Here is a 114,696-nt window from a genome sequence, read left to right as displayed (position 1 = left end):
CGGTTTGTCCACTGAGAATGCGCCATTTTCGGCGTTCATTCCCCAGCTGTGTCCCCGCCGACGAGCACTGCCTGCCTGCCTGCCGGGGCCGCATCAGAGGAATCGTTGAGCCGAAACTTGCCACCCCGGGCTGGCCGATCGGAGAAGACAATCAGCCCCGCCGCCGTGTGTGACATAAGTCGGGGTAGTTTTGTGTGATTTTTCGTGTTCGAAAAGCGAGGAAGAGACTTGGAAGACCCGCTCGGTTTGGGTTAGCATGTAGCCTAGCTATCACCCTCCTCTTTTGTTTAAACTTTTCCTCCGTCTCAGAGTCCCCGCTGGGAAATGACAAGAACCGGACTAACTCCGGTGGCATAAAATACCATTCGGGAGGTTTAAGAAGTCGGCACTTTTAACCATTATGCTGTAATTTACCACTGTCGTGCTGAATAAATGCATTTTTAATATTTCATATTCCATTTAGCACAAGACTGTTATTTGTCATGACCATACAATTTATTTAGCAATCGGGGAAAAATACTTAGATACAAAGACTATCCTGTAAAAATATTGCGGTAGAGAGAAAAAAACATTGATGACATTTGACAGTATGCTCTAGTCATCAGCCTCGTGTTTGTTGTCATTCTGAATCTTCCTCCTCCTCCAAATACGACTTAAACATGTATGGCTGTATCCAGGCTTCCCCTGGATTGGCAATATCATTTGAAAGATCTACACTTAAACCAGAATCGCTGAACAACACTTCCTCCTACATTGGGCTGAATTATAGCTAAGTTACCGAAATACTTCTGCTTTACTTCCGCATATCTGCTGGCAAATTCCGTTTTAGAATTTCTCCATCCAAAACAACAGTGAAGCTGGAGTTACTCATCAAAACTCCTTAAAAAAGACAATTTGGAAATATCGCAACCATCTGCCATCATCACGGCAGGGGAGGACAACATACACAAAGGCGGAACCAATCTCGTGCCACCACAAAGACCGGATGTTGTTGTAGCCATATTGCCACTGTGTTATGGAAGGTATGTTCTTCCTATCCCTACATTTTCATGTGTCCGGTGCTTAAAAAATACTAAAGCTAAAATCTTGCGTATGAAACGACTTGTTGCCTTGGATATTGTTATTACGCTGCTGATTGTAATTATGATGATCTTTAATATTATGTACTACAACAACTGTACTCCTGTGGCTGCTAGCCTGTTGCTAATCAGTACGTAGATGGCACAATTATGTCAACGCATGAATGCAAGTGTTACAGTACAAGTTTTTTGTTCGTTTGTTTACAGGTGGAAAACGCTGTTAGGCAAGGTAAGAGAAGAAAAGTTCGTGTGCCTCACAAAAACACTTACTGTACGTTGATGGACATATATTGAGACCATGTGCGTTCTACCCATGGGCGGCCAAGAGGCCGGGACAGACGGTGGCCGCCTCGCGGCGGACCGTCAGCTCGATCTCGAGATCCAACTACGAGCTTTTTACTGCAGCAACTTTAAGATACGCAATTGGCGCTGGACTTACCGAGGACAGCAGGAGAAAGCCTGTCTGGAGACAGTAATGTTGGGAGAAAGTTATCACATTCTCGTATGCCATTTTTACAATAATTTAATATATTGTGATTTATTGACCTGTTTTGTACATGCATCAATCTTTTTCAATAAAACAAGATATCATTGTTGTCCAAATTTTTTATTGCGATCAATATCTGCAATAAAAAAAGAAGGACATCGTATTTTTGTTTATATGTACATACCTTGGAGTATTTCCCCGTGACAACAAAATGCGTGTCTGCATTCGTCAAATGTAATATAACTTGTAATTTTACCTTATTTTGCTCACTCAAGTGGCCGGCATATCAATCTATACCTCACGTCAACACAGGCTGACCGTTTGTTCTAATTTTGTCCACGAATGATCAACGAAGTGATAAGAACAATCTTACAATCTCATCTACGTCTCATCTACGTCGTGCTGAATCCATTTTTGGAGATCCGGTGGGTACCTCTGGCTTGATTTTGCAGTTTTAACTTTGTCAACACACTGCTTCCTTCAACTGCAATTCATGTTCTTTCTAAGAAGTTGGGAGTAGAGATTTTCCAAGATGTCGCCGCCTACTTTTCGCTCAGGAAACTTGTCTATAATGACAGGAGGAGCTAAACCGCAGATTAAAAGACTAATTTCTCGTCATCTGCGCTTTGCCAAATTGTTGTGTATAGTCGAATTGTCTCAAAATATGATTTTAATTCCAATAATAATGCTATTTAAGATTTTTTTTAATCGTGTCACAGGCACTTTAAGGCTTCATTTCATCATTATGGGGGGGGGCTACAGATAGTGATCGTGTTTCATATCAGTTAAAAAAAAATGGTACGCCATCAATCCACTTATGGTGTAAATATTGAATGTCAGTGCTTCATTTTATACTTTTAGATTGATAGATATGGATCATGTTGGATATACCGTATTGGCCCGGATATAAGACTGAAAACGAGGGGGTCGTCTTATATTCACGGTCTAGACGTTATATCCATTCACGACGCTAGATGGCGCCAGATATCATTGACGCGATGTTCTGTCATGACAGATCTCAGCTATTCTCCCCATTCACGACGCTAGATGGCGCCAGATATCATTGAAGTGATGTTCTGTCATGACAGAGCTCAGCTACGCTCAAGTTTAACTAGTTTGCATTATTTTATTGCAATGTTTTTCCTTATTCAGATTTCTTTCAAGACTACGGTTACAGTTAGACTTCACTTTGATGGTTAATGCAGTTATTGCAATTTTGTTGTTTTATCACAATAGATTGGTTTATTTACATTTCAAAAACCAGAAGCCATTCATTTACGAATCTGATTGGACTTTATTTACATATTTAGTTCGGATATTGTTGATATCCACCCCGACCAATAGTCGGGGTGGCGTGGCTCAGTGGTAGAGTAGTTGTCCCAACCCAGAGGTTGTGGGTTCGATTCTCTGCCCTGATGAACACACCTAAGTATCCTTGAGCAAGACACTGAACCCTGCATTGTTCCTGGTGCTGCGTCACTAGTAGGTAGATGGCAATGTAGTGTAAAGCACTTTGAGCACCTTGAAAGGTGGAAAAGCACTATACAAGTATAACACCATATTAAAATTTGAATGAGGCAAAATAACATGCTTTTTCTCTCAAATATATTGTTATAATTATTTGTTTCAGCTGTACTGTAATTATTTTCTGTATAAAAATTAATTTGGTGTTCAAAAAGTCTTTTTTGGGGTCGTCTTATATTCGGGCCAATACGGTAAGTTAGAATAAGGTGCAGCATCAATTCACATACAGAGTTGATATTGAATGATAATGCTTCATTTAATGCTTATTGGTTGAAGCGTCCGTTTGAAGGAGTTGTTTCCTGTGACGTCACATCCGGTGAGTGTATCGTTTGTTTTATAGCGCTGCTACTAGTCGCTAATCTCCTAGTGCTCCTCAATTTGTTTTATCCAACGGACACATCGGAGAATCGATCCTAGGCTAGTTCGGCTCTCCTAGTGCTCCTTATTTTGTTTTATCCCACGATCGGACAGATCGTGGATTAAAACTACTCTCCTCTCCTCTTTAGCTCTATCTTGCTAGCCTAGCTTATCCGAGCTATGGCTAGCCCTCTGCCTTCGTCCTCCCGTCTTTTCTGCTCAGTGTGCTGTATGTATAGCGAGCACCCTGGCTCCTTCGTCGAGGACAGTAGTAGCTGTAGGAAGTGTAGCTTAGTCTCAGGGTTGGAGACCAGGGTTTCTGAGCTAGAAGCACGGCTCTGCACTCTAGAGACGAAAGCTAGTCCTAGCTATAGCCAGGTAGTGGCAGGTCGTGCTTGCAGTAGTAGGATTGCTAGCGCAGTTAGCCCCCCAGCGAGCCCCGTGCAGCCGGGGGAAATTAAGGAGGGATTTGTGACTGTACGGGGGAAGCGCAGTGGTAAACGCACAACCTTAGTGCACCAGCAGCTTCACGTCAGCAATAGGTTTGCCCCCCTCAGCGACACACCGGCTGAACCAGACACTCTCGTAATTGGAAGCTCCATAGTTAGAGACGTGAAGCACCCGGCGGTGTCTGTCAGGTGTTACCCAGGGGCCAGAGTCGGTGACATCGAAGGAAACCTCAGACTCTTAAAGCAGAGTAGGAAGAGGTTCCGCCGTATCGTGATTCACGCAGGCGGTAACGACGCCCGGCGGAGACAGTCTGAGGTGCTTAAATTAAACGTAGCCTCGGTGTGTGAACTTGCTAAGTCGATGGCGGACACCGTAGTTTTCTCTGGTCCTCTGCCTAATTTGGTCAATGATGAGATGTACTCTAGATTCTCATCATTTAACCGCTGGTTGTCTAGATGGTGCCCAGAAAACGATATAGTCTTTGTTGATAACTGGCACGCGTTTTGGGGCAAGCCCGGGCTCATGCGCCGAGACGGCATTCATCCGACTTGGGACGGTGCTGCTCTCTTAACTCGAAATTTGGCCGCCAAACTAAGTCTCCCAAAGTGACACTTGAGAGTGGGGGCCCGGGCGCAGTGTTGTAGTGTAAAACATAACACTGTTAGTAGTGACCACTCGCCTCTTTCCGAGCTGTCACAAATCCAAAATTCAGGACAGAAGATAGAGACTGTGTCCGTGCCTCGTATAGTGAACAGGGGAAAACCGAGTACTATAGGAACGAGACCAAAGAATTTAATACATATAGCCCCTGATAGCAGTGAAAATAAATTAGCTCTTAATAAATATATAAGATGCGGATTATTAAACATCAGGTCAATCTCGCCCAAATCTCTGTTAGTTAATGACTTAATTGGGGATTACAATATTCATATTTTGGCCCTGACTGAAACTTGGCTTCAGCAGGATGACTTTGTTAGACTTAATGAATCCACACCCCCAAGTCACGTGAATTTTCACACAGCTAGAAGCACGGGCCGTGGAGGGGGGGTGGCAGTAATATCACACTCTTGTTTAGGTATGAGCCCAAAAAGTAAAGCTAATTACATTTATAACTCCTTTGAAAGTCTAGCACTATCAATTATAGACGCTAACTGGAAGAACCAAAAACCAGTTCTGTTCATAGTGGTTTACCGTCCCCCTGGTCCCTACTCACAGTTTTTGTTAGATTTCTCTGACTTTTTATCTAGTATTTTGCTAAGCTGGGATAGAATTATAATTGTAGGGGATTTTAATATACATGTTGACGATGAAGGTGACTCCCTTGGTAAGGCCTTTAATGACCTACTAGATGGGACTGGCTTCATTCAAAATGTAAATAAACCAACCCATAGTCACAAGCACACCCTGGACTTGATTTTAACCTACGGTACTGAGATTAGTGATCTTAGTGTCCATCCCCACAACCCTGTACTGTCTGATCATTTTCTAATTACCTTTCGGTTTGTGCTTCAAGATAATCCACCACCAGTGATTAGAACTCAGATGAAAAGGACATTAGGTGATCACTCTGTTTCAGAGTATAAACAGATAATTCAGCCTATATTTGCCTCCATGTCATCTAATTATGAAGGAGTGATGTCCGGCCTTGCTGTTAATGACGAGTTTGTTGATCGTGTTCTGTTTACGTTTCGTACCACCCTAGATGTCGTCGCTCCCTCCAAATTAAAGTTTGTCAAGCCGAGACGAGCATCTCCCTGGTATAATGCTGAAACACGCTCTCTTAAACAATCGACACGTAAATTAGAAAGACTTTGGCGCCGTTCCAACACAGAGCACACCCTCTCTGCTTGGAAACACAGCTTAGTGACATATAAGCAGGCCTTGCGCACGGCTAAAACCAGATATTACTCATCCTTAATAGAGGAAAACAAAAATAATCCTAGGTTTCTGTTCAGCACTGTAGCAAGGCTGACAAACAGTCACACCTCAATAGAACCTTATATCCCAACCACCCTTAGCTGTGATGACTTCCTAAAATTTTTTAACAATAAAATCGCAACTATTAGAAATAAAATAAATGAATCACTTCCAATTATTAGGTCTGATAAAGTGCAGACAAAGAATTCGGAATCTCCTATAAACCCCTCTAAAATATTAAATAACTTTACCACTGTAGACCAAATTGATGTAACTTCAATTATAATGTCCTCCAAACCATCAACGTGCCTCCTTGACCCAATCCCAACCAAACTTTTTAAAGAGACCCTGCCTCTAACTATTGACACTATCTTAAATATAATAAATATCTCATTAGTTACTGGCTACGTGCCGCAGTCCTTTAAATATGCAGTTATTAAACCGCTCTTGAAAAAACCTACTCTTGATCCTGATATTCTGGCCAATTATAGACCTATTTCTAACTTACCATTTCTCTCCAAAGTCCTTGAAAGAGTGGTAATTAAACAGCTCTGTCAGCACCTACAGGACAATAGTTTATTTGAACAGTTCCAGTCTGGCTTTCGAGCTCATCATAGCACTGAAACCGCATTAGTTAAAGTAACTAATGACTTGTTACTTGCCGCTGACGTTGGATTAGTCTCGATCCTGGTTCTGCTGGACCTGAGCGCAGCCTTTGACACAATCGACCATAATATCTTATTGCAGAGATTAGAATGTGACATAGGCATTAGAGGAGCAGCCCTCTGCTGGTTTAAATCATATTTATCTAATAGGTACCAGTTTGTCAATGTAAACCAGCAATCATCATCGTACTCTAGAGTTAGTTATGGTGTGCCGCAAGGATCTGTCCTCGGGCCCATCTTGTTTACGCTGTATATGCTTCCTCTAGGTAACATCATCAGAAAACATAGCATTAACTTTCATTGTTACGCTGACGACACACAACTGTATTTATCAATTAAACCTGAGCAGGTCAGGCAAGTAGAAAAACTAAGCGCCTGCGTCCGAGATATAAATACCTGGATGAGCACTAACTATCTTCTACTTAACCCTGAAAAGACAGAAGTCCTTATAATAGGCTCGAAAAGTGTTAGAGACTCTTTATCTGCCCAGATAGTCGCTCTGGACAATGTAAGTGTAGCCTCCAGCGCCACAGTTAAAAACCTAGGAATTCTATTTGACCCTGACTTATCGTTTAAAGCACACATTAAACAAACCTGTAGAACGGCTTTCTTTCACCTGCGCAACATCGCCAAAATTAGAAATATTTTATCTAAAAGCGATGCAGAAAAATTAATTCACGCGTTCGTTACATCGAGATTGGATTACTGTAACTCCCTACTTGCAGCTTGTCCTAAAAGCTCTCTAAAAGGTCTTCAGCTAGTCCAAAACGCAGCAGCAAGACTTTTAACAGGAACCAATAGAAGAGAGCACATCACCCCTGTGCTCCAGGCACTTCACTGGCTTCCAGTCGAGTTTAGAATTAAATTTAAAATCCTCCTTCTTACATTTAAGACCATTAATGGGTTGGGGCCATCTTATCTCACCGATGCTCTGGTTCCATACCGCCCCAACAGAACACTCCGATCTCAGAATGCAGGTCTACTGGTAGTTCCCAGGGTTCATAAAAGTACTGTCGGAGCTAGAGCCTTTAGCCACCAAGCCCCTGTTTTATGGAATCAGCTTCCAGCTAGTATTAAAGAAGCCGAGACAGTTTGCACATTTAAGATTAGATTAAAAACGTTCCTATTCGACAAAGCTTATAGTTAGGCTAGTTGAAGTCGGAATAGACTCATAGTTTAAGTTGCACTAGAAGCTATAATGCTGGGGGGCAGTACAGCCGCTGAGTTCTATCTCCTTTTCTTACTCTACCTACCACTTGTCTTACTTTATTTCTATTTTCCAATGTTAATATCTAGTTGTCTAGTCTCTTCATCACTAGTCACCCGGTGTCCCCTTTCCCCCCTCCCCTCTGGGGAGGGGCTATTTTTCAGCTGCAGCCTCCTGACTGTCCGGACCCCTGGCTGGATAGACGTCCTCGCTGCTACCTCCGTCTCATCTGACTAGAGGGACCTCTTCTTGCTCCTTTACTCCACTGGATTTTTACGGACTATAATTTCGCTTGCTAATTTCCATTAGCCGTTCTGGGGTTCCTGTCTATCCGTCCTGGGAGTGGATCTCTCCTGACTGTGGTACTCCCCAAGGTTTCTCATTTTTCTCCCAATTGACTCTGGAGTTTTTGGAGTTTTTCCTTGCCGGCATGGAGGGTCTTAAGGATAGGGGATACCCAGGACTTGAACTGTATCTATTCATCTTTGTTGCTTCATTTCTAATTGTGTATCATATTGCCTCTGTAAAGTCCTTTGAGACCTCTGTTGTGATTGAGGGCTATACAAATAAAATTGAATTGAATTGAATTGAATTGATACAAATATCAATGTTTGATGTCAGTGTAACATCATCTCTACTATATTCATCTGTCATAGGCAATATCTCCAAAGCGACTTCCTGCAAACTATTTTTTTCTGCTTGATTTTCCCTTTGGTGGTTTCCATGACAACTAATGAACTGGACCGGCTTCTGCGTAATAGCGGGGGCGTGTTGCGAGCCCCCTGCTACGGTGGCAGCTGGCGTGCCTCGCTCTCTCACTCGATGGAATTAAAAAAAGAAAAAGAATTAAAGAAAGAAAGAAAAAGCTCCTCTTCCACAGACAGGTTCATCTTAGCCGCCATGGCATCAATGGCAATTTGGTTTTGGAGGAATCAACACAAAGTGTTCCCGCAAAGAGAGGAAGAGCAATGGTATTTTTTTCTCCCCCAAGGCGAACACTGGACACGATGGTGGTGCCGCGGAAAGACTGGGCGTGACAGCGCCTCGCACAATACAACAGATGCACTGTCCTCCAAGGGGATGGAATCTTGTTGATTCAAAATGATAATCAAATAGGCCTGCACAATATATTGTTTGAACATCGCCATCGCAATGTACGCAAAAGCCCTATCGCAGGACGTGCAATTGTTTTTTGGGGTATGTTTTTCTTTTTGTTATGTGAACCTTTGTTTTTCTTCATAAAAGCAACAATTGTGCAGAGACAAGGTTTCCTGGATCCCTTTTGGATACACCAATCATCATCATTCACAGATAAACTCCCTTAGCCTGGATTAAACATTATTATATGAATACTAGGGATATCCTGATCGCATATTTTTGTTCCTGAGTCCGACCTAATTTTGAGAATCTCCCGATACAGAGTCCTGATCCGATACCGAAAACAATTTTTTATTATTTTTTTTCCTTTGACGCTTACACTGCTGAGAACAGCCTCTCAGCTACACAATGATGAAAAAGTCGCCACAGCACACTTCAGACTGTCTACCAAGCTTAACGATGATTAACACATTTCTGCCTTTGATCGTAGCGCTACTGAGGCGTCTCTGGCCAGATCAAAGCGCCAAACCTGTCAATCATTGCTAACATAAGTACCAAACGCTAGCTGCACTGGTGACCAAGAAAAACAGTTTGGTCGCACTGCCTAGCCAGAGGAAGGGGGAGAGTCAGTCGGAGCATGAAGCAGAAAAACATAAAACCCAATCCTTTTCACACGATTCTGATCCTCTGAAAAATGGTGCAATCGGACAGATTTCCAATCACGTGATCGGATCGGGACATCTCTAATAGGGCTGGACGGTACTGGAAAAAACTGACATTGCGAGTTTTGGGGGGTTTGCGATATATTTTGCGATATTAAAACTGGAAGAATTTGGATAGATACTTTGGTCGACTCAGCATGACCACATTGTATTCATATACAGTGATCCCTCGCTACTTCGCGCTTCAAACTTCGCGCCCTCAGTCCGTCGCGGACTTTTTTCTCAATTAAAAAAAATTAATAAATACAGATGAGCCGTCCCGAGCCGATCACGTAGTCTCACTGTACCTCCCGCTGCTCTTTGTTGGTCAGGCAGTGCACTGGAGTTGCTTATTAAAGCTAACGATGACTGACACACGTTTAATATTTAATCTTGCCACAGATGCTTGGAAGCCGTAGCTTCAACGTGCCGCATGCGTCAATCATCGTTTAACTTGTTAAACATTTGCTTTGGCAAATTATTGTGTGTAAGTGAGCAGCTTGATCGGATTTGAGTGGACTCACTCAGAGAAGCATTTAATAAAGACAAGCATTTTTCTACTCCATTCGTGTTTAAAAATAATTCGCTGGAACAGTAACATGTTTGTAACTATAAAACTAGACTTTTGGGGGGGGTGAAAAAAAACATGTCTAATATGCATCTATTTCCAATGCTAAATCTTGAATAAAAACATTGAATACAACCCCCCCCCCCCCCAAAAAAAAAAAAAAAAAATATATATATATTAGGGCTGTCAAAATTATCCCGTTAACGGGCGTTAATTAAATTTTAAAATTTATCACGTTAAAATATTTGACGCAATTAACTCGTGCACTGAATGAGCCGCTCTTGCATTGCCTCAAACAGATTTCAATGAGGCCGTTTATGGACATTAAGAGTGAAGAGAATGCCACCGGCCGCTTGGGGGCAGCGCAGCGCCGTTCCATACTAATGTTATTCCTTCTAATAGTGGGAGAATTAGTAGTTGTGAGACGTTTATGCTGTTGCTTTGTGCTCCACACATATTTCGGTAAGTTTGCTTTCTTTTAGTGGCAATTATGTGTCTCTTGTTGTATTTTGGTTAAGATATGCACAGAGATATATCTTTTATAAAGGCGAGTGGACACAGGCGTTCTTTGGGCTGCGCCGTTTATTGGCATACGCTACTGCAACTCCTTCACAACAAACAGAAGTATCATTTAGTGAAAGCACAACAAAAATAATATTGCTATCTCTCAAAAAAAAAAAAAAATGTTTACAAAAAGAAAAGCACTTCAGTCTGTAGTAATGAGGCCCTATTCTCACACAGCTAAACAACAATGCAAAGTGAACTGGCATTACCCAGAGTTTGATCACTCAATTCTTATTATTGTTATTTTTATTCTTCTTATTATTATATTAACTCTACTTTTGATTGAAAATTGTACAAATTTTATTAAAATGAAAATATGAAGAGGGGTAAAAAAGTACACAAGCATTGCATTGGCAACAACGTTAGCTTAGCACGCTATACAGGTTCACTAAACATAAACAAAAAGCGTCTCGTACAAAAAATATAACAGTTCGCTTAATAACATATTATGTACATTCTTTACAACAACCATACTTACGGACAAATCTTGTCCAAGGATCATATAAGCACAACATTACAACGTAGGCGTCAGCCCGAGACGTCGTGCAGACATATTGAACTGGCAAGAAAGCAATAAACCATGTCGCAAAGTGACCACAAGAGTTCGCTGTTAGACAGCACAAAAAACCTTACTGTAAAACTTACCAAAAGGCAGAATACTGTCTGAGCGGGACATGTGCGTTAATTGCGTCAAATATTTTAACGTGATTAATTTAAAAAATTAATTACCGCGCGTTAACGCGATAATTTTGACAGCCCTAGTTTTAATATAAAATTACTATAACTTGTAACTATAACATTTATCTTTTATGAACTACAAGTCTTACCATCCATGGATCACTTAAACAGGAAGAATGTTAATAATACCATTTGTGGATTTATTGTTATAATAAACAAATACAGCACTTATGTACTGTATGTTGTATGTATATATCCGTCTTGAGTCTTATCTTTCCATTCCAACAATAATTTACAGAAAAATATGGCATACTTTAGAGATGGTTTGAATTGCGATTAATTGCGATTAATTACGATTAATTAATTTTAAAGCTGTAATTAACTCGATTAAAAATTTTAATCGTTTAACACCCCTAATATATATATATCTTGTGGGGGGGCGCTACTTCACGGTTTTTCACTTATCGCGGCAGATTGTGGTCCCCATTAACAGCATAAAACGAGGGAACACTGCGATACCGTTTATTCCGGGCAAAGGGGGTTAATTTTTGATTGAAAAAAAATGTACTTTTTGCTTTTACTTGAATAGATTCATGAAGAAGAAAAGCTACTCTTACTCCGCTACTTTGGGCTACACTGGAGTCGTTACATTTTTCCTTTTTATCCTACATATTGACTTTATTTTTGTCAGAGATGCCAACAGTAGCTTCATCAGTTTCACCAATGAGATGTTGCAACAATGATCACATGACTCCATGCCGTTCTTCTATCACGGCAGCCGTAAAAAAAAAAAAGCATTTGCCTAATGTGCTGAGAAAAAATACCATCTTTAAAAAAAAAAAAAATCAATCAAAAAATAATAAATCAAACATCGGAAGCAGCTACTCACAATGTTACTCATTACCTGAGTATTCTTTTCACCAATACAGTACTTTTTTACTTGTACATGAGTACATTTTTTGGATGTTGACTACCTTTACTTTAGTACTGTAATATTATTTTGAAGTAACAATACTCTTGAGTACAATTTTTGGCTACTCTGCCCAGCTCTGATAAAAGGGATCCAGGAGGCCATGTCTCTGCACTCTTGCTGCTTTTATGATATTCAAAAAAACAATTGCACATCGTGCGATAGGAACATTGTGCATGCGAACATTGCAATGGCGATGTTCAAACGATATATTGTGCGGGCCTAATCTCTAATGAACACAATGTAGTCATAGTGAGTAAACCAAAGTCTTTCCAAACAGAGCTATTCAAGTCATCTCGTAAAAATTGTTCTAGTTTAAAAATTGCAATATATCGCAAACCCCCAAAAAGTCGCAATGTTAGTTGTTTCCAATGCTGTTCAGCCCTATAATCAAACGAAAAATGATTCACTTACGGGATTTTATTTTCATCTGCACTTAACCCTTTTGTGCATAAATATTTTTTCCCCTTTTCCGTAACTTCAGTAATTGGCAGCCACTGACCAATCCATTTTGACTGCAGTCCAATAAATTGGAGGTCTAGCGGAGTCAATAGCAAAGAGAGATGAGCATTCACTGCCAATCCCCCAAGCTAGGTGCTAGGATTTTTCTAAAACGGGCCTAGAAGGGGCCACATGTAACCCTCAGGGGCCAAGTGTCACAGCCATCTTTGTTCAGTGTTGTATTTGGTCAACAAGGCTATACTCAGAATATCCTGCATGTGGTGGTAAAAAAAAGCTTTGCTTGATAATGTCAAGCAGAGATGAACCAGTAAAATTTAAAAAAAAAAAAAAAAAAAATGTATTTAATCATACTGTGTGCAAGTAAGGATACAATTCTTGGAACAATAATTTCAATCACTTTTTTGAAAAGACATTTTAGACACGAAAAACAGCATTAATATTAAAAGGGTAGCACAGATAGAAAGACATGTAGGTCTTAAAAGATAATGTTAACCTGCAAAGTCGTTTCCAGGCTAGGGAATCGAAATACGATTTGAGGGGAGAAAACGTGTTTAAACTAGGGCTGTCAAAATGATCGTGTTAACGGGCGGTAATTAATTTTTAAAATTAATCACGTTAAAATATTTGACGCATTTAACGCACATGCCCCGCTCAAACTGATTAAAATGAAAACACAGTGTCATGTCCACTTGTTACTAGTGTTTTTTGGTGTTTTGTCGCCCTCTGCTGCCGCTTGGGTGCGACTGATTTTATGGGTTTCAGGCTTTCAGCGCCATGAGCCTTGTGTAGTTATTGACTTCAACAATGGCGAGCTACTAGTTTATTTTTTGATTGAAAATTTTACAAATTTTATCAAAACGAAAATATTAAGAGGGGTTTTAATATAAAATTTCTATAACTTGTACTAACATTTATCTTTTAAGAACTACAAGTCTTTCTATCCATGGATCGCTTTAACAGAATGTTAATAATGTTAATGCTATCTTGTTGATTTATTGTCTTAATAAAAATAAGGCGACATTATAATGTGCTGGGCAGAAAATGATACAAAGAGCCAGCAATCAAACTAATTTTAGTTTCATTCGATAGATCAATCTGATAAGGCAGGGGTCCCTATCTGCCGGGCTGCGGACTGGTACCGGTTCAAGTGGACTGCGTTTTTATGTGACTAAAATATGATGGTTGGTGACCCGTAGGAAGGAATTGCAGAACACCAGTTCCGATCGGGTAAGGCAGCATTCAATCACGGAGGCTGAGCCCATTAGACGTCTCGGTAGAGGCAAACGGCATGAAAGTTTTCGTGTGCTGTGATGCACAGGCTATCTGCAAAAATAATCAAACTGTTGTGTTTCACTGTACATCCTAATCATATGTAAAGCACATGACATCTCTGGATGCTAACAATCTCCATAATTATAATAGAAAAGGTTTGCTCACACAGTAGTTTACCGTTAACTTATTGGCTCCCAAAAACGTGTAAATACGTTCTATTTTTATTTTTTCTGTGTCCCAAAGATGTATTTATAGGTCTTTTACGTTTTTTTTTTTTTTTTTTTTTTTTTTTTTTTTTTTCAAAAAAAAAATTTTTTTTTCAAAAAAGACATCTCCAGGTTCTGATTCAATTTAGCTCCAAAGCACAAAGCTGAAAATCCATTTTAAAGCAATAAAACTGGCCACTGGATTGGAGTAGCGCATTTGGTAAGACCGGCAACCTGATTCAACGGCAACGAATGGCCAAGCCGCACGGCCGGGCGCCGGCGGAAGACGACCGAATAGATGTCAGGCGGCGGACGACTGAGCAGAACAACCGGGAAGACCCCCGGGATGCCAGGCGCTGGACGACCGAACAGAATGACCGGGACCACTAGTGCAGCGGAAGATGCCTTTGAGTCCGTGCTGCTTGCGAGCAGAGCCCGCAGAGACTCAAAAAAATTAATCTTTATGAGACAGACGGCGATGAGGGAAAAGTTTAATCGACTGTCGCAGCCAGAACAGCGTCATCGTTCAGTTTGTTATGTGCATATAAATTGTTACTTTGCCATCAAAAGCTCTATTTGACTTGTTGTTTATCCTTTTTTGTAAAAGGAAAACATTATTCAGATGTTTGGGATGTAACTAAAGCAAAAAATAGCTGTGTGTAAGTGAAAGTTATGTTTGAAATGTATGCTTTCACAAAAAGCTCAATTTCTCTGTTTTTTCATCAGAAATTGGAAAATTGCTCAAACTAAGCTATTTTCTAATGCTGATTTCTAAAGAATGGAAAAAGATGTGAACTAACTTTTTTTCTGCTGAAAGAAGAGAGTATAATCTTTCTTTTGGTGGGTTCCATGTTTATATAGCAATAGAACAGAATTTTCTGTGGGCCTTGCAAAATCAGTCAAAATCCAGTAAAACGGCCGGGAGCGAAGGGCCTTGCTCCGGTGAAAATGGCTGGGAGTGAATGAGTTCAGATCTGCAAACAAAAACTGGAGGTTTTGACAGCAAATACTCTCCGCTACGTCACGGGAGTAGGAGAGCGCTTGCTGTCACTGTAACTAGACGAACTTGCCCCATGAACACTTTTGTCCTACTCTCGTCTCATCCCGTCCTGTTCATTTTGATTTTGCTGCTCGTTCAGCTCGGCTGAAAAGATGACATGTTTATTACGCTAAAGTCATACTCTGAAAGCCCAGCAGTGCAACTCTCTGGCGTCACTGCCCACAGTGCATTGCGAAAACAACAACAATGATGACCTACTCGTTAAACTAATTTTATAAATTTTATAAAAACGAAAACATTAAGAAGGGTTTTAATATCAAACTATTATATCTCATACTAACATTTATCTTTTAAGAACTACAAGTCTTTCTGTCAGTGGTTCCCTTTATTATAGGGAGCCTCTATTTTTAAGACAAGTAATTCTTAAAAGATACATGTTAGTATGAGTTATAATAACTTGATATTAAAACCCCTCTTAATGTTTTTGTTTTAATAAAGTTTATTAAATTATTTTAAGTGATAGGTCGCCATTCTTGTTACGTCGCAGTGCGTGACGTCACTGGTCCCGTTGCCGAAATTCCAGCGCGTCACTCGTTAGCTTTCCCAATATGTCGTCAGTTCTACCCTTCCTATTTCAACCAGATCTGAAAAGTGAAGTGCAGGACAGCACTGTCGGTCGTTCACAAGACGAGCTTCAGGGGAAAATGCGTGCAGCAAATACCTGATAAGACAAAAGTTGGGCAAAACTGGTGATGCGAGAGAGTCCTGTTGGGAACTCCGGTTGGGAGCGAGAGTGCATGCTGTTGGGATTCGGGAACTCCGGTTTTATTAGCAGATATTCAAGGTAAGCATATTGCGTTTTCAAACTTATCCCAATATAATTATGTAGATTGTTAGCATCCAGAGCTGTCGTGTGCTTTACATACAGTACAGGCAAAAGAGCACACCTTGTGTAATCCAGGTCTTGTACATTGTAACCCGTGATAGCTAGGATACGTGTATAAAAGTACCAGAAAGGGGAGAAGCTTCCACTCATGCACATTTATTCACAAAAAAATAATATTTCCTCCTTAACCACTCTTCACTCGGGAGCTCAGCAGTACGCAAACACGCATTCCCTGACGAACTCCAACATTGTTGTAAGGTCCATGTCAAGAGTCACTGTCGTCACTGTAGCGTGCCATAGTGCTTTAATTATTTAGTATGATTTGGGGAAAACTCCCACGTAGATTGGTCAACAAAAAAGATAGCAATACTAATCCAAATCAGCGTTTTTTACTCACTCGAAGATCCAGGAATTAGACCAATCCCTTGGCAATATCACAGCTGCGATCAGGCAGTCGATTCCACAAAATAGACTGATCCGAAAAGCCGCTGTGGGACTGACGAATAAAAAAAACTGACAGATCCAAAACCATTACTGCAGACGGGACCGTCGGATCCAGAAAATAGACAGATCCCTTACTTGACTGAGGATCCAGGAAAAATGTTCGGGCGCCAGTTGTAACGCGTGGTGGGTGGGATACGTGCATACAGGGACCAAAAAGGGGGAGAAGCTTCCACTTATGCACATTTATTCACTAAAAATAATAATTCCCCCTTGACCACTCACTTCACTCCCCTTGTTTCCATTTGACTGGAAATTGCATCCAAAAGCAGCACATCGTGGCATTTTACTTCGCGAGTTTAGGCAGCAAAGAGCAATTGTTGAACACGCTACACATTTGGAAAGATACCAATGACGTCATCACTGCGAGCCCGCAAACCATGGCGCCAACTAACAGTCAAAATATGGACTAAATATTATAAAATATTGCCATTGATTTAACATTTTATGTGTTTCTAACAACATATTTTAGTACAAGAGAACAATTGTGGTTTATTAGAGCCTACATGATTAAGTTAGAGGATCACTTTAAGACCAAAAGTAGTCACTTAGCCTACAAAGAGTTCAAGTGTCCACTTTTGAAAATCTGTCCACACTGTAGTCACCCCTGTCTCTAAAAGGGTATATTTGACAGCCACCGAGTTGGATGAGTGCCCTGTAAAGGGTTAAATGAATTTGAATTGGATTTGAATTGAATTGAATTTTGAATTGAATTGATTAATTTATTGTCATTGTCATCATCATCATAATCATTGACAGTTTCAGAGTGCGGAATTTGCCCGAAAGAAAGACGATGACAGACAAAGGAAAGACGGGAAAAAGCAAATGCTTATCAATACCCGTCCCCCAACAGCCCGGGACGCACAGTCAAGCATATTTGTGTTACAGTCCAGTTATTATCAGGGTTTTTTTTGTTTTTTTTTCCACATATCATTCAAAAGTCATTGATTGCCATGGAATTTCACATATTGTCAATTTGAGTGGGTTCATTGTATCAGTTGATGTCCAAGTTGGTGTAGGGAGTTTAGTTTATTTCTATATTTCTTAAACTTCTCCTAAGCAGGCCCTGTCCTTTGGAATACTTATACAGAGCTGTTTTCTTTTTGCGTTGATTAACGTCTTGGTCATCCAAGGTTTGTTTTGCATTCTTTGTCTCGTGGAGTCAACTTGACCAGGCAGTGCTTATCATAGCTGAAGTGTATTCATAAAGCACCCATAAGCTGCATTCACATTGTTTGCATTGTAAACATCATTCCAGTCTTGAGTTTAGAGATCTTTTTTCATGTTTTCAATGTTTTGATCAGTTCTGATTCTTTTGTACACTGTCTTTGTCGGATTTACACAGTGGTTGCGTGGAGTGTAGTTTGTGAAGATAAGCAGATGGTCGGTGATATCACAGCAATGTTGTAACCGTGCAAATTAAAGTCAGTTCCTTTGTTTTCCTTAAGCCAGGATTTCTGAGACGGCAATAACATCAAAAGTGGATTTGTTTCAGCTTACATCATGGTACTCATCGATCTGGTCATCCAGAAAGGTGGTAACAGGTGTCATCATTAATTTTCGAATGAGGTCAGCTCTTCCAGGCCTCTCACGACTCTTATCTTCATGTCTTGCGACTTGACAAGGATTTTGCAATCAGAGACCCAGGTGCTGGCAATTTTCCCCTCTTTTTTGAGCTGACGTGCTTTTCTCGCCATTTGGGCATTTCGGCGAGTCAAGTTGTCATTCAGAAAAATCTTCGTTCCTTTCAGGCGGTGGCGCTGGTCAAGCAGGGCAACCTTGCTCTTGTGGTCTGCCAACTTCACGACCACCGTCGCCGGTCCTCTCCCCCCAGTTGGGAGCAGAAAGCAGTGACGGATGCCCTGCGGGTCCACCTTTATTCCAAATTCTTGCAGCTTGGCAATTGCCTGTTGAGCCACAGGTGGGCTAGCGGCCTCGGCATATGATCTGGGCGTCAGTTGTAATCCAGAGAATGAGATCATTTGCGCGTCTTCCTTGGTCGAGATTATCAGCCAGAATTTCCAGCCTTTTGATGCGAGCCTCCTTCTCCTCCACCACTTGCTTGAGCTTCTCGTTTTCAGCGCGCATCAGCTGTAATTCTTTCATGACTTCCCGATTCTGGCTTTGAATCAGGTTAGTCAGAGAAGCCTCCAGGTTGGTCAGAGGGGCCAGAGAGGCCACTGTTTTCTGGATGGAGGATTTGACTTCATCCAGATCCTCAGGTTTCAGAGTTTTCCGAGCCATACTGGAGTCATATTTTTCAGGCTGAGCGCTTATCAGTTAAGATATGAGCGTGCTTTCAGGAGCTCTGCAATGTGCGTCTGTACACTTCGAGCAGCTAGAGCAGGAAATACATAAATACACTAGAACTGGCACGATTTGACAAAATAGACTTTATTGACACATTGGATGCTCCGCACAAGCCATTGTACATAAGGCAGTACTTCTCAAATAGTGGGGTGTGACCTCGGGGAACATGCTTTTTTTTTTTTTTTTTTTTTTTTTTGCCGTACTGGAATAAAGTGTACTTGTACATCCACTCAGTGGGTGGCAGTGGCGCTCTCATTTTCAGAGTGCGCGCAGTATTTTTGAACTAAGAAAGAGCACTCAGCACACAGAAAACAGATATGAAGAGCAGTGCGCCGCCGCCGTTTTCGAAAGCCGTTTTCCGACCGGACTCACTCACGCAGCAACTTGTGACGACGCAGTGTCTTGTCCGGTTCTCACGTCGCCGCCCGAGAAGTGCCATTTTCGGTTTGGGATCGTCACGACGACCGCCCTCACCTACGGTTCTACCTCGGCCGCCGAGAATGCGCTTTTTTCGTGCTGTTTGCCTTTTAGCTTTGACTTTTAATACAGTGTATGATGAGGAAAGACCAAAGTTTACTGTGTCTAAAAATAATTATAGCGGACAGCCAGAAAACAAATCAATTAAGACGCCACTTAACGACATTAGACCCCAATCTCATTGATAATCCGCTTGATTGTTTTTCAGCGAAAACGTGCCAAATATTGCCAACAATCGTCCTGGTTTGTCAGTGTTATATCAGTAAACCAGTGAGCATTGTTAGCATGCTTATTGCAAAATAACTCCACACCATTGCAAAGGAGGTGTGAGCAGTAAAAATAAAAACTGTCCTTCTGTCCAAGGACACTCTTTTTTTTCTTTTATTCAGTTTTGTTTTTTCGGTCAGTTTTTTTGGCATATTGTCCTCATGAGTGAATGTTTCTAATGAATTTGAATTTGTTATTATTTACTGATCTTATTACATTTTATTTTTCTGTATCAAATAGTCAAAAATGTACGTTGAGTGTATTTTTACATTTTGGATGTGACTTTTTTAAAATTCAGGCAAACTGATGCGCGTCAAGTCTTCTCTGTTACAAACAAAACAATGTTAATAAAGTTATACTTTATTATAAGTTGATCTATGTTACTTTTTTTCTTTATTAGAAAAAAAAGGACCCAATGTTAGGCAGATGCGTATTAATAATAGTCATTTTATAGACAAATGATACTATTTACAGTGGCGGCAGAGAGTTTGGGGGGGCGCGAAACATTTACGTCTTCCTTGGGGGGGCGTAACAGAAAATAATTGAGAAGCACTGACATAAGGTAACATCTATTTAAAGCTATTGTAACATGAGTGGATTAAGACCACCTGTGTGTCTCGTGAGGTTGGCGGGTTGGACGTCACTGTTTTTACTTTATGTAGCAAATGGGGGGCGGAGGGGCCAGCTGGCTTAGAAAAATACAAGCCGGGGACTCCAAAGAGCTAATAAGCAAATCCAATTGTGTCAAATCTTCTTACGTAGTTTGTCCTATTATAGCAGGAGACATTTTTAAAACGTAAGTAAACTAGCAAAGTGTTTATCCTATTTCTTTGCGGTAAACGGCATAAAATGCTAAAAGTGTCCTTTATTTGGGCCCTTGAGATGCAGACGGGGCGAAACAGATCAGATGTCTACTGCCATCAATGGCCGTGTTTTTAGGCCCTGGTAAAAATGTGCCGTTAACTTGAAGTGCCTATTTTACTTAGCAGATGATGCACGTCTTTGACTTGCCACCCGCGTCTAGAAGACATAAAGGACAAAGATTTGGAGTGAGCTCATACCCCAAAAAGTGTGGTCGGCCTCTCTCACTCTTTCTCAGGCCGAGCATACTCACCCCCCTCTCCTCCGCCTTCCAGTTTCTTCTTCTCATCTTGGATGGCCTTCATCTTGGCCTCGTGGACATCAGCGAGTGCTTTCCACTCTCCCCGGTTGTTGTTGAGACCCGCAAACATGGGGTCGATCTCCTTGTGGAAGCGTGAAAACTCCTGGCCGACACGGGCAGACACACGTCATCGGCGCTTCCGCCGATCCTTTTACGAGAAATTTGTCTTTACCTTGTACACGAAAGAGCAGACAAAATCGATGAAGCCGCACTGCATCTTTGGTAACTCGTCAGCGTGATTCCGATCCATCATTGGCTGAAGAAAAGGAGGGAGGGTCCAATTTCCATATTGAGAATATATTTTGGGTTTTCCTTCTTTTATTCATATCAATCGAGAAAATTGATACAACCAATGAAAAAAAGAATAGTTGTCTTTTCTGTGTTTCAAAGAAAGTAAAAGGAATTGTAATGTATGAAAAATACACATAATTAAATATATATTGACAATTTTTCCCTTTTGAATGAAGAAAATATTATTTTACTTGTTTTTATTTTTTTAATCAGAAATAAAGAAAATAGTAAAACTAAGAATATTAAGTCCTTTTTTCCCTTTTTAAATTTTTTTTATAAAATACATTTAATAAAGAATATTTACTGTTTACTCTATTAATCAATAAATTATTTTTTTCCAGTTTTTGTTTTTAACTGTAAAAAATATATATAATGAATAAAACAGATTTTTTTTTTTTTTTTTTTTTTTTTTTTTAACACAGTGGTATTAAAAAGTAAACCGTTTGGAGTTTCTCACATTTCTGCATAAAATCAGCATCAAATGTGATCTGATCTTTGTCAAAATCACACAGATGTAAAAACAGTGTGTATTTTATCTATAACCACCCAAACATTTAGAGGTTTTCATGTTTTAATGAGGATAGCATGCAAATAATGATAGAAATGGGAAAAACAAGTAAGTGAACCCTCTGCCTAAGGAGACTTAAAGAGCAATTGAAACCAATTTTTACCAAACAATTTAAGTCAGGTGTGTGCCCAATCACTGATGAGTGGTTTAAAGCTGCCCTGCCCACTATAAAACACACACCTGGTAAAAATTGTCTTGATGAGAAACATTGTCTGTTGTGCTTTATCTATAACCACCCAAACATTTAGAGGTTTTCATATTTCATGAGGATAGCATGCAAATAATGATAGAAAGGGGAAAAATAAGTAAGTGAACCCTCTGCCTAAGGAGACTTAAAGAGCAATTGAAACCAATTTTTACTAAACAATTTAAGTCAGGTGTGTGCCCAATCACTGATGAGTGGTTTAAAGCTGCCCTCCCCACTATAAAACACACACCTGGTAAAACTCCTGATGAGAAGCATTGTCTGATGTGCATCATGGCTCGGTCAAAGGAGCTGTCTGAAGACCTGCGATCAAAGATTGTAGATTTGTATAAAGCTGGGAAAGATAGAAAACAATCTCTAAAAGTCTGGATGTTCATCATTCGACTGTCAGAGAGGTTGTCTACAAATGGAGAGAGTTTGACACTGTTGCTTCTCTCCCAAGGAGTGGCCGTCCACCAAAGATGATGGCAAGAGTTCAGCGCAGAATACTTAGAGAGGTAAAAAAGAACCCTAGTGTGTATGATAAAGACTTACAGAAATCACTGGCACAGTCCAATATCTCTGTGCACACATCAACTATATGTACAACTTTGGCTAAGAATGGCGTTCATGGGAGGACTCCACAGAGGATTTTTGCTCGTTTAATGTTCGCAAAAAGGCATTTTGACACTCTACAGAGGTTTTAGCAAAATATTTTGTGGACTGATGAAACCAAAGTTGAATTGTTGGGAGTAACACACAACGTCATGTGTGGAGGAAAAATGGAACAGCTCATCATCATCTCATGCCCACCGTGAAGCATGGTGGATGAAGCATCATGATTTGGGGCTGTTTTCCTGCCTCTGGGCCTGGACAACTTGCAGTCATTAATGGAAGAATGAATTCAAAAGTTTAACAGGATGTTTTGCAGGAAAACCTGAGACCGCCTGTCAGACAGTTGAAGCTAAAAAGAGGATGGCTGCTGCAACAAGACAATGATCAAAAACACAGAAGTAAATCAACTTCAGAATGGTTTCAGAAGAACAAAATACACGTTCTGGAGTGGTCAAGTCAAAGTCCAGACTTGAACCCTATTAAGATGCTGCGACATGACCTAAAGACAGCGATTCATGCCAGACATTCCAGGAATCTGACTGAACTACAGCAGTTTTGTAGAGAAGAACAGGTCAAGATTAGTCCTGATCGATGTGCCAAACTGATCTGCAGCTACAGGAAGGGTCTGGTTGAAGTTATTGCTGCCAAAGGGGACCCAAAATATAAATGTGATGGTTTACTTACTTATTTTGCTCCCCCTCTGTCACTGTTTGCATACTATCCTCATTAAAATATCAAAACTTGTAAATGTTTGGGTGCTTTTAGTTAAAGCAGACATAACAAGACAAGATCAGATCACATTTGATGGTGATTTTATGCAGAAATGTGAGAAATTCCAAAAGGTTCAGATACTTTTTCATACCACTGCATTTTTTTTAAATTAAAAAAATCGAGAATATGAACTCTTATTTTGGAAAAAAATAAAATACATAAAAGTAAAATGCTTTCTGAATTTAAAGCAGTAAAAATACAGCGTATCACAAAAGTGAGTAAACCCCTCGCATTTCTGCACATATTTCAGTATATCTTTTCATGGGACAACATTGACAAAATGACACTTTGACACAATGAAAAGTAGTCTGTGTGCATCTTATATAATAGAGTGAATTTATTTTCCCCTCAAAATATAGCTATTAATATCTAAACCCCTGGCAACAAAAGTGAGTACACCGCATGGGAACTACGTACATCCCTAAATGTCCAAATTGAGTACTGCTTGTCATTTTCCCTCCAAAATGTCATGTAATTCCTTACAGGAGTGCTGTCAGCATTTCTGCAGAGATTGAAGGGGTGGGGGGTCAGCCTGTTAGTGCTAAGACCATACGCCGCACTCTACATCAAAATTGGTGTGCATGGCTGTCACCCCAGGAGGAAGCCTCTTCTGAAGACGGTCCACAAGAAAGCCCGCATACAGTTTGCTGAAGACATGTCAACAAAGCACATGGATTACTGGAATCATGTTCTATGGTCTGATTAGACCAAGATAAATTTGTTTAGTTCCAATGGTCTCAGGCATGTGTGGTGGCGACCACGTGAGGAGTACAAAGATAAGTGTGTCATGGCTACAGTCAAGCATGGTGGTGGGAATGCCCCCCCCCACCTCTTCAATCTCTGCAGCAATGCTGATAGCACTCCTGTAACGAGTCACATGACATTTTGGAGGGAAAATGACAAGCAGTACTCAATTTGGACATTTAGGGATGTATGTAGTTCCCATGCGGTGTACTCACTTTTGTTGCCAGGGGTTTAGATATTAATGGCTATATTTTGAGGGGAAAATAAATGAACTCTATTATATAAGCCGCACACAGTGACACAGACTACTTTTCATTGTGTCAAAGTGTCATTTTGTCTGTGTTGTCCCATGAAAAGATATACTTAAATATCTGCAGAAATGTGGGGGTGTACTCACTTTTGTGATATACTGTAACATTTAATATTTGTTTTTTAAAAAAAGTGAAAATAAACAACATTTACTAGTAAAAGGCTCAAAAAACAGATGTAAACAACGATGAAACGACGAGCAAACGAGTTGTTGATTCATTTGATGATCATGAGTTGTCTATGAATTGAAGAAGGAGAAGCTAGGAAGGTAGTCTTACGATGGGCTGCTGGTCAAGGACGGTTCTTTCCAGATCTCCCTGCTCCCAGAATTCTGCCGCCACCATCAAAGCCACCTGAAAAGAGGGAGGGAGGATTCCAAAAATTCCATTTATTCGTGGCAAAAGCAGGAGGGGAACGCACCTTACTCTGAACCTCCCACGGCTTGGTAATGGCCGACAGATCGCACGCCGTCATCATCATCGCCCTGTGGGAAAAAAAAGTAAAATAATTCGTTGCGAGAAGATATTTTGCTCATTCTTTTTTGAGATCGTTTACATGATGATCTCCTTCCTGGTCGGGTTGTTGGAGATGTGGTTGATTTTGTCCTTCTCGTCCGGAATGGCCTCCATGGAATCCACAATCTTCTGGAACATTGTTCTCTTCCTGGACGAGAAGGAAGGCGCTCAGAAAAGCCCTCAAATGCTCGACGCTGGCTGCCAATTTACTTGAAGTAGAGCGCGAGGTCCGTGGCGATGATGCAAACTTCAAACAGGTGCTGCACGGTCTCAAATTGGCGCTTTTGCAGGTTTTGGAAGATGTTCAAGTTCTGGATGGGAGAAACGGGATCAGAGTATATCTAGCCCTAAAAATGTGCCATTTGCGCCCACCTCGTCTTCCATCAGCGTCTTGCTGTACTCTAGATGATGTCGCTCCATCACGGAGCTGCTGTGAAGTTTGGCCAGCGGGGACGCGCTCCTACGAGAGGACGCCGTCTGTCAATTCTGGCTCAAGTCTCCCTTTATTTCTTTCCTCCTTACTTTGTCTGGTAGAGGTTGTTGGTCCCCCTGTGGTCGATGTCATGGCAGAACCCGGCGGCCACCATAGCAAAAGCCTCCAGATCTGAGTAGTACTTCTTCAGCTTTCCCGTCTGCAGCGGAAGAAAGTGAGCTGGCGTTCGTTCCGGGAAATCGGGGCGGCGTCCTACTTACCAGCAGGAGTGCGAACATGGTTTGTCCCACGTTGAAGCCGTGCCTCCAGTTGTGGTAGGTGATGTCGCGGTAACCTCTGCAAACCGTGTACATCCATCGCGTCAGGATCTGTACAAAAGAAGCCGCGTCAATTCGGATTTAAGACCACAACACCCGGGTTTAGGGGGTGACGGGTAACTCCACCTCCGCCGGGACTTTAAACTTCTCCACCACCCCGAGGTCGAAGAAGCAGCGGATGCCGCACTTGACGAGATCTGACTGGGACAGCGGGAAGTCGCTGAAGCTGAACTCGTGAAGATCCACGGCGTCTGATTCGGGGATGCTGGCTCTCTGCGACATATTTCAGCGTGTCTAGTGAGCCGCTACATTTAAGCGCATTTTAAAAGGTCCGTACTGCGACACCCCCGTGGGGTTTTCATGTGTGCAAGCCAGGTCTGGTGTTATATTTTATTTTATTGCTTGTGTGCTGATGTGCTTTTTCCCCCTAATCTCTCACTGGGTTTTTACCCTCTTGTCCGGTTGGATATTTTTTTCCTCCCAGTCTGTTGCCATTAATGGCAACCCACGAGTTCATTTCTGAAATAGCATTAATGTCAATGGGTTTCGTGAGTCGGCGTGTTAGAATATCTGGTTTCAATGCACAGACGGCTACAAATCAAGGCAGAAAACTTGGTGTAACTTGACTCAGGCCTGAAATTGGACAGTCGAGGTTGATCACTAAATCTGCCTATTCCCAGCTAAAAACACAGCCAGCATTCAAATGAAAACTGCATTCACTTCTAGTCGAATTGATTACGACGTCGGCTCTACGCATGGGCAAGATGGGGCAGTGCTCTCTCAAATAAATGTCTTGCCCCCTCAAAAAAAAGTTGTAGAAGTTAAGAAAGCACAATTTTAATATACTCACAAAATTAATACATTACAAGTTGATATATTAATCTGCAAAAGTGGAAAAAAATCAGCCGAAAAGGGGACACAAAGACATTATAGTATCAGTTCTCTCTTATCTCTCTTTCCCTACGCTGTGTGTGTATTGATCACAGGATGGTCAGCGCGCACGCACAGTATAGCGCGCACAGCCCCCAGTAAACATCCAGTTATTGTTAGGATGTTAGTGAGTCTAGACTTCACTAGACAATGTGGTATCAGGTTTCAGTGCTTCCACGGAGCGGGAAGACTTTGAAGAAGCAGTTGCGTTTTTCTCAGTCACAACATGCACAGAAATAAGTCCATGTCCACTTCACGTGATAGACTGAAGACAAATGACCGGTGTTTGACAGACCCCTACGTAAAGCCCCGCCCAGACTGTAGTTCTACTTTGCTTTGTTTCGTTAAATCACAACGGTTTTTACAAAGCCTTATTTTCCACTCCAGCTTGCTGCAGCTTACAAAGAGAAATTGGCCCGTGAGAGGTCCATAACAAATAAATTGGACATGGATGAATTAGTGAGAGTTTTTGCAAAGGGAAGTAGAGTGGAGTGGAGTGAAGGAAGATTTTTTTTAACTGTTTTGCTGCTAGCAACATAAAGAAATAAAAGAAAAGATAAAAGTTTCCGTTCTGTACCTGTTGTGTTTTATAAATTCGTTCCAGAAGTATTTTTTCACATTACTATTCATAAGACTACCTTTCAGTTCTTAGGTTACAATTTGAGAATTAGGTTTGTTATGTTGTTAGTTGATAAATTCTGGATGAAGGCTATTTTATTTATTTTATTGTTCAGTTTCCCCCTTTGAGGGATTGCCACCTTATTGTGGTCAGGGGTTTTGCGTGCCTCAGTGACCTTAAGAGCTATTCCAGCAGGAGCTTAGTCCTCAAGTGGGACACCCAAGTTGAACAAGTCTGACGGTAGAGGCCTGACTCAGTGCAATCCATTTCTCTAAATAGGGGTTGGACACCGCTAACATCCCACTGACTGCCCCCTCATACATGCCTGCCTACAACTGGCCCTGTTGGTTTATTGCAATGGCGTATTTACAGTTCTGAACAAAAAACCATCGAAAAGCTGCAGCTCATCCAGAACACCGCTGGCAAATACAAGGGAAACAGGACCATATTACAATAGTCATCAAAGGATAGACTAAAACAGGGGTCCCCATCTGCCGGGCCGCGGACCGGTACCGGGCCTGCATAGAAATAATCATTTAATAACGACCGCATTCTGGCTGAATTAACCCTGTGCCCCTGCTTAACACACCAATATCCCTGTCTACTCTAGATATAATACTACGGGATAGATTAGAGTGTCGTCATAGAAATCCATTGATTGGACTGCTAGCATTACATCTTGTTTGTGTATATAATATATCTATGTGTGCTTGTCCTCGAAAATAACGCATTGATAGGCCGCGGGCGAAGCACATTTGCTCCCGGAAATAATTAGCCCCCACACGAGCGAAGATGACTGGAAAACAGACGTCTTTGGAGATATTTTTACGGCGAAAAGGGCACCTGACGAGCCTACAACCTCGAAGACCCACGAACGAGGAGTGGATTCGTGACCCGTTTGTGAGTAAACCGAGTGATTCGAGCATGTCTGTGCAACAGGAAGATCAACTTGTAGAGATCGCAAATGACGGCGACCTTATTAAACGTACATTTGAGACAAGAACTCTACCGAGGTTCTGGATTAAAGTCTTTCTGGAATATCCTGACATCGCTACAAGAGCATTGAAAACCTTGCTACAATTTCCTACATCGTATCTTTGTGAAGCGGGCTTCTTAATTAATGTTTAACGACAAGGCAAAGTCGTTAATGGTGAGAGCGGTGTGAAGTTGTTGTGTGCAGCTTACATGGCAGGATGTATCTGAGGAGAACTTTTCTACAAGTCCTTCCATGATCAAACGTAAGTTAATATTCCTTTCTTTCAAGAAAGTTTGTAGTGTTTACTTTGGAATCGCTGCATTTGCGGATTTTGCGGCTATGTTTAACATTACACGCATGCGCAGAACCGCATCGTTGCAATTTTTGATGGGTTGCAAAATTTGTGAGAACACCGGTCTGTGAAAAAAAGACCCAAATAACACCGGTCCGTGGTGCAAAAAAGGTTGGGGACCCCTGGACTAAAATCTTACTGCTGGTATACAAAACACTTACTGGCGTCCGATCAAAATACACGCTCAAATTATTTGACCCCTACGAAGCATCTACATCGGCACCTTAGGTCATGGGTTTTCCTGTCCACCTTGCCTAATTTGACACGTTACAGTGCGCTCTATGTAAGAACGACTCATTTTTAGAGCCACTCATGCAGCCAACGAGTTTTTAAATGGACCCACCAGCAGCTTGTACATCTCCTTCTGGTCGCAGTCCTCTGGCGCAGAACCCAATTTTTCTTGAGTGTTCTACCAAAGTATTTGGGCGTCAGTTTTGCTGAGGCTCACCATTGAGGGCGGAGTCTTACCAAAATGCTCTGTACGTCGGCAGGCGTGGCCTTAGTTTGGTACATTAGCATTTCCTGCGCCACGTCTTTACCCCACTCGGTGCGGTTGAGTTTGTCATAGGTGTCACTGTTAAGAGTGGACCAGCCCAGGAACTGGGTGAGAGCCTACAAAGACGGGATCTGGTGAAAAAGTGCAATGGCGCCCTGCGGGAGGCGTCTCGACACTACCGCACTTCTGCGATTTGCTCGTCGCTCTCATCAAAGGGTTTGCCGTCGCGTCTGTTGAAGAAGGTGGCCACGCCCACTATTTCTTCCTTTTTGTTGACAATGGGGAGGGAGAGGACGTTCTTTATTCTCCAGCCGCTCTCGTCCACCGCTTCTTTCTGAAAAAAAAATTAAGTTACTTTGGGCATAGAAGAAAAAACCTCGTTTGCTATTAAATCACCTTTGACTGCAACAGAAGTCCAATTTTTTTCAACTGGTAGCACTGTCCGCGAACGCTCTTGTCTCAGTGCCATTGACGGCGCTACACGTCTAATTTATTTTGGCTGGGATTTAATGTACCGTACATTCCGCACAATCCAAGTGTAAGGCGCACCATCAATGAATAGCCTATTTTAAAACGGTTTTCATACAGTATATAGGCCGCATTATTACTAGCGGTTGGAGTTGCGTTACAGATCCACTAGATAGAGCTGCGCTGTAGGGAATTTCATGCCGCGATAAATAAATATTGATAAGAAACATGGGATTTTGAGGCACACTTTGGAGGTAGGGATGTCCTGATCACATATTTTTACACCCGAGTCACCTGATTTTGAGAATCTGCTGATATAGTCCCAATCGGAAAATGAAAAAAAATTGTTCGAAAAAAGAATCCCACCGTGCCGCCATTAGAATATAAATTATTTTTTAACAAGAATAACGTAGAAAAATGCTTGTCTTCATTAAAGAGCATACGACACCAGAAAAAAAGTCTTAAATGGCATTATTATGTGAATTAGAATCATATTTTGAGACGATTCGACTATATACAACAATTTAGCAAAGCGCAGATGACGAGAAATTAGTCTTTTAATCTGCCGGTTAGCCACGCCTACAATTATAGGGCTTTAGCGTCCCCAACAGGTGGATGACGTCAGCGGTAGACTAGGCTCATCGGTTTTACTATTCAGCCCATTGAAGGGGAATTGTTCAGAACGAGGAAAACGAGACGAAGAGAGCTGCAAAATGTCATTGTTTCAGTCTCTCTACTCCCAATATTTTTACAGGATATTCTTTTTATCCAAGTATTTTCCCCAATAGCTATATAAACGGCTTGAGAAGGACCAGTCAGCCCGTCGAGGGGGAACTATTCACAATGAGGAAAACGCGACGAAGAGAGCGGCAAAATGTCATTGTTTCTGTCTCTTTACTTCAATATTTTTACAGGATATTCTTTTTATCCAAGTATTTTTCCCCAATAGCTATATAAATGGCTTGAGAAGGACCAGTCGGCCCATCGAGGGGGAACTATTCACAATGAGGAAAACGCGACGAAGAGAGCGGCGAAATGTCATTGTTTCTGTCTCTTTACTTCAATATTTTTACAGGATATTCTTTTTACCCAAGTACTTTCCCCAATTGCTAAATAAATGGCATGGTCATGACAAATAACTTGTGCTAAATGGAATATAAAATAATAAAAATCCATTTATTCAAGACGACATGGCAAAATTACTCCATAATGGTCAAAACAGTCGACTTTACCTTTACTGTCACACCTGCCGAACGATATTTTATGACACCTAAATCGGACATATGTCATTTCCCTTCCCCGGCTTCGGAGAATGTAAACAGACCAGAAGGAGTGACAGCTAGCCGACATGCTAACCCGAACCGAGGGATGTTTCAAAGTCTTCGAAGTGGAAAATCACACATAACTAGCCTGGATTATTTGACATGACGACCCGGTTGTCGAGTTTCTTTGCGGATCGGCAAACCGCCCGGCGGAGAGCAATTTACAGTTCGTTCCCTGGAGGAGGGTGGCTGGAATTGTTGTGTTGTGTAGCTAACGTGCTAACAGCTAACTGCTAATGAGCGTGAGGATAGCTTTTTACATGCCTATCAATGATCAAACGTAAGTAGTCCTTTATTTAAAGGAATTTTATAGTGTTTACTTTGTAATCACTGTATTCGTATTTGACATAATACAAAACAAGATGTTTACTCACTTCCTTGTAAGTCCAATGGTCCCACAGTAAATATCCACGGTGAATGGGAACCTTTTGAAACTCCAAAAAGGCGCATACGTCTCTCCCGCATACAGAATGATTTTTCTGCAGCCGTTTGGCTGGCGTGATGCAAAAAATAAAAGTATTAATCCGCAAAATCAGCTGAATCCTTCGTCCTCATACACAACAGTACACTGTAGCGTGAAGAGGACGTCTTCTACCGTACACGTCACAGCGCCCTCCTCCTCAATGCGAGACCGAAGCCGGAAGTCACTCATTTTCCTGGCGCGGGATTCAAAAAACTAAATAAATATAGCGATCGCTTCCACACACATCCAAGCGGTCCATATCATTCAGGAGCATAAAATACCGCGTGTATTATGAAATAAACATGCTTTTTCGTGTCACAAGCACTTTAAATGCTTCATTGAGTGAGTCCACTCAAATCCACTCATGCTTTGATGCTCACGCTACTGAGAACAGCCTCTCACTTACACAATGAGTTGCCACAGCACACTGCCGCTGGTGTTTAACAAGCTAAACGATGATTGACACATTCAGGCCTTTGATGGTAGAGCTACACCCCTGTCAATCATCGTTAACGTTAAATAGCTAACTCTAGGGCACTGCTGAACAAGAAAAGCAGCAGGAGGGAGATTGAGAGGCTGTACGAGCACGAAGCAGGTTTTTTTTTTTTTTTTTTAAATGAAAAACCCGTCAAATCAAGTCAAAACATGTCAAATCAAGTGGTTCATTTTAAAGTATGACAAAGCTTTTGTTTTGAAAATAATTCCCAATTTTAAATGTATCCGAATAGTCAAAGTGACAACTTTTTTGATGATGATTATTCCAGGATTTATAAACGCCGATTCGTCATTAAAATCCTATCCATTTTCACTTTGGTCTGAAAAATCTTGTTTGGTATCAAATCGAGCGTAGGACGGAGCTGCGGGGGTTACAGAAGGATACTCTTTAACCAAAATGTTCATATATCATTCCGATCCCATCCATTTCAGAAATGGTCAGAAAATAGTCACTTTTGGTTTCAAATCACTTAGGAATCAGTGTAGAATGTAATAAGGGGCGCTGGAAGTCACTCACAGCAGAAGGTGCTGAGGATCTTATTGTGTTTTTCCCATCCAAAAAAAGCTGTTTCGGTCCAAATTTATCATGCTCACGCTTTTTCTCCATACAAGGCGTGCACAATGGCAGTACACACGCATGCAGGATTGTTTACGTACTACTACTAGGCTACTAAAAAGACAGTGTTCTGTTTCACCTACAGTTTGTGTTGGAGTTTTTGCATTGGAAATAAAAGCGCCTGTGTATTATAATGCAAATCCCCGCAGCTAAATGCCACAATGACATAAACACATCTGAAAATTAAAAGATCAAATAAACCTCGGTTTAAGACTCAGTTTTCACAACTCTCAAATAATTTGCACACAAATATCCAACAGTGCACTGCATGGCGGCAGCTCAAAGTCTGACTATAAAGCAAGCGTGTCTTACCTATTTTAAGTTCTCCATGATTGAAATCTCCAACTTTTCCTCGCTGGTCACCTTTATAAACTATCATAATCATTTTTACTTTCGACCTCGAATTAAATCTTCGAAATTTTCGCTGTTTTTGTAAAGAAAAAAATCGTTAATTCATTTTTGCACCATGTTAACGCCTCCTCTATCAACAGTTAACTTTTCCGTTCCAATAGCGCCTTATTCAACGTGACCTGGTAGCAAGCAAGGTATGTAGTGGTGACCATATTATTTAAAAAAAAAAAAAAAGAAAAAAAACTTTTCAACATATATACCGTAATTTCCCGAATATAACGCACACTTTTTTCCCCCCAAATCAACTTGTAAAATCATGGTGCGCATTATAAACGGGTACATGGATGGAGACAGAAATATATATATATATTATATATATAAACCGATTCTTTTTATTGACACGGCCACGTTGTGTTGAAGAAATGTATGCGGCGATCCGTTGCCGACCATTACGGTACGTGACGTCACCATTTTGTTTCGGTCATACTTCACTCTGATCGGCCGAATGATTTGGTCTGTGTTAAGTTCTGCTTTTTTCACTCTTCATAAAGCACAGAATTTATTTTCTTGAACTCATTTGAGTCAACGTTTATTGCAGCTCCGCAACTCGGACTCTAACAAACGTAACAACAAAGACTTCCTGTGTGTGTCTGTCAACTATATCTGTCCCTCGGGAAACTCAAACCCAAATAACAATAGTTCCTATGGCTACTGTCATGTCGACAGCGATGAGCTCTCTCGGATTTCCGTTCTCACTTTCATTTTACCATATAAATCCATGGAGAAACATTTATTCATCATGATGAAACGAGCAAGTTATACAGCAGCCTTTAAAAGAAAAGTCACATCTGTTTTGTTTTCTCCTAGATTCTGGTAAGTTGGAGAAGTTGTCAAATCATATTATTACCGTAAATATTGTCAGTTTATGGTAGTGTTTTGAACTACCAACATGCTATGCTTGTGCTGTGTTTCACCAGTCAGTAAAATTACATTTCTGTATCTGTATACGAGCTCTATTTTCTTGTATTCTTCTATTTATTGGTGTTAAAATTAGGGTGCACATTATAAACGGGTAGAATAATTTCCCCTAGATTTTACAAGTAAATCTGGGGTACGCATTATACACGGGTGCGCCTTATATTCGGGAAATTACTGTATTTAATCCCCAAAGTTAAATACGCAATTGTTTCAATATGTTTTATTTATCGATTTATTTTTAACAAAAAAAAAAAATACTTTTTTTCTCTTCCCAACACCAGGGTGTGCTGCAGCACACTGAGCAACCCACTTCCCAAGCAACTGTACGTACGGTTCACGGATCGATACCGTAGATCAGTGGTCTCAAACCGGTCCTCAAAGGGCCGCAGGGGGTACTGGATTTCATTCCAACCAAACGAGACAAATATCTTTTCACCAATCTGGTTTCTTACAAGTGTAATCAGTTGATTGCAATCAGGTGCTGCTTATGTTAGTAGAAACCTCATTGGTTGAACTGTTTGTGCTGGATCTGTTGGAACAAAAACCAGGACCCACTGCGGCCCTTTGTGGAGTCGGTTTGAGACCGCTGCCGTAGATACTGCGATCCGTAGAGTATCACGCGCGAAGCGGTCTTAGCCTTCAGCAAATAGTAGTAGCACATTAGTGCTTGTTACGTAGGAGAATGAGCTCACCTGAAATGAGAAGTACTCATCGGCTCGGGCGTTCATCATGTTGCAAATCTAAAAAAAAAAAGTGGATGGATGAGATGACATCATTTCAAGCAAAGAAATGATGCAAAAACTTACAAATCCGTTCTCTGCCACGTAAGTGGGCAGTCCGCTGACCAGGGCCCAGTGGTCCGCGGGGGGGGCGCTGTCGAGTGGTACCATCAAATTGCTGCATGCACACAGGATTGGCAGATGACAATATACTTACGGAATGACTTTAATTTCCTCTTTGTCTTCCAGCAGGTAGTCAATGATCTTGTAGAAGTTGATTTCCTGATTAGAAGGAAAACAGACACTCACTTTACATACTAAGGATGTCCCGAATTTTGCACCCAAGGCCGAGCTATCTGATTTTGAGAATCTGCCGATACTGAGTCCCGATCCGATACCGGAAAAAAAGTTTTTTATTAATCATATTTATTTTTAATATTGTAGTTATGTACTAAGAGCATTTTGAATAGAAAATGCTAAAAAGATGTCCACTACGTGTTCCTTTCCATGGAAACCGCTCACAGTTACTTCCTGTTTTGGTTTCGAGTCACACGTGCTTACTGTTTTGGGAGTGCTTACTGTTTTGGGACTGAGAAAGGCTTGTGTTAACGCGGGTGCACATTCGACCTGAGTGCTGCCACGTATTGAGATGTGCGAGGGAATGTTGATCTGGAGGGTTCCAGCGATAGGTTGGCCTAGTTGTCGAGTTAACAGGGGTTTATTTAGTTGGTGGAGTTAATTTCAACAAATTCCATGCAGTTTGTCAGTTATTTATTCGTTTCAGGGCTCTGGAGTGGCTTAGCTAGCGTGAGTCGGTGGTTGAAATCATCTTCATCGACTAATTAATCCTTTGCTACCTCAAATATTAAGCCTTATGTGTAAAATTCTGATCTTCCCCTTTGACTTTCCGATAATTTAATTTAATTACATGCAATATTTTTCTGTTGTCATTCTTATGTTGAGGCGGTAAAGGAGGAAAATTTGGTAAAAATAAATAAATAAATTGATTATGAATGATAAATAACTTTTATAGTATCTTAGTTACTTTGATAAAAAAGTCATCAGTAAAGTAACTAGATTACATTTTTTGAGGCGTAATCAGTAATTAAATTACTTTTTCAAGTAATCTGTGACAGCACTGCATATGACGATGTCGAAAATAAGTTTGATTTTGTACAGTATTCCCCCAACATTTGTGCCTTTGATCGTAGAGCTACTGAGGCTTCGCTAGCGAGATCAAAGATACAAAAATCTGTAATTATCGTTAACTTCAAGTATCAAATGCAAGCTGCAATGCTCAGAAGGAGGTAAGGTGAAAGGCTGTACGAGCATGAAGCAGGAAAGGATACAGTAAATACAGTATATCATTAAAATTAAAAACCTGATCCATTTCACCCGATTCCGATCCTCTGAAAAATGATTTCCGATCACGGTTCGGGACATCAGTAGTACGTACCATTTGGAAATGGTCATCTTAAACGGACTGGACGTCTAGCGCAGTCAATGGCACGGAAACATTATCGCTCGACCCCAATTTTTCAAGTGGATTTCCATTTTAATGCTTCAACTTACTCTACCATCAGGTGTTTTGGGACCTTTGTATGCTTCCTGTTCCCCAAGTTTGATGGCCCACTCATCAAAAAACTCCTAGAAGTTAAAAGAAAAATAAGAAGAATAAGATGACTTATTATGAAGAAAAGTTGATGATCAAACTTGGAACCCTCACTTTGTCTTTGGTCATATCCAGGAGCCCCACAGAGTACCTCTCGCACTTGATGTAAGTCCTGACCGTGTAGAGGGCTTTGTGAAACTGCCGCTCGATGTCCGTCAGCTCCTCAAAGACTTTGCTGGCTGACCACAGCAGAACCTAAAGTCGGCAGGCGGACACGTTTTTAAGGTGTGCGAGCGCACACGCACGCTTCGTCGGCGTCGAATGCATGGGCTGAGGTTAGATTACCTGGCTTCTCCTGGACTCCACATCCCACATGTAAGCCGTGTGCGCTTGGAGGGCCACCACCGCCGCAAAATTGACGTACTGGGCGAAAAGCTGCGAGGAAAATTCAAACCTATTCAAACGGTGCCAAAGACCTTTTGTTTCCACGTTCGCTATGAATTCCAAATATTGTACATTTCTGGCCAAAAGTACTGACACCCCTACAATTCTGTCAGATAATGCTCAGTTTCTCCCAGAAAATGATTACAATTACAAATGCTTTGGTAGTAACAGCTTCATTTATTTTGCTTGCAATGAAAAAACACAAAAGACAATGAAATTTTTTTTAAAAAATCATTATCATTTTACGCAAAACTCCAAAAATGGGCCGGACAAAAGCATTGGCACCCTCAGCCTAATACTTGGAAGCACAACTGCGAACAACCTCTTCCAGTATCCATCAATCAGTTTCTTACAATGCTCTGCTGGAATTTTAGACTATTCATCTTTGGCCAAGTGCTCCAGGTGTCTGAGATTTGAAGGGTGCCTTTTCCAAACTTCCATTTTCAGATCTCTCCACAGGTGTTTTATGGGATTCAGGTCTGGACTCATTGCTGGCAACTTTAGAATTCTCCAGTGCTTTCTCTCAAACCATTTTCTAGTGCTTTTTGAAATGTGGTTTGGGTCATTGTCCTGCTGGAAGACCTTTGACCTCTGAGGGAGACCCAGCTTTCTCACACTGGGCTCTACATTATGCTGCAAAATTTGTTGGTAGTATTCAGAGATTCATAATGCCGAGCACACGGTCAAGCAGTCCAGTGCCAGAGGTACCAAAGCAACCCCAAAAAATCAGGGAACCTCCGCCATGTTTGACTGTGGGGACTGCGTTCTTTTCTTTGAAGGCCTTGTTTTTTTTCCTGTAAACTCTATGTTTGTATGTTTTGTCTCATTTGAACTAAGAACATTCTTCCAAAATGTTTTTTGCTTTCTCAGGTAAGTTTTGGCAGACTCCAGCCTGGCTTTTTTAATGTCTCTGGGTCAGAAGTGGGGTCTTCCTGGGTTTCCTACCATAGAGTCCCTTTTCATTCAGACGGCGATGGATAGTACGGGTTGACACTGTTGTACCCTCGGACTGCAGGACAGCTTGAACTTGTTTGGATGTTAGTCGAGGTTCTTCATCCAACATCAGCACTATCTTTCGTTGAAATCGCTCGTCATTTTTTCTTTTTCCGTCCACATCTAGGGAGGTTAGCCACAGTGCCATGGGCTTTACACTTATTGATGAAACTGCGCACAGTAGACACAGGAATATTCAGGTCTTTGGAGATGGACTTGTAGCTTTGAGATTGCTCACACTTCCTCACAATTTTGTTTCTCAAGTCCTCAGACAGTTTTTTTGGTCTTCTTTCTTTGCTCCATGCTCAATATGGTACTCACAAGGACACAGGGCAGAGGTTGAGTCAACGTTAATCCATTTTAACTGGCTGAAAGTGTGATTTAGTTATTGCCACCACCTGTTAAGTGTCACAGGTAAGTAACAGGTGCTGTTAATTACACAAAATAAAGAGGCCTCACATGATTTTTCAAAGGGTGCCAATACTTTTGTCTGGCCCATTTTTGGAGTTTTGCATAAAACTATCATAATTTAATTATTTTTCCATTCTCTTTTGTGTTTTGTATTGCAAGCAAAATCAATGAAGATATTATTACCAAAGCATTTGTAAATGCAATCATTTTCTGGGAGAAATTCAGCATCATCTGACAGAATTGCTGGGGTGCCAATACTTTTTGGCCAGCAGTATAGATGAGCTTAAATGCCATGCACCTTTCATTTTTGTTAAAAATGAAAAAATCATTTAATAGGTGTAAATGTCTTTATTCTAATAATGTATAAAATTAATATTCACATTTCAATAATCAAGCGAGCCAAGCAATTTCTTTCAAAGATACAAAAATAATTCACAATTTTGATATTGTTTACTATTTTTTTTAAATATATTTTTGTCATTTAAATTACTAAAAGAAAGGCAAATGTAGATATATTTTAAATTTTTTCATTTTAAAATTTGACAAATATGATCATTCACCATTTTTAAAAAAGTTTTAATATATTTTTTTACAATAAAGAAGTTTTCTAATTTTAAAAAAAGGGAAACGTTTATACAACGTGCATTTTTACAATATCCCCGACCCCAATACAATCATCACCATTTTAATCATATCAATTCGCAATTAACGTACAGTATTTAACATTTTCTCACGCTCTAGTGCAAATTTCAAATTTTGCTGACACACTTAACGGCTCCTTGACAGCGCTTGACATCTGATACCAAAGGTGTAGGTTTGCATAGGGATGATAGGGACATAACACTAGCAACTTTTCAGGATGCTCAAATTGTCCCCACAAACTTTGAAGCAACTTTATTTGCATTATATAATGCGAATAATTCAGATATATTGGTAATTTAGATTATCTTCCCATGTGTTGTAAGGATAGAAGTGACCCTACCATTATTAAGCGAATTGTTTTCGTTAGGCTTAGACCTACATTTACCCCTTTTCACTTGCTCAATGTGCCGGTCCATTTTTTTCCCTTAAACGCACATTTGATTGGCTGATGACTAGACCGCGCACTCACACGCACACTCATACAACCTCGACAGAAATACATGTCAACATGCCGCCTCCTCCGCCCATAGGCGGAGTTTAACTTATGGGGCAGGGGGGGGCACAACATATTGATGACCCCGAAACGCAGTGTCAGCAATAAAATTAACTTACAAGAATATTTATAATAATAAGTTGACAATGAGCGTTTTTTGTTTCCCATCATTCTTGAGGAGAATTCTAAATCAGGCTGCTTAGGCAATATTTTTCGCCAAGATTGTCATCCATTGAATATGGTACGCCCGCCGGTGTCGTTCCAATGTAGTTACCCCAGTCAAAAATTGTATCCCCTGGGCGGAGCCATATGGACGTAGATTTGTGTCTTTATTATTCAACCAAAAAAATGTCGCTTCAATTAAAAAAAAAATGTGTTTGAATGCAAAAATAAATTTGAAACTCAAAAGACTCCCCCCCAAAAAATGCACGTGAAAGCTATTTTTCTTTGATTTTTTAATTTAATTTAATCTATTTATTTATTTATTTATTTTTATTTATTTTTTATTGAAGTCAAGTTTTTTTGATTGAAGCAACTTTTTTAATTGAATATTTGAGATTGAAAAATTTGCATATGATACTTCATTTTTATTGAAAAAGTTTTCTTTGATTGAAGCTATCCTTTTTGTGCTTGGGCCATGTTATGATTAGGACATTTGTGTCTAAATCATTCAATACCCAAAAAAAGTTGCTCCAATCCCCAAAAATATTTTCGGTCAAAGAAAAAAATCATTTTTAAAAATAGCCCCCCCCCCCCAATTTTTTTTTTTTTTTTTTTATTATATGCAAAGCAAATGACTGTCTAAGGTGCTCGAAAAATAATTTTGACCCATTATAAAAATATATATTTTTGTTCATTTCATTCATTTTTGTTGCAGTTTTATTGCTATTCAACTTTTATATTAATAGAAAAGTCAATTACATGCAATGACACTTTTCGGACACCAGGAGGGGCCTGCCCCCCCCATAAAATCCGCTTACGCCTCCGCCCCCTTCGAAGAGGAGAGATAATAGTTTTTTTTTTCCACCACCACCACCAGCAGCAGCAGCAGTCAATGTAAGTAATGTAAAAAGACGTCAATGTTGTGGAGGTGGGGAACACACTACTAATTTTGCTACTGAAAGTCGGACCCGCTTCAGAGTTAGCATAACAAACTGTGAACTTGCTAGTGAGAGTAGGAAGCTGCTCGGAGAGAAGTGTCCTCTTGTATGTGTTTTTGTGTTAAAGTTAATTAAACAGTGAGGAATGTAGTGAACTCTTCTGGAAACTAAACGAAGAAGCTGCTTAGAGAAAGAGGTCCCATTCTGTGTTACACAACAAAGTGTTAACAGAAAAAAACAAAAACATATGCTGCTGCTTTTCTTCTTGTAAACGGCCTAGTATAGGAGGAAAAAAGGGTAGAGCATGTTGTGACTTTACACTTTTGAAACCAAATACATATGAGAGCATTTATTAATTTATTCAAATGTATTTACTTTCTACATTATTTAGTTTAAAACGTAATTTTATTTGCAGCTTGTGCAGACATTTTTAAGACAATCATATATTAATTGTAACGAGGTAAAAAGTTGAAATAATCCCAATTTAAGATTTTTCTCCATAATTGCTCAACCCACTAATGCATTTAAGAGATGAAAAAAAAAAAAAAACACAAAAAACAACCTCGGTAACTTTCCTTTATATGGAACAATGAAAAATTACTTTCTCCCATAAAAATGACATCTTTTTTCATTTTTAGGTAGGAAACACATCAGCATATTCGTGATAAATGTTGCCCTGACCCCGTTCACCCTATCTGTTTTGGTCTTATTAATGTCCCATCTCCTACATTTCGACCAAAAGTGGCCAATCTCCCGGTGGAAATGGATGGGAAATGGATGGGACACGGCGCCGAAAGATGAGCGTTAAAATCCAGTCCTCCTGGACCAGTTCAAACTAGGGCTGTCAAACAATTAAAGTTTTTAATCGAGTTAATCGCAGCTGAAAAAAATTAATCGTAATTAATCACAATTCAAACCATCTATAAAATATGCCATATTGTTCTGTAAATTATTGTTGGAATGGAAAGATAAGACACAAGACGGATATACACATTCAACATACTGTACATACAGTAAGTACTGTATTTGTTTATTATAACAATAAATCAACAAGATGGCATTAACAATATTAACATTCTGTTAAAGTGATCCATTTATAGAAAGACTTGTAGTTCTTAAAAGATAAATGTTAGTACAAGTTATAGAAATTTAAATATTAAAACCCCTCTTAATGTTTTAGTTTTAATAAAAAAATAAAATTTTCAAACAAGATATTAACTAGTAGCTCGCCACTGTTGATGTCAATAATTACACAGTGCTCATGGATGGTGCTGAAACCCATAAAATAAGTCGCACCCAAGCGCCAGCAGAGGGCGACAAAACACAAAAAAACACAAGTAACAAATGGACACGAGACTGTCGTTTTAATCTGTTTGAGCGGGGCATGTGCGTTAATTGCGTCAAATATTTTAACATGATTAATTAATTACCGCCCGTTAATGAGATAATTTTGACACCACTAGTTCAAACGTCTATTGCCGTCACTTTAACTGAAAGGCCATCGTCGAGCGCTTACCTCCTGATCGCTTTTGGAAAAGGCGTCGTCGCCCTGCTTGTTGAGCGCCATGACAACGCCGACGGGCTCCTTCCCGCACAAAATGGGCGCCGTCATCATACTTTTTGTAGTGTACTTTGTCTGTTTATCCACAAAGTCGCTGAAATGCGAGTCCTGTGAGCACAAGCGCGAGATAAAAACAAATACAAAAGGACGTCGGTTCCGCGCCGGCTCACCTTCTTGACGTCGGCGATATTCTGCGGCTTTTTGCTGTGCGCCGTCCACCCGACGATCCCCATATCGGTGGGGAAAACGATCTCTACATCGGGGTCCACCAGGTTCTGTTCAAAGGTGGAATCGCGCGTGACGTCGAAGAGCACCGTGGCCAGCTCGGGTGTCCCGTTGCGCGCCCGGTAGCCAAAATAGCTGCAGCGGTCGGCGCCGACGACCAGCGCAGTCCTCTGGAGAACTTTGTGGAGGGACTTCTCCAGAGGGCCGGGGCCTCGCAGCTCCTTGACCAGCTCCGACACGAACCGAGCCTCCTGGACGACGGCAGCGGCGTTGTACGAGGACGCGTCGTTGTCGAAAGCGGCGGCGATGACGTCCGCTCTGACTTTTTTGTCGTAGTACTCCTTGGCGAACTGCGGGTTGTTGTCCAGGAACTTCTCCACAGTGTCTTTGTCACCCATTTTTGAGCACTTAGATTTGGGAATCCCGTAAAAGACAAGTTAACTTGACAGCGAGCAGTACGACTCCCCAGACCGAGGCGTCGTCCAGAACAGACGGCGCCCGGTGGCTTACCGGGTAAGGGGATCCCAGCGAGCGACCGCTTACAATGGTGACGCAAGCCCCTTAAAGCCCATGAGCTTTCTTAACGGGCAAATTAGGCTGCTTGACATTTGACCGAGAGTCAATCCCATCACGGGTAATCATATCGGAGTTATGGCATCCACAGAATGACCACGACTTGCTCCAGACCGGGAACGACATTAGCACGTTCAAGATGAACTCAATGGAAAATAATGATAGAACATTTTCACCTATTGAAATTGATCAAAAAGAATGTTTTCATTCACATTCATTCATTATTGTGTCGGTTACGTACCGAAATGTTTTTTTTTTTTTCACATTCCACACTGGCTACTTTTACGCGGACAAAATTTCTTTCGTGTGATCAGCATTATGATTGGATGCACTATTTTCACGGACGCTCAGCCATCAACAGAACCAATTATTTTGACGTTCGCATATTGACCAAATGTAGCGTAAATAGTCGTAGAACAAAAAGACGAAACCAAATTTTCCCTGTTTTTATACCTTAAGGTCTTTCGACAATGGTTAGGTCCAGTGTTGTTAAGAACGCCGATAGAGTATAACGGTGTTATTTTTGTCAGTAGTGAGCAGTGTTGTTAATCCTACTTTAAAAAACTAATTAATTACAGTTACAAATTAATCTCCCAAAAAGTAATTGCGTTAGTAACTCAGTTACCTGAATGTAAGAGTAATTAGTTACTTGGCAAAGTAACTGGTGATAATTTACATGTTTTGTTTTTTCCTCAAAAAAAAAAAAAAAAAAAAAAAAATAGGTCACACTATGTGAAGTTTAAAAGGTTTTTGGGACAATTGGCCCTAGCCCAATTCTTTACCCTAAATCAACCGTGAAAAGATGTTAAAATTATTGCATTAGTTCCCTTCTGTCTACTCTTGACATGTGTAAGTTTTAAAACTGTGTCATCATTTAAAGATAGATTCAAATCAAGATTTTGCTGATTTAGGAGTATTGTAGATAAAAAGTTACTTAGGTTCGCTAGGAAGGTTCTCTACAATAGAGCCTTCCTAAGAAGTGTACTGCTTTAAGATGGCAGCTGTTTACTAACGCGTCTAGTTCCTATACTGTAGATGTTGCTAACGCCGCCGTGTCTGTCATTTCGCATCTAGTTCTATATATATATGTAATATCTATCATGTCTACCATATCTACTGTATCATGTGGGCATAGTTTGTGGGCTTTCGGCTAGAGTCAGGTATTATCGGAGCCGCCTAGCATCGCGTTTGCTTGGCGTCACAACTTTTTTGCCTCCTCCCCACTCCTGCTCTGCTCTTCTGTCTAGGTGAGTCCGTCTCCCTCAGACTTTTCTCGCGTCATTCAACCAATATAGTAACGCATAGTAACACACGCCTTTCCAGCCTCAGTAACGGTAACGGCGTTGCCAAGATGAGAAAATTAATTAATTAGATTACTCACTACTGAAAAAAATAACGCCGTTAGTAACGCTGTTATATTGTAACGCCGTTATTAACAACACTGGTAGTGAGTAATCTAATTCATTACTTTTCCCATTTTTGCGTGCCGTTACTGTTACTGAGGATGTGAAGGCATGCATTACTCCAATTTTTGGCGAATGACGTGGGAGACACGGGGAGAGTGGAAGAGGGAAGCGGGTTGTGAACGCAATGCTAGGTGACTCTGAGCGTTAGCATAGCATTCGCGTTCGCGCTAGCATCAGCATTTAGCGTTCCGAACGTCATCTTAAACTCTCGGGCAACTTTTTATTATTTTTTTTTTTACATACAGTTCGTGGCGTTCAGATGGGTACATTTTATTGAAAATAATGGACTGTTTTCCTGTTGTGTATGCATTATCTGTTGAGGATCGCGGAACCGGTAGGGGGATCCCAACGCAGGCAACGTGACAAAACACGATGAGAGGGAGAATTCTCGTTTATTTGGGTCTTGAGCTTCAAGCGAGGCAGGAGGCGGAATGGTCGTGGTGAGCACTGTGGATGCCACGTGTGTAGCTGTCAGCTGGGGGTTTGACAGTCTGCTGTTGGCAGAAGTATCCGACGAGGGGCGCGCTGATCAGGTCCTGGAAACAATGAAAAGATATCGTGAGCCGGAGGTCAAAGTCAATAGATACACTAAGGATTAGATACACTAGGGATGCTAGAATCAACCGACGTCGAAAACAGACAAGTTGTTCGGGCAACGTGGTGGTGCATCCTCTGGGCTTTTTAGCTGGCTGATGACGATTGCTTACAGCTGGCCGCTCCACCCGTCTGACGTTCGACCTGTAATCAGGCAAAACTCCCCTCACCAGAGGCAGGGCTCAGGAAGGAGGGGCAGAGGCCCTAACATTATCATCACCAAGTGGGGGTTGTCCTTGTAGATGCAACAATATAATAATTTTTTTTGTTTTGTTACCAAAAATAGTCACTTGCCCTAAACTTTTCTTGAATGGTGTATCCGTAAACCTTGTGTGATTTTTTTTTTTTTTTTTTTTAATCAAAACAATTAGAGCAAAGATAAGAGAGAGAAGACCTGCATATTGAAAATATACATATACTGTATATGGCAGAAAACACAGACAAGGCTGAAAAAGCAGTTTCTGCTTTTGCACCCCTCTTTAAAATAAACTGCTGTATTTTAAGTCAGAAGAACTTGTGTTTGATTGAACAATATGTCTATATGATGACATAGCAGTTTCATGGCGTATTAAGCCCCCGAACTATTTTTAATTTGTCAGTTTTACCCTGGAGACCACCGTTTACAGACACCGCGCAACCGCTTTTGTTTCAACCCAGCCATAAAAAGAAGGTGAATAATAATTATTATATAGTGATACATGCTAAATGGAGTTTTTGGATCGAAACAAGGTAAGTACACGATAATATCTCGTTAAAGTCATGGCGTCTGTAATTCTGCTCTCGCGTGCTCTCGCCTCCAGATAGGGTTTTGCTGTTTAAAAAACTTCTTTTTTTTTTTTTTTAATGCCCTCCTGTTCAAAATGGTTCTTTCCACACAAAATTGAGATTTTAAGCTTTCCAATGATGTATCACACATGCATATCGGACAATTTTGAAAGTTGGCCAAATTGGGGGTCTCAGAGCGGAACTTCAAGTCACCTGAGTCTTTTCCACCATATACATATATACATAAAAGTGTGACCTATGTTTTTTTTAATGAAAAAGACTTCAATTTTATCAGTTGATAAAACATATTTGATGTGAAGGACGTAATAGAATGGATCATGTAATAACGTGTCGAACATGAGAAGTAACGTCACTTACTTTGCCGAGTAACTAATTACTCTTACATTGAGGTAACTGAGTTACTAACTCAATTACTTTTCTGGGGGTGGAGGTAATTTGTAACTGTAACTAATTAACTTTTTAAAGCAAGATTAGCAACACTGGTTAGATCTTTTTATATCTCCGGCAATGAGTTCGTCTCAGATACACAGGCTTGTTCAGGTTAGAATATTTCCAATAGGGTGTGTAGATAAAGCATTTTATTCAGATCGGGCTGTTAATCAGAATAAATGCGTGTAAACGTAGCCATTTTGCCCTCAGATAGGAGCGTAGACTGAAGTTTTCCCCTCCCCTTTTCTACCGAAGAAATCGTGATGCCGAAAATGAGTGGGGTTTTTTCCGCTCGTCTACCATTTGTATTCTCTTTTCCATCTTAGGAATGGGGGCGATGTTCGATTTTTTCCCCCCCTCTCATTGTTTTCCTTATTCCACCTAATGGGAGAAAACATTAGTGTGACCCGGAGTGGATATTGACCTACTGTGATGGCAGAGCGGTTAAGGTAGCCACCTCACAAGTTGAAGCATTGTTGGTGCGCGGGTTCATGTCCCAGCCTAGCCAAGAGAGGTGGGGGCTGGGAGCGAATAGCGGGATGACGCTGAACACTGAGAGAGTGCGCCGTAGGATTAATGTATGAAATTGCTCGGTTTTGTTCCTTCGCTACTCTGACCAGGGTGTTGGCTCTCCGCTCATTTGTCAACGGTAGGAGCTTCTTTCATCGTTAAGGAACATCTTGTTGTGCTTTGACGGTAGCGCAGGGATTTTACGATTGACGAACTAAATCTAACGTTATTGTTTCTTGTGTTCTTGTGTGCTTCAACTGTAGCGCAGGGATTTTAGACGTGACAAGTGACAATCTAGATCTAGCGTTATGGTTATTCTATGTTATGCTTGTTTTTTGCTTGCTTTTGTGGGATTGTAATCAATAAACCTCATTTATTTTGCAATTTCTAATCAATAAACATCGTATATTTCACAAAAGTGTGCCTGTTGCTGACTCACTGCGAACCTGGAAATTTTGGAAAACACCACCAAATGAATCAGGGCAGGGATTCACTATTGGCGCGCCTGATTTTTCCTCGTTTTCCCTTTTCAACCTGATGAATCGCCATGATACTGAGTTTGTCTCCCTCCTTTATACTAACAACGTAGAAAATACATAAGGTGTATGGGGGAAAAAATACAACAACAACAAATTTGCAATTTGGAAGTGCGCATGAGACTAACAATAGTAAAAGATGTGGAATTAAAAAAATTTAATTCTACAGCCATATGTTTAACTGAGAGCTGGGAGAAATAGGAGGATAGACTGCAGGGAATAATCCAAATCTTTGTTATTTTAACCTGTAGTAAAATAACGGTCAGAGTCCCAGGTGGAGTTGACAGGATGAGCGGGGATTTCTCACAGGGGTCGCGACGTTAATTACTGGTGTCAACATGTGTTTTGCAAGCTTCACCCGTTGAGGAGCTTACATGAGCACCACCCACCGTGTACTATACTAAGCTGCCTCAATGGCTAGATTTATGGACAGCTAGACATTGTTGACCTAAAAATTGTCCAAATCCTCTTTTTTTAGCCTCTTCATCACAAATATTCTCTTTTATTTATTTGTGTCTATGAACAAGTTTCCAAGGTACTTCCACATTTCTGCTCGTGACTTCCGTTTTACACTTCTCCAACCAAAACAACAGTGGAGCTGGAGTGGCATTACCCATCAAAATTCCTCAAAAAAGACAATTTGGAAATGCCGCATCCATCTGCCATAATTACGACATGGGAGGACAACATGAAAAAATGGCTAAAAGTCGCCACAACCAAAATAGTTTTGTATTTTTGATTTAATGGCAGTGGATGGAAACACAATCAGGGACCTGAAAATTTCCGACGCATCCAGTTGAATGTGTCCAAATTAGGGCTGTCAAACGTTTAAGATTTTTAATCGTGTTAATCACAGCTTAAAAATTAATTAATCGTAATTAATTGCAACTCAAACCATCTCTAAAATATGCCATATTTTTCTGTAAGTTATTGTTGGAACGGAAAGATAAGACACAAGACGGACATAAACATTCAACATACTGTACATAAGTCCTGTATTTGTTTATTATAACAATAAATCCATATGATGGCATTAACATTATTAACATTCTTTCTGTTAAAGGGATCCACGGATAGAAAGACTTGTAGTTCTTAAAAGATAAATTTGAGTACAAGTTATAGTAATTTTATATTAAAACCCCTCAATATTTTCGTTTTAATAAAATTTGTAAAATTTTCAATAAAAAAATGAAGTAATAGCTCGCCCATTGTTGAAGTCGCCGAGCGGTGACGTCACATCGGGCTCCCTGCCGTTCTTCCACAGTGTCTTTAACTATGTAAAGTAGTGATTGAACTACTCCACAAGGTGTCAATGGCGAGTTTTAAATTAATTTGAGATCTAGCCAAGGCAAAGTCTTAGTTTTATGTGTATTTTGCATAGCTATTTTGATTGGAATGCCAGTTCTCTTTGCATTGAGCGCTTTTCTTTTTGTGAACATTATTTTTTGGAGAGATAGGAATATTATTTTTGTTATGCTTTCGCTAAATGATACTTTAGCGACTTAACTGTTAACTGTTCCGCCCAGATGCATGATGGGAAGTTGGGCAACCATGATTGTCAGTGGTGGCTGCAAATGGTACACAGTATGTTCTGCGTTGTGTTCAATTAGGCGTGTTAAGTAAAAGAAAGTCTCCTGCTCCGCCCAAATGCATGATGGGAAGTTGGGCAACCATGACTGTCAGTGGTGGCTGCAAATGGTACACAGTAGACATGTGCCGGTTACCGGTTTCACGGTTTACCGTGGTGTGAAAACGTCGCGGTTTCAAAACCACAAAAATTTTCCGTCATACCTTAGTACGGTATTCGCTATTTTTCATGTGCCAAAATGCAGCCGAAGTGGCTTGGTGCGGCACCGCTCACCCCTTTCCGTTTGTTGCCGTGAGTGTCACTAAACAGCCAGCAAACCCAAAAACAAATCCTCCAAACACAAGGCGTACTTTTCTTTAATTTATTGAGCTCTCAAATCGTGGTGAAATATACAAATAAATACATTTAAAACGCTGTACAATTGTATTTTTCCACGTGTGATTAGGTTCAACAGGATAGCAAAAACAAAACACACATTTTCCTTTCAAATTCAATATACAAACTAACTAAAACTTACAAAGACGAATGTTAGCCTAGGCTAAACTGGGAAAGCAGCTTCTTTTATGTCTCACAGCCGCTGAGTGAGAGAAAAGCTTGAATGCAGGGGGGAAAGAAAAAGAATCGTGTCAAAGATCGCTAATTGAGAGAGGGGGTCTCACTCCTCACTTTTTTATTTATTTATTTTTTTTAGATGAAATCTTTCCTCAACAATATTTACATTTTAACTAATTTATAAAATTTACTTATACATTTTTAACTAATTTATTAACTTATGAATTCTTTGTTCTTTTTAACACAAAGGCATGGCATCCTGTAGACTAGAGTTGACACAGTGGCTGAAAATGGCGAAACTTCACTTGAGCTTCCCCCCTCAAAAAAAAGTCATACAGTATATATTTTTAATTTTATTTAGAAGTGTTTTTACTTTTTATAGCAATTATTTTGTTCTTACTCTAATATTGAGCAACTTGAGCTGTGGCTGTGGGTATAGTCTAGGTTCTATTTATTCTAATTTTATATAATATTTGTTATTTTTTGTTTTTAATTTATATTTATTTAATTTATATATTTATTTATTTATAATTTATTTATTTTCACATTATATTCATGTTCCAATTTGCAAATATGTTTTGAAAAAATCCTGTTCAATGGATTTTTTTTTCTTTTTCTAAACCCATACATCTCAAAATTTTGGAGCTATAATTGCAATACCGTGATACCGTGAAACCGCGGTATTTTTGCTCACGGTTATCGTGCCGTGAAAATCTCATACCGGCACATGCCTAGTACACAGTATGTTTTGTGTTGTGTTCAATTATGCATGTTAAGAAGAAGAACGTCTCCTGCTCCACCCAAATGCTTGATGGGAAGTTGGGCAATAATGACTGTCAGTGGTAGCTGCAAATGGTACACAATATGTTCTGCGCTGTGTTCAATTAAGCGTGTTAAGAAATAGATTGTCTCTTGCTCCGCGCAAATGCATGATGGGAAGTTGGGCAACCATGACTGTTAATAGTAGCTGCCAAAGCTTAACCCAATAAAAAGCGCGGCCCAATGAATGCTGAGGTCCACTCGCATTTCTCTGCCTTTTCGCTCTCAATGTGCTAAAACGGCGTCAATGTAAACTGTTTGAGGCAACGCATGGACGGGTCATTACGTGCATGCGTTAATTGCGTCAAATATTTTGACGTGATTAATTTTAAAAATGAATTACCGCCCGTTAACGCGATAAATTTGACAGCCCTAGTCCTAATACATAAATGTGGGAATTTTGTGTTCATGAAGGCAGATTTGGAACCAAGACAGTGTAGACACAAAGCAATAACAGGTACAACTATGTTCGGTTTGACTACAATTCTGTGTGTTGCGTCACAGCTGAGACATCATTAGCTTTGCATTAGCTTCAATGATAAAGAAATGGAAAACAAACACTCATCTACTACATGGGCTTTTTACCCCAAATTCATAAATTCAAGTGGTGCATGTTTTTTGTTTGTGGGAAATGCTGTTAGGCAAGATAACTTGATGTGCCTCACAACAACAGTTACGTTGATGAACATGTATCGAGACTGCGTATATTCTACCTTGATGATGGGGGGCTCGATTTATGCTCCACCTTCGTTAATATTTTTCCAAATAATAACCCTCAGCACCTCACTTCCCATGCCACTAGCAACACATGTCCATCAAATCATTAATGAAATAGTGAAATATTTATATGTAGTTGACCCCCCCAATATTATTACTTTTATTTATTTCGTTCCCATTTTAATTCATTAATGATGAGGGGTGTGACAAAATATCAAAATGGTGATATATCTTGATACTTTGTATCCCAAAAGGTTATCGCTCCTGTCAAGAATCGAGATATCGTTTTAAAAAGGTGTCAATGTTTAAAAAAAAAAAAAAAAAAAAAAAAGAACCATCAAGTTGCTACCAAAATCTTCCACCATAAAAGTGTCTCAGTTAACTCTAAGGCTGCCGGCTGACGGTGCTCGACGCCCAATCCATTTAGACTGGGAACGTTCGTTCAATCAAATCCAGAGCATTTACAGTCGTTCGATCCGATTTTCGGGGCATTTACAGGTCACTTGCTGTTCATTTTAGGGCATTTAAAGGTCATTTCCTGTTGAGTTTGAGTCACTGCCTATTTATTTGGGTGATTCACAGGCCACTTCCTGTTCTGTAACTCAAAATAAACAGAAAGTGACCCAAAAAATACCCCAAAATCAACAGGAAGTAACTGAAAATCAACAGGTAAATGACCTTAAATGTCCCAAAATTACCTAATTGCCTGGCTGTGGCTGCCACTCACGGCCATAGACGTTCAATCCGTTTGAAGTGGGAGGGATGGCAGCGAATGCACGAACGTTCATTCGCTGCCACCCTCCCAGTTCAAATGGATTGGACGTCTACTAGTGATAAACACACAGCCGAAGGATGAAAATTGTGTTTTTCTGTTTATAATTGCTTGTAGAATTTCCTAGAATGATTTCCTGACCAATGTATCGATAATCGTTGTATCGCCATATTGTCAGATCGTTATCGTGAGCTTTGTATCGCAAATTGTATCGTATCGTGAGGTACCAAGAGGTTTCCACTCCTATTATTGATACATTTTAAGATGCATTTCAATAGTTCATTCTGTCCCATCCTCCTCCATAAACGGACGTTACTTTTGTCGTTACTTTCATGTGCTTCAAATGAAGAACTTAGTGTCTTCAAATCAAAAATAGTTGTGATTTATTCTTATCGCTGCATGGAAGCGTTTGGAATTGAAAAATAAACGTGTATTTCACACAGTAATGGCACGCAGGACTTTTTTTCACCACTAGATAGCGCCAAGAAACCGTAGCGTCAGCTATGGCTGATTTACGTGACTACTGTATTTTCATCTGTCTTGATGGAGATGGGAAACATTTTGGGGAACTCTTCTTTTTCTAAATCTTTAGATGAAACATCCAAAGTTCGTGGTTGTGCAGATCACGATAATTTGTTGGAACCTCAATAAAAACACGCAAAACGGGGCAAATTAGTAGTAGGCTGAATCGTTACAAAATGGTGGACTACCTGTTCATCTAAAAAAAGGGTTTCATAAGATTTTTTTTTTTTTTTTAAAGGTCTGAATATATTTCAAATTCTATCAAATTTTGCACACCTTACTGTACTGATTTCTGGCTTTAAAAAAGAAGGTGGCAACTTGTGGACCTATTTGCTGGTTACATTTTTGACCCCACTTTTAGATGTATACAGAGGCGTCGCGTCCTATTAGGCAAACCAGGCAATTGCATAGGGCCACCAGCCAGCAGGGGCCCCTAGAGGGCCAATAGATTTAGCACACGCAGCTTTACTGCACTGTCACAGCGACAAGTGTAGGGAATGTTTCAATAGCATGGAATCATTTGGCAGATTATGTAACGATTCTATTATCAATCACAATCAGTACTAACCATGTCACGTAGATTATACATGTTTAAGAAAGTCCAATCAGCTATTAATGCCACATGACTGTTTAAAGAGTGACTCACCAAGTAGCCTACTCTCTGGAAAGTCCTTGCCAAGTTGTTTTATGTTGATTTTCACAGGCCTCATTTTTCATCTGACTACTTAAAGAAATGGTGATTTTTTTCCCCCCAAAAAAGTCTATTAATGGGTCTATTGTATTCCTCGTCGAATATAAGAAAAATATAACATATATACATCTAAAATAATCCTTTTTTAATACTCCAATTTTAATACTCCTTTTAGCAAGGTTCCTTGGATATGCGTACGTTCCCATAGCAACCAGTCCGGTTATTGTCCTACGTCACAAGCGCTGCGTATTCTGGGAGCGAGAATAGGCGTAAGGTGCGCATTTCGAGCAGAGGACGGCCACCTGTTAAAATGTGTGCGTACATGAACGAATGTTAGGAATGTAATGAATGTAATGTAATGCGCTTTTTTTTATTCAATAATTTTGTTATTTTATTATTTAGCTTTTATTTTAATTTTAACAGCATTTAACTGCACTTTTTGTCGACACCTTAGAAAAAAGCTGGGCTCCACTTTTGCACTGAATATAGAGAAAATGTTTTAGTTATTAGTTATATTATTGATCTTTTCTTTGTTGCTGTTACCGGATTACATTTGTACATTTTCTGATGTGCCTTTTACAAAAAAACTTTATGTTTACATTGTCATCTGGGAATTTTTTCAGGTTTCAGTCTCCCCCAGGGCAGCTGTGGTTACAGTAGAAGCTTACATCCACTGAGTGTGGAGCAGAGGTTGCGCTAGACTTTTTCGTTGTCCGTCATTTTGACTGACAGTGTCATAAAAATCCGGTCATAATCTATTTTTACCCGTCACTTACATTTTTAAAATGATAATAATGACATATTCAATAGTATTTAGTTTTCATTCATTTTTAATTAATATTCTGTCCGAACAAGCTTAACAAGAGGCAAACAGACAGCGGAGTGCACCAATCAGCGAAGGGCAGACATGCCGTTAGCAAAGCGGCGAGTGCAGGACGGGGGACTTGCGCGCGGAAGTAAATATACGAGGAGAACGGAGTTTATTCAACATGGCTAGCGCGAGACAGACTGTTGTCAATGACTCGTGTCGATGTGTTTTAGCTCATTTAAAACTGAATTTACCGCGGATTGGAATATATTCTCGGCTCTCCCGTTCGCCATCCGTGTTGTTATAGAGACGACTTTCGGCGCGCAAGAGTGACGTTGCGCGTGAAGAACACGTCACGCAAATAAACAAATCTGATTTGTCGATTGATTTTGTACCTACTCGAGAGGCTGTGTCCCAGACTTTTATCTCAGTGTTTGAAAAATACAGGGAGAATAGTCTGGCCGTGCCAGGCAAACACTCAGTTGCCTTGACATTTTTCCGAGTAAGGCCAACGACGTCATGCATCAAGAGAGACAATAGCTAATTAATATGCTCACTCGCCACCCTGTGGTCTGGGGTGTGAATTGCAACCTGTCAAAATGACAGATGGACTTCAGTTTTTTCCGTCACCGTTTTAAAAAATCGGTCAACGACGGAAAATATTCGGTTAACGCGACCCCTGGTGTGGAGTGAAAGAATAATGCAATGGGGTTGGGCACTTTGAGTGTCCTAAAAAGCGCTTTATGAGAGCGAAGCGTTGTTAGACTTTTATTAAATATGCTATTGCTCCAAGTCCAACTGTCCCCCTTACTCGCACACGCTCAAAGGACCCCATGTTGCTTGTTGCCTGGGGCCCCCAGGGACCCTTGCTACGCCTCTGGGTGTATATTGTGGTTGTTTACCTCTATTGTTGCCAAAAACTATAACTCTTGAAATGAGTTTCTCACGAGGAGACTTCCAATCCATTTGAAGTGGGAGGGAGGTGCTAGTGCCAGCCCTAGATTGGACGTCCAGCACCGTCAATAAGGTTTAAATACTACCAACCATGTGATTGTAGTGTCAGTGCGTACAAGTTGAGACTTGCCAAAAAGCATTGTCAAACATAAGGAATGAAAAATCAATTCCTCTTTTATAAACGCCGACATGCCCGTGCAGTATTAATCATTCACTTAGGTATGTACTTGGCAACACTGTCATCTGAGGCTTAACTCTTAAACCGCCATTGAGGAAAGTAGACAACTAATCCATTTTGACTAAGTGGGCCTGGCAGTGTTAGAAAAAAAAAGTAAAATAGCTTGACTTGAAATTCCACATTTTGTTAAAACTTTTGGGAAAACTTAAAGTTATTGTAGAAAAAAAACAGACTTAATGGAGCCCTCGATGCCCGAATTTACATTGAACTCATTGACTGCCATCGACGGCTATAGGCGTTCAATGCAATTTGACCGAGGGGGTGGACGATCGCTGCTGACCCTCCCGAGCAAATCGAATATGTCTTTAGTGTACATTTTTCTCAGAGTAAATGTAATGGTTAAATGGAACAAGGGCTGTAGCTATCGATTATTTTAGTAGTCGATTAATCGATGAACTAGATAGTTCGAATAATCGACTAATCAGATACAGAACATTAAAAAATTAACATACCGTAATTTCGGGACTATTGAGCGCCCCTGATTACAAGCCTCACCCAGTACATTTTTAAAGGAAAAACCATTTTGTACATACATAAGCCTTCCCTGTTTATAAGCCGCGTGTGCCCACATAGTAACGGGAGATATTTATAAAGAAATACACAGAGTTAGAGTTTTAATAACATACTTTAACGAATCACGTTACAATGTAGCGCGTAATTTACGGGATTAAGGGAGGTGCGGAAGAGCGAGAGACGTGCCTTCCTGTTGTTGTTGTGGGATGTGTGCATCGGCTGCTACAGACAGCAGTCGTGTGTTGTTCCACGAGTTTCCAAAATAAAGAATAGACCCCAATCACGTGACGTCACAACTCCGCCCCCCTGACTGGTGCCGCCATATTGTCCGTCAGCTCATCGTGTTTACATATTACCGCTACGTACATTCCTCCTATTACTGCGTGTTTTTCTGCTTGTCTAAGGAATCACCGCCTAGTAAACGAACCCAAAAGCCTTCCTGACAATCGTTAACATTGATTTATCAAAATGGTGAAGGCATGTGTGGCGGCTGGTTGCAGTAACAGAGAAGATAAACGGTCATTTTAGTAATTGCTGTGTGCCCATTGTTAAAAGGGCAAATCTCTGAAGCAGCACGGTTTGCTTATCTCGGTCCATGATGCGTTTGTGTCGACAGCCGTTAGACAGCGGCCAAAACATCAATATATGCCAACACGATCGCAGACATCATCAGATGGAGACTAGGAAAATTTGAATCTTTTTTTCTAATCAAATACTCGAGTTAATCGACTAATTGTTGCAGCACTAAATGGAACCCATTACCACCCAACTGTGATTATAATGCACAATAATATATCGTAATGCCTGTGATGATGTGCGTCTCCATTAAGAGGAGCTAGGCTAGGGATTTGGGGAGTGACGTATACGAAAGCGAGCGAGTTGGGATCTGTGCGGACCGGGCCGTGACCGTCAGCCGGTGAATGAAGATTGATACTCTGATTCAGTGGCAGTTTAGTGGGGTTAGTTAGTTTAGGTGGGGCCACAGGGGCACTGGCCCTTTCTTTTCTGAAGTGAGAGAGAATGAGATAATGTTGCTTCTAGAGTACAGTGATCCCTCGCTACTACGCACTTCAAACTTCGTGCCCTCAGTCCATCGCAAATTTATTTAATTAAAAAATAAATAAATAAATACAGATGAGCCCTCCCGAGCCGATCACACAGTCTCACTCTTCCTCCTGCTGCTCTTTTTTGGTCAGGCAGTGCACTGGAGTTGCTCATTAAAGTTAACGATGATTGACAGGCATTTAATGTTTGATCTTGCCACAGATGCCTGGAAGCCAAAGCTTCAAAACGCTGCATGCGTCAATCATCGTTTAGCTTGTTAAACAGTCGTGTGGCAACTCATTGTGTGTAAGTGGGCAGTTTCAGCGGATTTGAGTGGACTGACTCAATGAAGCATTTAATTAAGACATTTTTCTACTTTATTCTTGTTTAAAATAATTCAGTGGGACATTAACATGTTTAAAAACTTATCATAATTATTATATTTGAAGTGCTTAAAAAGCATTTATTAATATACATGTATGAAGGAAAACACTCATAACTTGACTTAAAGTTCTGGTCTGAAACCCCCCACAATTGGCCAAATTTCAAAATTTACCTATTTGCATGTGTGATACATCATTGGAAGCTTAAAATCTCTATTTTCTGGAGGAAGGAAATTTTTGAATCGGAGGGCATTTTTTGACACCTTAAAAGTAGGTCAAATCAGGTGAGTGAAAAATATTTTTTAGCCCTTTGAAATTTTCTTTAAGTTTCTCATTTATAAAAAGGTTTTCGACACCCATCTGGAACATAATAAATAACAAACACTTCAAGATTATCTCCCTTCTTTGATAATCAGTATGCATGCACTAAGACATGTGGGTGAATGTACAATAATAAAGGAAATTGGTGTTTGAGTTTTATTTTGTAAATAAACATGGATAAACGGGGACTTGGCTCTATCATTAATGATAACTTTACTGCATACATTTTTTTTTATTTGGCTTGATTTCAATCTGTGCCTAGAAAAAAAAAAAATCCAGGGGAATTTTAGGGGTTAAATTCCTATACCATAATATTTTGATTTTTGCAGTGGTCTTTTAAAATATTTTTTTCAATTAAAGAATGTGAATGTGAGATACTGAGAATAAAAGGCTCCATATGCATAAAAGCCCACTGCAAAAATTAAAATATGATGGTACTGGGAATTTTAGGGGTTAAATTTCAATACCATAATATTTCAATTTTTGCAGTGGACTTTTGAAATAATTTTTCAATTAAAGAATGTGAGTGTGAGATACTGAGAATAAAAGGCTCCATATGCATTAAGGCAGTGCTTCTCAATTATTTTCTGTCACGCCCCCCCAAGGAAGACGTAAATGTTTCGCGCCCCCCCAAACTCTCTGCCGCCACTGTAAATAGTATCATTTGTCTATAAAATTACTATTATAAATACGCATCTGCCTAACATTGTGTCCTTTTTTTCTAATAAAGAAAAAAAGTAATATAGATCAACTTATAATAAAGTATAACTTTATTAACATTGTTTTGTTTGTAACAGAGAAGACTTGACGTGCATCAATTTGCCTGAATTAAAAAAAATAAAAACAATCACATCCAAACTAAAAAATACACTCAAGGTACATTTTTGACCATTTGATACAGAAAAATAAAATGTAATAAAATCAGTAAATAATACCAAATTAAAATTGATTAGAAACATTCACTCATGAGGACAATGTGCCAAAAAATTTGACCGAAAAAACAAATCTGAATAAAAGGGGGAAAAAAGTGTCCTTGGACAGGACAGTTTTTATTTTTGCTGCTCACAGTATTTACCTCCTTTGCAATGGTGTGGAGTTATTTTGCAATTAGCATGCTAACAATGCTCACTGGCTTACTGATATAACACTGACAAAGCAGGACGATTGTTGGCAATATTCGGCACGTTTTCACTGAAAAAATCAAGCGGCTTAACAATGAGATTGGGGTCTAATGTCTTTAAGTGGCGTCTTAATTGATTTGGCTTCTTGCTGTCTGCTATAATTATTTTTAGACACAGTAAACAGTGGTCTTTCATCATCACCCCCTGTATTAAAAGTCAAAGCTAAAAGGCAAACGGCACGAAAAAAGCGCATTCACGGCGGCCGAGGTAGAACCGTAGGTGAGGGCAGTCGTCGTGACGATCCCAAGCCGAAAATGGCACTTCTCGGGCGGCGACGTGAGAACCGGACAAGACAGTGGGTCGCTGCGTGAGTGAGTCCGGTCGGAAAACGGCTTTCGAAAACGGCGGTGGCACACTGCTCTTCATATCTGTTGTCTGTGTGTGCTGAGTGCTCTTCCTTAGTTCAAAAATACTGCGCGCACTCTAAAAATGAGAGCGCCACTGCCACCTACTGAGTGGATGTGCAAGTACACTTTATTCCAGTACGGCAAACAAAAAAAAACCCAAAAAAAACCATGTTCCCCGAGGTCACATGCGCCCCCCCTGGCATTGCTCGGCGCGCCCCACTATTTGAGAAGTACTGCATTAAGGGAACATATAAATGTGAGTACACAACACTCTCTTTATTGTATTTAGCCTTAAAGCCTAGGACCTAGGCTATATGATCTAATAATAATTGCTATAATAAGCAACCCAAACCGCAACAAGGGTCTAAAAGATAATGGATAGCACGCTAGTCAATTAGCCTGCTGTGTCCATAATTCTCGCGCTCGCGTTTGACTGCAATGTACGTCTTTTTGTTGCTTTCCAGTAACTCGAGGTGCGAGTATGAGCTGATTTTAATGAATTATTGCTTACTTACCTTGTTTCGATCCAAAAACTGTGTAGCATGCATCACCGAGTGTAAAGACAAATCTGTAAATGGCCACAGCCAGACTTTTGGGGATTTTATGGGTGAAACACGGTAATATAACAAGGGGCGCGATGTGGAAGTCACTGACAAAGAGGAGTGGTCGAGATTTTCTGAAAATTTTTTTTTTTAAATTTTCTTTGGATTGATTATTTGTCATCTAAAATTTCGAGGGAAATGTGACAGTAACAAAAAAAAAGTGATAGTTATGACGTAGATATCTGTAACCTGTTTACAGACACTATTTTTCATTCATTTTTCATAATTTGTTTAAATGTTTAAAATATGCGAGTGCATAATTTTTTAAACTAAATATTAGACAATTAATGATTATAAACTAAAAATGATAGACAATTTGAATAATAAATATAATTACTTACCTTCTTTTTATGGCTGGCTTGAAACAAAAGCGGTTGCGCAGTGTCTGTAAACGGGGGTCTCAAGGGTAAAATGTACAAATTAAAAATAGTCCGGGGCTAATGCGCAATGAAACTGCTATGGCAGAATATAGACATATTTTTCTATCAAACACAATAGTTCTTTTGGCTTAAAATACAGCAGTTTATTTTAAAGAGGGGTCCAAGAGCAGAAACTATTTTTGTAGCCTTGTGTGTGTTTTCCACCATATATACACTAGTGCGGCAACGATTAATCGATTAACTCGAGTATTCGATTAGAAAAATGATTCAAATTAAATTTTGCTGCTTCGAGTATTCGTTTAATTAAAGTGGCGTTGCTATTGTTTTTTTTAAAGCGTTTGCATTTTGGTTTTATTGATTTGGGTGGATACACTGCCCTCTAGTCTGCCTCATTTTACATGGCCGAATCCAGCTGCTCCCTGTTAAGACCAACATAAGCTAAGTTTTTGTTTGAGCTCGTTTTTTCGTAATTTAGTTTAAAGGTACAGTATATTTAGCCAATTTTTGTGGGAATATGTGTCTGAACCATTTGTTAAGAGCGTTGTGAAGAAGAAAAAAAAAAGTTTGTATTTTATAGTATTCAAGCTAGCAGACTTTTGCTATGTAAGTTAGCCAATTTTTTTTTTTTTGTTGCACATAGATATTTTTTTTTTATACCGTTTGAGGCTCGGTTCAGGTATTTTAATTTTTTATGTTCTGTATCTGATTACTCGATTATTCTAACTAACTAGTTCATCGATTAATCGGCTACTAAAATGATCAATAGCGGCAGCCCTAATATACACAAATGTTTTTTTAAATTGTACTTTTGTACATACATACATACATACATAACTGCAAAAAAAAGAGGGATCACTGTTAGTTAACTATTAATGCTGTTTGAAATAGCTTTTAATAAAAAGTGATCAAAATTATTGTTCCATGCATTGTACCCTTACTTGCACACAGTATGACTGAATGCAAAGTATTACAAACTTTACTGGTTCACCTTTGCTTGACAGTGTCAAGCAAATATGTTTTACCGGCACATGCAGGATAATCTGCGTATTGCCTTGTTGACCAAAACAAACACTGAACAAAGATGGCAGTGACGCTTGGCCGCTGATGGTTCCATGTGGCCCCTTCTTGGCCCGTTTAGGAAAAGTCGTAGAACCGCCACTGCTCTGATTCCTCTCCTTCCTCGCCCTCAGTCGAGGGTATTAGAGTATTTTTGTCTTGTCTGTTTTGCGTTGCGTGCTTGTAATTGCTTAAATAATAAAAAAAAAAACTTTACAAGTTTTACAAGTTTTCCGTAAAGTATTTTTCCCACGGTCAGCTAGCTCTGACTGGACCGTAGCCCCCACCAACATGGCCGCCCGTAGGCACGTGCGAAGAGCCTTTTGGGGATGTTAGAGATGTATGCATGTACAAATGGACATATAAATAAGATTGAGGCATTTAACAACAGATGATCAATTTGAGGGGACTTTACCAAAGGACTGAGATTCGTAAATGCGAAATTTGGGCCGTTCAACAGGCGCTCCCCTCCGACTCCTAGCTAACTTGGACCGGAAGAAGCAGCAGAAGTACCGCCCCTTTCTTCCCCTCCCGTCCCGTCATCGTCCTTTTCTTTCCGGACACGATCTTGAGACTCGAGACTAATCTAGCAAAGAACAAGTAAAGGTTCGACGACGACGCGTCTAGAAGAGCTAGCAGCCTGTGACGTTTTACTCACTTTAACCCCCAAATCATAGGGTAAGTGAATGAGTGAGTGACAACATTCTCGATTAACGATTAATGCGCGACTTCATGTATGTCCGCTTGGCCTGTTGACCACGACGTCAGCATCGTGTCCGCTCTTTCCGAAGTGTGGTTGTTGGGCACACCCCGCTCCGTTGTTTTATCTATTTTGGGTGTTTTTATTTTTGATTTTTTGAATTATTTTTTATCTGACGTCACCAAGAGCTCGTGCGGACGTGCAGGCCTCCGCTAGCTCATGGCGGCCTTCAGCCGACACGTCAAACAACACGAATCGCCTCTTCTTTTTGTTAAGGAATATTGCAGTAAGTGACTTTAATATGATATCATATAATGTTTATGACACGATCACATTCAAAGACATGACAGAAATGACTTACTAATGAAAGTACATCCAAAGGATTCTACCTTTCTCAGCTGTTTGGCCCCGCCTACTAAAAAACACCATAAACAGAAGTGGATGCCTCCTTCCCACTTCAAATGAATTGGACCTCACTAATGATAAGCTAGTAATTTGAATGCATTGTTTTTTATAGGAACCTCGCCCCTACCAACATGCCCAAAAATCAACAGGATTGACCCTAAAATGTACTCATTGACTAGGCCTGTCGCGATAACAAATTTTAGTGTGCGATAATTTATTTAATCAATTATTGTGATATGCGATACTATCGTGCCCTCCCAAATAAAAAAAAAAAGAAAACAACCTAATTTACAATAACACTTTGAGAATACAGTATATATTAATAGATCAAGTACACCCATTTAAATGAAATAAGTGTTTACTCTTAAATTCAAAAATACTTAAGAAATCACAACTAAAAACAATAGACCATGCCTCTTTTAAGTAAAAGACAACAATTTTAATAACGCACAGAAACACAGAATAAATAAAATGTTTTTTTTTATCAAGTAAAAAATAAATTTGCACTTAATAACTTAAGCATTTAGGCAAATGAAAACTTTTCCCCTCATAGCTTCAGCTATGGCGTTCCATGTGTATTATTGTGATTGGATGTTTTCCGAGGCACCATGAAACGCACGCAACAGTGTTTTGTTTTGTTCATGTGACGCGGCAGTGAGCGAGGCACACAGCCTGTGTAGAGCCACAGGTTGAAGTGTTGTAAGCACCATGTGTTAATAAAAAACAAAGTTGTCCGCTCGTCGTGTGTTTGATATCATTGCCAGAAAAACACACATAACAGGGCACTATACAGCTTACTTTTTAATGTTGTCCTTAATGATGATCTCCTACATCATAAATCACTTTGCGACTTTCCACCTCCATGATGGAGCGTTCTTCGTCCATGTTTGCTGGTTAAACTGTGAATAAGCAACAGGGCTGTTGACTCCAGGCCCGGCTCTGCCCATTTTGACGGATTTGTCTCCGGCAAAAAAAAAAAAAAATAGCCTAAGCCATCCGGCGGGCTCCCGAGATGGTCCGCAGTCAATCCGGAGCACTGACACTGCCGGTATACGTTGAACAGTAGGATATAATGGGGGAAAAAATTGGCTCTGGTGCTATTTTTTGCCGGACCAAGAACAAAAATGCATTTTGCGTAGTTGGTAAAGCTGAACTTTTAACAGCACGTCAGCCGCACGCGCATTTGCACGTGCACACGAGGCGATAAATTGCAGCGGAAAAATTACCGCCTTCATTTTTATTTACCGTGCGATAAATAGAATTATTGCATAATGCAACAGGCTTATCATTGACTGATCTAGACGTCTAATCACTTTGAACTGGTATTTAATTTAAGAGTGTTCATTTAAATTTTAGAGTTGAGCCCAATCAGTAATGAGCCCAATAAGAATTTATTGATTGACCGACTACGTGCTTGTAAACATAAAATTGAAAGTTTGGAGAAGAGCTTGTTATCAGCTGAGTACGTGTTGACGGCCGATAAGAAGGCACGCCCTCGGCCGAGCAGCCACTGGCCATCGATTGAACTTTGAAACGTCAACAGGCCTCTTGCTAGCTGCTGGTAAAACACGTGAAGTGACTGCATGTCTTGAAAACAGGATCAATTGCACTAGAAGTGGAGAGTTCGCTCGCTGCTGCCAGATTCTCACTTCAAATGGAACGGACAAGTTGATAAACTCAATTCAATAGTCCCCGGGTCACGAACAAGTTCAGTTCCTACGCTGGTGATGTAACCCAAATTTCCGCGCAAGTCGGAATGAACCCTTTAAGTACTCCAAGATACCCCCTGAATCCTAAAATAACTGTCCAAAAACATGTCCCAGATATCAGACCAATGTTGAAAAGATCAACATTCCGCTGTCGATCTTATTTCATTAAATCAATGTCATCTTTGCACCCCCAATTAATGTTGTTTCAACGGTGAAATCCTTACAAAACCTAAACGTCATTTCGATTATTACTAATATCGGAACAACACTGAATCAATGTTATGTTTTCGACCAAAACGCCCCGCTCATCCATAAATTAATGACTTTTCAATTATATTTCCCGGTCAATGATAAATCAACTATTTGTCAACAGTAGTTAATCAACTATAAAACAGTGTTATTGTTAATCCAACCATCGTCTGACATACCATAGAACAAAGTTGTTTCAACGTCACTTGATGTCGAAAATTTCAATTCCAACCATACTGAGGATTTTGATTGAAAATCAACGTTTATTCAATGTCTGTCTGCTATCTGGGGTATACATCACATTAATAAGCTAAAGTACCAAACAACTTACTGTGAGGTACGTTGTGTTAAATGCTGTTATATTCAGGGACTATTCAGGCTTTAAGAAAATAAATAAATATATAAAACTTGGGGCTTTACTCGCGAGTGAGTCGCCTTGCTGAGAGAAAAGGGCACTGTGGAAAGAGTAGGCTAGTCTCCGGGTTACGAACGAGTTCCGTTCCTAGGCTGGCCATGTAACCCGAATTTCTGCGTAAGTTGGACTGAACCCTTTAAGTACCCCAAGATACCCCATGAACCCCAAAATAACTGTCCAAAAACATGTATTATACTTTATATTAATAAGATCAATTAAAAAATAAGATACTGTGAGGTACGTTGTGTTAAATGCCAATATATTCAATAGTGCTGCAACGAATAATCAATAAACTCGAGTAATCGATAAGAAAAAAAGATTCGAATTAAATTTTGCTGCTTCGAGACGAGTATTCGTTTAATTAAAGTGGCGTTGTAATGGTTTATTTTGAAAGTGTTTGCATTTAGTTTTATTCATTTGGGTGGATACACTGCCCTCTTCTCCGCCTCATTTCACATGGGTGAATCCAGCTGCTCCCTGTTAAGACCAACATAAACTTTTTTTCTTTTTTTTTAATGCATTCGTAATTTATTTTATAGGAATATTCAGCTGTTTTTGTGGAATATGTGCCTGAACCATTTGTTAAGAGCATTGTTAAAAAAAAAAAAAAAAAGTTACCATTTTATAGCATTTAAGTTTGCGGACTTTTGCTATGTAAGTTAGCCAATTGTTCTTTTGTTTGTACATAGATCCTCATTTATTTATTTTTTTATACTGTTTGCGGCTGAGCTCAAGTATTTAAATTTTTTATGTTCCTTATACGATTACTCGATTATTAGAACTAACTAGTTCATCGATTAATCGACTACTAAAATAATAGATAGCTGCAGCCCTAATATTCAATGACGTTTCGGGCTTAAAAACAAACTGGGCTTTACTTGCGAGTGAGTCGCCTTGCTGGGGCTGAGAGAAAAGGGCGCTGTGGAATGAATAGGGAGGCAAGAGAAGGGGGATATCATGGCTGCTCAGGTCGCCAGCATCCCCTCTTAACACGAGCCCGCCGTCCAAATGAAAAACAAAACAAAACAAACAAACAAAAAAAACAACGCATCGGGAGTCATAAAGGAGTCCGCGCCAGGAGGAAGCAGCAGCATGAGAATGAGGAAATGGGACCTGACCCCGCCAAGAACTGCAGGACTGCGGTGACGCTGCTGGGGGAGGAGGGGATCCTGACATGGCAAGAAATATGTACTGTTTACGTGACTTTAAAAATTTTTTTTAAAAGGACTGGAAAAAGAATGGCAGAGTCGTAAAGTCGAAATCACGTGAGTCGGGTACGTCGTAAACCGGGGACTACCCTGTGGGACTCACTTTCAGCCCGGGAATTTCATGCCGTAGACAGGCCCACTTTGTATTTTTTAAGATAGGGATGTCCCGATTGCATCCGCGTCCGAGTCACCTGATTTGGAGAATCTGCCGATACAGAGTCCTGATGGGATACCCAAAAAAAAAACAAAAATATTTGAACAGAAGTTCCAAACTTCTTACAGCACTTCCTCTTTTTCTGGGAGAGTTGCAGAGGATAAGACGTGGATATTTTTGTTTCTTTTGGAACTGCCATTGTATTTCTGGATTATTTTTTTACTTTTTTTCTTCAAAAATATATTTGTGTACTGCCCAAAACAGTGCATTTCCTTGTGCACTGGCCAGCAGCTAGCTAACCTTGAAACACAAGGCTTGGTCTTGTTTTTATATGAAGTAATTTAAGTTTCTGAAACTGTAACAAAGAAACATCCAAGCATTCAATTCAACACAAGTGCATAATACACGCCGGGATAGACACCACACTTCACTTGAGGTACAAGCTGCAAGTATAGTTGAGCTTCCATACAGCAGGACCTATTAATAAATTTAGTTCATATAGCTTTTCCTCTTATACAAACACAGATGGATGTAAAATGCTTGCCATTACAGTTACCAAGGCAGAAAGTTAACAGGAACCCCCCTTTTTCTGTTTTACAAAGCATTCTGATCAATTCAACTCAATTTTATGATACTTTAAATAGTCCATGTAATTATATTAATTCTAATATTCACTCACTGAGCATGGCAATCCTACCTGCCTGCTCTGCACCTGTGAGGTGCTACACGCCAAAGTTTCCACAGTTACGTGTTGTTGTCATGTCACACAGTATAAATTGTAGGGCTGCAGCTATCGAATATTTTAGTAATCGAGTAATCGACTGAAAATTCTATCGATTAATCGAGTAATCGGATAAAAGTTTTTTGTTTGTTTTTTAGGTAAAGAGCAATTATAAATATACATGAGAAAAAAAGACATTTAATTCAATATTGAACCATTTTCAGTCAATCGATGCCTTTATTTTCGATGTACATTGTTGAAAACAGCCAACAATTGCATCTTAGATGTGACTAGAAAAAAAAATCACTGCTTTCACTCAAAAAACTTCTAGATCTTATAAAAAAAAAACATATTTCTTACCTAAAAATGTAATTACGCTTGATAACACATCACTTGAAAGCTATGTGTTTTTCCCACGTGTTTCAATTGAATTTCCATTTGTGTCAATCTATTTTTAAGTTCTAGTTAAGTTTTAAGTTAGTCTAAACTGTAAGTACTGATAGGATTTTGAATTTTTGCAGTGTTCAAAATAAATGTATGATACCTGCTGTATTGGAGCACATTAGGGACCAGTGCTACTTGGTGTTTTATTCAGCAATAACTACTGAGCTAAAACTAACAGTTAGCTTTATTATATTTTAATTTTACACCCTCATCACTCTACAGTGCTGTGTTTTTACAGAATAAATAAAGCCTGTATGTAAGACACGTTAGCCACGCATCGACTGGTCATAATAAATAGAAACCTAGCCCTCCGAAGGGCTAACGTTACGTGTGCAAATGACAGTAACGGTATATTTATTAGCGCTAAGAGGTCTACTGCTTAAAGATGGCGGCTGTTTACTAACGCTGCCCAGACGCGGCCGAGTCTGTCATTTCGCATCTAGTTCGAAATGCATGCGATATCTATGAGACGCATCGGACACTAACTGCTACCACACTAGCATCATGCGGGCGTAGTTTTTGGCAACGTCGTCGTAGTTTGTAGCGGCTGTCGGCTGCAGTAAGGTTTTTTTTTTTTTTTTTAATTGCTTCTTCCTCTACGCACGTGACGTCAGTGCGTTGTCCCGCATTAAAAGTAGTCCGGGCAAAACGTGATGCTTAGAGCTGGCCAAATTAAATGATTCCTCGAGGTGAATAAAATTACTCGGATCGGTTTTTAAACTCGAGTTAATCGAGTTGCTCGATTATTCGTTTCAGCTCTAGTAAATTGCAATTTTACCACTTTTGTTGTAGTCCTCTGTTGTTTGAGGTCGCAAGCTTTTTGCATTAAAAAATGCTATTTTTGCACATTTTTCAGCTTCTTTTACGAGTGCTTCTCTCTTTGTAATTATTTTTTCGGCTCCACCCTTGCTCTTTTTATCCAAGATCCGAGCTAGTAGCTAATTTGGCTCAAAACAGACTCCGCATAGCGGGGGGAGCTGCATGTTTTATTTTTCGCCCGCACACGTAAGGTTGTATCTGAAAAAAAAAAAATATCCGGGACAGCGGTTACAACATGTAAGTAATACACACTGTCATGAATAAATAAGAAACAAAAAATTATATCAGTCTTTAAAATGTGTAAAACCGGGACCGGCCCTCTTGGCTGGCCGGGCCACCGGTTTTCTTCCCTATTCTTCTGATTAGCCACTCCGGGCCTGCTACCTGTACATGGAAGAATAATGAAAATAGCTTTCGCCGCCCCTACCAAAATGACCACCCTGAGGCGACATTCCCATCCAAGTCGATGCACTGAGGTTCAAAAGAAGTCCTAGTTAGTTTATTTTGATTGATGTCAAAACTAGGGATGTCCCGATTCAATCACGTGATTAGAAATTGGACCGATCGCACTATTTTTTTTTTTTTTCAGAGGATCGGAATCAGGTGAAAAGGAGAGTGTTTTGGATTTAAAAAATATATTTTTGTTTTTCGGCTTCATGCTCTCACAGCGTCACACCTTCACTCCTGCTAAGCAGTGCGGCCAAACTGTCTAGTGCACCTTGTTTGGTACTTAAAGTTAACGATGATTGACAGGTTTGTATCTTTGATCCTGCCAGAGAAGCTTGGTAGCGCTTCGATCAAAGGCACAAATGTGTCTATCGTTGTTTAGCTTGTTACACACTAGCGGTAGTGTGCTGTGGCAACTCATTGTGTAAGTGAGAGGCTGCTCTCAGCAGAGTGAGCATCAAAACGTGAGTGGATTTGAGTGGATTCACTCAATGAAGCATAAATCAAGACAAGCATTTTTCTACTTTATTCTCGTTTGAAAATAATTCACATTTAAAAATAATTCACATTATGAAGGCGAAACAGTGGGACATTAATATTTTCTGAACTTTTGTTAAAAAAAAATTTTTTTTTACGGTATCTGATCGGGACTCTATCGGCAGATTCTCAAAATCAGGTGACTCGGACTTGGACTTGGGGGTAAAAATGTGCGATCGGGACATCCCAAGTCATAACATCTGCCATTGACTACCGTTGAAGGCACTAGACGTCCAATCCGTTTGAAGCGGGACTTCAGGCAGCAAACGAACAACTTTTTTTTTCTTTCTCTCCCTCAACCTCAGTTAGAACGGCATCAGACTTAGGGGGCCGCTTCCACAGCAACTGGGGTGACAACACAAAAACTTTTCCAAAGAGCCCTATCATTTACTCGGTGACGGCGGTTGTTTGGGCTGAAAACATCTTCCAGAGTGCAAATCTTGATAACACCCCCTTGTGTAATAGCAGCATAAACGGTTGACAAAGCAAAAGTGAGTTTTGGGTGCCAACAGACCTCTATACTCCGGAACAGTAGGTGGCGATCTCCAATATATTTGTCAGTGAAGGTACTGATGACGTCTGTGCACGCAGACAGTCAGACTGTGTATGAAAACGTCTTCAAATAGCAACCTTTTACACGGCCTAACTGAATTCAATATTTTTCAAGAATGTAGTCAGCTATTCACAACTCAAATGACAGAAACTCATTTATTACTCTGCCTGATGCACATCGCCATCTTGGTATTACACAGGAATCAATTTTTGGTGGTGCTGCCACCTACACGTTGGGAATACATACATACATCAGCAAATTGAAGGTTTCCTCCTGCGTGCCGTTTTCCCCACACATAATGGCTACATAAACGTAGAATTAAAATTCGTCAAAACGCCACTTTTGCGTAAGATTGTTGCCATGTAAACGTGGCCTAAAAAGCGTTGCTTTGCTTCTGCGGCAGGATGCCGGTGGCGGGCGGCGGCGAGTTGAAGAGGTGCCTGTTGGCCCGGGATCAGGTGGAGGACGCTATCAGTGCCATCGGCGAGACCGAGCAGCAGCTGAGGGACAACGCCAGAGAGGTCAGAGGTCGCCGTCGAAAGCATCACATTTGGGCTAATTTTGACCAAAATTTGTCAATTTTGGTCATTTTTTCCCCTTTGGAGATGCATAAGGGCATTAGAAACATAACTGACAGAACTGTACATGTACACAAGTTTTTTGGAAGCCTGAATTTGAAGGCTTTTTCTTCCGGCAGGCACGGTGGCAGTTGCAGAGCTGCGTGAGCCGCCAGCAGGAGGCGCTGCGCTGCAGGGAGGTGTGGCTTCTGGCGCAGATCCAGCTGCTGGAACATGTCAAGGCGGAAACGCTGCAGCAGCAGTCGCAGCAGCTCCATCGGGTGAGCCCGACTCAGCCCAGCGTTTCAAGAACGTAATTTGATTGAAAATGTTTTGGCTCAGATGCTGGGCCAATTGGAAGCCATCTCCCAGCAGTTGCAGAGCAGCAACAGCAGTGACCTCAGCAACCAACTGACCAGCTGCATGGACAAGTAAGAATCGTAACAATGACAGCAATAGGGACGTCCAATGGATGGTGCCCAGTTTTGATTGGGGCACAGCAATTATGATGGAATCTGGTCCACACAACAAGCTTGATTGAATGCTACGTTGTTGCATTTTTCAGTTTAAACACTAGATGGAGCTGGGTCTACATTTGCTCAAAACCTTACGGGGGGGTTGTTTTGTTTTCACATTTTTGCAAAAGGGGCGTGTTCTGGTTTTTAGTCTTCCCTTTCTTTTTTTGGGTCACTTCCTGTTCATTGAACGTTGGCTCATTGCCCCCTCCCATTTAAATGGGATTGGACGTCTAGCGCTGATCTTTTGAACCTTTTACTATCGTTTAACGCTGTCTCTTTGCAGGTTTTCCCGTCTGAGTCTGACACCGGAGGAGACACCAGAGATGAATTTCAGCGCCGATTCGCGCTCCCTGAGGGACGCCATCACCTCTTTCGGCAGCGTCGCTTCCCAGGTGTCTGCGCGCGCCAGCACGTCCCCGTCAGTCGCCGCTTTTGCTCCATTAACCTCGGCTGTTGTGTGTGCGGAAATTCCAGGGCGGGGCTCCGAAATTCCGGGAAGGGGCTCCGAAATTCCGGGACGGGGCTCTGGGCGACTGGCTGCTGGAAAGCGGCCCCACTCCGGCGCTCTCGAGCCAAGTAAGCCATGATACGCGGGTGGACTTTTTCAAAGCATGGGGTCAGCTGCGTGACTTGGAGACTTGGCTGCTCCGGGACCACGAGAGCGCCAACCGCCACTCCGACGACAACTGCAACGACGGCAGCCGTGACCTGAGCCAATGGCTGGCTGCAACCCAGGCCCCCGTCGCCACCCAGGCCCCCGTCGCCACCCAGGCCCCCGCCGCCACCCAGGCCCCCGCCACCACCAAGGCCCATGCCGCCCCGCCGCGTCTGCTCCTCCAGCCTTTTTCTGAAAGCTGTTCCTTGGACAAGTGGCTGGTCGGGTCTGGCTGCTCCTCCTGCCCGGGCCAGAGCGCCCCGGCGCTGGAGATTGAAAACCTGGGCCGGCTCAAGTGCCTGAAGACCCCTGCCTCCGACCTCCGGGCCTGGCTTCACCGGGTGGCGCCGCTGCCGCAGACGTGTCGTGCCAACGAGCCCTGCAGCAGCTATTCGGAGTGCGTCTGCGACCAAAACTGCGGCCGGGAAGCCGTGGACGCCTGGTTGATGCGGCACAGCGAGCGGGACAAAAACGGCGTGCCGCTCCGTCTTTCCGCCGATGCCGCCAAGAATTGCCCCGCTCCTCTACACCATATAGAGCAAGCTCACAAGGTAAATATTTGGTTTCTTTTTGGCTACCTATTCAGCTAGCTGCTCCCAGCTCACGCATACTCCGTGGTCAGCCAGTTGTACATTTCGAAGGATGTCAGATTGTACATTTGAACGTTGAATAAGTCATACCTGAGTATAAGCCGCAGGTATGGGGGAAAAAAAAAAGTGCGACAGTCCGAAAATTCAGTAAATACCCAGGTTACGACGTACCAGACCTGCGTGATATCGACTTTGCGACGCCGGAGTCTCCTCCACCATTTTGTCTCAATTTTTTTTTTTTTTTGGTCGCGTAAATGGTACCTTATTGTACCTCACAGTATCATATATACTTTATTTTATTGATATGACTGTTCTGCCCTTTAGCAAAATGTGTATTTGATTATAATGTTGACTTTTGTTTTGTGATGCATGCTTTTATTTTGGCGCAGGTTGTACTTCAGCATAAGAGTATGAGTGCATGTACACACGAAGAAAAACATATTTGCACACACGAAGAAGAGCACACACACGAGGAAGAACGCATTTGTTTCCACAAAGAAGTTGTGCAGCCTAATGAGAGACAGCGGAGAAGGATTACAGTTTAGCTAGTCTAGCTAGGACTGAGCTTCAACGTCTTGGTGAGGACAGTACAATGACGTATAATATGTTTTTGGATAGTTATTTTGAGATTTATGGGTACTTAAAGGGGTAATTCCAACTTGAGCTGAAATTCGGGTTACATCGCCTGCGTAGAAAGAGAACTCGTTCGTAACCCGGGGACTACCTGTAGATCACAGGTGTCAAACTGATTCCAGAAAGGGCCAAGTGGGTGCAGGTTTGCTTTCCAACCAATGAAGAGGATACCTTTGTACCAATCAGATCTTTTACATGTGTAATCAGTTAATCATTGTCAGGTGCTGCTTGTTTCAGCAGAAAGTTCATTGGTTAAACTCTTTGCGCAGTATCGGTTGGAACAAAATCCAGCCAGGGTGTCAAAACCGATTCCACAAAGGGCTGCAGTGGGTCCTGGTCTTTGTTCCAACAGATTCAGCACAGAGAATTCAACCAATGAGGTTTCAGCTAAAACAAGCAGCACCAGACTGCAATCAACTGATTACACTTGTAAGGAACCAAATTGGTGAAATAGTATTCATCTCGTTTTGTCTGAATAAAATCCAGCACTCATTGCGGCCCTTTGAAGACCCGTTTGACACACCTGCTGTAAGAGCACTAACCTTTCCTAGCTTGCAATAGCTCCCTCTGGCGGTGACTAATGCTTACTCCATGGTCGACCAGTTATACATTTCAGAAAATGTCAAATTCTACATTTTTAACATTATATACTAGTCCTTCTCAAAAAATTAAATTATTTTGATAAAGTTCGTTATTTTCTGTAATGTACTGATAAACATTAGACTTTAATATATTTTAGGTTCATTACACACAACTGAAGTACTTCAAGCCTTTTATTGTTTTAATATTGATGATTTTGGCAAAAAAGTCAAGAAAAACCAAAAATCCCTATCTAAAAAAATAGCATATCATGAAAAGGTACTCTAAAGAAGCTTTTAACCTAATCATCTGAATCATCGAATTAACTCAAAGCCCCTGCGAAAGATTCCTGACGCTTTTAAAAACTCCCAGCCTGATTCATTACTCAAAACCGCAATCATGGGCAAGACTACCGTCCTGACTGCTGTCCAGAAGGCCATCACTAGCCACGTTTACATGCTGACTTTTATTCATACCGATTCAAATCATTCCGAATGGAAATTTCACATCAGCTGTTTACATGTCACTTCATCTATTCCGATCCAGCGTTTACATGTGACTGCCTTTATTCCGAAAGGACGTTTGACAACTGCCGTCTGACATGCGCAGATTAATCAAAACAAAGTGTCACGTTGCAAAACATGGAGATCGATCGTCAGATCAGCTGCTGTTTTAACTTTTCGAGTGGAAACAAAACTTCAGAATGATACGCCGTTCATTTAAAAAGTTGTGTGGGTGCGCTGTGCGTGTGCTTGGAAGCCATGTTGCAAGTGACGTTACTTACGTCATCAAGTGACGTCACCACGTCAGTACGGAGCATGCGCAGAAAGAATGCAACCAGACACCATTCCGCTTTCCTGTTTACATGATATAATTTTACTTCTAATCGGTTTGGGAAAAGGAATATTCCACCCCTGTGAATCGGAATGAAATTCCATTCGGTTTGGGCCTGTTCATTCCGAATGAGGTGTTTATATGGAACACATTTATTCGGTTTGAACAAATATTCCGATTGTAATTGGAATATTTGGCTCCATGTAAACGTGGCAACTGACACCCTTAGGCAAGAGACTACGACATAGAAAGAAATTTCACAATTTTCACTGTGGGAAGGAAAAAGTGTGGCAGGAAACACTGCACAACCAGAAGAGGTGACCGTACCCTGAGAAAGATTGTGGAGAAAGGCCGATTCCAGACCTTGGGGGACCTGCTGAAACAGTGGACTGAGTCCGGAGTAGAAACATCAACAGAGCCACCGTGCACAGGCGTGTGTGAAACCGCAGCAGAAACGCCTGACCTGGGCTGCAGAGAAGCAGCACTGGACTGTTGCTCAGTGGTCCAAAGTACTTTTTTCGGATGAAAGCAAATTTTGCATGACATTTGGAAATGAAGGTGCCAGAGTTTGGAGGAAGACTGGGGAGAAGGAAATACCTGAGGTCCAGTGTCAAGTACCCACAGTCAGTGATGGTCTGGGGTGCCACGTCAGCTGCTGGTGTTGGTCTACTGTGTTTTATCAAGAGCAGGGTCAATGCAACTAGCTATCAGGAGATTTTGGAGCACTTCATGCATCCATCTGCTTAAAAGCTATATGGAGATGAAGATTTCATTTTTCAGCACGACCTGGCACCTGCTCACAGTGCCAAAACCACTGGTAAAAGGTTTACTGACCATGGCATTACTGTGCTCAATTGGTCTGCCAACTCTCCTGACCTGAACCCCATAGAGAATCTGTGGGATATTGTGAAGAGGAAGTTGAGAGACACCAGACCAAACACCGTGGATGAGCTTTAGGCCGCTATTGAAGCATCCTGGGCCTCCTTAACATCTCAGCAGTGCCACAGGCCGATTGCCTCCATGCCACGCCGCATTGAAACAGTCATTTCTGCAAAAGGATTCCCGACTGAGTATTGAGTGCATAGCTGATATGATTAATTGAAGGTTGACTTTTTTTGTATTAAAAAGCCCTTTTTTGTATTGGTCGGATGAAATATGCAAATTTTTTGAGATAGAGATTTTTGTGTTTTCTTGACTTTTTCCCCCAAATCATCAATATTAAAACAATAAAAGGTTTGAACCGGTTTGAACCACTTCAGTTGTGTGTAATGAATCTAAAATGTATGAGTCTGATGTTTATCAGTACATTACAGAAAATATTGAACTTCATAACCATATGCTATTTTTTTGAGAAGGACTAGGAGGTCGTACATGAGTATAAGTCGCAGGCTAAGCCAAATTATGGGGGCGGGGGGTGGACTTACAATACTAAAGATAACAGTAAATATAGCCAATACTATAAGCACACATTTCTTGGCTTCATCATCACGAGCCAGGAGTACCTTCGGGTTTTGACGAATATGTACTCCATGATCTGCCAATACAAAAAAATTTCAAAAGATGTCAAATTCTACATTTCAACGTGGGATAAGTTGCAGACTCAGCCAAAGTATGAAAAAAGTGTGGCTGATAATAGAAAAAGTAGTTCTACATAAATAAACTTAAGGTCTCACTCGGGTCTGGTCTCAACAGGTTCAGGCCATCCTGGAGGCGTGGCTTCACCCTTCCGAGCCCCAGAGATCATCGCCGGAGGAGGAAAATGACAAATGGCTGTTGAAGAAGCGTCAGGTAGCTCTGCCGGCCAGTCGGGCAAGCTAGTGTAGCATACACACGTCGTGACGTGATGCATGTGTCGTTTTGCCGCAGGAAGGCACAACTTCAGCCCGCGACGCTTTCTCCTGCTTGAAAGTAGCCAGCGACCGAGAGAAATGGCTCCATGGGCCGCCTCCCGTTCAGGATCAGGTGAGATGAAGTTTGGCATCAACTTGTGCTAAGCTCGTCAGAGTGAAGCTCACTCCTGCGTTTTCTTCTTTCAGATTGGATGAAAACGATCGTGGCGTTCTTCACCTCGTGACGTGCCAACGGGAATTGGAGCCGACGCTACTTTTGATCGACGACTATGAACAAGATGACTTGCTTTGATTCCCAAGATTTTAATCACTTTTTAAGTTTGCAGATAGAATTGTTGGATTAGGCAATATTTTACATTTAATTGACTTATCAAAGAGTAAATGAAATGTGTGCTTTTTTTTTCCCCTAAGTGTGCATTTGTGTGGAGGGAATCCCAGCTTATTAAATTTGGATGTCCCTGCTGATGTGGCTTCAGGAAATCATTCTGAGACAATACAACTAATAAACAGAAAAACAAGCTCTTTTCCTTCCGCTCTCTATTTCACTGTGTTTGTCACTTGTCGACGCTAGATTGGACGTCAATGGCAGCAGATTAGTTCATTGTGGGTCACTTCCTGTTGATTTTGGAGCATTTTGTGGTCAGTTACTGTTAATTATTAACTACAGAGCAGGAAGTGACCCGGGAATGTCCCAAAATGAGTCTGAAGTGACTCCAAATAACAGAAAGGGATCTGTAAATGCCCCCAAAATAAACATGAAGTGACCCATGTACATTTACCCCTTCTGAGTCAAATTCAATGTCTATGGCTGTCAGTGGCAGCCAATGAGTTCATTTTGAGGCATTTCGGGGTCAATTCCTGTTTATTGACTAGAGAGCAGGAAGTGAACTGGGAATGTCCCAAAAATGAATAGGAAGTGACTCAAAGAGTTGAATTGACCTGTAAGAGTACCTCACATTTACAGGAAGTGACGTATGTTTACCCCCCCCCCCCCAGTCTAAATGGATTGGACGTCTGGTGCCGTCAATGGCAGCCAGTGTGCGTTGCCTGTTGATTTTCGGTCACTTCCTGTTTGATTTTGGGGTATTTACGGGCAACTTCCTGTTGATTTTAGGTTACAGAGCAGAAAGTGACACCGGAAATGTCGCAAATTGAATAGGAGGTGACCTGTAAGTGCCCCAAAATCAACACGAAGTGACCCACTTTCATGCAGTCTAAATTGATTGTGTGCTAATGTGTTAACAGGGTAAAGCGTTAAGAAAGATAAAAGACAAAAACTAAAAGTTTCTCATTAATTTAATAGTTATTTTGTGTGTGGTTTTGGCTTTTTGTTGTTGTAGGTGTTATTATTTTCATATTTTGCAGCTTTGCCATTTTGTTTCCGTAACGACAATCGTCTGCTTCGTTAGCAAAGCTTTTCCTCGATGAGGGACGTAGCTTGCTTTTATTTTGATAGGGCGCTTCCGACGCTGGCGACCATTTCATCCTTTCCCACAATGCTTTGTGTCCACGTCCGCTTCTTCCTGTTTATTGTGAGCGTCTCCGCCGGCAAGCACCAGCTCGGAATTTGACGTTTTCCTGCTCGGTGAGTTCCCCCAACGCCAAAGTTTGCCGCGGGCGGCCGCCGCGCCCCTCGAGGAGCAGTAAATGCCATGTTTTTCGATCCTCCGCTAGCTAGAAATGGCGAGAAAAGGGGGTGGGGGGGGCCTGATCCTACCGCCGTTTTCTTCGAGCCCGGCCGAGCCCCGGAACTTGATTGGGAAAAGGGGGATATGGCTCTAGGGCGACGAGGGCCGCCATTGACCGCAATTTGTCCTCTTTTCTGGAACGTTCCGTCGGAAACGAGAGTCAATTGAATAATAGATCGGCTCTGCCTGCCCGCTTGCCTGCCCCGCGTCTTTATAGTGACGTCACGCCGCCCTGCCTCGCGTCGCGTCGGGGATGCAGAGAGAGATGGTCGTGAGAGAAAGCGTCAAAAGGCCCACAAGTGGCAACTTCTCGCCCGGGTTGCCAGATGCGAAAGACTGTCTCGGTCGTCCAATCCGCATAGAGCAGTCCAAAATGTACTCGAGTAATCGCAGCGTTACTTCCACCCCCCAAAAAATACTCGTGTACAAGTCAAAGCAGTTATCTTAAAAAATGAACCCCAGTATAAGTAAAAAAAAATTTTTTTTTTTAAGTCTTGGGTGAGAAGTATACTCAAGTACTGAGTGTTTTTAAACTAATGTCAATAGTATAGTCGTCAAAAATTGTACTCGAGTAAGAGTAGTATTACTTCCAAATCATGTGACTCAAGTACAAGTAGTCATCCCAAAAATTTGCTCAAGTACAAGTTTAAAAAAAAAAAAGTGAAAGTGGGTGGATGAAAAGAATACCAAGTAACTGCTTAGAAAGTTATTTTTAAACTGATGTCATCAGTAGAGTAGGCAAAACTGGTACTCAAGTTACAGTAGCGTTACTTCTTCAACCATCTACTTAGGTATGGCGTGGTAAAAATAAATTTCTCTGCAAATGTAACGGCGTAGCCGTTGTCTGAAGCCGACTTTCCCCGTGCCTTACAGCCGCCGCTGCTGCAGAGACCGGTGTCGCCCGGGCGGCCGCCCGACCATGGAGGACTCGGAGGCGCAGCTGACGGTTTCTGAAGCGGACGCGCTGGGCGCCGACTTCATAACGGTGGAGCTGGACACCCAGCCCATCGAGTACGTGGTCAAGTGGGCTGAGGCGGGCTCCAAGTTCACCATCTCTTGCGTCAAGAAGGAGTCTGATGACAGTGCCGAGCTATGCGGCGAGCAGCTCAAGATTGACGCGGACGAGGCCTTCTTCGCGCCGTACGAGGAAGTCTACCCCTGCGAGGTCACCGAGCAGAGCGTGGAGATCAAGATGGAGTCGGACGAAGACGAGGAAGACGAGGAGGAGCGGCACCGCCAGATCACGGTAGAGGTGGGCCGGCCAGACGGCGAGGTCGACTCTGACCCGGAGCCCGACGAGCGGCGGTACCGCTGCGGCTTCTGCGGCAAGTGTTACAGCCACGCCTCGAGCCTCTACCGCCACCAGCAGACGCACTCCGCCAAGATGGCCGTGGTGCCCGCCAAGCGCGCACTGGAGCCCGCGCACCAGGACGCACGCTACGCCTGCCAACACTGCGGCATGACCTTCAAGGGCAGCAGGTCGGTCCTCCCTCTTCCTCCACTTTTATTTCAACGAACGGCGACACTAACACGATCGTATATTGTAAATATGGATCGGACGTCTACAAGCAATAAGATAGTGGTGACTGGGTTTGAATGTCAATTCATTGATTTTGATTGGAAAGTCGACATGGCCGCCTTGAGGTCATATGGCTAACCCTAAATTGAACAGGAAGTGACGAAAATCAACAATGAAGAAAGACATGACCCAGGAAGGTCCCTAAATGACTACTTCAAATCAACAGAAGGTGGCCTGTACACTGCGTTCCAATTATTATGCAAATTTAATTTAAAGCAACGCAACATAACTTTTCAGTTTTGGTCGATTTTAGCGATGCTGGTTGACAAAGCGGTAGTGTTTTGCCATTAGGAAGACTGTGTTTCCCATGAGGACCAGCGCACACCAGCAGTGTCGTAAAATCATCAATCAAAAATCTCCCGGTCGCCATCTTTGCAGAATTCACGCAAAAACGTACGCATCGACTTCAGTCTTTATAATGAATGGGGAAAGGATGAAGTGATATATGCCGTAAAGCAGTCAGCACATTTGTAGTTTTTTTTTGTGTGGCAGGGTTCCTACCACCCTCCTCAAAGTTCCGTTCCTACCACCCTCCTCAAAGTTAAGTCGTGCCTATGAAAGCAATACAGACCCCCTCAAGATATAACAGAGGTGTCATTCAACTAGTTGTCAGTCGACATATCACAAATGTTATGAATATATACTGCTCAAAAAATAAAGGGAACACTAACATAACACGTTGTAGACCCGAATGAATGAAATGTTTTTTTTAAATACAGTGGTACCTCTACATACGATCACTTCGACACACGATCTTTTCGACATCCGACGTAAAATTTGAGCCGCCATTTGTTTCTACATCCGACGAGTTGCTCGAAATACGACGACATGACAGCACTGCAAACGAACCCACGGTGGATTTTCTTATGTGAGAAATCAACACAGTTTTCAAAAAAAGTTGATACAGTTGGAGAAACAAGGAAAAAAGTGATGCTTACCTTTGAAATGAAGATGCAAGTTATAGAAAAATATGAGCTTGGGGTGCGCGTCCCTGAACTGGCTCAACAATACAGCTCCATGATCCTCTTATGACCACCGTTCGCCACTATTTATAAGTTAAGGTGACAATTATTATTGTGGTAACATTGCCAAGGAAATCGCCAGCTTTGTCACGTTTTTATCATTTATTTAAGAACTTATCCAACACAAAACGCTCATTGTCTTAAGCAGTTGACTGCTCTCAGGAAAACGAAAGTATTATCTCTACCGCACCGACCTATCTCACTGGAGACGTCACCTTCGCGGTGCGTTCAGGGACAGTAAAAAGTGTCCGCCATATTAGAATCCGATTCGTTACATTATTTTCAGGAATAATTATTAATTCTTCTTCTTCTTCTTCTTATATTATTCTGAATTATTTATTTATAACTTATTTGTTTTTCTATGTTTAATTGCCATTTGTAACAGTGCCAGCAGTATTTATTAAGAATTTAGTGTATGTTTTTAGGCTTTGGAATGAATTAATGGAATTATAATGTATTCCTATGGGAAAATCCTGCTCGACATACGACCATTTCGACTTACAAACAAGGTCCTGGAACGAATTAAATTCGTATGTAGAGGTACCACTGTACTTTGTTCTTTCCATTGCTGAACGTGCTGACAACAAAGTCAGACAAAAATTATCCATGAAAATGAAATGTTTCAACCCATGGAGGTCCGGATTTGGATTTATACTCAAAATGAAAGTGGAAAAACATACTATAGGCTGATCCAACTTTGATGTAATGCCCTTTAAACAAGTCCAAATGAAGCCTAGTAGTGTGTGTTTGGCCTCTGCATGCTTGTATGACTTCCCTGCAACGCCTAGGCATGCTTCTGATGAGTTGGTGGATGTTCTCCTGAGGGATTTCCACCCAGATCTGGACCAGCACATCAATGAGTTCCTGGACATTCTGAGGACCAATCTGTCATCCTGTAGGAGATTCCAGGAGACAGGTAGTTACTCCAGGAGAGCTGGACAGGGCCGTAGAAGATCCTTAAACCCTCACCAGGATCGGTATCCACTCCTTTGTTCGAGGAGGAATAGGATGAACACTGCCAGAGTCCTTCAAAATGACCTCCAGCAGGCCACAGGTGTGAATGTTTCTGACCAAACAATCAGAAATTGGCTCCATGAGGATGGTCTGAGGGCCTGACATCCTGTAGAGTGCCCTGTGCTCACCGCCAGTCACTGTAGAGCTTAAGAGGCATTTTGCCATAGACCATCAGAATTTGCAACTATGCCACTGGCTCTGTGCTCTTCACCGATGAAAGCAGGTTCAACCTGAGCACATGCGACTGACGTGAAAGGGTCTGGAGATCCCATGGAGAACGTTATGCTGCCTGCAACATCATTCAGCATGACCCGGTGTGGTGGTGGGTCAGTGATGGTCAGGGGAGGCATATCGCTGGAAGGACATACAGACCTCCACAGGTTAGATGATGGCACCCTGACTCCTATTAAGTATCGGGATGAAATCCTTGGACTCATTGCATAAGCTACGCTTGTGCAGTGGGACCTGGGTTCCTCCTGGTCCACGACAATGCCCAACTTCATGTGGCTGTAGTATGCAGGAGTTCCTAAAGGAAGAAAGTATTGATAACATTGACTGCCCCCCACGTTCACCTGACCTAAATCCAATCGAACACCTCTGGGACATTGTGTTTAGGTCCATCTGGCAGAGCCAGGTTGCTCCTTGGACTGTCCAGGAGCTCAGTGATGCCCTGGTCCATATCTGGGAGGAGATTCCCAAGGACACCCTCCGTCGTCTCATTAGCAGCATACCCAGGCGTTGTAGGGAGGTCATCCAGGCACTTGGAGGCCACGCACACACTACAGTGCCTCATTTTGACTTGTTTACATGAAAGTTGAATCAGCCTGTAGTGTGTTTTTCCACTTTCATTTTGAGTATGAATCCAAATGCAGACCTTCGTGGGTTGATAATTTGATTTTCAATGATAATGTTTGTGATATTGTTGTCAGCACATTCAACCATGGAACGAACAAAGTATTTAATAAAAATATTTCATTCATTTATATCTAGTTTGTTACGTTAGTGTTCCCTTTATTTTTTTGAACAGTATATTTTACAAAGGTTGAACAGTTACCTAGTGTTGCTTTAAGAGTATAAAAAATGTTTTTGTTTTTCTATTTAACTCATGAGTGGCATTGTGTCTCAAGGCTCTGTAGATCATTGACATCAATCTCAGAGACCTGTGATAAATCACAGGAGCACATTGAGCCCAATTAAAGGAAAACTGCTTAAAAGTGATGTTCCACAATATTAAAGCAGTAATGTGAACTAATTTCTTCACATGCCAAATAGGGTCACAAGTAAAGTAATTAAACATTGTCCAACAAATAAAGCATGAAAAAATAATTTATATCTTGTATATTTGACAAAATAATCGCGTTTCCGAAGTTCGAGCCTGAAAGGGGACGAACCCGGAAGTGATACGTCACACCGGGAACAGCGATGGCAGCGCCACACATATGGCCGCCGTACAAAGCCCTTCAAACAATGATTCAAACAGCGATATAAGCGATAGATCGGGCGCAAGGGAGGAGATCCAAGTTTTTGAAGAGTTGGAGGAAGAAGAGGAGCTTGGAATTTTATGTTGGACCTAACATGTATTAGCCAGACGCTAATCAGGATGCAAACAATGTGCCTAGACTACCTGACATGGAATGGATACAAGTCCAGTGTTTCCCACCAATGAACGAGACCGCCACAGTCTCGTTTGACCCCCCCCCACGCGCCAACAGGTCGCGCTCATAGGTGGGACTACTAGCCTGGTACATCAGACTCATAGCTGTGTTATGCAGGCATGAAAATCTCTCACCTTTCGGCGAAATTCGCCGTTTTGAAGTCAAAAAGGGCGACCTACGTGAATTGCGTAGATCCGAGGAGAAATTCTTTTTGGGAGGGGGGGGGGGGTCGGGAGGTTTTATTTAATTATTATTATTATTATCATCATGTGATTAACTTAGTACGTAAACTGAGCACTTAAGAAATCGGTTCTTTAAAAAAGTGACACTTGGACAGTCAGCAAATCCTTCTAGATGCTTCGCTGACGAGAACCAATCATCGGCCCAAGCTGCGTTCCATTATTCCAAACGCGCGCACTCCTTACGTGTACATGGGAGTGCTCGGAGAGCCTTTGGTTGCATTGCAAAGCTGCGAAAACAAAAAGCAGGCCTTATCCACACCGGGGCAGACCAGAGCGCAACATACACACTTGCCTGTATTTGCCAGCAGATTGAATTTGGTGAGTAATGGTTTCAATCGTTTTCACATTTTGCGATATAAAAAAGTTACTGCCATTCGTTGCAGCTTGCGTTGAACACTGCCAGAGCTAGCCAAATCTCCCATGAAAAAAAATAGCTCCCGTTAAATTGGCGTCAAGCTTGTGTATTTAGCGGTAATATAAACGAAGAAACACACTGTTGAGTCAAATGAAGCGGCATGCTCTCGGATGGTGGGGGGCGCCTCGTATCGCTCCTGTCGTCCACCTGAGACGCGTTATTTTCGGCTGGGACTTGAGCTGACGGCCGGTGTCGGCACAACACCGGCCCGACGAGTGGTGGGAATGACTCTTGCTTCTTAAAGCTTTTCAGAAATACAGGGATCCCTGGTTTTTCGCGGTTAATGGGGACCAGAACCCGCCGCAATAAGTGAAAACCGCGAAGTAGCGCCCCCCCCCCCCCCCCCCCCCCATTTTTTTGTGCGTGTTCAATGTATTTATTCAGATTTTACATTGGAAAAAAGATACATATATATGACATGTTTTTTCACTTTTTTCACCAAAGTATCATTTATAAATGGTTTTCAAGCACTTCAAAATGTAAGAATTATGATAAGTTTTAAACATGTTACTACCCCACCGAATTATTTTTAAACAAGAATAAAGTAGTAAGAAAATGCTTGGCTTTATTAAATGCTTCATAGTGAGTCTACTCAAACCCTCTCAGGCTTTGTTAAACGGTGATTGACACATGTGCAAAGTTTTTCTTTTTATATATATTTTTTTGTTTGAAGCAACTTATTTGATTGAATAATAAAGACACAAATGTCCTAGCCAAAATGTGGCCCAAACGCAAAACAACATTACTTCAATGGAAAAATTTGTTTCAATCAAGAAAAATAGTTTTCAAATGCTTTTTTTGTCTCAAATTTATTTTTGCAATCAAAAACAATTTTTTTTTATTGAAGTGACTTTTTTTGGGATTAAAAGTATATACTGTATTTTGATTGAAGCAACTTTGTTTTTGATAGAAGTAACTTTGTTTTTTGATTGAATAATAAAAACACAAATCTACATCCATCGTTATTTAGAGAGAAAGAAATTAAGAAAGCTTTAAAACTAAAAGCCACCGGGGAGTGTTTTTTTTTTTTTTTTTAAATTTATTATTATTATTTTTTTTAATATTTATATTTCATTACATAGACATGCCTCGTAGGGAAAGGAGATTCAGGGATAAAAAAAGGAGTTGGATGAGGCTGCTAAAGGCAGTGGCTACCTCATCAGCTGGGTGAATAGCAGACCTGGTAAGAACAAGTTTGCAATATAAATACAATTATAAACACAATTACAATGTTATTTTTCTTAAAGATTTTATGTCATTGCTTTATTAATCATTAGGTGCTAGAGTTGTTAAGTATGGATAATAATGAAATAATAGTTTTGAGAAAACTGTGCTGTTGGTGGCTCAGTGACCATCTGATGTGGTTTGTTCTCAGATGAACAAGTTGAGGAAGGAAGTTTTGATGCAGAGGTTGAAGGAAGAAAAGAGGCAGACTGACTGAGTCACAGCCAGAAAGTGTTGATGACAGTTTTGATTTCTATTCACTGTTGCCCCCTCCCAATTAAAGTATGTCACAGTCGCAGCCAATTATTATCTAAAGCTGGTTAAAATTGAAGTTATGCTGTTTTAAGGTGTATTAAATACTTGTTCATGTGCCCCTTTTGATCTACGAGCACCCGCCCCTCCACCGGTCTCTGCACGGCCCTGCTGAAACACAGTGTGGGTCGACAGAGCTCAATATTTTGTTGGGGTGTACAGTGTACTGGAACATATTTCCTCCACACCCTTCTCACCTTTTTAACCCCTGACCCATTTTCATGCCTGAGTATGAGTCTGGCCACTATTCAGCAGAAAAAAAATTCCAGGGTGGAGCCAGCCACAGCAAATAGACAGCGGAGCGGACCAATCAGCGACGGGCTGACGCGACGTCGGTAAAGCGACAAGAAACTAGCGAGAGACATTTCAACATATTCAACATGGCTAGCTTGAGACAGACTGTTGGTTTTAGCAACTCGATGTGTTTTTGGTCATGTAGAACCGAATTTACCGCGGATTGGAACATATTGCCGCTGAGTCTGGTGTACCAGGCTACGGGACTACTGTCTGCTGCATTCTGCTGCATTTGGCGCGATCCGGCGACACCGCATACAGCAATTTATATTACATTCAGTGGTCTCAAAATGCCCTAAAGAGATACACCAGGCTTGAAAATGTACACACACACCCTACCCCGAGGGTCAGAGACCCTCCCGCCACAGTCTCCTAAAATCCTGTGGGAAACACAGCAAGACCCATCGAGATTACAACATTGGTAAGATATAGGCTGTTATTATTTTCATGATTTGAAGATGCAGGCATTTGCACAAAATTTAATGTTTTTGTCTATCTGATGACATTGTTAAAAAAAAAAAAAAAAAAATCAGACTTCATGTTCATTTTGGCAGATCCGGCAGCTCTCGTGCATATAAAATAATAATATAAAAACATTGGGGGGAAAGAAGGAGATGAGTCATCGATGGCTTTCTCCACTTTATTGTGGCAACAATAAGAAAACAAAATAATAGCGGACTGCCGCCACATTAGACCTCGAAGTTTTGCTTCTCGCTGATCTCCTCCTCACCTCCTACTCCAGCGTCTCTTAAACGGATCATGCATAGTGTCTTGTTATGAGCTTTTTGTTTACAAATGTATCGAACACACGACGTGCTGACAACCTTGTCTCTTTATTAACACATGGAGCAGTTCTTATGGAAAAGTTAGAACACAGCTCGGCACAGCTCTCGGCAGGAAGTGGCGTCTAATGGCGTGAGGAAATGTACTTTTTTCACACAAGCGAACAGATTACAAAGCACCACTTCAGTGTTGTCCCGAGACTACATTTCCCATGATTCACTGCGTGACATGCGCGCTCGCTGATTCCCTGCGAGATTGACTCAGTGCCTACACGGTAAATTGTCACCTGTCAGCGGCTCTCGAACTAGAAACAACAAACTAGAAGGCTATCAAGCGATCACCGTGAAAGAAACGCCGAACCGTACAAATGCAATGCTTGAAGCATGAAGGTGGAAATACATAATACAAATACAAATAAATGTGCACAAACTCACCGGCGGTGTAAACCTGCCGCTGTCAACGCTCTGGGAGGTCGCATTTCACAGCATTCTGCCACGGTCCTCCTCGCCAGCTGTTTGCTCGCCATTCACGCTCGTTTGCATTTGATCGCTAGTCTGATACACTCCCGCTTTTTCGGTGAGGTCTTTTGTGTTTATTCGTTATTGGATCGTTTTTGTTCACCACTGTAAATAAGAGCACTGACGCAATAGGTGTAAGTCGCCATTTCTGTTCAACCCGTTTTCTCCTGTTTTGTTTAGCGTAAGAAGCTAGGTTAGAGGCTGTCTTTTCTTTGTTCTTTTTCATGATCAGGGTTTAGTTAGCGGGTGGGGTTCAAGTGTAGATTCCTTTTGTTTGTTGTTTTGGCCTGGGCTTACCCTGAAGCCGCGCTTCATCCACATTTTGTACATATTCATTGCGAGTTTGATGTGTAAATATATTTGTGCCACTTGTGAAATTGTGTGGCTCTTTTTATGTTACGCCCTTCGCGAGCCGTCCTTGGGACGTAACACTAGCGAACACAACAACAACTATGCCACGACTATTGCCACGAGTTGGCTTTCGGCTAACGTCGCTAGCTTCTACTGTACATTCCACAACAGTTGGCAGCTCCGCTTTGACAAGGTCATCAGTCATCTATCCAAAAATCACACTTACTTTTTGGCAAATACTTGATCATAAGCAGACCGGTTAAGGAAGCAGGCATCTTCGAAGTGTTTGCAGCAGAGAACACTACTCGATGATGGCGTGAAATTCATTCGCTTCGTGCGAACGAAAGATGTCCATTTACGTGCCCTGCTATCTTTTGGCCACTAATACAACTTTTCGTTTGAGTGAGAACAAAACATCGCCACACACCGCCGTGGCATCTTACCGAGAAGCAATGCAACAAACAATACTGTTCTATGGCGGACTTCCCTCGCACTTCCCGGTGTGACGTAATTTCCGAAGAGTGCCGAACAAAAGCATTTTCGTTGTCAAGGGCGTTGCTATGGGTTAAAGAATCTGGAAGGGTTGCGTTAAAAAAAAAAAAAAGAAAATATGCTTATAATTGTTTAGCCATTGATATTATTCAAAAACATGGTTGGCCAACCTTAGTTCACATTTCCCCTTTAAGCAGGACACCGGTTTCAAGCAATATGGGGAAGAAAAGCAATCTCTCTGCTGCTGAAAAGTGTAAGATAGTACGGTACCTTGCTCAGGGTATGAAAACATTGCATATATCCAAAAAAACCTAGGCGTGACCATCAAACTGTACTGTAGTTACATGTTAATATAGGACCCCTTGCATAATATTACTTTAGTAACCCTTGCATAGTTCCAGCTTTAATTTCTTTGAAGGATGTTAGAATAACGTCCCAGAGCTTCTGCTTGGATGTGAACTGTCTCCCACACTTGTAGATCTTTTGCTTGATGATTCTCCAGAAGATCTCAATAGGGTTGAGGTCTGGAGAAGATGGTGGCCACACCGTTAGGCCTGTCGCGATAACAAATTTTAGTAGGCGATATATTGTCTCAGGTATTGCCGTTATGCGATATTATTGTGATTTTTTTTTTTTTCTAACCAATTCAACCACTGATGTAGTGACAATACATCGTAATGAATCACCCATTCAAATTCAATAAATTGTTATCTTTATTGTTATTGTTGTTAAATAAAACCCAAACTATATTAAAAATAATAAATATTAAACAAAAAACACGCACAATGCATTACGAGCAATTTGAAGCTAAGTGCAGAATATAAAATTGGTAAGAAAACCAATGCTATTTTATTTCTCTGACAATTACAGCCTATCAAAGTGTTTATTTGATCCAAAATGACTGTCATTTTGTCCTGCAAAGTGCACATGTTCGAAAACTTGAAGCCAAATTACTCATTGCCAATCATTTTTCATAATGGGTGTCATTTTAAAGCTATTCTTTGTGTAAAATCTCAAGTATATGAGATTAACTCCAGAAATCTTTATTTACATGTTGAACATGACGTGCTCTTATCTTGAAATGTTCACTGGAAGTACATTTGCTAGGCCACTAACCGTACACTTCACACACAAAAAAAGTGCACTATTCTTTTCGTCATGCCTGTGGTGTCAGTAATAGATTTTTTTCTTTTTTTCATTTGCAAATGCTGTGAACGAGCGATTTTTCATGTTGGAAGTGTCACCTTTTAACCACAATTTTGCGTTTTGGAGAAGACTGCCAATGTTTTATAGCAGGCTAAAGTGCTTAGTACATTCTATTTTCCATTAGCCTCAATATAGCAACGCTAACATTTTACAATGGTTAATATAGATGTTTCCTTATTTCGGATGTCTTAAATTCTGCGGCGTGTTGATGACCAATAAACATCTGTGAAAGGAATTGGAGTCTTATATGCCATCAACATCAGCACACGTAAATACACGCACGCACAAATGTATGCACGAACGCAGCCATAAATCGCAGCCTGTAAAATTACCGCCCTCATTTTTATTTACCGTGCAATAAATTGACGTATTGCATATCGCGACAAGCTTGCCATCAGTTTCTCTTCTCTTATGCCCATAATGGCCAGTGACTCGGTGGTGTTCCTTGTAGCATGAGATGGGGCATTGCCATGCATGAAAATGATTTTTTTTTTGTCAGAATGTACAATTCTTTTTGTACCATGGAAGAAAGTGGTCAGTCAGAAACTATATACTTTGCAGAGGTCATTTTCGGACCCTAAAGGGACCTGCAGGCCCTCTTCTCTTGATTCCAGCTCAAAACATGACCCCTTGCTGTCGTCTCAGCCTTCTTTGGATATTGTGGCCAATCACCAGCCATACCCTGCTCCAGCCATCTGGGCCCTCTAGGTGTACATGACACTCGTCAGTAGAGATGTTCCGATCGAGTCATTTTCAAAGTATCGGAATCGGCAAAAAAATCTCGGCCATGCCTTTTTTTAATATATATATATATTTTTAATTGAATCGTTTTCTAATTGTATTTAACGTTACGGACATAATATGTTACACTCATCCAGAGTCTTTAGTTTAGGCTTAAGGCAGGGTTATCAAATTTATCCCCATAACGGTGGTAATTAATTTTTTAAAAAATGTATCACGTTAAAATATTTAACGCAATTAATGCATGCGCTGCACGACCCACTCACGCATTGTCGTGCTCAATTTGTAATAGTGCCGTTTTACCTACATAGAGAGATAAAAGTCAGCGTAAAATGAGTAGAGTGAATTTTGGCAGTCTTTGGAGTCTTTTTTTTTAATTGGCTAAAGCCTTACAATCCCTCTCCCTACGATTAGAAATGTCATGCGAAGCAATGAGGGGAAGTTAGGTAGCAATTGATCCTTCTCTTAACACCTTGTTATTTCCCAACGCAGAGAAGATGTATCAATTAGTAGCACTACGCACAGTCATGGTTCCACTTCCCATCATGCATTTGGGCATGGCTACAGTCTCATTTACTGAAAGCTCAACAAATACACTAGATGGCAATATTTAGTCACAATATACAAAGTCACGAATCTTTCTATCAGTGGATCCCTCACAGAAAGAATGTTAATAATGTAAATGCCATCTTGAGGATTTATTGTCATAATAAACAAATACAGTACTTATGTACTGTATGTTGAATGTATATATTCGTCCGAGTTTTATTCATTTTTTTCTTAATGCATTGCCAAAATGTATATGATCGGGAAAAATTATCGGGAATGATTGGAATTGAATCGGGAGCAAAAAAAAAGCAATCGGATCGGGAAATATCGGGATCGGCAGATACTCAAACTAAAACGATCGGGATCGGATCGGGAGCAAAGAAACATGATCGGAACAACCCTACTCGTCAGTAAATCAAACGGTTTGAAAATTAGTCTTCATGTATTCCTGAGCCCACCTCAACCATTTCTGCTTGTGAATGTTGTTCAGGGGTGGTCGAATATTAGCTTTAAGCACGCTTGCAAACATCTTGAGGTTCATGGGACTCCAGAGTAGGGGTGTGACAAAATATCGAAATGGTGATATATCGTGATACTTTGTATACCAAAAGGTTATCAATATGCTCCTGTCAAGAATTGAGATATCGTTTTAAAAAGGTGTCTGTTTTAAAAAAAAAAAAAAAAAAGGGAACCATCAAGTTGCTACCAAAATCTTCCACCATAATAGTGTCTCATTTAAATCTAAGATGGTGACGGTGCTTGACACCCAATCCATTTAGACTGGGGACGTTAGTTCATTCAAAACCAGAGCATTCACAGTCATTCGGTCCGATTTTCGAGGCATTTACAGGTCATTTCCTGTTGAGTATGAATCAGTGCCTATTCATTTGGGTTATTCCCAGGTCACTTCCTGTTCTGTAACTCAAAATAAACAGGAAGTGACTCATAAAATACCCCAAAATCAACAGGAAGTAAATTACCTCATTGCCTGGCATTGGCTGTCACTGACGGCCATAAACGTTCAATCCGTTTGAAGTGGGAGGGATGGCAGCGAATGAACGAATGTTCATTCGCTGCCACCCTCTCAGTTCAAACGGATGGGACGTCTACCAGTGACCAATTCACAGCAAAACTTGTTTTTCTGTTTATTAGTTTTTTGTAGAATATCCTAGAATTATTTCCTGACCAATGTATCAATAATCGATGTATCGGCATATCGTTAGATCATCATTATCGTGAGCTTTGTATTGTATCGTGAGGTACCAAGAGGTTCCCACTCCTACTCCAGAGGCAACAGCGGCTTCAAATACCTCTTTGCTGCTTTGCAATGGCCTTCCAGCACCTTTTCTCTTGATCCGATGAAGTTTTATGGCAGAAACTTTTCTTATTCTGCCTTTATCTGTACGAACTTTCCTGTGCTCTGAATTAGCAACTTTCTTTGGCACTCTTGAGTTTAATGGAAAAGCAAAAACTCTTTTTATACTGTCAAATCGAATTTGCATAATAATTCGGAAAACACAGCGTAAATGAACGAAAAGGGACCTATAGTCATTTACCCCTTCCTTCCAGTCAAAATGAATTAGACATCTTAACGCCGTTTATTTCGTTTTGAATTCCTATTTATTCCTATTTATTTTGGGTTGCTGAGAATGTCCCAAAATGAACAGGAAACGAGCCAGGAATATTCTAAAATGAACAGGAAGTGAACTGTAGATTTAGGCTGCGTTTCAATCGCGGTTTAAATGAGCCCTCGCTCACTTGCCTTAGCCACTGCCCACCGGGGGAATCCCCGCCGCCATCTTAAGGGCCGTTCCAAGTCCCAAAACAGCGAAGTGAACTTGGTGAGATGGACCCTCAGAGGGCTCAGTGATCGAGTGAAAAACGATGGTCACTCCGGAGCTCCCTGTATCCCACAATGCATTGCAATTGTGCATGGAAAATATGTCCATGCGGTGGTGATAATGAAGCTCAAACACCGTTGGCTGCTGTATATATACTACCAAAGAAGAAGAAAATGAATTAAGCTGCTAGAACGGTGTTTGAATGTTATACCAAATTGCTTTTCGAATTGTAAAATTCATCATTGTAAAAAAAAAAAAAAAAAAAAAAAAAAAAAAAAAATTAGACTGTATGTGGTAGTTATGGCAGAACGTATAGAATCACAATAGTGCCAAAATAAAAAAAACACATGAATAAATAAATATAAAGAGAAACAAATTAATAAATAATAATAAAGTAACTTTTTTACTGACTTTCACTTTTGCCATAAAAATGAGGGGGGGAGATTTTTTTTCATTGATGTTTCTATTTCGCTTATCTTTTCTATTTTGCTTTTAATGAAAGGAATGGTCTGTCAATCAAATGGCATTGGGAGGGACTGAAACTAAACTTCAAATAGGTTAAATGCATTTAAACAACAAATTTGTCTACAAATTATAAGGTATTGACAAATAAATAAAGAATTGCCGAAATAAAATTTGATACAAAACTAATAATTTGATAATTCCCAGGTTGTTGCCATCAAGCGCGGAATACGTCTCTGGCTTATTGACATGAGTCGCCGTGCATTTTGTGCGATGTAGAATAATGGTGCCACCAGGGGGTGGCCAGGCCTGGCCACGGCTGCCCCCTATGAATTTGTTGGCCACCCCACGCGCCAGTACAGGGTACCTGCGGGTTATTAAAAGTATTAAAAAAGCATTGAATTTAGTTTTCCATTATTAAAGGTATTAAAAGTATTAAATTAGCTGTCGTAAGTCTGGAATTTTTTCACCGTGGTTTTATTTTTGAAGAACATCTCAGTGCAACCTAAATTATATCCATGACAAAGTTTTTTTTTTTTTAATCCATAACGAAGATGACGCGTAGAATTTTTACGATGCACTGCACTACAAATCATAATGCACCTCGTGCGTGCGCGCTGTTAGCATCATTAGCATCAACATCACAACAGCAGGCAATCGCACAGTACTGTGTGCTAACGTAAGGAACTGCTCAGATGCCTTAGTTGTTATGTTCGACGAATATAACCGGCATGTGAGATATTGGATCGGCGACCAAGTCGCATCCAGATACTTTGGGTCGCAGTTTAAGGGTCATGCGAAGGCAGTGGACCTGCTTAACATTTCAAAGTAAGTTGCCAATTTCTCCAATTAAAACGTGTTGGATGCAATAATGTATTTCTGCATGGTTTGCCTTTCGAATGAATGTGAATTTCGTAGTTTTAACTCAAGAGTTAGCCATGTTCAATGGGGTATTGGCAGGTGCACTAGCCTTAGCATGGATAGACCGGAGTCGTAGATCCACAACTGTTGTGCTGAAAAATAGCCGCCCCGCGTGAAATGTCCCCCCTGACGAGAACGCCTATTTATAACGCTTTATTGAGTGTTTATTTTATTTTATTGTTGAGCGCCCACACGTCACTCGTACAAACAGCTTTTTCTTACCAATCGATGGACATGGAAACGATTTTCTTGTACCGTGAATATGTATTATTTTACTCTGCTTGAACTAATAAATGTCATACCTTTGTGATTGTCATTGAGATAGGGTCGTGAAAACCTGTCGACTAATACATTTCTGTTCAAAGATGGTTATGTGGCCCAGTCCACGATTTGTTACTAAAATACACTACTACTACTTTGTGTATTTTATTTATTTAAAACTGATTTTACAGTCGTAAATCCATTCCTGTAATGCGTCCATGAAAACATTTGATGTTTTCACCTCAATAAAGCGTTATAAATAAGCGTTCCCGTCGGGGGGGACATTTCACGCGGGGGGGGGGGCATTTTTCGGCACAACACCCACCATCACCCTCAGATACACAACACTGTTGACACTATTATTGGAACGAGTGCTGGGTAACGTTGATCTGAATAACATGGCATGGTGATAGGCAAATTATAATGTAGGTGATAGTAAAACACCTCCTGGAATATCTAAATGTTTTTCTTGATTGAATAAGAGTATGGATTTTCTCTATCTGATTAAAAGAAATGTCTTCAATAGCTAACAAAGGATTAACATGTGTTTTGTATGCTTGTAATGTGATTAGAAAAAAACAATTACCAAGGGAAATGGTCATGTGTAGCTTTTTTATTTTGTGGTAATCAATGGTAAACTACTGTCATTTAGTGGCTGTTTTTTAAACTTTCACTGCCAATTGCAAGATTTTCCCAAGCACTTTACAGTTAAGGTGACCAACTTGACAATCACCAACCTACCACCTTGACTAGGTCCTCTTAAAAGGGAAACCTGTTGTATTGCAAATGTAATTTCTCAAGTTGCTTTATAAAAATTGTGTAAAATCCATTTTATCCTGGGGGAAAAAAATCTGAAAGACCTTATATTTAAATGTGTTTTAATTGTATCTTCAGTAAATGTGCATTCTTTTGTCAAACACACTTAGTAATTGAGGTTAAATTTGATGTTCAGTGCTTTATTTTTTTAATATTATTCAATATTATCTAAATAATGGGTGCGAGAAAAGTATTAATTTTCAGTTGAAATGGCATTAAAAAAGATCTTAAAAGTCTTGAATTTAGATTTATCAATCCTGGGGGGACCCTGTCAGTATAATGTTAGATTGTAGTAGCTGCGGAACTCAAAATGTTGACTGGACTATTATAGACTATGAACATTAACACAATATGATAGTGTACAAAATACAATATAAGACAATCAACAAAAGTATATCAGTAGGTGTGTCCTTAAGTCAATCTGACAGTTTTCTACTGATCTGTTTATTACTACAACAGAGTAAAAACCTGAAATTATGGCTTTTATTTTTTGGTGTGCCACCTCAAGGTTTTAAGTGGCCCCATTTGGCCACCCCTATTAAAGTGATCCTCGATTTTAAAGACATGTAGGCTCTAATAAACCACAATTGTTCTCTTGTATTAAAATATGTCGTTAGAAACACATAAAATGTTAAATCAATGGAAATATTTTATAATATTTAGTGCATATTTTGTCCGATAGTTGGCGCCATGTTCTGCGGGCGCGGAGTGATGACGTAGATGATATTTTTCCAATCGTGTAGCGTGTGTACAACAACTGTGTATTACTGGCTTAACTCGCGAAGTAAAATGCCACGATGTGCTGCTTATGGATGCAATTTCGAGTCAAATGGAAACAAGGAGAGTGATGCGAGTCTCCACAAATTTCCTGTTGACAAGAAGAGGAGAAAGTTTGGGAAAATGCCTGTAGACAAGCAAATGTTCCCAAACAACCAAGGCTTTGTTGTCGCCATTTTTCTCCTACCGCGTTTGAGGATTTTAGTAGATGACAACTAATGAAAGATCTCACCGGAGCGGCTAGATATAAGCGCAGACTAAAACCAAATGCTGTTCCAACTATTTTCCCGCACAAGAAGCCTCAGCCTGCTTGGATATCGAGTGAAATGCGCGCAATGAAGCGAGACGGGCGTACCGCTAGTCACAGAGGAAGCTAATAATTCACCTCTACTGTCAGTTCATCAGGCAGTAAGTGTGTGTGTTCAGTATTCAGCTAATATGAGTGATGCTGCCACTCAAACTGATCAAAGCACGTCCAATGCAATTCATTCAATGCAACACAAATGTCCCAACCCCATTGATAAAGCAATAAATTCTAAAGATACACGATAATATCGGCTGCCGATAATTATCGGCCGATAATGGCAATTATGACGTCACACAGATAATACAGATAATAAAAAAATCAACCGATAATGCAATCCGATAATTATATACTTGATTTAGCCTCGAAATGTGCGCAACCAAGCAGTTTTCTCCACTTCTTCACTGCCGCCTGCTCAACCCCTCCCCTCTCTGAAGCCCCTGTGGGAGGAGGGGTTTAGGAGTACGGCGTCATAGAGGAGGCGGTGTTACACATCAGTGTTGAGGCGCTCTCACTAGCGTGCGTTGCTTTTCCCGTGTGTGAAATGAAATAAACGACGCTCTCGCCATCTACAAAACAGTTCCTCAAGGCCTAAAGAAAGCGTCCTCATTGAACACCACTAGCACTAACCCAGCAGCCATTTAAAACTGCATCACAATGATTTTTGGAACGATTATGCTGCTGCTAGCACGAATGCTAAAGCTATTGTTAACAAATAAACTATAAAGGAAGCTACGGGGCTTGTGACGATACAGAGACGCTGCGGTCCTCCCGGAGTCGGGGTGTTTGGGAATGCAGCCCAAAGCGAGTGGTAAACTCCCATCTATGGCTAAACACCTCACGAGATCGATAGTTGACAAGTAGCTGTCTTCCAACGGAGCCCGCCGGTCCGGCAGGCCGCCACCTCGCCCTAGCCGGGTAGAGCATGAGAGCAGAGCCATGCACCGAATGCGCTGCAGCGAGCCGGTTGACAGAACACCGGCCGGGGCGGGCGGATATACGGTACGAACTTTGCTGCCGCCGCCACTCCGGTTCAAGACAGAGGCCTGGCGCGGGTGCTAATTTGGCAGCCGGGCGGACTGAAGGGCACAGGCGGGAGGAAATTCCCGAAATGACCCGATAGCCAAATCCCTGGATGAAAAAATAATGCAGTTTATACGACCACGATTCTTCGTGAAAGACATGTCGATCACATCAGTTTTACCACGGACATTTACACAGGTGATGTCAACAAACCATGTTTATCATGACGGCACAGTGGTTAGTTGATAATTGTAACATGCACCAAACGACACAAAGAAGTCATCCAGTCAGTAATGCATTCAGTACGCTTTAAATTTATGACGTCTTAATCAGATCATTCTTCTTAAATCTAGTCAAATAATTTTCCCCATCTTGTTTGAGTGTTGAAGACTAGTTGAATGCGCCAGATTATTCCACTTACTTGAACTAAATATTGCAATTTGTTCTTATTAAGCCCAAACATCTAAAAAAATAAGGTCATTTTTCACCTAAATCAAGAAAAAATTGCTTTCAAATAATGTTTTGAACCATACATATTCTTGAATAAAGAACATATCTGACAAGTTTTTTTTTTTGTTTTTTTTTTTTTTAGGATTATATATAATAATTTATTGCTTAAAATAAGGCTGTTAATCTTATTTTCAGCTGGCCATTTTTCTTCAAGAAATCTGAGTGAAATATACTTGAAGTGCTGGCAGTTAATTTAACTTATTTCCAATAGATTTACACTGAAAACAAGGGACTTTAACTAGTCTTAAGGAGCTGTGTTTTTGCTGTGTAGTAATGTTATACTTTAGGAATGGCATACTTTTAAAGCCATTTTTGTGCAACTTATGTGTTTACTCTGTAAGTAATTGTTGCCAAAAGTTTACCATTACACAATGTCAGACAATCTGTCTTTATTTAAATGTTGGAATTTACTACTACTACTACTTGTTCACATTTGATGTTGAAAAAAAAAAAGAGCAATATTATTTTTGCACAGCAATATTTTCTCTTGTGTATACTTTAAAATTTTACATAAATCTTTAATAAAATTATCGGCTTGACATTATCGGTTATCGGTTGGAACGAGGAGGAAATTATCGGTTATCGGTATCGGCTGAAAAATGCATTATCGTGCATCTCTAATAAATTCTCATCGCCGGAATGGCATACATGTGAAGTCAAAATCCATTTTAGGGGACTCCCTCTGAAAGCTCATCGCGAGAATGGCAAGAGTGCCAAACAGTAATCAGAGAAAAAGCTGGCTACTTTGAAGATACTAGAATATTACACGTTTTTAGTTATTTCACCTTTTTTCAAAGTACACAATACACACGTGTGCATTTGTAGCAAGTTATAACAGAATTCACCGGCGGAAATTATGTTGGCACGTTGTGTGGTTGGGGGGGGGTACTTTGTGAAGGGAACAGCTGGAAATAACGTTACCTTCCGCAGGTCGCATGCCAGACAAACATTGCTATTTCTTGCAGCCTAAATGTCAATAAAACAACGCGGATTAGCTCCGTGGTTTGATACTCCGCCTCCTTCCCTAGCTCGCCACACATTCATAGTTTTATTGCCTTCAGTGAGAGTTTACAATGTCAATGGTCAAGAAAATAAAAAGGCACGAATGCCAAGGTGTTTTGGCCTGTACTGTATGTAAAGTATACGACAGCTCTGGATGCTAACAATCTACACAATTATATTGGAATGAGTTTGATGACGCAATAACTCACCTTGAAGATCTGCTGACAAAAACCTGAGTTCTCGACAACATACGCACTCTCGCTCCGTTGTCATCGAGATGCACTTGCCGCAAGTACACCAGAAGTTTAGCCCAACTCTTGCCTCATCAGGTATTTCTTGCTCTGCATTTCGCCTTTGCTGCTCGTCTTGTGAACGACCGACAGTGCTGTCCTGCTCTTCACTTTTCCGCTCTGGTTCAAATTGGAAGGGACGAACCAACGACATGTTGCTAATAGAGGTGTGCAAAATTTCCGATTCTTAGATTATTCGCGATTTGGCCGTGGAAGATTCGAGAACGATTCACAAACATCCAAATTCCGATTATTGAAATATGCGAAGTAAAGCGGAAGTACACAACACTCAGCGCGCCGCGCGGTCTTCGGGTCGGAACGGAGCGAGAGTCGCTAAACATCATGCTTCCCATTACCCGGTCCCTCGGGTAATGCCAATGCTCAACTCACGGCTCTAGCTCAACTCATGCAACAAGATAAAAAAACACAACAACATACCTGACTGCTGCCGAAAAGCTACTACAAGTACATCCATATAATGTTACGGTGGATATCATTTATATAGGACTAGATGCAATATAGATTTGGTAGTGTTAGCAGCACATCTACAAAAAGCTAGATGTGGGCGTTATAAACGGCCGCCATCTTAAAGCAGTCCACTTCCCTGCAAGGCTGTTGTAGCGAACCTTCCAAGCAAACCTAATTAACTTTTTATCTAAAATACTCCTAAATCGGTAAACTATTGACTTGAATCTATCTTTAAAATAGTTTTAAAACTTTCACTTGTCGAAAGTAGACAAAAGGAAAATTATGGAATAACGGGAGCAATTTTAACAAATTTGACGGTTGATTCACAACATTAAATTAATTGAATGTAGTTTAAAGCTGCTGATACAGAATGGGGACTGGAGTTTTTTATTTAATGTTATTTTTGTATATTTGTTTACTGCTACATGTTAACTTGATACTGAAATAGTAGTGTGGTTTAGCCTGAGAGTATTTTTGAACAATTTTGGAACTAATGTACAAAACATTGAAAAAAAAAAAAAAAAAAAGGAGGGGGGTGCATCAATAATCGTTTTATAATCGAATCGGAGCCTCTGAATCGTAATCGTAATCGAATCGTTAGGTGCCCAGAGATTCCCAGCTCTAGTTGCTAATGAATGACACGCTGAAATCCGGTGTTCTGACAAAATTTGCAACCCATCAAAAATTGCTACCTTGCGGGTTTTGCGCATGCGCGTAACATTAAAAATGGCCGCGAATGCGGCGATTCCAAAGTAAACACTACAAACTTTCTTAAAGAAAGGAATATTTACTTAATTTTCATCATGTAAAGACATGTACAAAAGTTCTCAGACACATCCTACCATGTTAGCTGCACACAGTAACTGCACTCCGCGCTCTCACTGTTAATAACTTTGCTGCGTCGTTAAGTATTAATTTAAGCCATTTTCGTGTTGCACATGTATGTTTATGATGTATCTAGTTTAGTTAGCACTTTGGATAACATTGAGAGTCCAATTGAATGTAAAAGAGGGGGTTTTCAGTGCCACAAAAGCTTTGGGAGCAAAATTTTATAAGGGAGCAAATTTTGACAGAACACCGGCAGCGGGACTTGTGACGTCACAGCACTGCGACGTCAACAACCATGGCGAACAATCAGTTAAAATAATTTTACAAATTTTATTAAAACGAAAACATTAAGAGGGATTTAATGTAAAATTATTATAACTCATACTAAGATGTATCTTTTAAGAATTACTTGTCTTAAAACTAGAGGATCACTTTAAGAATTTCTGGAGGCGCCACTGATTTGGAATTGGCAGTATGGTGCTACTCCAAAACCTTGCGGTCGTTTCATGATTTTCATGCCTGTGAGAGAACGAGGGCAGGTGTGTTCCAATTAAGTCTTTCGCTCCACCTCCGCCCACTTTCCCTCCGCCCTCCAAGTGGCCTCCGTGTGACGTCATAGCAAGTGCTTAGGGCAAGTGAGCGAGGGCAACTCAAACCGACTGATGAGCTTTTGGGATTGAAAATATGGTACTCACAGAAAATTCTAATCCTCGTCAGGATGTTGGGCAGTCACCTGCGTCTGCATGGCAAGAGGCGCATCCACCCGTGCAACATCTGCGGCAAAGAGTTCAACCACAGCTCCAGCCTGTCGCGCCACCGCCTCATTCACAAGAAGGCCAAGGAGGGTGGTGTGGTGCCGATGTTGCCGCCGCACGCCATCCGGCGCCCGCCGCTCAAGGGCAAGAAGGCCAAGCGGCGGAGGCGGCCGGCGGGCCTGACTCCTGGTAGCGACAAGTTCTACGCCTGCCCGCAGTGCGACATGAGCTTTCGCACGTCCACGCAGCTCTCAAAGCATCAGGTGGGTGTGTGGCTACACCTGACTCAAAATACACTACACAAAGTACAATGGAAGAAAAGCTTTCAGTTCACCTCACCTCAAAATATTTGATATCACGTCCTTGTTTTCATCACATTACAACTTTTTTCTCCTTGTATTATGACTAGTCTGGTACTATGGCGACGTACGAGATAATTGCTTTTCCTCATTATATGACCGCTTTTCTGGTAAAACACCACCTTTTTGTGTGCATCTTCATTTTCTGACTTTATCGGCTCCAGGTGACGCACGTGAAGGAGCTCCTGGACAGCTACGCGCAACCGGGCAAGGAGAACGTGGCGGAGAGCTCGTCCGACCTGAAGATCCGCCTCAAGCTGTGCTCCCGCGACAAGCCCAACTTTTACACGTTGTGCAAGAAGAACCGGCGCCGTCGCGCCAGGCTGGCGGGCCATGAGGAAGAGGAGGAAGATGATGATGATGACGACGACGATGATGACGATGAGGAGGAAGAAGACGACGATGGGGAGGTTGACGGGGAGGACCCGGCAGGGTCGGTCCCCGCCGCTGGCGCTCATGGATGCGGCCTGTGCGGAAAGCGCTTCAGCCACGCCTCCGGTCTGGCGCGCCACCAGCTGAGCCACCGGGTGGCGCCGGTGGCTGACGGCAAGCGCTCCAAGAGCAAAGCCAAGAGCAAGACCTTCACCTGCACCGCCTGCGACAAGACCTTCATGCACTCGTCCAGTTTCTCTCGCCACAAGAAGGCGCACCTGCTGCAGGCCGCCAAGAGGGCCGTCCTGGACGAGACGGCGCCCATCGAGTCCGATTCCGACTGACCCCACCCCTACCCAACAAAAAGGCCACCTTTGCTCCGGCGTCCGTCCTGTTCCGTCCCGTCTCCTCCCGTTTCTTGAGTCAGTGTCGTGGTATGCATGAAGCCGATTGGACGGCGCACACACGGACGGACGGTCAAAGGGACGGACGGATGCGGCTTCCCTTCCTTCCTTCCCTCCCTCACCCAGTTTGGAACAATTCTGTCAAGTTCGCAGATAGGAACGTTATTTAAATGTCAGAAGAAGGAGGAAACCACGGACGGAGGGCCCGACGAAGTAAGGAAAAAACAGGACTACCGGTCGTCACATTACGACTTTTTTCTCGTCATATGACAACTTGAATCTGGTCATGTTACGACTCCACGTTTCGCCCTCCAAAAAAGTAATATCACAAGATTACAGATTTTTTCTGGCGATATGACATTTTTCTCTGGCGTAACCGTTTTTTTTCCTCATCTTACAACTTGAATCTCGTCATATGACCGCCAGAGAAAAATGACGAAATTCGTCATTTACAACTTTCGTCCATGTTTTTCTCGTTACGTGACATTTATCTTGTCATATGACGGCGACCGAAAACTTGTATGTTGTCATGTTACGAGATTAAAATTGTAAATTGTGATTTTTTTTTCTTTCATATTACAAATTTAATCTTGTTTAAAAAAAAAAAAAAAAAAAAAAAGCAGTTCTATTACGAGACAGATCTCAATTTTTTTTTTTTTTTTTTTTTTTTTTTTTTTTATTGATTCGATGACTTTTGTCGTCATATGACAAGATTGGTCTCGTAAATGACCTTTTTTTTTTCATCTCAATTGACAACTTGAATCTCATAATTTTAGGGAAAAAGTCAAATGTTGTAATGTTACAAGATTAAAGATGTCACGTTATGAGATTAAAATGCTATTCTACGAGATGATGTGTTTACATGAAATAAGTCTTAATGTGACAAAAAATGTCTTGTTAAAGTTGTAATAATACATCATTTGACATAGCATTCAGAGAAATAAAAGTCACATAATATTAAAAATTCGTTATCATACGTATCATTATTTATTGATGAAATTTGGCTAAATTGAACTCCTGATATTACGACTTTTGGTAATGTTACAAATTAAATCTGGTAATATTAAGACTTTAAACTGGTCATATTTCTGCTAATATAAGGACTTGAATACGGTAGTGGTATTGTTTTTTTTGTTTTTTTTTTCTCTGGCCTGTTGTTGCCGTCGGAAGATTAAATGGTTCCGGTTGGGGGAAAAAAAAAAAATAATAAGCTTGTCGTTGACCTTTAGCTTCCTGGTTGTATTGCATCTGTGTCGTGTTTGCTAATTAGCACAAAGCCTTGACGTGTTGATTTTGTAATAAAGCTGACGCAAGGACTGACTGACTGCCTCCATTTCTTGACTGACAAAACATTGCCATTATTGTCGTATAAAAACAATCATTTTATAGACAAGTGATACTATTTACAGTGGCGGCACAGCAGTGGTGGGACGCGTTTACGTCTTCCTTGGGGGGTGTAACAAAATAATTAGGGCTGTCAAAATTATCGCGTTAACGGGCGTTAATTATTTTTTTTAATTAATCACGTTAAAATATTTGACGCAATTAACGCACCCGCTGGCATATTGCCTCAAACATTACAATGAGGCCGTTTATGGACATTAAGAGTGAAGAGAATGCCACCGGCCGCTTGGGGGCAGCGCCGTTCCATACTCATGTTATGTCTTCTAAACGTGGGAGAAATAGTTGTGAGACGTTTATGCTGTATTCACAATGCAATGCAAATTGCTATTTGTGCTCCACACATATTTCGGTAAGTTTTCTTTCTTTTAGTGGCAATTATGTGTCTTGTTTTATTTTGGATAAGATATGTTCAGATACAGTGGTGAGAACAAGTATTTGATACACTGCCAATAGGTTTTGGCAGTGTATCAAATACTTGTTCTCCCCACTGTATATGTTATACAGTAAAGGCGAGTGGACACAGGCGCGCCGTTTATTGGCATAAGCTTCTCCTTCACAACAAACATAAGTATCGTTTAGTGAAAGCACAACACAAATAATATTCCTATCTCTCAAAAAAAAAAAAAATGTTCTCAAAAAGAAAAGCACTTCATTCTATAGTAATGAGGCCCTATTCTGACACACAGTTAAACAACAATGCTAAATAAACTGGTATTCCATATCAATTTAGCTATGCAAAATACACGTAAAACTTTTCACTATTTTTATTATTATTATATTAACTCTACTTTTGATTGAAAATTTTACAAATTTTATTAAAACGGAAACATGAAGAGGGGTTTTAATATAAAATTACTATAACTTGTAACTATAACATTTATCGTTTAAGAACTGCAAGTCTTTCTATCCGTGGATCACTTTAACAGAAAGAATGTTAATAATGCCATTTGTGGATTTATTGTTACAATAAACAAATACAGTACTGATGTACAGTATGTTGTATGTATATATCCGTCGTGTGTCTTATCTTTCCATTCCAACAATAATTTACATAAAAATATGGCATATTTTAGAGATGGTTTGAATTGCGATTAATTGTGATTAATTACGATTAATTAATTTTTAAGCTGTGATTAACTCGATTAAAATTTGTAATCGTTTGACAGCCCTAAAAATAATTGAAACTCACTTTCCTAACTGAACTATTCAATTACAGTGCATTTTCATCATATTTTTGTTTTAATAACGGTACATTGAAAGCATTTTAATGTTTTTAGAATTTTATGACTTTTTTTGTTTGTTTTTATGACCGTGCCGCTAACCTCATTTTAAGGTCATTTTTTGAATTATTTTTTTCCCTTTGTCAAGTACAAGTAACATTTTAATGTTCTTTTTTTTTCCAATTATATTTGTAATTACACTGCATCTATTGCATTTTATTGTTAGTCCATTTTTAGAATTATTACATTTGTATTTCAAATGAATGGTTGAAAAAAAACTTGTTAATCAATTTTTCTCATGAAAATTTTTGTTAATTTTTTCATCATTTTATTTTCATTTTTTTTTTTTTTAAATTACAGTGCATTTACACCTTCGTGAAGTTGGCCACCCATCAGACGCAAATTTATAGCGGAAAACAGGTGACTTGAAGTTCTGTCTGAGACCCCAAATTTCAAAATTGTCCTATGTGATACATCATTGGAAAGCTTAAAATCTCAATTTTCTGGGGGGAGAAAAATTTTGAACAGGAGGGCATTTAAAAAAAAAAAAAAACAGCAAAACCCTAACTGGAGGTCAAAACACACGAGACCATAATTAAAGACGCCATGATTTTAACGAGATATTATCACGTCCTTACCTCTTTTCGATCCAAAAACTCCATGTAGCATGTATCACCGAGTATCATGACGCAGCTGTGAATGGCCACAGCTGGATTTGGGGGGAATTTTATGGGTGAAACATGGTCGTATAAAAAGGGTCGCAATGCAGAAATCGCAGACATCAAGGAGTGGTCGAGATTTTCATTTTCATATATTTACCCTTTTAAACTTTTTTTTTTTCTCAATTTTTCTTTGTTTGGAACGATTATTTATCATCCAAAGTCCGGCCCGGGGGCCAAATGCGGCCTGTGGTCAAATTTCATCCTGCCCCCAGCCTCTGTCCTGAAATCAATAACATTTAGCCTGCACACAGACTTAATTAATTGGTCAGGAGTACTGCTACCAGCATATGTAGTAGCTTACACACTAAATGCTGCTGCTCATTTACCCACTAAAAGGCAGCAGCACTCTAAGCAATATTACCCCGTGTGACCCTTTACTCCCAATTTTCTAAAATAGCGACAATCAACAAAAAAAGAAAGTCTGCAACGTCTTGACGCTTCAAGGATAGGTGGAAATTGGATTATTTCTTCACTAAAATACGTGACAACTGTGTCCGCCTCATTTGCAAAGAGACAGTCACAGTTTTTAAAGAGTTTAATGTGAGGCGATATTACCAAACAAGACACGCTGACATGTACGACAAGATTACAGGGAAGATACGTTGCGAGAAATTGAAGCAACTTGAAGCTAGTTTAATTACACAGTAGTATATCGCAAGAGCCCGAGAGTCGAAAGAGAAAGCCACAAAGGCTAGTTGCCAGATTGTTGAAATTATCAATTTAAAAAAATAATAAAGCAAATGTGACGCACAGAATGGCAGGACGTCAGCCAAAGTCGGCCCGCCACATTTTTACCACACCACACCTGGGCCCCTTTGCAAAAATTTGGACACCCCTGATCTAAAATATTAGGCAAAATGCGACAGTAAAATAACAAAAAAACAACCCAAAAAAATAAAATCAAGCGATAATTATGAGGTAGATATCCGTGATTTTTTTTGCAGACGCCAATTTTTTCATCGTGATGTCATTTGTTTAAAAGTTTAAAATATGTGAGTGAATAATTTTTTAAAGTTTTTTTTTTTTTCTTTCTAAACTAGATATTAGACATCAATGAATGATTCTAAGCTAAAAATGACATAAGTATGATTACTTCTTTTTATGGCTTGGCTGAAAAAATAAGCGCTTGCGCGACGTCTGTAAACGGGTTTTCAGGGTAAAACGAACAAATTAAAAGTAGTTGGGGGCTTATTGCGCCATGAATCTGCTATGGCAGCATACACAACTGTTCTTTTGGCTTAAAATACAGCAGTTTATTTTAAAGAGGGGTGCAAGAAAAGAAACTGCTTTTTCAGATTTGTCTGTCTTTTCCACCTTATATAAAAATTATGTAAATTGTTTGTGCTGCTATTGTTTTTAAGATACAGGGTGTTCTAAACTGGTTGACCCCATTCTAAATGCCCGTGTCTCAGAGACTACTTTATGGATCTTAGTGAAACTAAATACACTTTATGTTGAAGGTCATAAGTTTTATTGGTTATATTTAGAAAGAAAGGTACAATTTTTTTTAGTTATATGACAGATTTCATAAATGTTCAATATGAGCGCCGCCTGTGACTGTGCACACCTCGAGCATGTCTTCGGTAACAGTTTCCAGTGCAGCTGTAATTCTCTGTTTTGTTGTTTAGTTGGTCCCTTCTTTGCAAATTTGTGAAGAAGGCACTCTGCACTGTCTTCGGTGACTGAGTCCGAGCATACTCTCACACGCAAAATGCCTTTTCTTTTGAAATGAACGGCATTTCTTAACCTGAAACGATAGAAATGCCAAACGTTACACACAAAAACTTGAAACGTTTCTACACAAGCTGTGAAAATTTGAGGTAATTCCAACGAAAATTGTCAAAATTATTGGCCTACGAAATGGGGCAAACATTTTGGAACACCCTGTTTTTATAATTCTTTTATAGGCCAATATGGGGTCAACTAGCCCCCATTTTGATTAAAAATGGCAAAAAATGGTGTCAATCGTATATGCGTCGTTTGTGCTGTAAAAATTTGCATTTGTGCTCATAGGCGGAGTTTGACTTTTGGGGCAGGGGGGGCACAACATGTCGATGACCCCAAAACGCAGTGTCAGCAATAAAATTAACTTACAAGAATATTTATAATAATAAGTTAACAATTAGTGTTTCTTGTTTCCCATCTTTCTTGAGGGGAATTCTAAATCAGGCTGCTTAGACAATACTTTTCGACAAGATCGTCATCCACTGAATTTTGTATGCCCGCCGCTGTAGTGCCAATGTAGTTACCCCAGTCAAAAATTGTATCCCCTTGGCGGAACTATATGGAGATAGATTTGTGTCTTTATTATTCAATCAAAAAAAGTTGCTTCAATTAAAATAAATATTTTCAACCAAAAAAGTCACTTCAATCAAAAAAAAAAAAGTGAATGCAAAAATAAATTTGAAACTCAAAAAACTCAAAAAAAATGAATGTGAAAGCTATTTTTCTTTGATTAATTTTTATTTAATTTTATTTTATTTAAGTCTTTTATTTATTTATTTTATTTTTTTTATTGAAGCAACTTTTTGATTGAAGCAATGTTGATTTGTGTTTGGGTCACATTTTGGCTAGGAAATTTTTCTCTATTCAATCAAAAAATAAATTTCTTCAAAAAAATATAGATGTTCAAAAAGAGAAATCACTTCAATCAAAAAAGAAAATGTTCACTCATAGAAAAAAGTTTTTGAATGCGAAAAAAAATTTGAAAAATTTGCATTCGAACACTTAATTTTTCATTGAAAAAGTTTTCTTTGATTAAAGCAATCATTTTTGTGTTTGGGCCATATTATGATTAATTTTTGTTGCAGTTTTATTGCTTTACACCTTATATATATATATATATATATATATATATATATATATATATATATATATATATATATATATATATATATATTAGGGCTGTCAAATGATTCCAATTTTTAATCGAGTTAATCCCAGCTTTAAAACGAATTAATTAATCGCAATTCAAACCAGCTATAAAATATGCCTTATTTTTCAGTAAATTATTGTTGGAATGGAAAGATATCACACAAGACGGATATATACATTCAACATACTGTACATAAATACTGTATTTGTTTATTATAACAATAAATCAACAAGATGGCATTAACATTAACATTCTGTTAAAGCGATCCATGGATAGAAAGACTTGTAGTTCTTAAAAGATAAATGTTAGAACAAGTTATAGAAATTTTATATTAAAATCCCTCTTAATGTTTTTGTTTTAATAAAATTTGTAAAATTTTCAATCAAAAAATAAACTAGTAGCCATTGTTGATGTCAATAATTACACAATTTTCTTGGTGCTGAAGCCCAGAAAATCAGTCGCACCCAAGCGCCAGCAGAGGGCGACAAAACTCCAAAAAAACACAAGTAACAAGTGCACATGTCACTGTACTGTCATTTTAATCTGTTTGAGCGGGGCATGTGCGTTAATTACGTCAAATATTTTAACGTGATTAATTTTTTTTTTTTTAATTACTGCCCACGGCAATGACACTTTACGGACACCAGGGGGTGGCTGGCCCCCCTTGCCCCCCCTTAAAATCCACTTATGTTTGTGCTGCTATCGTTTTTGTGATGTTGAGTTATTAATTTCGGGTGATGACGTCACCCCCTCCCACCCATTTATTGTAAAATGGAGCCGAAATGGTGCCATTTGTTTATGCCACGTTTGTGCTGTAAAAAAAATTGTTTGTGCTATCATTTTATAGATATTTCGAATGATTACGTTACTTAAAGCTTTTCTGTATTCCAACTCCCGTGGCTGACGGAGCGTACCAACTCTCTATATAACAAAGGGGGTGTCCAAACAACTAGCGCAAATGTAGCACAAACAAATGGCACTACTTCGGGTCCATTTTGTAATAAATGGGGGGCTGCGAGTCACCTCATCACTCAAACTTAATATCCCAAACCCTCCATTTATAGCAAAATGGACCCGAGCTGGTTGACCTCAGATTGACCTATAAAAGAAAATATTCTAAAAATGATAGCAGCACAAACGAAAACTTTACAGCACAAACAAGAACAAACATAGCGTAAACGATTGACATAACTGTGTTATAAAATTTACGTCCAATGCGTAGCCAACTTCACGTGGCTTGTATCTACTACACTCTAATACTATTTCATTTTTAGAACGTTTGGGATAGTTGATTTAGTGTTAAATGACAGAGCGATGACATGCAGTTTCCAGCTCCACTCGCTGTGAGGCGCTAAAACGCCAGATATGAATTGTTTAAGACAGCAATGTAGTCAAATTCCATTTGGCTTTTATTCAGATTTGAAAAGGAAAAACACATATCGACGTAATACAGATGATCCTTGGGGACTAAAATCTCTGAAAGACGATCACAAAAATTACGAGAACAAAGAACAATTATTAGACATCTATACACGTGTGTGTGTGTGTGCGTGCGTGTGTTTGTTTGCGTGGCTGCAAATGTGTAACCCTTTTATAGCCAATGTTACAGATAACAGTTGATGTTCGTTGATGGAGTAGTCTTTGGTAATTGTCATTTTGCACCACCTAGTGTAACAAAAGGAAGTAGCAGAAGAAAAACTGATGGTCGATGTATCGGCTCACTTCCTGTTGACTTCCAGGCATTTTGGGGTCACTTCCTGTTGATTCTGGGGCATTTTGTGGTCACTTCCTGATTCCATGATTTTGGGGCATTTCGGGATAACTTCCTGTTGATTTTGGGATCACTTCCGGTTGATATCGGGTCAATGTCCTTTTATTTGGAGACATTTGGGGAGAACAAAAATGACATGTCATGAGTGTCGCTGAAAGAGTTCAAAATGTGTCTGTTTGGATGTTTGTGTGTTAGACTAGTTTAGAAGTTTAAAAAAAAACCGAAATTCTTAGGTCGCACCACATGGTTGTTTGCCGGTCAGCCGGCGTCTTGGTCCCCACCCTCGTCCACATGGTTGGACTTTCCCAGCGTCTTGATTTTGGCCAGCGTCTCGGTCAACGTCTCCTTGACGCCCTTCTCCAGCAGCCAGCCTTCGCTCTCGCACTCGGGGTTCTCGGGGTCAGCCATGGTGTCCAACGCCGTGCTCAGGTATTTCAAGCCCGCCATGTCCGCACACTACAAAGCACAGGAGGCTACTTTCTATTCCGCCAACAATGCATCCTTTTCAGACAAGGAGCCGACAGCTCGCGAGCAACATTTTCCACTAGACGTGCTAGCCCTCTGGGAAGGAGGTGGTCACTTCCTGTTGATTTTGGGTGCATTCCTGGTTAACTTCCTGTTCGGTAACCCAAAATCAACAGGAAGTGCCCCATTTTGTTCGTTTCATTTTGAGGGGCATTTCCGTGTGACTTCTTGTTGATTTTGAGGCATTTACGGCTCACTTCCTGTGAGGAAGTTACCCGGAAATGTCCCTCGAAATGAAACAAATGAAATGGGGCATTTACAGGTCAACTCACTTCCTGTTTGGTAACCCAAAATCAACAGGAAGTGCCCCATTTTATTCATTTCATTTCGAGGGGCATTTCCGGGTCACTTCCTGTTGATTTTAAGGCATTTATGGCTCACTTCCTGTGAGGAAGTTACCCGTAAATGCCCCTCGAAATGAAACGAACGAAATGGGGCATTTACAGGTCACTTCCTGTTGATTTTGAGGCATTTACGGCTCACTTCCTGTTGATTTTGGGTTACCGAACAGGAAGTGAACCAGGAATGCCCCCCAAATCAACAGGAAGTGAGCCGTAAATGCCTCAAAATCAACAGGGAGTGACCCATTTTGTTCGTTTCATTTTGCCCCCTTTTGGGGGCATTCCTGGTTCACTTCCTGTTCGGTAACCCAAAATCAACAGGAAGTGAGCCGTAAATGCCTCAAAATCAACAGCAAGTGACCCGGAAATGGCCCTCAAAATGAGATGAACAAAATGGGGCATTTACAGGTCACTTCTTGTTGATTGTGAGGCATTTACAGCTCACTTCCTCTTGATTTTGGGGGCATTCCTGGTTCACTTCCTGTTCGTTAACCCAAAATCAACAGGAAGTGCCCCATTTTGTTCGTTTCAGTTTGAGGGCCATTTCCAGGTCACTTCCTGTTGATTTTGAGGCATTTATGGCTCACTTCCTGTTGATTTTGGGGGCATTCCTAGTTCACTTCCTGTTCGGTAACCCAAAATCAACAGGAAGTGAGCCGTAAATGCCTCAAAATAAACAGGAAGTGACCCAGAAATACCCCTCGAAATGAAACGAACGAAATGGGGCATTTACAGGTCACTTCCTGTTGATTGTGAGGCATTTACGGCTCACTTCCTGTTGATTTTGGGGGCATTCCTGGTTCACTTCCTGTTTGGTAACCCAAAATCAACAGGAAGTGTCCCATTTTGTTCGTTTCATTTTGAGGGCCATTTCCGGGTCACTTCCTGTTGATTCTGAGGCATTTACGGCTCACTTCCTGTTGATTTTGGGGGCATTCCTGGTTCACTTCCTGTTCGGTAACCCAAAATCAACAGGAAGTGAGATGTAAATGCCTCAAAATCCACAGGAAGTGACCCCGGAAATCCCTCTCGAAATGAGATGAACAAAATGGGGCATTTACAGGTCACTTCTTGTTGATTGTGAGGCATTTACAGCTCACTTCCTCTTGATTTTGGGGGCATTCCTGGTTCACTTCCTGTTTGGTAACCCAAAATCAACAGGAAGTGTCCCATTTTGTTCGTTTCATTTTGAGGGCCATTTCCGGGTCACTTCCTGTTGATTTTGAGGCATTTACGGCTCACTTCCTGTAAGGAAGTTACCCGGAAATGCCCTTCGAAATGAAACGAACGAAATGGGGCATTTACAGGTCACTTCGTTCGTTTCATTTCGAAATGAACGAACGAAATGGGGCATTTACAGGTCACTTCGTTCGTTTCATTTCGAGGGGCATTTCCGGGTCACTTCCTGTTGATTTTGAGGCATTTGCGGCTCACTTCCTGTGAGGAAGTTACTCGGAAATGCCCCTCGAAATGAAACGAACGAAATGGGGCATTTACAGGTCACTTCCTGTTGATTTTGAGGCATTTACGGCTCACTTCCTGTTGATTTTGGGGGCATTCCTGGTTCACTTCCTGTTCGATAACCCAAAATCAACAGGAAGTTCCCCATTTTGTTCGTTTCATTTTGAGGGCCATTTCCGGGTCACTTCCTGTTGATTTTGAGCCATTTACGGCTCACTTCCTGTGAGGAAGTTACCCGGAAATGCCCCTCGAAATAAAACGAACGAAATGGGGCATTTACAGGTCACTTCCTGTTGATTTTGGGGGCATTCTTGGTTCACTTCCTGTTCGGTAACCCAAAATTAACAGGAAGTGCCCCATTTTATTTGTTTCATTTCGAGGGGCATTTCCGGGTCACTTCCTGTTGATTTTGAGGCATTTACAGCTCATTTCCTGTTGATTTTGGGGACGTTCCTGGTTCACTTCCTGTTCGGTAACCCAAAATCAACAGGAAGTGAGACGTAAATGCCTCAAAATTGACAGGAAGTGACCCGGAAATGCCCCTCGAAATGAAACGAACAAAATGGGGCATTTACAGGTCACTTCCCGTTGATTTCGAGGCATTTACTGCTCACTTCCTGTTGATTTTGTGTCACATTCTGTCCATTTTGGGGCATTCCTGTGTCACTTGCCATTCAGTAACACAAAATCAACAGGAAGTGACCAATAAATGCACGCGAGATCAACAGTAGGTGACTCAGAATTGCCCCAAAATGAACAGGAAGTGAGCAAAAATTAAAGATGAAGAGAGTGTAAAAGCTCTCAAATGGACACGAAGTGAGCCAAAAATCAACAGGAAGTGATCAGCTGCAATAGAGCGAAAGTGACCCTACGCACGCACGCCCTCCCGAGCCGATTTGGACACAGCGAGCGGGATTAGGGCCTCCAGAATAGTCCCTGATCCTCAGCCACCAGCTTTTCATCCCCTCCCGAGGGTTTATCGACCACGGAGTAGAGTATTAGAGACAAACAATAGGAGTGAGGGAGGGAGGGACAGAGGGGGCGGAGCTCATCTCACCTCCAGCAGTGCAGTGGCGATCACCAGGATGCCCACGCAGCTCATGAGGCCGCTGAAGTAAGAAAAGAGGGCCTCCCGGCAGCCTCGCGTCCAGATGTTGAGCTCCTCGCTGCGGTGATCGTAGTCGTAGTGGGCCGAGTTGTTGGTCAGGTGGTGCTGGATGCAGGGGCGAGGTGAGCCCGGGTTGCAGCAGCTGAACGGGACGCTGTCCATCAGGAACTTGCCTTCCACATTGCTCATGACGCGACTGCCACGCAGACAAAACAAAAAGTAGTTCATTTCCTGTTGATTTTCGCTCACGATTCGGGGCATCCTCAGATCACTTCCTGTTGATTGTGGGGCATACCCAGGAATATACCCAAAGTGATTAAAAATGAACAGGAAGTGACCCATATTCATTCGCCCCCTCCCATACAAAGTGAATTGGACGTAAAGCGACCATCTGTTGATTTTTGGGGCATTTCTGGCTCACCCCCTGTCAATTTTGGGTTACTCAACAGGAAGTGAACCGGTAATGTCCCAAAATTAATAGGAAGTGCCTCTAAATGAACAGGAAATGGCTTGTTAATGTCTTAAAATGAACACGAATTGTCCCATATTTATTCACCCTCCCCCTCTCTTACAAAACCAATTGGACGTCTAGCCGTATAAATGGTAGCCAATGAGTTCATTTTGGGGCATTTCATGTCATGAACTATTTATTAATTGTTTATGACATTCCAAGGTGGATTCCTGTTCATTCATCCAAAATCAACAGGATGTGGCAAGTAAATGCCCCAAAATCAACAGGAAGTGACCCACTAATGCCCCAAAATCAACAGGATGTGACTGAAAATCACCAGTAAATTAGCCAAAATGCCTTTTTCTGAAAGCGGCCCCATAAACAAAAGTTTGGACACCCCTGCGCTCCAATTTCTCCCGTTGAATGGGGAATCACTGCCTTCTGTTGGTAGTCGCGTGTCAAACCCGGAGCTGTCCCCACTCTCCCGAAACGAGGACGGAACTTGACGCCGTAGCACGCGTTTCGCTACCGCCTACGCCTCATTTGCTTTACACGGCTCGCCGGCCGGCCCACGCGACCTTCGACCCGCCTCGTGCTGCGTTGACGTGAGAGCGGCCGCCACGTCACGGACCTCGTCATATTGGAAAAGATCACGCCATTAAAGACTTAAGAGAACTCTCACCTTCTAATCTGCGTTCATCCCCCACTGACCTCATTCTCATTAGCATGTTAGCTACAGTGATGTGAAAAAATGAGGACACCCTATGGAAGCCTGTGTGTTTTCTAACATAGTTGGTCATATGCATGAATATTTAGCAACAATTTTCTTGAGAGATTCAAGTAATAGAACTAAACAATTAAAACTGAAAAAAAGATTTTTTCATAACTTTCTGAAAAATATAATTTTAAATAAATGCAATTTCTGTAGAGGAATAACCCCCACATTCAATCCCACTTAAAATGATGAAAATTACACACAGGGGTATCACCTCAGGTACACATGATTAGAACATCATTGCCCAGCGTTTTGAAGGAGGCTTGCCTTATTTAAACCTCACATTTAGTTTGGTGTGCCCCTGACTGTTGAAATGAGAGAGAACACCATGGTGAGATCAAAGGAGCTGTCTGATGGCCTTCAGAAAGAATATTGTAGACGCTTATGAGTCTGGTAAGGGATTTCAAAAGATCTCAAAAGAATATAAAATCAGCCATTCCACTGTCCGGCAAATACCGTATTGGCCCGAATATAAGACAGTGTTTTTTGCATTGAAATAAGACTGAAAAAGTGGGGGTCGTCTTATATTCTCGGTCTAGACGTTATACCCATTCACGACGCTAGATGGCGCCAGATATCATTGAAGCGATGTTCTGTCATGATAGATCTCAGCTACTCTCAAGTTTAACCAGTTTGCTTTATTTTATTGCAGTGTTTTTCCTTATTAAGATTTGTTTCAAGACTACAGTTACAGTTAGACTTCACTTTGATGGTTAATGCTGTTATTGCAATTTTGTTGTTTTACCACAATAGATTGGTTTATTTACATTTCAAAAGCCAGAAGCCATTCATTTACGAATGTGATTGCACTTTAGTTGACATATTTAAATGTTCAGATATTAAGATTTGAATGAGGCAAAATAACATGCTTTTTCTCTCAAATATATTGTTATAATCGTTTGTTTCAGATGTACTGTAATTATTTTCTGTCTAAAAATTAATTTGGTGTTCAAAAAGTCTTTATTCAAACTTGAATCTTGAAAAAGAGGGGGTCGTCTTATAATCTGGGCCGCCTTATATTCGGGCCAATATGGTAGTCTACAAGTGGAGGACATTCAAAACAACTGCCCAGGTCTGGCCGTCCAAGCAAGTTCTCCCCGAGAGCAGACCGCAAGATGCGAAAAGAAGTCTCCAAAAACCCTAAAATGTCATCACGGGACCTACAGCAGGCTCTTGCTACTGTTCATGTGAAAGTGCACGTCTCTACAATCAGCAAGAGACTTCACAAGTTTAACCTTCATAGGAGTTGTGCAAGGAGGAAACTTTTACTGTCCAAGAAGAACATGAAGGCCAGACTGAAGTTTGCCAGTGGGGATGTAGACAAATACCAGGAATTCTGGAATAATGTTCTTTGGACAGATGAATCTAAAATTGAATTATTTGGACACCAGAACAGAGGACACGTTTGGCATAAACCCAATACAGCATTCCAGGGAAAGAACCTCATACCAACTGTGAAGCATGGAGATGGAAGTGTCATGGTTTGGGGATGCTTTACTGCAGCAGGACCTGGCCAGCTCACCATCATAGAATTCACCATGAATTCCATCGTGTATCATAGGGTGCTTGAGGACCATGTGAGATCATCTGTGAAAAAACTTAAAGCTGACGCGAAACTGGATCCTGCAACATGACAATGACCCAAAACATCCAATAAGGACTGGCTAGAGTCCTGGAATGGCCAAGTCGAGTCAAAGCCCAGATCTTAATCTCATTGAGATGCTGTGGGGTGACTTGAGACAGGCTGTACATGCCAGAAACCCGTCAAACATCTCACAGCTGAAA

General features: G+C 40.8%; 5 protein-coding genes across 6 annotated transcripts in view; 3 read left to right on the top strand and 2 right to left on the bottom strand.

Moving 5' to 3' along the window:
- The first annotated feature begins 3,283 nt into the window (after positions 1-3,283).
- On the top strand, positions 3,284-6,149 carry LOC130923445 (uncharacterized). Its single transcript, XM_057849165.1, has one exon. The coding sequence runs from the start codon at positions 3,628-3,630 to the stop codon at positions 4,504-4,506; it is 879 nt and encodes a 292-aa protein (XP_057705148.1). The 5' UTR covers positions 3,284-3,627; the 3' UTR covers positions 4,507-6,149.
- Positions 6,150-19,147: 12,998 nt separating this feature from the next.
- On the bottom strand, positions 19,148-42,219 carry LOC130923048 (cone cGMP-specific 3',5'-cyclic phosphodiesterase subunit alpha'-like). The gene is made up of 22 exons (XM_057848451.1): positions 41,767-42,219; positions 41,552-41,704; positions 36,298-36,387; positions 36,067-36,207; positions 35,913-35,987; positions 34,558-34,622; positions 34,428-34,494; positions 34,314-34,361; positions 29,113-29,262; positions 28,901-29,044; positions 28,776-28,841; positions 25,682-25,828; positions 25,499-25,606; positions 25,328-25,437; positions 25,178-25,265; positions 25,016-25,116; positions 24,846-24,953; positions 24,711-24,774; positions 24,569-24,643; positions 20,981-21,064; positions 20,761-20,911; positions 19,148-20,666 (listed from the first exon to the last, which is right to left on the bottom strand). The coding sequence occupies exons 1-22, from the start codon at positions 42,217-42,219 to the stop codon at positions 20,629-20,631; spliced, it is 2,526 nt and encodes an 841-aa protein (XP_057704434.1). The 3' UTR covers positions 19,148-20,628.
- An 18,505-nt stretch (positions 42,220-60,724) lies between these two features.
- ncoa4 (nuclear receptor coactivator 4) lies at positions 60,725-75,307 on the top strand. 2 transcript variants are annotated; one of them, XM_057848299.1, is made up of 10 exons: positions 60,725-60,881; positions 68,968-69,085; positions 69,262-69,402; positions 69,464-69,552; positions 69,923-70,031; positions 70,114-70,374; positions 70,411-70,845; positions 74,623-74,718; positions 74,797-74,892; positions 74,967-75,307. In XM_057848299.1, the coding sequence occupies exons 2-10, from the start codon at positions 68,969-68,971 to the stop codon at positions 74,973-74,975; spliced, it is 1,353 nt and encodes a 450-aa protein (XP_057704282.1). In that variant the 5' UTR covers positions 60,725-60,881; position 68,968; the 3' UTR covers positions 74,976-75,307. The 2 variants fall into 2 exon arrangements, with proteins under 2 accessions (XP_057704282.1, XP_057704281.1); XM_057848298.1 differs by having other exon boundaries at positions 70,114-70,845.
- Positions 75,308-76,203: 896 nt separating this feature from the next.
- Positions 76,204-101,579, top strand: LOC130922970 (zinc finger protein 585A). The gene is made up of 4 exons (XM_057848297.1): positions 76,204-76,365; positions 77,342-77,947; positions 99,086-99,386; positions 99,647-101,579. The coding sequence occupies exons 2-4, from the start codon at positions 77,388-77,390 to the stop codon at positions 100,196-100,198; spliced, it is 1,413 nt and encodes a 470-aa protein (XP_057704280.1). The 5' UTR covers positions 76,204-76,365; positions 77,342-77,387; the 3' UTR covers positions 100,199-101,579.
- Positions 101,580-107,875: 6,296 nt separating this feature from the next.
- Positions 107,876-114,696, bottom strand: part of prph2b (peripherin 2b (retinal degeneration, slow)) — a 13,139-nt gene continuing 6,318 nt past the window's right edge. Inside the window, exons 3-4 of the mRNA XM_057848300.1 lie at positions 111,635-111,881; positions 107,876-108,706 (exon numbers count right to left, since the gene is read on the bottom strand). Of these exons, the coding sequence (XP_057704283.1) occupies positions 108,509-108,706; positions 111,635-111,881 (445 nt within the window). The 3' untranslated portion in view covers positions 107,876-108,508. The remainder of the gene's footprint in view (positions 108,707-111,634; positions 111,882-114,696) is intronic.

Source organism: Corythoichthys intestinalis, chromosome 10 (assembly GCF_030265065.1).
Source record: "Corythoichthys intestinalis isolate RoL2023-P3 chromosome 10, ASM3026506v1, whole genome shotgun sequence".
In the NCBI taxonomy this organism is placed as follows: Eukaryota; Metazoa; Chordata; class Actinopteri; order Syngnathiformes; family Syngnathidae; genus Corythoichthys; species Corythoichthys intestinalis.
Note: the sequence above shows the minus strand (reverse complement) of the source record. Positions and strands in the feature narration are given on the sequence as shown.

Bases quoted from the DNA above. Each gene is read 5' to 3' on its own strand.
- LOC130923445 (XM_057849165.1), top strand. From the start codon at position 3,628: ATGGCTAGCCCTCTGCCTTCGTCCTCCCGTCTTTTCTGCTCAGTGTGC.
- ncoa4 (XM_057848298.1), top strand. From the start codon at position 68,969: ATGCCGGTGGCGGGCGGCGGCGAGTTGAAGAGGTGCCTGTTGGCCCGG. The intron at 70,032-70,113 runs GTGTCTGCGCGC...CGGAAATTCCAG, and splicing joins TCGGCAGCGTCGCTTCCCAG to GGCGGGGCTCCGAAATTCCG. The intron at 70,846-74,622 runs GTAAATATTTGG...TGGTCTCAACAG, and splicing joins ATATAGAGCAAGCTCACAAG to GTTCAGGCCATCCTGGAGGC.
- LOC130922970 (XM_057848297.1), top strand. From the start codon at position 77,388: ATGGAGGACTCGGAGGCGCAGCTGACGGTTTCTGAAGCGGACGCGCTG. The intron at 77,948-99,085 runs GTCGGTCCTCCC...AATCCTCGTCAG, and splicing joins ATGACCTTCAAGGGCAGCAG to GATGTTGGGCAGTCACCTGC. The intron at 99,387-99,646 runs GTGGGTGTGTGG...TATCGGCTCCAG, and splicing joins CGCAGCTCTCAAAGCATCAG to GTGACGCACGTGAAGGAGCT.
- LOC130923048 (XM_057848451.1), bottom strand. From the start codon at position 42,219: ATGGGTGACAAAGACACTGTGGAGAAGTTCCTGGACAACAACCCGCAG. The intron at 36,388-41,551 runs GTAAGCGCTCGA...TTTTCCTCGCAG, and splicing joins TTTCCAAAAGCGATCAGGAG to CTTTTCGCCCAGTACGTCAA. The intron at 34,623-35,912 runs GTAAGTTGAAGC...CCTTCTAATCAG, and splicing joins CCAAAACACCTGATGGTAGA to GAAATCAACTTCTACAAGAT.